The sequence below is a fragment of the Sminthopsis crassicaudata genome, chromosome 1 (genome assembly GCF_048593235.1).
Source record: "Sminthopsis crassicaudata isolate SCR6 chromosome 1, ASM4859323v1, whole genome shotgun sequence".
Classification (NCBI taxonomy): Eukaryota; Metazoa; Chordata; class Mammalia; order Dasyuromorphia; family Dasyuridae; genus Sminthopsis; species Sminthopsis crassicaudata.
In genome coordinates this window covers 653,223,381-653,367,559 of record NC_133617.1, presented here as the reverse complement: position 1 = coordinate 653,367,559, position 144,179 = coordinate 653,223,381, and the positions used below count along the sequence as shown (strand labels likewise).

General features: G+C 34.0%; 1 protein-coding gene across 1 annotated transcript; it reads right to left on the bottom strand.

Annotated features, from left to right (window-relative positions):
- Positions 1-54,917: 54,917 nt before the first annotated feature.
- Positions 54,918-139,421, bottom strand: RAD23B (RAD23 homolog B, nucleotide excision repair protein). Its single transcript, XM_074282987.1, has 10 exons — positions 139,017-139,421; positions 101,803-101,884; positions 93,551-93,630; positions 90,445-90,719; positions 71,604-71,659; positions 66,205-66,332; positions 63,736-63,874; positions 60,384-60,511; positions 59,852-60,019; positions 54,918-56,658 (listed from the first exon to the last, which is right to left on the bottom strand). Exons 1-10 carry the CDS (start codon positions 139,107-139,109, stop codon positions 56,545-56,547), a joined length of 1,263 nt encoding a protein of 420 aa, XP_074139088.1. The 5' UTR covers positions 139,110-139,421; the 3' UTR covers positions 54,918-56,544.
- Positions 139,422-144,179: the final 4,758 nt, after the last annotated feature.

Sequence of the window (144,179 nt, the reverse complement as noted above, 5' to 3'; positions counted from 1 at the left end):
TTCTATTAAGCTTGATGTGCCTTTCTCTGAGGGGAAAAACAGTGATAATACTTGACCCAGGATGTAGTTTCAATCTAGTCTATATTTTATGCAGGACTGTGGTCTTCAATGATAGTCTTGCTGTTTCTATGCTGGTCAGACCATATATAAAGTGACGTATTTAACGGTGATTGACACATTTTATAAAAGAAATCAACTAACTGAAGCATACCCAAAGGACGCAACACAAGAAGCATTTATTAAGTGCTTATTATATGGCAGATACTGTGCTAATATCTCAGAATATAAATACAAGCAAAAACAAAAACTTAAAAAAAAACAAAGAACCAAGTCCCTGAACTTAGAGAACTTCTGTCCTAATGGGGGAAGACAACATATAGGAAATTAGAAAGTAAAGGAAAGAATAAGCTGTAGTCATATTGGAATATGGCAGCAAAGTCTACAGAATCCAAAGCCCAAAGGAATGGGGTATTTCTGACCTGGGCTTTTGATCCCTCAAATTGAGGATCAAAAGGAATTCACCAAAGGGAGAAAGGAGTTGGCAGAGTAGAGGGATACTGCAGAGTGAGAATGTCTAAAGTGCTGAGAGAAGTGCCAGGAAGAGAGGACAATTTCAGGGTAAGAAGGCAACTGAATCAGGATAAAAGTCTGTAAAATCAGAAGCATGGTAGACATGGGCCTGTCATCTCCAAAATGAAAGCCTCAGAGGACTTATCAACAGGAGAAAAAGAGGCTGGCAATGAAAGTAATGAGGGACCAAGCTGTGGGAAGATGCTTGTATTTATATCCTTTATATCCATGGGAAGGAACTAGGGATGTTTAGCCTGAAGAAGAAAAAAATTAGGAAAGTGAGGGCATGATATTTGTTAAGTATTTGAAAGGCTGTCATGTAGAAGAAAGATTAAATTTGTTCTGCTTAACTTCACAGGATAAAAATAGACGTAAAGAGTATAATCTACAGCAAGATGAATTTTGACTTGAAGTAAGGAATAAGACCCTAACAATTAGAGCTGTTCAAATTTAGAACTGTTTGAGGTAATTCATGTCAGTTCCAATGGTCTTATGATGGATAGTCATCTGCACACAGAGAGAAGATATGGGGACTGAGTGCATTTCCAATTTTGTTGCTGTTGTTATTGTTTGCTCACATTTTGTTTTCATTCTCATATTTTTTCCCCTTTTTGATCTGATTTTTCTTGTGCAACATTATAATTGTGGAAATATGTATAGAAGCATTGCACATGTTTAACACACGTCATCTAAGGGAAAGGAGAAGAGAGGGAGGGACGGAAAAGAGAGGGAGAAAAAAATTTGGAACACAAGGTTTTGCAAGGGTTAATGTTGAAAATTATTCATGTGTTTTGAAAATAAAATTTTACTTAAAAAAAAATTCAGAGCTGTTCCTCATCATTGAAGGCTTTAAATAAAGAGGCTAGATGACCACTTGTTCGTGATATTTTTAAAAGCTTATTTAAAAGTCTGGGTAAGACTACATGAGCTTGGGGTTTCCTTTAAACTCTGAGAGTCTATCATGTTATATCAGTCCAATTATGCTCTACTCCACTCCTCCACCATAAATACTTTTATCTAAGAAAATTTAAGTTAAACTGAGCATCAAGTCTTGAAAGAAATTCAGGAAAGGGAAGGGTGGGAACAGAAACAAGCATCTCATAGGATCATAGTTCTAAAGAAAGAAGGGAATTCAGAAGTGTCATTTTACAAAGGAGAAAAGGTTAATTCATTTGCCCAAAGCTATATTATCAGTAAACTCTGGTCCTTTCATACCAGGCTGCCTCTCAAAAAAGGATGCTACAAATTGGTGGAGGAGGGGCAATTTGTAATGAGATAAATAGGTTTACCTCCTTTTCATGGGTGACAGTGAATGAGGGGGTGGGAAAGGAGGAATATAGAATTCTTTTCCATATCCTTTCAATCCCAATGACCTACTTCCTCCATTTCTCTCAGGGAGCTTCTTATCTTCTGGTTGACTAGTTCACATAGCACTGGGGTCCTCCAATGAGTTCTCACTTTGGAAATTTTTAGCAATGCTAGATGCCTCTATCTCTGAGTTTCTTGATTCTACAACTTATTTCTAAATCTTTGCAAATGTGAAAAGTTATTCTTCACTTCACCACAAGGTGGTGCTTCTGCATGTGGTAAGGACCCATATAGTGAGGGAACTTTTTCAATTTGGTTATTTCTTACTGAAGGTACAAGTCTTGTTTCACTATTTGAGAATTTTTTATCTTCAGCCTATTCCTACCTCCCAAGGTAACTTTCGCTTTTTAAACGATAGCTTGTATTATTAAAACAAAATTACAGCCATTTTCTAAGCCTAAGGGGGACATAAATGCATTTCATTATCCAGTTTGATTATTTATTATTAAACATGGACTACTGCCATCCCCACGCTAAAAGAAGACAACAATAAGTTTGTTTAGCATTTTGGTTGGTGCATTGGAACCCCAAGAAAAAGGAGCTGGCAAGAAATCCAATCCAAACTATCAAATTCAATAGGCATCTATGAATTAATTAATAATAGTAATTATTTTGAAGTCTGCAAAATGCCTTACAAATGTTATTTCATTTGATCCTCACAACAACACTGGCAGGTAGGTACAATTATATTTGCAACTCTGGTAGGCAATGGGGATACTAAAACAAAACTGCCCCTTCCCCTCAGGGAAGTGATAGATTGTGGTGTGGCGAATAATATGTTCACTGAATGCAAAATTTGGAATCTGAGGATGTAGGTTAACAAATTGGGGGTTAGGGGAAGAGATGAGCAAGAAAGATCTTGTGAAAAAGGTGACACCTGAGATGAATCTTAAGAAAAGAGAGGTATATCATTAATATCTTTTGTTTTTACATTTTCTAAATTTCCTATTTTATCCTTGTCTCTTCATCTCTCAAAAAATTCTCCATTAGAATACAAGATTTAAAAAGAGGAAGAAAAGGGGAAAAACGCAAAACTCATCAATATATAGAAAAAATATGACATTATACACAATGTTTCACACCAGTGGACCCCACCCCACTCCATTTTACTTGACTAAGAACTGGAAAGGAGAGGGAATCTTCTTAGATCTCTTAGGATTCTTTTAAATTTTGCAACTTTCATTTTTGTTTATTTTGTGGTTGCTGTTCTTTCTGTTTACATTATTCTAGTGACTATATGTGGTTCTCTTAGCTCTCTTTATTTCAATATTCATTTCATGTGAATTTTTGATGCTTCTCTGTATTCCTCATTTTTGTCATTTCTTATAGTCAATTAAGCCAAAAAGCATTTATGAAATGCCTACTATTTGTCAGGCACTGGTAGCTAGATGGTGGAGTGAATAGAGATCTGAGACTGAAATGAGGAAGACATGATTTCAAATCCAGCCACAGACACTTCCTAGCTGCGTGACCCTGGGCAACTTATTTAACCATGTCTGCCTCAGTTTCCTCACCTGTAAAATGAGCTGAAGGAGAAAATAGCAAACCACTCCAGCATCTTTACCAAGAAAACTCCAAATGGTCATAAATAGTGAGACTAACTGAATATGACAACAATATGCTAATTGTTAGGAATACAATGAAGGGCAAAAACATGATTCCTGGCAACAAGGAGCTCCCATTCTAAAGGGTGAGACAACATGCAAAGAATTACATAAATAAAATATATTTATATATAATATATGTATATGTGTAATGCACATATAGATACACATACAGATAAACATATACCTTTATTAGACTTGGAAAGTTATTGAGCAGGGACCATGTATAATATGTGTATATTCACATATATGTAACATATAAAAATCAATTTACTTTGTGTGTATATATGTGCATACACATTTGTGTCTATATATAGTGACACATATACTATATGTATGTCTATGTGCACACATACAGATTAAATTGAACATAATCTCAGAGGGGAAAAGAACACTGGCATTGAGGGAGACCAAGAAAGGCCTCTTGGAAAAAAGTGGGATTTGAGCTGAAATGAGTTTTACATCCCAGTAATATTATATTACATTCATGAACCATAATTTCTTTAGCCATTAGCCAATAGAAAGGCTTTTTTTTCCTTATTCTTTGCTATCACCAAAACCAAAATGTTGCTATAAATAGTTTGGTGAGTATGGAGCATTTCTTTTTTATAACAATCTTTTTTTTAAGGGTATATATATACCTAAAAGTGCAATCTCTGGGTCAAAAGGCATGGATATTTCAGCCACTTTATTTGCATAATTCCAAATTAGAACTCTAGGGATTCTCAAAGGTGATGGAGGTGAGAAACAAGTGCCCTCTAGGTATAAGGGACAGTGGATACAAAGTCATGGAGAGAAAATATAGAAAGTTTTGTGTGGAGAACAGAAAATAGGCAGATTTGGCTAAAACATACAGCTCATGAAGTAATGCGCACTAAGCCAAGAGCTAGATTGTTAAGGGCTTTAAACACCAAATATAGAAATTTGTATTTCATTATGAAACAATGAGCAGGGAATGACATGGTCAGGCCTGTGCTTTCAGAATATCAATTTGAGGAGAAACACAAGGAAAGGAGATCAATCCTTCCTTATACTTAATCTATCATCTCCTTGGCTGAAATTGTTGGAGGATCATAGACTGCCAAATTTGGTTCCCATACATATGGGCCCCCTCAAACTGTATAAAACAATATGTTCTCCAAAAGCTGAGTGTGATCTTCATTTTTGTTAAGAATACATGAACAAAATAAAACCCCAACTTTTCATTCTCTGAATCATTACACCTCTCTGATTCATCTTTCATATTCTGCTTTGTATCCTAATACAAAAGAAACTAATTCTCCATCTGGTTCTCAGTTTCTTCAACTGCAAAGTGAGGGAACTAAACTAGATGATATCAAAAGTCCCTTCTAGCGATGATATTTCTTTTCCCTCCAGTATTAAATATTTAATTTTTTCCAATTACATGTAAGAATAATTTTCATCATTCGTTTTTTTTTAATTTTGAGTTGCTCTCTCTCCCTCCCTCTTCTCCTCCTTCCTTGAGAAAGCAAGCAAATTATTATATGTTATATATGTGCAGTCATGCAAAGTATATTTCCATATTACTCATGTTATGAAAGAAAACACTGACAAAAAAAAACACAAAAAAGAAAGTAAACTTCCTAACTATAATATTTCTAAGGTTATTATTTTATACAACTTAGAAGAATGATTTCTCTTTGGAGAACTCCCACAAGAAAGACTCACTGCAATCCTCACCAAGATGCTAATTGTAACTGAATGATAAACAGCACCTCTGAGTTTGCTCTACAGGGAGGCCTGTGTTAGCACAGTCCCTGCTGCTTGTTTTAGAGTCAGGCTCCTCAATGATTGAGGATAATGTGGTGTCCTTGCTTCCCATGGGCCCAATTAGCTCTTTATGGTGAGAAAAACTCTGTTTCTATGTCCACATGCTCTACCCATAACTTAGACCAAATGTCTGAAAAGCATCATCAGAATTTCCCAGTAATTTAGCTAGAGTCACATCATGGTCCACTAGCCCACTTGTGGTTAAAACTCACTCCTACATCTGCTAACCCTCAAACAGCTCTTCTTCCTATCAGTGATTTTTTAGTTGCAGTGAGAATGGTGATGGTTTCCTGTAACATAAGAAAAGAGATCATCCTCTGATCCAGAAATCTTAGCCTTAGACTGAGTCCTGCTGGCTCCAATTTATTGCTGATATGCAATGACCACTAGATTATTTCCATCTCTTTGGAAATCCCTTTTTTCTTTTGTAAAATATATGTATTCTTCTCTATTTCTGACCCATCTACTTTCCCAAGATTCTGAAAAATAACAATAATCCTGGACCTTATGTTCAATAGACATACACACTTACCTGTTCATTCTTTTGTCACATTTCAAAGGAACTATGATTTCTTTGATATTAAGTGGTCCCTTCACTGAAGAAAGTCAGAATTTCTTCTTCCTTAGTAGATGTTGCTATGATCAAAACCATGATCATCATCCATTTATAGGTGCAGTGAGTAAATGATGTTCCATAAAAAAAGTTAAGAGTAGGAAAGATGAGATAAATAAAACCAAGGGAAGAATATCTAAAGGCTCTCTGACTCCTAGTCCCAATATCTTTCTCTCTTACTTTAATCATTTAAGGCAGAATTTGCCTTTGCTATAATAACTGTCACTTACACAGCATTTCAAAGTTTGTGAATATATTCTACCTCATATGAACTTCAAAAGGGTGAGGGTTACATATATGATCACCCTGATTTTACAAGTAAGGAAATTGTGGTTCTGACAGAATAAAGGATTTGCTGATACTGATACAGCTAGCAATGCAATATATAATTCAATAGAATATATATATGCATATTATATATATGTAAGAGGTGGTATTTTGAGCTGATATCTGCTTTTAGTAGAGACAGAACTCTAAGTTTCAGACAGGTTGCCATTCTACTTCAGTGGAGAGAGTTTCATGGCTTGAGAAAAGTTAATAATGCATATTAAATTTAAATGTGTCATGAGCATATTATTCTCCCCATCAACCAGTTTTTAAATGTTTATAAGCATACCACTGAAATAATCTCTATGATTCTCACAGAGGAGCCAGTAACAAGAACTCAGTGGTCTCCAACAAGCATATGAGCTCTGGTTACCAATACCTAAACAGCAGCTGCTGTTGGAAATAGGATCATGAAATTATAGAATCTTAAGATTAAACCTAGAAAGAACTTAGAAATCATCTGGTACAAATTCCTTATTTTCAATTTGAGAAAATTCAGGCTTAAAAAAGCCTACCTGTACCCAGAGTCTCAAATAGTAGAGTTGGAGCTTGAATACAGGTTCTCTGATTTCCAAATCATTGTTCTTTCCTTTGAAAGATACTCCCTATCTGTTCTGATCATTATTGCAGAGTTAAGCAACTTCAAATATAAATGAAATCCAATAATTGTACCCATTAATTTAATACACTGATTATATTAAGAAACACTAATAGGTCTGGCAACAATATTTAGGTAATATATTCTTAACAATTAGAGCTATTTGTTTAGGATTATTAATCATTCCTTTTTATTAAATCAAAAGTTGATGATAAATCAATGAATACAATAAATAGCTTTGAGTTGCTCCTTTTTTCTCAATGAAGTAGAATAAGATATGAAATTAATTATTTTTAGGAAAAATTACAATAGTTCTTATCTTGTTCTCCGTGCAAATTTTTGGGAAAATCAGTTCTGGAAACTGCCAACATAAATCATAAAATCTCAGAGCTGGAATGGAGTTCTGAGATCAACCTATAATTGAACAAAAGTATCCTCTAAAACATACCCAACAAGGAATCATCCAGACATGAGGACTTCAACTAAGAAAGGAGTTCCCTAATACCCCAGGCATCCCATTCTGTTTTCAGATAGCTCTAATATTAGGGAATTTTTTTTTTTTTATATAAAGCCTAAAGCTGTCTCTCTCTAATTTCCACACACTCTAATTTCCCTTTGGAAAAAATTTTCATTGTGATATTCCTTCCATGTATCTCATATATATCTTATATGTACTCAGTTATTTTCATTATTTTTTCCATATTAGATTACAATGTCCTGGAGGGCAGGAACTGTATTTTTGTCTTTCTCTATAGCCGTAGTATTCTAGTCCTTTCCCTTAATATTTTACTTCTTTGTTTTTTAAATGAATTTTGAAAATTATTTTCTACAAAATATTCTCTTGCTAACTTGATTGTTATAGCACTAACTTGTAAATTAACTTTGATAGTATTGAAATTTTTATTATATTGGCACAACCTAACCGTGTGCAACAAATATTTTAAAGCTAGTAAATTTGTTCTTAATTTTTTTAGGGAGCACTTAGTCATTGAACCTATTACAAGTCTATTGTGGACTTCCGGCCAAGATGGCGGCGTGGAGGCAGACAGCTGCTTGAGCTCCTCGTTTTCTCTCAGAACTTACTTCATGACAAGCCTCTGACTTAATGCTTGACCCAGAAAGAAATCCACAAATTATCACCAAGAGAAGACATCCTTGAAAGTCGCCAGAAAAGGTCTGTGTTTGTTCGGGGGAGGGTCAATCAGACTGGGCACAGACTGAGGGCAGACAGCCAGAGCAAGACAGGCAGCTCACACTGCTCAGACCAGAGGGGGAGGGGTGTGATCTCTGTTTCTGTGAAAGGGCTTTTGCCCCAGTGTGGATGCTCCGTCTTGGCAGCAAGCCAGGAGCGGTGGAGAGGGTGTAAACACCGGAGGTGAAGATTAAAACCCCAGAAAGCCAGCGTCTCTCAGAGCCCGGCCACCCCCAACCCCCACCTGGACTGACTCGGTGCGTTCTCGGAGCCTCAGAGCTCAGACTCAGTACAGTCATCACTGTTCTGTTAGTGGCTCTCTGCTGCCCTACCCCCAGTCTGTAGAGGAAGCCCATTAATACCATCCAGCCCTATCCCCCGCAAAACAGACCAATTGTTTCTCTTGTCAGTTTGTTTTCTTTGATTCCTACTCTGACAAAATGAACAAAAAATTCAAAAGGGCTCTAACCATTGACAGCTTCTGTGTGGAGAGGGAGCAGACTTCAAATGCTGAGGAGACTAGGAACAGACTGTCCCCAGATGTATCCCCTGGGAGGGATATAAGCTGCTCCTCAATACAGAAGAACCTCATAGAGGAAATCAAAAAGGCTCTCACAAGAGAGCTGGAAGAGAAATGGGAAAAGGAAAGGGAAGCTTGGCAAGAGAGCCTGGAGAAGTCATCCCATGCATTCAAAGACAGAGTGGATATAGAAATCAAATCATTGAGAAACAAGATTAGTGAGCTGGAAAAGGTAAACAACTCCAAGGAAAACAGGATTAGTGAGCTGGAAAAGGTAAACAACTCCAAGGAAAACAGGATTAGAGAGCTGGAAAAAGAAATCAGCTCTCTAAAAAATAAAATGGATAAAATGGAAAAAAATTCCATAGAAGATAAAAACTCAATTGGACAATTACAAAGAGATATAAAAAAAGTGAGTGAAGAAAATACATCATTGAAAATTAGACTGGAACAAGTAGAAATGAATGACTCAAGGAGAAACCAAGAGGGAGTCAAGCAAAACCAGAGAAATGAAACAATTGAAAAGACTGTCAAGTACCTTACCAGAAAGACAACAGACCTGGAAAACAGATCCAGGAGAGACAATTTGAGAATAATCGGACTCCCTGAAAAATGGGAGGAAAAAAAGAGCTTGGACACCATTTTCGAGGAAATTATCAAAGAGAACTGCCCAGACGTTTTGGAAACAGAGGGTAAAATAGACATTGAAAAAATTCATCGATCACCTACTGAAAGGGACCCTAAAATCAAAACGCCAAGAAATATAGTGGCCAAGTTCAAGAACCATCAGACAAAGGAAAAGATATTGGAAGCTGCTAGAAAAAAACAATTCAGATATAGAGGATCCACAATAAGGATAACACAGGATCTAGCAGCGTCCACATTAAAAGAACGCAGGGCCTGGAACATGATATTCTGAAAGGCTAAGGAACTTGGTATGCAGCCAAGAATAACTTACCCAGCAAGAATGAGCATCGTTTTCCAGGGAAGAAGATGGACATTTAACGAAATAAATGAATTCCATCTATTTTTGATGAAAAAACCAGACCTACATAAAAGGTTTGATCTTCAAATACAGAACTCAAGAGACTTCTAAAAAAGGTAAAAAGAAATCTTGAGAACTATACTTCTGTCAAAAAATATGTAAAGAACATATGTACAATTTGTCTTAGAAACTAGAGGTGGAAAGGAGATTATATCATAAAAAAGTATAGAGTGGTGGTACTACATCTCATGAAGAGGCAAAGGTAACCTATTATATCTGAGAGAAAGAAAGGAGGGAGATGAACATAGCGTGTATCAATAGACATATTCGATTTATGGTGAAACTTCTTCCACTTCATTGAAAAGTGAAAGGGAAGGAGTAAGCTAAGGGGAAGGGAATACAGTAATTTCGAGGAAAAGGGGTAAAATAAGGGGAGGATCTTTAAGGTGGGGGAGGGATCCTAAAAAGGGAGGGCTGTGAAAAGCAAGTGGTGTTTACCAGTTGAATACTGGATAGGAGGGTAAAAGGGAAGGAAAGGGGAAAAGCATAAGCAGGGGTTAATAGGATGGCAAGCAATATAGAATTAGTCCTTCTAACCATAAATGTGAATGGGGCAAACTGCCTCATAAAGAGGAAGCAGTTAGCAGACTGGATTAAAAATCAGAATCCTACTATATGTTGTTTACAGGAAACACACCTGAAACAGGATGAGACATTCAAACTAAAAGTAAAAGGGTGGAGCAGAATCTATTATGCTTCAGGCAAAACCAAAAAAGCAGGAGTAGCCATCCTCATCTCAGATCAAGCAAAAACAAAAATTGATCTAATTAAAAGAGATAAGGAAGGGCATTATATCCTGCTAAAGGGAAGCATCAATAGTGAAGCAGTATCAATATTAAACATGTATGCACCAAGTGGTGCAGCATCTAAATTCTTAAAAGAGAAATTAAGAGAGCTGCAAGAGGAAATAGATAGCAAAACTATAATAGCGGGAGATCTCAACCTTGCACTATCAGAATTAGATAAATCAAACCACAAAATAAATAAGAGAGAAGTCAAAGAGGTAAATAGAATACTAGAAAAGTTTGATATGATAGATCTTTGGCGAAAGCTAAATGGAGACAGAAAGGAATATACTTTCTTCTCAGCAGTTCATGGAACCTATACAAAAATTGATCATATACTAGGGCATAAAAACCTCAAAATCAAATGCAGTAAGGCAGAAATAGTAAATGCATCCTTTTCAGACCATAATGCAATCAAAATAACATTTAATAAAAAGCCAGGGGAAAATAGACCAAAAAATAATTGGAAACTAAATAATCTTATACTAAAGAATGATTGGGTAAAACAGCAAATCATAGACATAATTAATAACTTCACCCAAGAAAATGACAATAATGAGACATCATACCAAAATGTGTGGGATACAGCTAAAGCAGTAATTAGGGGAAGTTTTATATCTCTACAGGCCTACTTGCATAAAATAGAGAAAGAGAGGGCCAACGAATTGGGTTTACAACTAAAATTGCTAGAAAAGGAACAAATTAAAAACCCCCAGACAAACACAAAACTTGAAATTCAAAAAATAAAAGGTGAGATTAATAAAATTGAAAGTAAAAAAACTATTGAATTAATTAATAAAACTAAGAGTTGGTTTTATGAAAAAACCAACAAAATAGACAAACCCTTAGTAAACCTGATTAAAAAAAGGAAAGAGAAAAAGCAAATTGATAGTCTTGAAAATGAAAAGGGTGAACTCACCACTAATGAAGAGGAAATTAGAACAATACTTAGGAGCTACTTTGCTCAACTTTATGCCGATAAATTTGATAACTTAAATGAAATGGAAGAATACCTTCAAAAATATAGCTTGCCCAGATTAACAGAGGAAGAAGTAAGTAGTCTAAATAGTCCCATCTCAGAAAAAGAAATAGACCAAGCTATTAACCAACTTCCTAAGAAAAAGTCCCCAGGACCAGATGGATTTACAGGTGAATTCTACCAAACATTTAAAGAACAACTAACTCCAATGCTATGTAAACTATTTGAAAAAATAGGGATTGAAGGAGTCCTACCAAATTCCTTCTATGACACAGACATGGTACTGATACCTAAACCAGGTAGATCGAAAACTGAGAAAGAAAACTATAGACCAATTTCCTTAATGAATATTGATGCTAAAATCTTAAATAAGATATTAGCAAATAGACTTCAGAAAATCATCCCCAGGATAATACACTATGACCAAGTGGGATTTATACCAGGAATGCAGGGCTGGTTTAATATTAGGAAAACTATTAGTATAATTGACCATATTAATAATCAAATTAATAAAAACCATATGATCATCTCAATAGATGCAGAAAAGGCATTTGATAAAATCCAACATCCATTCCTACTAAAAACACTTGAGAGTATAGGAATAAATGGACTATTCCTTAAAATAATAAGGAGCATATATTTAAAACCTTCAGTAAACATCATATGTAATGGTGATAAACTAGAACCTTTCCCTGTAAGATCAGGAGTGAAACAAGGTTGCCCACTATCACCATTACTATTCAATATAGTACTAGAAACTCTAGCCTTGGCAATAAGAGCCGAGAAAGAGATCCAAGGAATTAGAGTAGGAAATGAAGAAATCAAATTGTCACTTTTCGCAGATGACATGATGGTATACTTAGAGAACCCCAAAGACTCTGCTAAAAAGCTATTAGAAATAATTCAGAATTTTAGCAAAGTCGCAGGATACAAAATAAATCCACATAAATCCTCAGGATTTTTATACATTACCAACACAATCCAACAGCAAGAGATACAAAGAGAAATTCCTTTCAAAATAACAGTCGATAGTATCAAATATTTGGGAATATATCTACCAAAGGAGAGTCAGGAATTATATGAGCAAAATTACAAAACACTTGCCACAAAAATAAAGTCAGATTTAAATAATTGGAAAGACATTCAGTGTTCTTGGATAGGCCGAGCGAATATAATAAAGATGACAATACTCCCCAAACTAATCTATTTATTTAGTGCTATACCAATCAGACTCCCAAGAAACTATTTTAATGACCTAGAAAAAATAACAACAAAATTCATATGGAAGAATAAAAGGTCGAGAATTGCAAGGGAACTAATGAAAAAAAAGTCAGAGGAAGGTGGTCTAAGTGTACCTGATTTAAAGCTATATTATAAAGCAACAATCACCAAAACCATTTGGTATTGGCTAAGAAATAGACTAGTTGATCAGTGGCATAGGTTAGGTTTACAGGGCAAGATAGTGAATAAAAATAGCAATCTAATCTTTGACAAACCCAAAGATCCCAAATTTTGGGATAAGAATTCATTATTTGACAAAAACTGCTGGGAAAACTGGAAATTAGTATGGCAGAAACTAGGCATGGACCCACATTTAACACCACATACTAAGATTAGATCAAAATGGGTCCAAGATTTAGGCATAAAGAACGAAATCATAAATAAATTGGAGGAACATGGGATGGTTTACCTCTCAGACTTGTGGAGGAGGAAGGAGTTTGTGTCCAAGGGAGAACTAGAGACCATTATTGATCACAAAATAGAACATTTTGATTACACCAAATTAAAAAGTTTCTGCACAAACAAAACTAATGCAAACAAGATTAGAAGGGAAGTAACAAATTGGGAAAAAATTTTTACAGTTAAAGGTTCTGATAAAGGCCTCATCTCCAAAATATACAGAGAATTGACTTTAATTTATAAGAAATCAAGCCATTCTCCAATTGATAAATGGTCAAAGGATATGAACAGACAATTTTCAGATGATGAAATTAAAACTATTTCCACTCATATGAAAGAGTGTTCCAAATCACTATTGATCAGAGAAATGCAAATTAAGACAACTCTGAGGTATCATTACACACCTGTCAGATTGGCTAAGATGACAGGAACAAATAACGATGAATGTTGGAGGGGCTGTGGGAAAACTGGGACACTGATGCATTGTTGGTGGAGTTGTGAAAGAATCCAACCATTCTGGAGAGCAATCTGGAATTATGCCCAAAAAGTTATCAAAATGTGCATACCCTTTGAACCAGCCATACTACTACTGGGCTTATACCCCAAGGAACTACTAGAGAAGGGAAAGGGTCCTGTATGTGCCAAAATGTTTGTGGCAGCCCTTTTCATAGTGGCTAGAAGCTGGAAGATGAATGGATGTCCATCAATTGGAGAATGGTTGGGTAAACTATGGTATATGAATGTTATGGAATATTATTGTTCTATAAGAAATGACCAACAGGAGAAATACAGAGAGGCTTGGAGAGACTTACATCAACTGATGCTGAGTGAAACGAGCAGAACCAGAAGATCATTATACACTTCAACAATGATACTCTACAAGGATGTATGCTGATGGAAGTGGATTTCTTCAACATAGAGAGGAGCTAATCCAATTCCAATTGATTAATGATGGACAGAACCAGCTACATCCAGAAAAGGAACACTGGGAAATGAATGTAAACTGTTATTTTTACCTTCTGAATCCAATTCTTCCTGTGCAACAAAAAATTCGGTTCTACACACATATATTGTATCTAAATTATACTGTAATATATTTAACATATATAAGACTGCTTGCCATCTGGGGGAGGGGGTTGGGGGAGGAAGGGAAAAAATCTGAATAGAAGTAAGTGCAAGGGATAATGTTGTAAAAAATTACCCATGCATATGTACTGTCAAAAAATGTTATAATTATAAAATAAAATAAAAAATTAAAAAAAAAAAAAGTGAGAGGTCCTAAAACCAAAAAAAAAAAAAAAAAAAAAAAAAACAAAACAAAAAAAAAACAAGTCTATTGTGTCCTTTGTAGGTCAAGTTCCTGATATTTTTTTTCATTATGGAATGTCCTTTCTATTATTTCTTATATTATTATCATTATATAGAAATGCTATTGATTGTTGAGGATTTATCATGAAGCCTGCAACTGGCTAAAATTATTAATGATCTCCAATAGTGCCTTATTGATTTCTTAGGATAGGGGACTATCAAATCATAGAAAATAAGGCTAGTTTTATCTCTTCTTTACCTATGCTTATGCTTTTAATATCTCTCTTGTGTCTTATTGCAATTGCTGCCAGAACTGTATCAATAATAGTGAGAAAAGTGAGTATTATTATGGAACCTCTTTCCACCATCAAAACAAGGCATTCCTCTCCATAAATCAATCCTTCACACACACCCCACCATTCTCCTATAGACTCTTCTCTTTCTGAGACCACAAAAATTAGATATGTACAATTATTGTGAATATGAAAAATGTCGCATAATTTTTTGCCAAAACTTAAAAAGAAAAAAACTTTCGGAAGCATTAAGTTTGCCTTTTGTTGTTGTTGTTAGAGAGGCTTATTTCATATAAGTTTATGTTTATTTAAGTTTATTAGGCTAACTTATTAATAGTTGACTTAAAAATACAACTTTATTCATGGGTTCTAGAGTATTGTATTGCACTGTCTTGATGTGCTGCCATATCACATATTCTTCTTTATCCCTCTGCTTCTCTCCCCTTTTATATGTTTTCTAATGCAGTAATGTTCCAATCATTGATTTACTTTTTTTAAAATTTATTATATTATATTATATTATATATATGTTATATTATATATTATTATATATATTATATATTTTTTATTATTTTTTTATTATTATTATTTTTTTAGGTTGGGGTTAAGTGACTTGCCCAGGATCACACAGCTAGGAAATGTTATATGTCTGAGATCACATTTGAACTCAGGTCCTCCTGAATTCAAGGCTGGTGCTCTATCCTCTGCGCCACCTAGCTGCCCCCCATTGATTTATTTTTAACCAGGATGTTGTCAGGTTTTATCCATAAAGATCCAAGACCACCTTTTCACTATTACCTCTGCCAGACCTAAACCTTCACCCCACCTCCTTGTGTACATTTAGAAAAAATCTTACTGACCTTTCTATTATCATTCTGTTGCTATTACTGTCCTTGGCTGCTAAATTTATTCAGTCCTCTTGCATTTCTGTTGTTTGGAGTTCAAGAAGCAAATAATATCTTCAGTTCTAGTTTTCTTTCTAAAAATGTCTCAACTCTTTTCTGTTACTGAACATACGTCTTTTTTTTTTTTTTTTTTTTTTTTTTTTTGTCCCCGTAGGTTAAGTTCAGATTTGCAGGGCACAGTACCCAGGGCTGCATCCTGAGCTCCAGAATTCTTTGAAATACATTTTTACATTTCTTCCATTTTCTAATGGGCTCAAAATGTCTGGCATTATTTGAATTTTCTTTCCTTTGTATTTGAAGGTTTTTTGGAGGTGAGTTTTTAAAAGTTTTTTTGACTCATCAATAGAAAAACAGTTAAGCATATATACTGATGATTTCAAATATTTGAGGCATAATCTATCATACTTTCCATTCCATTAGTTCCTACGTTTAAGCTCAGCATTATTGGTATAAAAACTTATAATGGCATTAGGATCCTCAAGTAAGAAATAAGGGAAAATATTAAAAATGTCTTCAATAAACTAAGAAAACCTGAAAGCTGAACCAGATTTAAAATGCATTTTTCAAAAATCCTGCATGTTGATAGCATCACATTATTATTATTAAGCTCTATAAACAATAAAGCAATTATGGCTGAGAGAAAGTAGTATTCTCTGCAGGATATGGTATAACAAATGCACTCAAAAAGCTCTGGTTAACAGATCTTGAGAGGGAATCTTTTGTTTGTGTTAAAGAAATCTAAACAATTTTCCACAGCATGTGAAAGCTTAAAATTTAATTTTCCCCCTTTTATTAGAAAATCAAACTGACAATCTGCTTTTTAGAAGTATAATCACAGACAAAATAAATGGCATAACATTTGCACAAAATGATCTGATTTTCCTTTTAATTTCAGTATTTTTAAAAGAAAGTATTTTTATAGAATGTTTTATATAACAAAAGAATGCATGATTTCCTATGTTTGCCATAAAATTGTAAAAAGGAGAATATACAAAGGTTCTTATTTAGAGATATATACAGTTACTATAAATGTGAGAAAAGGAATATAATTTTCGTCAAAACTTAAAAGAAAAAATTTTGGGAAGCATTAAGCTTGCCTTTTTTGTTCTTAAAGAGGCTTATTTTATATAAGCTTATGCTTATTATAATTTATTAGATTAATCTTATTAATAGTTGACTTAAAATACAACTTTATTAGTGGGTTCTAGAGCATAGAAAAAGCACAAATTATTGCAGATCCATCTGGACAAAAAAAAAGCTACAAAGTAATGAAAGATGCAAGAACCATTGTAGGAGAAGATGCATTGGAATTGAAAGCTCTAGTCAGTCCTATTGAATAGATACAGCACCACCCTTTTAAAATTTGTTTTTCATAGTCGTGTTTGTGAACAATTTTAGCTTATCTTTATTCTTACTCTTTGCTTTGATTCTGCAGTTCTGATTTAATAGTCCAGAAAGGTAGAGTTCAAAGTCATTGTCATGCATTGTCTCTTTTCATTTTGTACTTTATTATCTTGTCTTTTTGTTCTCTGAGGGTCTAACCTGATGGCCAGTATAATTCATGAACCAGGTCCCCAGGATTAGAGGGGGAGAGAGAGGTAGGGAAGAGGAAGAGACATGGGGAGAGAAAGGGACTGTTTAAAGTCCCAGAGGCAGGGTCTTTCTCTGATTGCTGGCAAAAATTGTTGTTTTCTGAATTGAATTGTTAACTTTTGCCATCATGTATTTTCAGTTCTTCATGAGTTTGCAGCCTTGGGTTTTTTCCTGGAAGTGATCTGTGAATTTTTTCTTTTGGAATTTCATTTTTTATATTCAGAAATTCTAGGCTGTTCTCTTCTATTATTTCCTGAATTATAATATTTTGGGGGTACCATGGGATACCTGTGATTCTTAGCATCTCTATGGATCCTTTTTTGGAGGCTAGTTTGTTTTGCTTGCATGGTGATTATATTTTCTTTTCATGTTATTGTTATTTTGCTTCCCTTCTTATAGATTATCTTTTACTTCTGTATATTTGCATTGTCTAGTGTTCTCTGTTTCTTAAGGGAGGGTTTTTTTTCCTATTCTACTTATTATTTTTTATTTTTTAGGCCATAAATTCTGCTCTCATAATTCTCATTTCTCTTTTAAACAACTTAGGAACAGTGTGTTGTTATTCTTCCATGTTCTCAACTGCCAAGGAGTCCTCTATCTTATCAACTGTTGAATTATTTTCCTTTGTTTTTCAGTATTTATTTACAGATGCCTGAATTTGCTTACTAGATCTAGAGGCTGCATTTCCGTTTATTGTTAATGTTTTTCCTGTTCCTTTATCTGCTTGTGTTCAGTTTTTGAGTTTTCTTTTTTCCTTAGATCTTTGGTAATTTCATCCTTTTCCTCCTGATTTTCCTTATTTACTTTCTGATTTAGTCCTCTCAATAGTTGTTTCCTTGGGATTTGGATTTCAGTGTCTTAGCCTTCTCTCACTCTGGGAAATTCATGTTTCACCAATCTAGATCCCTGTCCCAATAGACAGTTGGGTGGTCAAAAATCCCAGTTAGATGCTGTACTCTTTCTCTCAGGCTTAGGTGGAATGCTATACTGCCCCTGTACACCCACATGGTCTCTGTCCAGGTACACTGTCCTTTCCCCTCTGTTCTCTGACTTATCACCAGCAGTTGACCAGCACTGACATGCTGGTGCTTTTGTATTATCTTCTCCAGCACTGGGAGCTCAGAGCTACGTAGCACTGGGGATGCTACAGGGTTGGGACTGCAGCAGGAAAACTTCCAGTCTACAACTAGGATCTCTACCACAGTGGAAGGAGGCAGAGGAGTAAGCTTTCTTGTAAAGCTGCTAGGACAGTCTCATTCCTAGTGATGCTGGAGGTAGAGAGGGGGACTGAGTGAGCCCAGGATCAATGAGTGTCAATTTGTAGGTTTTATTTTTTGTATTTCAAAACTTCTTTTAGATTCTGGGTATACTAGACTAGATAATTAGCTGAAGTTCCTTTATTTTTGGCACATAACTTTTTCAATATATAGCTTTATATTTACAAGATATATGCATGGGTAATTTTTTTCAGCATTGACAATTGCCAAACCTTTTGTTCCAATTTTTCCCCTCCTTCCCCTCACCCCCTCCCCGAGATGGCAGGTAGACCAATACATGTTAAATATGTTAAAGTAATGGCAAATAATTTTTAAAGAAGTTTGAGACGTCATGGGTATCCAAGAAAATTCCATCTTGTGACCTGAAGATATGACGTCTTTTATCTCAGTATTTGAGGAGATGAGGTAATATCCTGAAGGTGTTAGATCTGGAAAGGGAAGGATTGAGGGAATTATAATTGCTCAACTGCAAGAAGAACCATTGAGCTCTGAGCCAATGGCGTTTTATTAGAGTTCATGGTCCTCTCTAATGAAGTGAACCTCAGATCCTCACAATCTGAGATGCCTGTGGTCCTCAGAGCTTTGTTTTTATAAAGTTTGATACCCAAATATGCAAAAAAAAAAAAAGTCATGATAAATGCAGAACTTCTTGAGGGTCAAAAATGATCACAGATTAGGTTAAAATAGGGCATTTCCACTGACTAAGTGTTTATAAGATGGTCATCTACTAACATTGGTCCAGAAATACAAAAATAAGCTGGAGGACTTCCCAAAAAATCAAGGCATCCCACATAAGCTGGGTTTGGACATAGAATTTGAGTAAAACAAGATGGGGATATCTTCATCAGCATTCTTGTGATTATGAAGTGAACTTCATAACTGATAAACAAGTAGCACACTTTACATCAAAATTTGAGGCCCATTATAAAGGCTACTATAAGATAATTACATATGTATCCCTTTATGATTTATGTGATTAATATTGATTGGAATAGAATAGGTGTCCAAAGGAATAATTTCTTAGAGGGTTTGAGGTGGGGGAGGGGAAGCTACCTGACAATATTTTGGACTTTTAAAATTTTCTATACTTATAAGTTTTGTTGATTGCCAAGGTGTCATTGGGGTTTAATTATGCTGCAGAGCAGCTTGCCCTTTGCCTGGCTACTGATACCCAAGACAACACTATGTCTTAGGAAACTGCAAGGTTTCTGAAGCACTGGGATAGTGAAAAGAATATCAGACTTGGAATAAAAAAACTTGGATTCAAGTCACATTTATAATCTGTGTAATTTTGGGAAAATCATTAATTATTCTGATCCTGAATGTCCTCATTTTACAAAAAATTATACTTTAATTGATATCAATCTCATTTCTTACTTCCTAATGGATGAAAAGAAGAGAGAGAATTAGGAATTAAAATTTTTTAAAAAATGAATGTTTAAAATAATAATTTAAATTTTTAAAAAAGAAAACAAATGATAATATTTGCACCATCTAATTCAGAACTATTAGGAAATGTTTTGTAAATGGCAAAGCACTGTATAAATACACTACCTTATCATCATCATCCCCATCATTATAATTTCTCCATTAATAACTAAATCTCTTTACTCAAATATATTATGCTGAAACTATCTCCCTGAGTGTCAAATTCTTTGATGTTATTCCATCTACTAAGTGCTTAATATATATTTGAATTGAATTGAATATGTTGAATTGAAAACACTTGAGAAAAGGATTAGATTTTCTCTTCTTGGCTCTGGTAGAATGAGGAAGCTCTAAAGAGGCAGATACTAGCTCACTATAAAATAAAGCTTTCTAACAATTAAAGCTGTTTTCAAATAGGCTGTTTATTCATGTGGAGGTCTAATGAGCATTTATTTAGTGATATGGAAGAGAAGATCCCAGCCCAGGTAGGAATTAGCACTAGTGATCTCTGTAGTACCTCCCAACTTTTTAAAATGTGTATAATTGCTAGTCAATAAAAGTTAGGCACTAAACATTTATTAAATGTCTACTCTGTGTCAGGCACTGGACTAAGTGCTAGAAAAACAAAAAAGAGGCAAAAAGGTTTCTGTCCTAAGGAGCTCACAATTTAACGGAGGATATCACTAAAGATTATTGTATGTTAGAAAAATTGGAGATAGCTAGGACTCAGGTGATAGTTTAATTACTGCTGCCTATTAATTACAGGGTCTTAAAAAGAAGAAGGCATATTTGGAAAAGAAAATAATCATTTAAAAATACATGGTCTGTAAACTAGATTTGACTTTTTGTACCACTGACACAAAAATATTTAGGCCCTTGGTCACAGAGCATACATAATAAGGTTTGGTTTAAAAAATTACATTTACTAAAAGAGGGAGGTAGTTCTGGAATCCTATTCACATCAGAAATTGATTAAAGAGGGAATTATATCTATCTATCTTTTGGTAGATAGATAGGTATGGTTCCCTCTTTAATTCATTATATCTATCCATCTATCTAATTATCTATCTATCTATTTACAGAAGGCTATAAAAGTGTTCTAAATTTATAAAGAAATAAGAAGAGGAGGGAATAGAATAAGGAGAGGTATAGAAGGATGTATAGATTAACTGGACAGGGATAAAGTGTATAGATTAATGGGAATGGAATAAAGAAGGAGGGAAAGGTGGTGAGAGAGGATGAGGGAGGACTCCCTGAGAGTGATAGTAGGTTAAGTAATAGCAGGTAGAAGTTAAGCAGAGGAATCATTTGGGAAGGAAATAAGAGATAGATACAAAATAACAATGACCATGAGTAGGACTTACTAGAAAAAAGTAGGGCTAATAATTATTGATCTCATACAAACAAAGCTAAAATAGATTTAATGAAAAAAAGAAAAATAGAGAACTACATTATATGTCAGTTATATAAATTAACATTGTTTTATACTATTTAAAATAACTAATAAAGTTGGAATATTGCTGGCGTAGGAAATGAGTTGATGGATTTAGAAAAATATGGAAAGGCTTGGATTTATAAAGGATGATGTTATCCATGTTCAGAGAAACAGAGAACAAACAAGCATAATACAATTCTTATATATGAATGTATATGTGTATGATTATCAATATCTATGTATATATGTGTATGCATGTGCACATATGTATGAAGATATATATATTTATATATAAATATATCCACACTTAATTGTAGTCTTTTTGGGAAAGGTGGCAGGGAGGAGAGGGGGAAAAAAGAAAAAACTAAAAATTGCACAGCAGAGAACAAAAGAAAAGCTATAAGGAAGCAAAGAAAAGATGGACAACTCTGAACACATTATGTAATATTTCTTATACAGACTTTCTAGAAATGGAAATTTATTGTCTCATATTTTGAATACTCTCATGTTTTGTTGTGTATGTGGCAATGTTTTTTTTTTCTTTTTATATTTTGTTTTTCTATCTTGAAATAAAATTTTTTAAATATTTTTTCTTCCCCCTGAAATCTTGGCTTTAAAATGAGAGTGAGAGTAAACACGTACATCTGTGTGCTAAGTCTGACATTATATAGAAAGTACCTACAATATAAGAAGAAAAATAGAATAGAGATGCCAAAAAAAAAAAAACCTCACAGGAGACAAAACACAATAAAGGAAATAACAATAAAAATCATCACCTCAAATGTCTATACCCAAATCCAGAATATGGCTAACAAAATAAATTAGCGATCTTGATGCAAGAAAGCAAATATGATCTCATAAATTTTACTGAAATTAGATGGAATGGGACCCATAACTAGAATATGGCTTTGAAAAGATGTATCTTATTTTTTAAAAAAAGAACAAAATAAGTAAAAAGGAAGAAGAATATAGGGTATCATCATATATTAAGATATATACATACAAGAAAATCCAGGAACTAGAAAAAGGACTGTCTTTTACTCTTCTGCATATCCCCAGGGATCAGCACAATGCCTGGCACATAGTAGGTATTTAATAACCATTTGTTGACTGACTGACTGAAGCATAGAAGAAAACATTTGGGTGAAGAAGAAACCATTGGAAATATACTACAGATCAGTGGTACAGAAAGAAGAAATAGATGAAGAATTCAGGAAACAACCCACAACCCTGGAGGCACGATATATCAGTGACAGAGGACTTTAATTATATATCTCCTAGAGCTGTCTCCTGGAAAAAAAAAAAAAAAAAAAGAGAGAGAAGCTAATTATTTTTTGAATTGTCTTAGTGGTAATTTCATCCTACAGAAGGTGAAAGAAACAACTAGGGAAACTGGTATCCTGAATCTGATTTTAATCAACAAGGAGAAGCTAGTTACTACATGGAAATTATGGGAAAACATTTTTATCTTTTCTTTAATGGAGCTTAATAAGATGCTTTTAACATAGATCTCTTAGGTTCACTTAAAGCCTGAGTTGGACACCCCACCAATTTTTTTTCCCCTGAGGCAATTGAGTTTATGTGACTTGCCCAGGGTCACACAGTAGCTAGGAAGTGTTAAGTGCCTGAGGTCATATTTGAACTCAGGTCCTCCTGACTTCAGGGCTGGTGCTCTATCCACTGTGCTACCTAGCTCCCCCATCCCACAAATTTATAAAGGTAATTTCCTGTTCTGTGCAGTTGAATATACCCTTCCTATCAACTATCTTTGAGCAAATGAAATTTTTTTTGAGTTAACTACAGTTTCATCTTAATATTAGTTTTTAGAAACTAAGCAAACTACATTGAAAAATAAATAACATTTAAAGAAGCAGAGATAAGTTTTGAAATGTATATAGTGAGACTATATATCCTCCTTTCTGAAAGGAAAAGCATAGAAACAGTAAGGTCATCTGAAGTTTCATATCTGAGTGCTGGAAAGGATCTTAGTGTCTTTTAAAGAAAGAGGGAAGTTTGGGAGAGGGTATGGGAAAGAGTTTTCTTTTGAATATGATGAGTTTGAGAAATTGATAGAACATTCAGTGGAGATCTTCAGCAGCATTAGACCAAGAAAAAAATTAAGATTGGATATATAGAATTGGGAGTCACTAGCATAAAGATTCAATTATTATTGAACCCAAGAGAATTTGACACTATCAACTATATAAAGTGTAGAGTCCAAGACATAGCCTTAGGGAATACCTATACTTAGTACACAGAGAGAATGATGAGCCAGTAAAGGAGACTAAGAAGTAACCATTCTTTAACCAACAGGATCTTGCTACTTTTATTATTGTTCAGTTGGTTCAGACACATCTACATTAGCCATATGTGTTTCCTATATGTGCTCAGTACTTCTCCTGATTCTTCATATATTTAGGGGAGCATATGTCCTAAATTTTGGGGGAAAACATTTTACTAGGCTATTACTTTCTGAACTATTTCATTAAATGTCTTTAAATGCAATGGATAGAGCAGCAACCCTGGAGTCAGGTAAATCTGAATTCAAATGTGACCCTGGGGTAGTCACTTATAACCACAATTGCTTCCTCCAAATCCACCCTCTCCCCCCTGCCAAAAAAATATACTTCAATTAGAAGTAGCCAGTCCTTTGGCTAACTGATAAATCATATTTAGGTAAGGGATTGCATACTATACTTTTGAATGGATAAAGAACTACAGGTTGTACAGAATGTAATTACAATTTAGTCTAGGTAAAACATTCTGTAAGTTAAGAAATGCTTCTAGGTGTCATGTATGAACAGTAATTTGAAAACTTTTAAAAAAATTTTTTTCCTCAAAAGTATTTTATTTTTCCAAATACATGTAAAGATATTTTTAACATTCATTTTTTGTAAGATTTTGCATTTCAAATTTTTTCTTTCTCCCTTCCTTACCTCCTCCCCTTTCCAAGACAACAAGCAATCTGATATAAGTTATACATGCACAATCCTTTTAAATTTCCATATATGTAATGTCGGGCAAGAAAAATCAAACTGAAAGGGAAAAAAAAAACACAAGAAAAAAAGGCAAAAAAACAAAAATGTGCTTCAGTCCATATTTAGTCTCCATAGTTCTCTCATTGGATGCAAATGACATTTTCCATTCCAAGTCAACTGGAATTGCCTTGAATCACTGCATTATTGAGAAGAGCCAAGTCTATCACAGTTGATAGTTACACAATCTTGCTGTTACTGTGTACAATGTTCTCCTGGTTCTGCTAACTTCACCCAGTATCAGTTCATCTAAGTTTTTTCAGGCTTTTCTGAAATTAGTATGTTTATAGTTTCTTATAGAACAATAACATTTCATTATATTCATATACCATAACTTATTCAGACATTTCCCAATTGATGGGTATCCACCCAATTTTCAATCCTTTGCCACTACAAACATTTTTTGCACATGAGGATCACATTCTTTTTATGATCTCTTTTATGATCTACAGACCAAGGAGCGATACTGTTGAATCAATGGGCATGCACAGTTTGATAGCCCCTTGGACATAGTTGTAAATTTCTCTTCAGAATAGCTGGGTCATTAGATAATTCCATCAACCATGCATCAGTGGGGGCAGCTAGATGGCTCAATGGATAGAGAACAGACCCTGAACTCAGGAGAACCTGAGTTCAAATCCAACCTCAGACACTTAGTAGTTACTAGCTGTGTGACCCTAGGCAAGTCACTTAACCCCAATTGCCTCAGCCAAAAACAAAAACAAACAAACAAAAAAAACCCTCAATGCATTAGTGTCCCAATTTTCCAACATTCATCATTCTTTTCCTGTGATTTTAATCAGTCTTATAGGTATGAAGTAATGCCTCAGAGTTGTCTTAATTTTTCATTTTTCTAATCAATAGTGATTTAAAGCATTTTTTCATATGACTATAAATTTCTTCATCTGAAAATTGTCTATCTATATTCTTAGACCATTTACCAATTGGGGGATGACTTGTATTCTTATAAATTTGATTCAGATTTTAACATATTTAACATATATTGGTCTACCTGACATCTAGGGGAGAGGGTGGGGGAAAAAGGGGAAAAGTTGGAACAGGTTTTGCAAGGGGAAATGCTGAAAAATTACCCATGCATATGTCTTAGTAAATAAAAAGCAATAATAAAAAATACATTTTATTAGTTTTCTCTATATATTTTAGAAATGAAGCCTTTGTCAGAAATACTGGCTATGAAAATTGTTTCCCAGATTCCTGTTTCCCTTCTAATATTGGCTGCATTGGTTTTGTTTGTGCAAAATCTTTTTAATTTAATGTGATCAAAATCATTCATTTTGAATTTCACAATGTTCTCTCATTTTTCTTTAGCCACAATTTCCTTCCTTCTTCAAAGACCTATCCCTTGCTCTTCTAATTGCTTATAGCATCACCCTTTTGTCTAAATCATGAACCTATTTTAACCTTATCTTGGTATGGGATGTGAGATGGGATGTCTATTCCTAGTTTTTGCCATATCACTTTCTAATTTTGTCAACAATTTTTGTTAAATAATGAGTTCTTATTCCTGAAGCTGGAGTCTTTGAATTTACCAAATACTAATTGTGAACTGTTGTGTCTTATATACCTAACTTATTCCACTAATTCACTAAATTCACTCTATTTCTTAGCCAGTACCAAATAGTTTTGATGATTGCTGCTTTATAATATAGCTTTAGGTCTAGGATAGATAGGTAACCTTCCTTTGCATTTTTCTCATTAATTCCCTTGATATTCTTGACCTTTGTTTCTTCCAGGTAAATTTTGTTGGGGGGGGGGGGAGGAGGAGTTTCAGCTTTATAAAGCAAAATTTTGATAGTTTGATATGACATTGAATAAATACATTAATTTAAGCAGAATTGTCCTTTTTATTATATTAGTTTGGCCTACCCATGAGCAACTTCTTAATTGTTTAGATCTGACTTTATTTATATGATAAGTGTTTTATAATTGTGTTCATATTTTTTGGCTTTGTCTTGGCAGGTAGACTCCTAAATATTTTATATATCCTACAATTATTTTAAATGGAATTTTTCTTTCTATCTCTTGCTGATGAGCTTTGTTGATAACATATAGTAATATTAATTATTTATGTGGATTTATTTTATATCTTGCAACTTTGGCAAAGTTGTTTTTTCAAGTAGTTTTTTAGTTGATTCTTTAGGATTTTCTTTATATGCCATCATATCTTTTGCAAAGAGTAAATTTTGTTTCTCATTGCCTACTCTTATTCCTTCAATTTGTTTTTCTTCTTTCATTGCTAAAGCTAACATTTCTAGTACAATATTGAATAATAGTGTGATAATAATGTGAAACATTCTTGTTTCACCTCTGATCTTATTGAGAAAGCTTCTAGAGATCCAACTCACTTCCAACTGATCAATGATGGACAGAAACAACTACACCCAGAGAAGGAACACTGGGAATTGAATGTAAAATATTAGCACTATTGTCTATCTACCCAGGTTACTTATACTTTCGGAATCCAATACTTAACATGCAACAAGAAAATTGGATTTACACACATATATTATATCTAGGTTATACTGTAACACATGTAAAATGTATGAGATTGCCTGTCATCTAGGGGAGGGAGTAGAGAGAGGGAGGGGAAAATCTGGAAAAATGAATACAAGGGATAATGTTATAAAAAAAATTACTCATGCATATATAATGTCAAAAAAATTTATAATTATAAAATTAATTTTAAAAAAAAGAATGCTTCTAGCTTATTCCCATTATATGTAATACTTGCTGATAGCTTTAGATAGATGCTCCTTCTCTTTTTAAGGGAAATTCTTTTTCTAGTGTTTTTATTAGGAATGTATTTTATCAAATGATTTTTCTGTGTCTATTGAAATAATCATGATTTCTGTCAGTTTTATTACTGATATGGTTAATTATGCTGACATTTTTCCTTATATTGAACCAACCCTGCATTCTTTGGTCACAGTGTATTGTCCTGATGATAAATTTCTGTACTCTCTTTGTTAATATTTTATTTTAGATTTTTGCATCAATATTCATTAGGGAAATTGGTCTATAATTTTCTTTCTCTGTTTTGGTCCTTCCTGGTTTAGGTATCAGCCCCATATCTGGATCATAAAAGGAATTTGTTAGGACTCCTTCTTCACCAATTTTCCCAAATAGTTTATATAGCATTGGAATTAATTGTTCTTTAAATGTTTTAAATTTGCTTGTAAATCCATCTGCTGGAGATCTTTTTCTTTTAGAGTTCATTGATGGCTTGTTCAATTTCTCTTTAAGTTTTTTATTTCCACTTCTCTTAATCTGTGACTTTAAAAACTTTAAGCTATTATGTAATTATAAGAAATTATTGTTGTAATCATTACTGTTGATTGTGAGATCTAAAACATGACTACGCCTCTGTGTGTGGTTAAAGTAGAATGAAGCTGTAGGTAATAGGAGATGAGGATGGCATGACATGGATGTGGATGACATGGAAAGTAGATAACATGGAAAGTTAGGGTGTTTTTTTTATCAATGTATATTATTGAAGTGCCTGAGTATGAGGGCAGGAGTTGTAGTGCACAAGAAGATCCACATTCCATACAGAATTCCTTAAGAAATGAGATAAAATGATTTAGAGACCAGTTGGTAACTACTGTACAAGATCTCAACAAAGTGATACAGACAAACTGAAGAAGCTGTGTAGTGATGGTGACAGAAAGTATGGAAATGGTAATGAGGAGTAAGTGCTTCTTCATCGTCCTCATGGCCATTGTTTTACCTTCTTTCTGGTGTGAGAGCATGGGAGATACATTCAGTACTGGACAGGGTGATTAGGGATAAAGTATCTTCTAACTAGAAGGTTTTAGAAGATGAAAAGATTCTAAGAGTAAGAGATATAGATTGAAGGAAGTTTGGGAGCAAGATGGAAGGGAAAGGAAGAATTTGGTAGGATAAGGTTGAAGTGGATGACAAAAGAGAATTAATAGTCAAAGCAAGGGAAGAGGGTTTCCCTCTCAACAAATGATAAATAAATCACATAAGGGGAGAAAGTTGGAAGAATTGACTGGGACTCATTCTCTAGAGCCATGTGATGACAGAGTATGGAATCAGTCTGAAACATCAATAAAAAAAGAATTAAGCAAAAAGGTCAGTTATCAAATTGATAGTAATCAAATGCCTAGGTACCTGACTGATCTCACACTCAGTCCTAGTTGCTCTGTTTCACTCCCAAGTGAGCAACATTTTCAGTTCAATTCAACAAAAATTTATTAAGTGCCCAAATTCAAGACACTATGCTAGGAAATGGGGAAATAAAGACACAAACAAAAAGTTAGATTTTTTTTTTAGGTTTCCCCCCCTTTTTTATTAAAGTTTTTGATTTATAAAACATATGCATGGGTAATTTTCCAACGCTGATCCTTGCAAAACCTTTTGTTCCAAATTTTCCCCTCCTTTCCCCCCATCCCTTCCCCTCGCTGGCAGGCAGTCCAATACATGTTAAATATGTTAAATCCAATATATGTATACATATTTGTAGTCATCTTGTTGCTCAAGAATAATCAGATCAAGAAGGAAGAAAAAAAAATGAGAGAAAAAAAAAAGTAAGCAAACAATAACAGAGAGTGGAAATGCTATGCTATGGTCCACATTCAGTTCCCATGGTTCTCTCTCTGGATGTAGCTGATTCTCTTCATTACTGAACAACTGGAACTAGTTTGAATCATCTCAATGTTGAAGAGAGCCACATCCATCAGAATTTATCATCGTATAGTATTGTTATTGACGTGTATAATGATCTCCCGGTGCTGCTCATTTTACTCGGCATCAGTTCCTGTAAGTCTCTCCAGGCCTTTCTGAAATCATCCTACTGGTCATTTCTTACAGAACAATAATATTCCATAGTATTCATATACCACAATTTATTCGGCCATTCTCCAACTAATGGGCATCCACTCTGTTTCCAGTTTCTTGCCACTACAAAAAGTTGGATTTTTAAAAGACGATTGAGCATAAGCAATGATAACTGAGGACAAGGACAAAAACATAACATTGCCATGAATGAAGAATATTAGAAGTGTTAAAGTTTAGAATGACCTCAATTAGTCATTCAGCAGACATTAGGCACTCACCATGTGCCAGACAGATGCTAAGCACTGGGGATACAAAGAAAGACAAGAAATAGTCCCTGTCTTCAAAGAGCTTACAATCTAACTGCACTGAAGCTCTTGAGAAAGGCTAAGAAAAGCAAAAGGATAGTTTATAGCTATATTGAAGAAAGAGGAGGTCACAGAAGGGACCTACTTAGGAAGAAAAGGCAGAAATGCTGCTCTCTAATTTAACTTCTGTTTTCTCTGCCAAACATAATAACCTTTAGAGTGGGGAGGGAAGATCTACAATAGGGGAGAGGAATAGGACAAAAATGGATAATAGAGATATAAAATCCAAGATGGTAGGAGAACATGTAATTGGTTACTTTGATGAGGTCAATCTACCTGGTCCAGACAAACCACATTCCAGAGTATTTAAAGAACTGATGGATGTTGTTGCTGAGCCACTGTTAATGATCAAGGAGAACAGGAGAAATATTGCAAGATATGAGAAAAGTAAAACTGGAGAATTGCAAACCAAGCAATTCCCTCTGGCCCTAACCCTTAATTATAGGTCTGGAAAATTGAATAGGTGAACAAGGAAAGTTAAGGGTTGACTGCCAGCAACATCAAATGATAAATTCCTTTTTGGGGATTCTTACACCTTAGGATAGCACTATAAATACAGAGGATTATATAGGCCCCTAAGGGAAATTAGTGCTCACTAGAAGAGGCCTCTCAACCTCAAATCCAGATGACTTCCAGAGACCCCTCAGTTATAGAATGATGCTATCAATACTGTATTAAGGATTGGACATATTTTTGAGGGGAGATGGAATCTCCTAAAGGAAAAAAACTCCTAGAGTGTTGTCTTGACTTTATAGGCTCTTGTGAGTCCTGTATATAAGTACATACATATTTATATACATATGATTATATATTATAACATAAACATGTTATATGTAATATTACATATATAAACATATAAGTATACATACACAAAGTCACATATATAAAATGTGCTGTGTACATAGTATATATGTGTACCTACACATATGTACACATATGTATGTCTGTGTGTATGTATATGTAGTTTGCTTGAATACCTACACAGCACATAAGGCCTCACATAATTAGAAAGTGAAACACAAGCTATTTTTTGAAGTTATGAAGGAAAACTTTTGGCATAAACCAAAGAATGATTTGTGAATGTCAAACATTATTTGAGCATATCCAGACCTACCTTGGAGATAAATGAATAAATGAATCAATAGTAGGTTGGGATCTCATCAATAGAGACATTTCTTTCAATAATGCAAATTATCAGCAATCCATGCTTTCTCATCACATCTATTTTCTCCTGAAAATTTTCTAGAGGATCCAACCAAGAAGATGACTGCTACCCACTAGATCTTTCAAGGAATCTTTCTTTGATTTCAGCATATGCTTTGGAGGTCTATTGTTGGAGAACAGCCTTTATAGAGACATTTTGCTCTGCTAAATTGATTCTTTAGTCAATAACATTAAGCCATTAAGTTATTGCATTTGGGGCACACCAGTTAATTGTATGATTATAAAGATATGGACTATTATAGAATGTCATATGTGGGAGACATTCTGGGAAGATGGCAAAGTATAGCAGAAACCTCCAGATAATTGCCATAAAATGCATGTAAAGCAGCAAAAAAAAATGAGGGCTAAAACAGTTATCCTCCAAAAATAACTTGAAAAGTGTTAGGTTCTTACTAAGTGCTAATGAGATCATGAGATATTAGGTTCTTACTAAGTGCTAAGTCGGTACTTGACAATTCTCTAGTTCCAGCCTTTACTGGGAGTTCAACCCCTTTGAATTCCTGGGGAAGAGCTTGCATGCTTAGGAGGAGCAAATTCATTGGTTGAAGTAATTTTTCCCAGAAGCCCTTGCATTATCCCACGCCCATTCTCTGGGAGGATAAAAGAGGGAAGTCACTTCTCTGGACCAGAGTTAACAGCAACTGTCTGGAGACTACCGTTCTCTACAGGAAGAAGAATCTGTCCGAGAGATTTGAGTTGACACAGCAGATCTCCTCCCAGAGAGCCATAGGCAGCTTCTGGAGACAACAGCACATTACAGAAAAGGCCTCAGAAAAAAACAGGCCCTCCAGGGACTGACTCTACCAAAGCAACAAAGAGTAGGCCCTCAAGGTCTCAACTTTCACCTTAATTTTCCCTCACACTTTCAGGAATTTTTACTTCCCCAACAACATCAGATAGTTGAAAGAGGGGAAATTGGAGGACCCTTACTTTTTCTGGAATCTAGTACTTACAATGATGACCAGACATGATTCCAGGTTATGGTTTTGAGTGAAAAAAGTGAGCACATGCCTGATGAGTGTGGTACTGCAGGGAGAAAAACATCGTGGGAATAATATATCTGGGGGCCCTAACACTGGCTTTGGGGAGAAAGGAAGTCTCTGAGGTTGAGCTGTTGGATAGAATTCAGAAAATAGCAGTAAGGAGTATACTTGGGATTAAAACCTGATTACAACAAGAAATTGCTAAAAACAAAAGAAAAAAACTTAAATGGTAAGGAATAAGTAAAGGAAAAAGACCCAAACAAAGAGAGCTTCTTTGGTGTAAAAGATCTGGGTTCATATTTAGAGGAAAACAGTGAGATAAAAAGCCATTTCTTCCCCAAAGAGTAATGTTGAATGGTCACAAGCTCCACAAGAATTATTGGAAGAACTTAAAAAGGAATTTGAAAACCAAGTTAGAGAGATTGAGGAAAAATTAGGGGAAAAAAAAAAAAAACAAGCCAAGAAAATTATGAAAGGAAAGTTAACCAATTAGAAAGAGGTCCAAAGTCTTAAGGAAGAAAATAACTCCTTGAAAACTAGAATTGAAGAAGATGAATTGAATAATATAAGAAACCTAGAAATAAAACTAGAAAAAATAGAAAAGAATCTAACACATCTCAGAACAATTACTGCTATGGTGAACAAATAGAGTACAGACAATATAAGAATTGTCAGACTACCTGAAAGTTATGATAAAAAAAAAAGAATCTGGATATAATAATACAAGAAATTATCAAGGAAAATAGCCAGGAAGTTCTAGAACAAGAGGATAAATTAGACATAGAAAAAAAAAAAAAACTCTACCATTCACCATCTGAGAGCCCAGAAGAAAAACATACAGGAATGTCATAACTAAGTTTCAAAACTTCCAGGTTAAAGAGAAAATATTTCAAGTAACAAGAAATATAAATTTAAACTGTAGAAATACAGTCAGAATTTCACAAGACCTAGTAATTTCTACTCTAAAAGACTATAAGGCTTGGAATATTATATTTCAAAGAGCAATAATATTGGAGTTGCATCCAAGAATAATTTACTCAGCAAAATTGAATATAATCCTGAATAAAAAAAAAAGGGTCATTTGATAAAATTTTACATTTGTAATTAAAAGACCAGAACTCCATGGAATTATAGTCAGGATAAAAAAGAGAGGCTGAGAAAGAAAATTAGTAAAAATAAGACAAAGGGAAATTCACAAATAAAAATTATAAATTTGAATGTGAATAAAATATTATATTTTTTGTGTTGGCAAAGAACTGGAAATTACAGAGATCTCCAACAACTGCTGGTTGTGATGTATGGTTGTGATGAAATACAATTGTGGTATAGGAAATTATGAGCTCAATGATCTTATAAAAGCATGGAAAGACTTGCATGAAATGATGAAGAATAAATTGAGTAAAACCAAGAAAACATTGCATATAGTAATCATAATATTTTTAAAAGAACTAATTTTAACTATTATAAATGCATAAATTAAAAATAAATGACATATAAAGGAAGATGCTATTTGTATCCAGAGAATAATTTTATACATATTTGTGTGTGTCTATTTTTTTTGAGGAAGTTGGGGGTCAAGGTTTGAGTAATGAAGTGATGAATTTATATTGGAAGGGGCATTTTGTTCAAACCAGGAAGATACTAAAAGAAACATATAGATAAAAGAGACTTTTTTTTTTCAGTTAATTTTGTGTTTGGTGGATAAGGTTTATAGTTTTTTTGGTTGGTCAAACTCTTGACTTGTTGTAGGGGCCTTGAAGCATTCTCCTACTGTTTAGTTAAAATTAGACCGTCCTACCAAGTATTGGTCTTCATAAGGAAACTTTGCCTGCCTGAGTTTCACTCAGGTATTGATAAGAGACCTCAAAAACTTTCCCATATCATCTGGGTTTAACTAGAAATGCCCCCCAATACATCTGGTACTGATTATCTGTCCCCATCCAAGTCCATTTTTAGGGTATTAACCTCACTCTCTGAAGTCCAGCTTTGAATGTGTTCTCTTCCCAAGTCTCGTCACCCTCACACTGGGGTGAATTTCTGCCATGTGGGGACAAACCTCTGTTTATATTGTCAAGGTGTGTGTGTACGCTTTGTTTGACTGCTTGTGGTATTGCATAACAATAAATTTTATTGATTCATAAAAAAGCATAACTCTCAAAGGAACCTTAAATTTTAATAAGAGAAAACTATTAAGAAGGGGAGTAAGCATTGCAAAGTAGGGCAGGAGCGGGGAAAGTTGTTTAACAAAGAGTACATGTATAATGGAAAGGTTTGGAGATAGCTGAGAAGTGGTATGGTGGGCCCAGGACTAAGCAAAATAATGTAAAAGCTCATCAATTAGAGACCTTGGAATCAAGAAACAGGAGTCTCAGTTCTGGTGGGAGGGGGCTAAAGAGGAGGCCAGAATGTAGAGAGATGGTCAGGAAGAAGCAATACTAGGAATAAACTTCTACCATCCTCCTCCCTAAGATTTTTCAAATAACTTTGCATTCTAAATTAGCACTTCTCTTTCCTCCCATATCTCCCATAAGCATCTGCTGGCCAAGGTAGTTTACAAAGCTTCTCCTTGTGGAAATTTATTTTCAATAGTTAAAATCTTTTCTTGGAAAATGGTGTTTTTCTGAGTCAATGTGTATTCTTCTAACTATTTCTCATTGTGTGCCTTAATACCTTGTTTAAGTAGTTCTGACTGGAGTTAGTGTAATTACATGCCATATTTTCTCTTTTTAAAATTTTTTCTTCTACATGATCAGGAGAAGGATTTCAGAGAGGCCTGGAGAGCCTTATATGAACTGCTGCAAAGTAAATTGAGCAGAACCATGAGATCATTGTACACGGCAACATCAATATTATATAACAATCAATTCTGAAGAATGTGACTCTTTCCCACAATAAAATGATGATATTCCAATGATCTTGTGATGAAGATCTGGATGATCTGCATCCAGAGAGAAAGCATTGTAGGAACTGAATGTGGTCACAACATAACATTCTCACTCTTTTTATTGTTGTTCTCTTGCATTTTGTTTTCTTACTCATTTACTTTCCTTTTTGATCTGATTTTCTTTTGTGCAGCAGGAGAATTGTATAAATAGGTTCATACATATTGGATTTAACATATATTTTGACATATTTAACATATATTGGATTGCCTCCCATCTAGGGAAGGGGTGGGGGGAAGGAAGAGAAAATCTGAAACACAAGGCTATGCAAGCATCAGTGTTATCAAATTATCCATGCATGTTTTGAAAATAAAGAGCTTTATAATTCTTTTTTCTTCTAAACTGGTATTGATTTTTATTTTTATCATAAGTTCATAGTTTAACTTCAATGTTGCCAGCTTATCTTCTACTACATTAGAAACTTGTCTGCTTGGTCATGACATCTTGGGTGCAATAATGGATAGCATCATCCTATCAATGAAGGGTTCATTTTCAGGCTTCCTCAGCTCAGTCTTCCCTGGCAGTATCCCAATTAATAACTTAGATCTTTTAGCTCACAGATAAGACTGCACATTAGATGATGAACAGGTGGCTTTCTATAATAAATAAGACAGAAGCCACTTAATCAAAAACCATGATCTTTGAGGAGTCATCCGAATGGTATTGAGAATTCAGGTTTGTTTATCAATGGAACAAGAGCTCCTTTACTTCAAAAACTCTTGAAAAAGAGTCACATCCTCCATTGATCTAATAGAGCTCAGAACACAGGAAATAAGATATTGTTTCAAGCTTCAGACTCAATGAATGTACATTCTAGCTAGTAGAACATGATTAAGGGGATGTGACCTCACTATTTATCTCAGTGTATGTATGGGTTGGGGATGGGGGTGAGGGTGGACTTCAAGTCCAAGGTCTTCCTCTTGACCTTGTTTTTTCTTCTGAACTGCCTGGTGAGATCTGTCTCTGTCTCTCTCAGTAGGTATGAGATCTTAGAATCTTGATCATCTTAAGCTCTCTCTGTCTCTGCCTGTTTTTCTTTACCTCACTCCCCTCATTCTGTCTGTCTCTGTCCATCTCTCTCTGTCTTTCCCAGCAGGTATAGTATCTTAGTATCTTATAATAGTCTGAAAAGATGACTAGTTTGATAATCAGAAAATCTGGGTTGAATCCTGGATCTGGTATTTATTGCCAAACAACCCTATAAACTATTGCAGAATTATTGAAATTGAGAGCTGGGGAAAAGCTTGATATAGTCCAAACTTTACTGAAAAATTCTCAATACAAAAAATATAATAATTAGTCATTTAGCTTTTGCTTTTAACTCTCTGATGGGAAGCTCACTACCTCCTGAAATGAGCTGTCCTATTTTTTTGCATTGCTCAAATTATCAAAGAGTTGATTGTGTTTTTTGTTTTGCATCAAAGTAGATGAAACATTGCTATCCTTATTTAATAGATGAGAACAGTAAGGCTCAGAAAATTTAAGTAACTTGCCCTTGATCAAATGATAAATGTGTCAAAATTGTGACTTAAGTGGACATCTTTGGACTCCAGTTCCATCATTCTTCATTATATTACACTATCTCTCTGTTCATTTCATATAGTTTCCACAATGCCTAACAGAGTTCTGGGGACACAGGAAACATTAATAATTGTTTACTTGACTTCATAGGATTGTTCTTAAAGTAAAATGACTCATACATCTTACAGCTGGAAGGAGTATAATTTTCCCCCTTACAAATTGTCTTTAAATTTATTTTAATTTTCAATGACAAATTCTCTCCTTCCTCCATAATTTTCTCCATCCACTGAGAAGGTAAGAAAAACAAAATCTTTTATAAATATGTGTAGCTGTGTCTAAAAAAAAAAAAAAAAAAAAGGAAAAAAAAAAAGGAAAAAATATATGCTTCCTTCCATCTGTGCGCCAAATCTATCACTTTTCTCTCTGGAGCTGGATAGCATGTCTCATCAGGAGTCCTTTGGAATCGTTGCTATTCATTATATTGATCAGAATTCCTAAATTTTTCAGAGTTGTTTGTCTTTACAATGCTGCTGTTATTTTGTAAATTTCTCTCCTGATCCTGCTGACTTTGCTCTGCATCAGTTTTTACATGTTTTTCCAGGTTTTTCTGAAATTATCCCTTTCATCATTTCTTATAGCACTCATTCATTTTCTCAATGGGCATCCTCGTTTCCAATTCTTTGTTACCACAAAAAGAAGTACTATAAATATTTTTTATACATACAGTGCTTTTCTTCTTTCTTTTATCTCTTTAAGGGTATGGACCTAGTAGCAACATTGCTGGGTCAAAGAGAATGCCTAGTTTAATAGCTTTGGGAGTATAGTTACAAGTTTTGTTTTGTTTTGTTTTAAAGAATTGTTGGACTGAGGCAGCTAGATGGCACAGTGGATAGAGCACCAGCCTTGAAATCAGGAGGACCTGAGTTCAAGTCTGCACTCAGACACTTAACACTTCCTAGCTGTGTGACTCTGGGCAAGTCACTTAACCCCAACTAACTCAGCAAAAAAAAAAAAAAAAAAAAAAAAAAAAAATAGTAAGAATTGTTGGACTGAGGACAGCTAGATGGCAAATGGAGAGTCAGAAAGATCCGAATCCAGCCTCCAACACTATCTATAATCCTGGTCAAGTCACTAAATCCTGATTGCCTTCTCCCTTCACCCCAAAAAGATTTGTTTTTCAATTTTATCAGTTTAGCCAATCTGATGAATTTAAAGTGGTACTTCAGAGTTGTTTAGTGTTCGTTTCTCATTATTGTTGTCATTGAGTTATCCAACTCTCCATGACCTTATGGACCAATATATTTATGGGGTTTTCTTGGCAAAGGTACTGGAGTGGTTTGCCATTTCCTTCCCCAATGGACTAAAGGCAAACAGGGTTAAGGCATTTAACTAGGGTCAACATAGCTAGTAAGTATCTGAAGCCAAATTTGAATTCAGGTCTTCCTGACTCCAAGTCCAACACTCTATCTACTTAGTTATCTAAACTGCCTCCTTGCATTTCTCTAATTACTAAACAGTTAGGCCATTTAAAAAATTTTGGATTTTTACTGTGGAAAAAAAAGAAAATCTAATCAGGGTAGCAAGTTGGTGTAGGGGATAGAGCACCAGCCCTGAAGTCAGGAGGACATGAATTCAAATCTGATCTCAGACACTTAACATTTTCTGGCTGTATGGCTCTGGGCAAGTCAATTAACCCCAAATTGCCTCAGCAAAAAAAAAAAAAAGAAAGAAAGAAAGAAAGAAAAGAAAAACTCCTATTCCTATCCTATGAAAATTTTATTCTTATAAATTTGGTTCTGTATTCTACATATCCTAGAAATGTGACTACTATCAGAAAAAAAAATGTATTGCAAAGATTTTTTCCCATCTTTTAATTTTAAATGTATTGGTTTTCTTTGTACAAAAACTTCTTAATTTTATGTAATCATATTTGTCCATTTTCCATCCTGTGACTATCTCTTGTTTGGACATGAACTTTCCCCCTATATATAGGTAATTTCTTCCATGCTTATGATGTTGCTTTTTATATCTTAAATCATTAATTCATTTGGAATTTATCTCAGTATAAGGCATGAAATCTTGGTCTACACCTGTCAAACTGTTTTCTAGTTTTCCCAATTGTTTTTGTCAAAGAATAAGTTCTTGTGTGGATTTATCAAACACTAGGTTTTTGTGCTGATTTATTTCTGTATTTTTGTTCATTTGTTTTTAAGTCATGTCCAACTCTTTATGACCCCTTTGGAATTTTCCTGGCAAAGATGCTGGAAATTTGCCATTTCCTTCTTTTATAGCTGAAAAAATTGAGGTTAACAGGATTAAGTAACTTGCCTAGGTCACATAGCTAGTAAGTGTCTGAAGCCAGATTTCTCAGACCTTCCCACTCCAGCCTAATGCTTTATCCCTAGGGCCATTTAGCTGCCCTATTACCTTATGTAGCACATGATTAAGACCTCCAGAGAGGAAAAGACATACTAGATACCCAGGCAATTTATTCAATTTTCACACAGTTCTAACTGGTAGAAATTTTTATCTTTATATCAGATTGAATGCTACTTTCATTCAACTTCCACTCCTGGATCCTACTTCTGCCTTCTGGGACAAGCAGATTGACTCCCCTCTTTTACATAAGGAAGCCACAGAACTTTATCACTCATTATTTCTACTTCATCAAGTAATGCCTAAATCATCTCTTCTCGATGTAATTAAACATTTTTCATCCTTCATCCAGACCTTGTAAAGCAGGTCCTTCAATCCTTCTATTATCTTAGTTACCATCTTGTAGATGTCTTTTAGCTGATCAATGCCCAACCTAAAATATGGATCTTAAACCACGGCAAATACAGCCTGACCAGGTAAGAGGACTAAGAGATGATTAGCTTCTGTATTCTGGGATCTCTTAATGGTGTCTAGGATAATACCAGCTTTTTTGACATCTAAGTTACATTGTTGACTGGACCTCAGCTTGGATTAAAATTAAACTACATTAAATTCATGTACATTTACATTAAAATTTCCTGATTTTCTTACCCATGAAGAAAAAATATTGCCTAGCCATTTCTCCCTAATGTTATATTTATGAAGTCATTGTTTTGAATCAAAATATAAAATATCTTGTTATTGTTCTTATTGCTATTGAGTAGTTTTGGTCATATCCAAACCTACCTGGTATTTTCTTGGAAAAATACTGGGATGGTTTTCCACTTCATTTTATATGTGAGGAACTGGGGCAAACAGGGTTGAGTGACTTACCTTAGGTCACACAGCTAATAAGTATTTGAGGTCAGATGTGATAGATCTTCTTGACTCCAATCCCAGTGCTATATCCACTGTACCACCTGGCTACTCTTTAGTTTCCCTGTTTCATATATTATATTTCATTTGTGTGTCTACATTCCTCCTATTATATTTTATTTTTTACCTTCTAACCTGCAGAAATATTTTTGAATGTTTACTTTGCCATCCAATATGGTAGCTATTCTCTCAGCTTAGAATCATGTTCAAATTTGACAAGTACCAATCATATGAACCACTGATAAAAATGTTAATACATGGGTCTATAACAGATTCCAGGGAAGTCCTATTCTAAACTCATATATTTTCATCAAATGTTACTCCATGGATCCAGTTATTCAGTCAGTTTTCAATCTTCTTAATTGTATTATCACCTGGCCCACAATCTCCAACATTTTGGTATGAGGATACCATATGAGACATTGTTTTGCAAGATTATAGATTTAGAACTGGAAGAGACAAAAATGGACAGAGTCCAACCTCTCACAAATAAGGAAATTGAGATTAAGGGTAAGTTATTTGTCAAGGTCAAATAGTCTGTAATTATTAAGTCCAACGAACTGTCTACTGCACCATGCTGCTGATGGTTTGCTGAAATCTACCCATACCCAGGTGGAGGGAAATGGTCAAAATAACTAAAAACCAGAGAAAATGCAAAATAAAGTCACCCTGAGGCATTTTTACTACAGACCCATTAAATTAGAAAAGATGGCAAAAATCAATATTTTAGAACTCATGGGGTGATCAGCATGGTAATTCACTGTTGGTGGAACTGTGAATTAGTCTACCTAGTCTGAATAGCAACTTGGAATTATGTGCGAAATATTACTAAATTTTGTAATCTTTCAATCCAGAGAACCTACTGCTGATTTTATAGGAGATGAATGGCAGCAAGACAAGACTTGCATATACAAAACTATTTATAGAAGTGCAATTTGTTATAATACAAAACTAGAAATAAAATAGAAGTACAATGACTGGGGAATGGCTGAACAAAATATGGCACATGAATTCAATGGAATGCTAGGCTATAAGGAAAAACAGATATAAAGAGTTTGCAAAAACACAGGAGTTATTTGAAATGAGTGAAAAAGGCTTAGCTAGAAAAAAACTAATATATACATCAGTATTTATAAACACAATAAGCCCAAGCCAAATAAGATGGGCAATGTCGGTGTCATACTACCACAATTGAAGCATATACCTGTCCTTTCTATGAACAATCAATAAATTCAGTGTCATTCAATATAAAAAATGTTTACCAAGCTCCAACTCTGGGCAAAGTTCTGTTAGATAGATGCTAGAAATAAAAAGGACAAAAGTAAAGTAACCTCTATACTTAATAAATCTACATTCTGATTGTGAGATGAAACATGTTAAAATAAAAATCATTAGTACATGGGAGAAAGCAATATAAACTGGAGGATTCTGAGAAGACTTCATAGTGAAAGCAGTCATTGACATGAGCCCTAAAGAAGGAAGTCAAAATTTGTGAAAGTACCTTTCCAGTCATGGGAACAGTGCAAAAGCACAGTCAGAGATCAGTTTGGTTGGAAATGTATAATTCATAATGGAAAGTAGTATAATATAAACTTGGAAAGGTAGGTGGGGACGGGATTATGATGACTTTTAAGAGCCAAGCTAAGGAGTTTGTATTTTACCTTATAGACAAATGGGAACTCCCTGAAGGTTTTCCTAAACAGGGGAATAGACTTATTTTAGGAAGATTAAGTGACAGATAAGTAGAAGATGGATTGGAGGCTGTGAGAATCTAGGTAAGAGGTAATAAGAGCCTGAACTAGGGTATTTGAATGTTATTTCAATGAAAGTTACTTGAATGAAAGGAAGAGAATGGATTTGAGATTTTATAAATAGGACCAACAAGACTTGAAAATTGATTGGACACAAAAATAAGTAATAAGTAAAAGTCAACAATTATTTCTGCTCTTGATCCTAGGTGACAGGAGATGGTGATACCCTCAACTAAAGCTATATATGAGTACCTTTCAAAAGGGAGCTAGTTTTTTTTTTTTTTAAGGTAAACACTTATTGAATACTTAATCATAAAAGGTTTTTCTTTTTCTTCAAAATATAGTTAATTTTTAAAAAATTAACTGGACTTTATGCAAAAACAAAGAATATTACAATTTTTCTGGTATGATGAGATATATATACAGAGATAGAGTTCCGTCTTGTGTTTCCTTTCCTGGGTAGGTATCTGAGCATTAATCTTTTTTTTTTGTTTTGTTTTTTAGGCTGGGGTTAAAGGACTTGCCCAGGGTCACACAGCTAGGAAGTGTTAAGTGTCTGAGACCACATTTGAACTCGGGTCCTCCTGAATTCAGGGCTAGTGCTCTATCCACTGCGCCACTTAGCTGCCCCTGAGCATTAATCTTAAGGTAATATATCCATGTTTTGTAATGGTTTTTGTTGTTCTTGCTTTCTCAAGGGTGGGAAAGAAAAGGAAATGAAGGAGAGAATTTGAAGCTAAAAATAAAATTGAATTTTAAAAAATAAATGAGATATACCTAAACTATCAAATGGATTTAAATAGGTTAAATTCTAATAATGACCTACAGGCAGGAAATGTCACAAAGGAGTATCATCCAAGAAAGATATGCCTAGAAAAAGAATAGGATTGTTATTATGGAAATATGGGCAGTACAAGAATTAGCCTGACATTCCGAAATTATAAAAAGGTTAGAAACAGATATTCAATAAGGTGGTAGATCCTTTATGAAGGATTTATGGAATAAAAAGAATGAGCATTAGACAGGATAAAAAAAAGAGTTAGGTAGTTAGGTGTCACAGAATTCTAGGTCCAGTATCAGGAAGACTTGAGTTGAAAGACTTCAGGGAAAGGAAGAATCAGGGAAAGTTGGATAGAGCCTGAATTCTTGTCCAGTCCCTTGTAAAATTCCTCAAGTTTCAGTTCCAAAGAATCTAGAAGAGAGAACTGGCTGAGATTCCAAGTCTCTCACTTCCTCCCAGTCCTTTAGATAGGTAATTATTTCCATTAATGAGGACAGAGTCCTGGGCCAATGGGCTTTAGAACAGAGGTTACATTAATTTTTGTTGTTGTTGTTGTTCCAATTAAGTCCAATTCTTTGTGATTCCACTTGGAATTTTCTTGGCAAAATATTGGAGTAGTTTGCCATTTCCTTGTTCAGCATACTTTACAGAGGAGGAATTGAGGCAAATAGAGTGAAATGACTTGCCTAGGTTCATATAGTAAGTATTTGAAACCAGATTTGAAGTCAGAAAAATCATTCTTAGTGACTCCAGGCTTAATACTCTGTCCATTTCATTACCTACTTGCCTTTTACATTCCTTTACTCAACATGAAGCTATAAGTAGTGTCCCTTAAAGTCCAACTAAATGCAACCTTCTCCACAAAGTTGTTCTTATTCCCCTCATCTCTAATGATCTTATGTCGGCATTTCCTAATGGCATTTTACCTTGTACATTTCCAATACATTTATTACGGAATATGGTGCATTCTAGTTATGTTTGCCTAGGAATCTGTGAAGCTCATGAGTACAGGGACTATGTTGTATTGGTATCTTTCCTAACATAAAACCGAGGCTTCTCTGCATGATTGATAATTTTAAAAATTAGTGCATAATTTAATGTATAATTTACATCATGCAAATTAGGTGCATGATTTCTCTAGAGGAAATACTTACTTTTCCAAAGAAACTAATGGCTCACGGAATCATAGAGTTAGAGATGGAAGGAATCTTAGAGATTACCTAATCCGATTCCTTTATATTGCATGTAAGGAAACTGAGAGGTTGAATGATTTGCCCAATGTCACAGAGAGTAAATGGAAGAGTTAAAATTTGACGCATTTTCTGACTCCTAGTCCAGTCCTATGGCCATTTACCCTCCAACCTTACCAGGTTGAACATTCTCACACAGAAAAAAGAATCTGATATGATTCACCTCATCTGTTCATCCATTTTATTCTTTTATTTATATGGTAGACAACCCAGATGGTTGAATATTATTAGTTTTTGGAAAACAATGGAGTCACAGATACAAACAACAATGGCTAATTCCTCTCATTCCTTCACAATTTGAAACCCTTCAGCAAAGCACTAGAGTAGAAATGGAATACTTTAGCTTCCTAACTACTTTGACTACAGGTGTAATTCAACAACCTTGTTTGTGATTGTGTGAGCATAGTAGTGGGATACTCATGTTTCATTCTCAAAAGTTTTCTTCACATCCATCGTACTACTGTGGTCAAATAAACAAAAAACTCTAAAACATGAATATAGGTTTTACTCAATGAGATTACCCATCTGGCCTCCCAAAATGAAGATTATGGCTGGGTCTTTTAGTTGCACAATAGCTACAGATGTAACTATTCTGTGAAAATGTCACATATCTCTGGCCTTGGGCTAAGCCACATCAATTTAGTTAGAACAAGTAATGGCAAGCACATTAAATTGGTGGTTGAAACCATCATCTGACATTTAGAAGTCTAGGAATTCTAGTCTCAGAGTTTACAGTTACCAGCCAAGAGATTAAAGTTTGCAAGTCACGTGTCATTCCCTTTATAAAATTTAATTCCACTTCCACTTGGTACTTCTCATGCCATTGTTGAATTAAATGTCTTCCCTATCTCTCCAATATAGATGTTTTTTCAAGTCTGCTTCTCTATCACTAAGATGAAAGGCTGTCTTAAAGTACCTTTTGGCTCTATTTGAGTATAAGAAAATATATTTCCTTTGACTTCCTGGCCAGAATTCCTTTAAGATCATAGGATTTAGAGCTGAAAGGGACTAATCTAATCCAATACCCTTCATTTCAGACAAAGAAATTGGGGACAAGACACAAATAACCTGCCATGAGAAGCAGTACAGTACTCTTCTCCCCATTTCATGGATATAGCCTCTGAGTCTCAGAAAGCTGAGATGCTTTTCTTAAGAGTCACATGGATGGCAAATGTCCAAATCAGAACCTGAACACAATTTCTTCTGATTCCGAATCTGTTATGTTGTTCATTGTATAAATCTAGTGGAGAGTGGTGGATCTGGTGGATCTAGAGTAAGGAACTTGATTATCAGTAAATGTTTTATTTGTATATATATTTTATATACCTATACAGTTCTTGGAGGAAAAGGATCATGAGTGGAAAAAGTTTAAAGCCCTGCTCTAACAATATGTGTCCTACAGGTTTCTTTGCACTTTTCCCTCTAAGCTACTTGATTTGGTGACCTCATCAGCTCCCATGGATTTAATTGGTCTCTATTTTAATAGTTCAAATCTACTTTTCTTGCCCCAATATCTCTGCTGACTTCCAATCTCAAATCTTCAAGTGCCATTTCAAACTGGAAGACTAGGAGACAGCTTAAACTTAACATGCCCAAATCCAAACTCATTATCTTTCCTCCTAAGCTCTTTCCCCATCTTCTACTACTCCATCCTCCCCCATTCCTCATGCTCACAACCTAGTAGTCATCTTGCATTTTTCTCTCTCGAAAGTCATTTCCAAGCTTTACCACAACCTCTAGATTTCACCCATACCTCATCTCTCAAATACACTCCCTCCTCTCTTCTGATTACTGCCACTCCTCTGGTATAAGCCCTCATAACCTCATCCCTGTAGGACTGATATAGTCTGCTATGGATCTACCTGCTTCAAGTCTTACTCTATTCCAATCCATTTTCCTTTCATCCATTAAAGTGATTTTTTGAAAGCACAGGTCTAACCACATCAACCCTCCTCTTAAATCCCTCGATTTTTTTCAAATTCCAATTTCAATCTCTTCCAGGATCAAATACAAAATCCTCTCTTTGGTGTTCAAAGCCCATAATACAGCATTCCCCCTCTCCCTCACCCCTCCTACCTTTCCATTCTTTTTTTATAGCATTTAGTCTCAAAGAGGATAGTTTCAGATGTCATCAGCAAATCAATCTAATTTGGAGTACCCAAAACAAGCTGAGTGGGTCCCCTTTTCTAAAAATATGTCAAGGCATTTAGCATCTCCATTAGGTATCTAGTTACCAAGAAAAACCATTGACCATCAATTTGTCACCAAATTAACAAATTATTCATAAACTTGTCCCTATTCTTCATTTGTCTCACTCCCCTATTACATTCTGAGCTCTGAGGGCAGTTACTGTCCTTTGTCTTTTTTTGTGTGTGCTTAGCTAATTTTTTTTTTTTTAATTGACAACACTAAGGTAGTTGCTATCATTATCCCTTTTCGACAAATGAAACTGAGGGTAAGAGATGTTAAATGACTTGCTCTGATCATACAACTAGGTAGGACTTAAAATCTTTAACTCTACAGTCCAGCATATGCCATTCACCTGCAGTAATGACTGACATCTATATAGAACTTCAAGGTTTGTGAAATATTTTTACATGTATTACTTCACCCAATTCTCACATTATCTACTGTGAAATAGCACAAAAGATGTTATTTTCATTTTACAGATGATGCAACAGTGACTTAGTAAGTAGCTCAAGATCCTACAATTAGCCTCTAAAACTGGTTTCAAAATCAGTTCTTTCTGAGGGGCTGATCCAGTAGAAAATACTGGGTTTGGAGTCAATGAAAGTCCTGCCATTGCTCCTTATGATTTGTATCTTTAATCTCAGCTCCTTAAATGGAGTCACTTGACTTCTGAGAATTATTTCATCTTTTCAAAACTTCAAGATGACTACCATATTCTACCCTCACAAGTCTGTCAGGTTAAAGATTTCCAGTTTCTTCAACCACTCTTCATGTAGCATCCTGATTTCCATCCTTTGGCTATGTGATTATTTGTCATTTGTTAACATTGTTGGAACCTAACTTTGTGGTTAGAAAACTAATCCAAAAAGTTTATGGCAAGCTCAGGATCACAGGGAAGATAGATGGTTTTAAAGAATGCTTAGATTCCATGATTAAATTATTTGGTTTGGGTCTACTTAAAGCTTGTTTGGGACTGATTTCCCTGCTGATATACATCTAAAATTGCCTTCTTTTTCTTTGAAACTGTTTCAGTCATGTCCGACATTTCTGATTCCATTTGAGTTTTTGAGCAAGTTGGGAGTACTTTACCATTTCCTTCTCCAGCTCATTTTACAGATGAAAAACCTGAGGGAAACAGGGTTAGATGCCACACAGTAGCTCAGATTGAAGTTTGGTCTTCCTCACTCCAGGTCCATTACTCCATTCACTGTGTCACCCTGCTGACCCCTCACCTACTGCCTATGTGACATCAATCAGGCAAATGTTACATCCTTGTTGGAACTCTATATAATGTAACCATACAAATATGAAGGGAACCACACCTTTCTTTTCCAGTACTTTCCCAACCGAATGACCTCATAAATTTTTCTAAATAATTTTAAATTTGAGGGTTCATTTTCATGCCTAGATGGTCTCCAGCTTATTAATGCTCTTCCTAAAATACATCCAAAATTAGACACAATATAGACCAGACCAAGAGAAAGTGATCACTGATCTCTCTTGGCAGGTTCGGCAGTGCCTTGGGCCTTAAAGAAATCAACACAATGGCAAATAAATTCAGGAACATCTGAAACACCTTATCATTTACAGGAAATGCTTTCTCAACCTAGACTGCATTGGCTCTCCTCTATCAAAGTTGAATGCTTTTGCTGCGTCTAACTTCCTGTTTTATGACTAGGTTGATATTATCAAAAGGTTGTTGAAATAGCATTTTTTTTTTTTTTACTGTTTTTATTTTTACTGATTTGCCATGTCCTGATATAAGGATATAACTATATAAACCATGAAGAACTTCAAAGTTCTTCACATAATGCCACAGAAATAAATGGCATTATCAAAGAATCATATAATAGAAGATCGACTTGTGCCATGGCATGATCAACAAGACAACAAATGCCAGTGGACAGAGTGCTCCATTGGTCTCTTGGGAGGTTGGGGAAAGAAAGAAACCTCTAGTATGTTGGTTGGATACCCATGTTGAACTTAGAAGGGAGGACATGGACAGAAGTTGTCTTGGATGGACAGGCAGTGCCTGGGGTTTGATTTAAAAATTCTCACAATGAAATTACACATCTTAATGCCAATTCCTATTATATATTGAATATAGACCTTAAATCTACCTAAGTTACAAGTGCATTTATCATTGGATCCCAGAGTGAGTATTTGATGAACGAGAGTGTGAGGAAAAAGGAGCCTACAACCATCCTACCCTATTCCTTAAGAGGCAAAAATCCCCAGGACTAAATCCAACCAGACTACATGCCTGGGAAATAGAAATTAGACTTGGTACCCTATGCACTGTGAGCCCAGCAGTGTTCTGAGTGTTAAAATAATATTATTGCATTAGACTGCATTAGAGAACAAGTTTATTTAGCATGAATAGCTAAGGAATCCAAACGCTCAAATCTAAGCTTAAGATAGTCTGATATGTTCTAGGCCATTAGGGCCATACATACATGGTATGGCCGAATAAAGCAAAAACTCATTTTCTCTCTTACAGTCTATGTCACAACTAAACCATCAAGAGACTAGAAAATGGAGTCTTTTTTAAAAGTTGTATGGATGTCAACCATGTTAGGAAATAAGTGAAACATGTATTTCAGAAGATTTACATAGTAACCCAAGTGGCCAACAGAGCTAATAACTCTCAAAGTATGTGTGTGTGTCTACATATAACCCATTAATTGTAAGCCTATATGCCAAGCTCAAGCCAGAGGCTTCTTAATAATTACCAGAAGTATTAGATGTTTTTGAAATATGATGCATTGATTTGAAATGACCCTCAAATGAATCTATGGAGTTGGCTTAGAGAAGCATGTTTAGATAATAACTTCACCTTTCCCTAAAATATCAAAAAGCTTCTGAAACACTACAAGATAAGTGTTAAGTTTAAAACCAGAAAACCTAGATTCAAACCCTAGGAACTTATCTGGAGAAAGGTAGTCTCTGGGAATGGGTTAGAACTAGCCCTAAAGTCAAATACTCTTACTAATATTTACTTGGTATTACCTTAGACAATTCATTTAAATCTCTCTGGAGGTTTAAATTTCTTAATTTGTAAAATGGGAGGGAGGAGGTTGGTCTAGGTAACCTTGAAGGACTTTTCCCTTTCTAAATCTATGATGCTGCACAATAGCTCTTCTCTTCTATGGTTTTCAGATGAACAAAGTACTTTTTTTTTTTTCACAATAACCCTGAGACAGGTAATGCAAATATTGTTTCCATTCAGAAAAAGGAATGAAATTAAATTTAACTTGAGAAGTTGGTAGCACTCAGACATCACTATTTCCTCTTATATTTCACAAGAGGTGGTTTGTCTTGCCAATGCCAGCCTTCCTAGGGGGCACAAGGGATCTTATTCTATTCTGTTTTTTTCTAGCAGCTTGTTCCTTTTATCATTCCTACTCTTACTATTTTTCAAAAGCTCACTTATCTACTGGCTATTTCCCAACTGCTTATAAACATGATCTATCCCCACTAGCTGTCTTCCTTTAATTTGCCTCTCTTTTTTGGTTATATACCTTGAGAGGTTGTCTACAGTAGGTGACTCAATATCCTAAATATCTCCACATTTTTCCCTCTCACTTTGATGCATTCACACTTCTGAGCTCTTTATCTGCTAACTAAAGCTGTTCTCTTCAAAGTTAACAATAATGACCTCTTATTAACTCAATCATTTTTTTTCTTTAATCCTCACCATTTTTGACCTCACTACCACCTTTGGCACCACCAATCATCCTTTTTAATAATAATCTCTTCTCTCAAGTTCATTACTGTGATCTCATTTAATTTTCCTTCATCTCATCAGTGTTCTAGATTTCCTTTTTCACCCAGAACATACCTGCTAACTCTAGGGTCTCTCCCTAAAGAGGAAGAATCCTCTTCCCTACTAATAACCTCATCTCCGTGGATCCATGATGATCCAATGATCATCCTTAGATCATTTACCTGCCCAGCCCCTCATTCAATTTGTGTTCTATATTTTAAGCAATATAAAATTCGTTCTCTCTTCAAGCCCTCCTCTTCCTAATTTCATTAATTACTATCACTTTCCCTTTCAGACTTAAAACAATGTTTGAATCACTTTCAACCCCACTCCCTATTATCGAATCAGTTTTTTTTTTTTTTTTGCTGAGGCAATTGGGGTTAAGTGACTTGCCCAGGGCCACACAGCCAGGGCTGTGTTAAGTGTGAGACTGGACTTGAACTCAGGTCCTCTTCAGAACTTCAGAGCTGGTGCTCAATCAACTGCACAACCTAGCTGCCCCCCCAATCAGTTTTTAAAGAAGTTCCATCATTTCTCCATTCCTAATTATCTCTCAAATATACCTTCTTTCCTCTGACACTAAATAACCTGATGCAGGCTGTCTCATACCTAGATTATTCAGCTGTCAAAGTGATCTTCCTAATGCAAAGGTCTGATCTTGTTAACCTACCCTTCTCTCCTTCCTCCAACTCTCCCCCTCCCCCCATTCAATAAACTAGCATCTTCCTACTGCCTCCAGGATCATATAAAATCCTCTGGCTTCTAAAACTTTTTTGGCCTCTTCATTTTAAATGGGACTTTCCCCCCATACCCTTTTGCATTTCCAGAACTTAGCATAGGACCTAGCACTTAATAAGTGAAACTTATATAACATTGTATGAATGAGTTCTTACTACTCTCTTTATAGTTATGAAAATATATAGCACAAATGTTAGGTTTGGATGTATAGATAGTTGGTCCTTTAAGAGGACCTTTATAAACCTTTTCTTTAAAAATCCATTGCCAAATATGTAATAGCCAGGTTATCTTTAATGGAGACTCATGTGTAAAATTGAGCTGTGGCCAATAAAATCTGCCACTCTTGGATGGTTTCACAGCATACATTAATTTGTGCATTTGGTATAAAAGGTGAATATCTTGTCAGGTCTTATCTTAGGTAGTTGTACTACTCACTTACTGGCCTTTAATAAAATTCTAGCCACAAGCACTGAGTAAGGAGGAAGGCTGTAGTCTGGTAGTGCTGGGAGGTTCACCCACTCTATCACACTGTCTCCTTGATGAAGACTGCTGTGGGTGCCTCTTTTGTAGCAAAAACTTATTCCCAACGGTTTCTGAGTAACTTTTCACCACATTGGATAAAGCCAGTTCAACTCTCTCAAAGCCTCTTGAGCTTCTTTTGTAAGCTGACCTTGTGAGTTTAAAGCAGTGTCTCCCCTTAAAATGTCAAAAAATTGTTGTAATTGATAAGTAGTTAAGTCTAATACTGGATGCATCCATTGGATATCTCCGTTCAATTTCTGGAAATCATTTAAGGTGTTTAGCTTCTCTGTTCTTACAGAAAGTTTTTGTACTATAAGCACCTTAGGGTATACTTCATATCCTAAATATTGAAAAGGAATGTGCCTTTAAGTAAAGATTTATGACTAGTTCTATTTGAGACTGACTGTAATCCTCCATCCCCTGGGAGAACATCTTTCAAACTTAAATGTAAGCCACAGAACAAAAGTGACTTGGCCCAAAATTGGAGACCTATCTTAAACAGGAGCCACATCTATAACCAGCCAAGTCTTTGGGATTCCTCCTCACTTCAACTTTGATCTCCAGAAAGAACCAGTGACTCATTAGTTGGTCATTAGGTGCATGTCTTACCTCTTTCCCTACTACCTCAGGGATTGATAAATCATCATTATCATAGCCTCTATGTTTCCAATCACAAGGATTTTGAAAATTTGGCTGTTTAGGTATTAGCTCCTTTTCCTGACTACCAATCCGCCCCCCCCCATCCTCTCATATCTAACCAATGTCAGTCCCTAGATTTCATTGTGTTGCATTCCCATTTTTTTGTTGTTACTTACACCGACTTTCATATTAGACATATGAATGCTACTTACTGTTAAGTGAAGGCCAAATTTTATGTGTGCCCCTTTTCCCCATAGTTTTCAACTGATTGTCCCATTTTTTATCTTCATTCTCTCGTTATCTGCAAGTATGTCTTTAATGAATACCCTAAAATATCCTCAGTCAACTCCCCCAGACTCAGCTATAGTCTCATGTCTCCTCTCCTTGGCTTCATTGAGAAAGCTATCTCTCTCTAGTCTATACTAGGTGCTGCTCATTATTTTTTTCTTATAAACTTTCTGTAACTTGGCTTTAAAATCTCCATCATTCAATGGAAACTACTCTAAATTGTCAGTGATAAGCTAGCTAGAATGATAAATAAGATTAACAACTCAGGAGGATCTGAATTTTAATCTAGCCTCAGGCACTGACTTGTTATGTGACCCTGGACAAGCTACTTTACCCAGTTTGTCTTAGTTCCTTATGTATAAAATGACCTAGAGATGGAAATGGCAAACCACTCTAGTTTCTTTGCCAAGAAAACTTCAAATCGGGTCAGAGAGTTGGATACAACTGAGATGACAACAAAAATCTAGATCACCAATCTCATCTTAAAACTCAGTGTAACTTTCTATAGCATTAATAGTTCTGATAACCGTATGGATACTCTTTACAGGTTTTATGACACAATTCCTTTCTATTTCTCCTGATTCACAACTCTTCAGCTTCCTTTGCTAGATCTTTATCCAAATCATGCTCATTGTGAGTATCCCAATATTTAGGCAAACTAGTCTCTCTTTTAAGCAGTCATAGATGATCATTTCTGAATATCTAAAAATATAAGTTCCATAGGCATCTCAAACTATTTATGTTCAAATCAGAATTGATTTATCTTTCTAAACCCATCTCTCTTCAGAACTTCTAAATACCACTCAGTATCAGTTATCAATCTTGATTTTTCACTATTCTACATATTTGATGTTATTAAATCTTATTTTCATAATTTTACACCTTAATTTTTTCATTCTTAAAAATGCTTCACCCTTTTTCATATAGATACAATTCAGTATAATAGGAATACTTATTATTCCTTACACATAGATGACTTTTCGACTCCTATCTTAGGGCATTTGTTTGCATCAGCTGTTCCCAAACTTACAAAGTTCTCATTACTCACCTTCCCATTTCCCCTAACTTTCTACAATTCTCGTTATCTACTTTCAGCAAGGTGCCTTCCCTTTTGAAATAACCTTACTTCCTCTGTATATATTTAATAACTAATTATATCTCTGCCTTATTTCAGTGAACTCTTTGAAGGTAGGCAGGCTTTCCTTTCCACCACAGTGCTTAACAAATGACCAAGACACAGCAACCATTAAAATTCTTTTTTAACTCCTCCCCATAGATTGGAAGCTCCTGGAAGGCAGCAAAGATTACCCTTTAATATATCCCCAACACTTAGTTCCCGATATCATCTCAGCAGTAATTCACATACTTAGGATATTCTAGAGATGAAAACAGTTAAAATCTCCAAAAGCTGGAATCAGATCAGGAAGGCAAGGAAGCTAGTGAGAAAATGGCTAGGGTACTGGGAAGGACACTATTAAAATCCTTGTTGAATTAGCTTAATTCTTCCAAAAGGTAGTCATAGCTAATTAAGACCAGAAAAAAGTTTCTTTCACTAAGATTCTTGGCAATGTCAAGTGGTTCGAACATTTAGTTTTACTAATTTAAAAAGATGCATGTTCAATTTGACTTGTAGTTTAAACATCCTAAATGGGCTGAATCCTCCATTATAGTGAAGTTAAAACAAGAAAATTTTTTTCCCTACTAGCAGAGATCATAAATATCTTTTTCATTCATTGAAATTGGTTGTTAAGTATTAGATGGGCATGTGTATGACTAAAAGGTTAATTTAGAGAAGCCAAAACAATTTCTAGTTCTGGGGGACATCCATTCCATAATTTCATTTTAATCTCAGAGCCAGTCTTGTTGCATATAAGTATTTCACAGCTTGTAGGGTCTACATTGACTCACTTTCTATACTCATACACATGCCATTTTCAATCTCACTGCCTTTATACAACCTGTCCTAAATACCCAGAATGCACTTGCATCCTTATTTAGTCATCACCACCTTTATCTTCAAAGCTCAAGTTAAGTAATCTTAGGAAATATTTCTATAAGAGTCTGGACAGCTATTATAAAACAGAAAAGAACACACATTTGGGTTAACAAAGAAGCCAAAATACATTAACTATTTAGAATTCTGCTTTTGATCTGATTGAGACCACTTGCAGTTTTTACAGGCAGATGATTAAACTTTGTCAAATATTTCAACCTTTGAGCCCAAGAGAAAAGGAATTTTTAAGAATTGACAAAAGTCATATGATTTGTTCTGCCAGGATTTATAAACTTGCTTAATACTTTCTTTTTGTTTTGTTTTTTTTTTAATTATGCAAAACCACTATGGAAATTTGAATACATGGAAGGCTGAAGGAATAGTATAATTTTTTGGTTTTTAAAATCACAGAATCTCAAAATTATTAAAAGATTTAAATTTATTTAAATTTATTAAAATTATTTAGTCAACCTATACTGAATAATACTTGCTAAAAACATCAATAGTCTCAAAACGCTTTGCTTGAAAATTTCTACCATGAGAAAATTTACTATTATAGGAAGTAGCCTATTCTTTCACTTTGGGATAGCCTTGTTCTCAAAGGCACTTAACTAGAGACTTTTTTTTTTTCCTGAGGCAATTGGGATTAAGTGACTTGCCCAGGGTTACAGCTAGGAAGTATTGTGTCTGAGGTCAGGTGCTCCTGACTTCAGGGCTGGTGCTCTATCCACAGTGCCACGGAGGTGCCCCACTAGAGATAGTCATTAATATTCTTTGGATACAGTCATCCAATCAGTTCTTAATCCACATAATTGTACTTATAAAGCTCTTCCCACATTTCCCACAAAAATAATATGAGATATTCTGCAAGTAAGTCCTTGCATATGCATAGTTGCCAAAGCTCCTTTATCATTAACTAATTTGTTTGGAGAGAATTTTTAATCATGACAATATCCACTGGAGCTCCCAAACATATATCAGCAGTAATTATGAAATTAAATCATATCTTAATTCTTCAGTTCTTAACTTAAATAACTGTAAATTTAAGACTCAAGGAATTTTTTCCATTTCCTCTTTCAGATGCCTCAAGTTTCCATTATATACCTCAAATTCATTTTCTATGGCATAACATCTATAACAACTTAACATTTACTATTACTATGTTGACATATATTTGATTATTGATCATTATGATGAAATCATTGATACTTGAAATAAATAGAACAATGAAGATTTGTTCCTATTCTACCTTTCAGCACCAGGTATCCTAATCCAAACAATGATTTTATTCACTTGTGGTATGCAGTAAAATACATAAAATCTTAATGACAATGGACCTGAATGTTAGGTTTCTTCATTCTTTTAAACATATTAAAATGAGTATAGCTGGGATGGGATTAGGCCAACAATGATAAATACACTCGCCAGTCTGCTATACTAAGAAACTTAAAATAAAATATTCACATTTTCAGATAAGACATTTAAAAATTAAACTACGTAATAGCATTGTGGGAAAAAAATCATAGTTTCGTTTATTTTCATAGGAGACAGAAGGTAACGAGTGCATGACATAGAAGCTCAAAAAAGCATCATCATCAAGCTGTGCTAAGGATATTGCAAGAGATTACTTCAGGGAAAAATCTGTGCAAACTTCATTTTCCTACTCAGCATCACAGAGTCAAAATAAATTCAAAATTAGTTCTTTAAATAGTTAAGTTTATGTTAGGCCAAAATGACTTTGAGAAACAAGAGTGTAGATGCCTGCCCCTTCTTAGGATCAATTACCAAGATTTACAAAGAGAAATAAAAAGAGTAAAACAAAACAAAAGAAAGCCAACACTGCTATTAAGATTTTCCTTTTAATATGCCATGAGTTACCTTGATTGTTTGTCTATTTTCCAAAGTTTTTTTTAATCTTACCAGCTTCCATTTCCCAACCCTCCCAATAGATTTTATCCTTTTTTGTTCTAATGGAAGAAAAGTTGCTGGAGACAGTTCTATGCACTTAAAAAAAAAAAAAGAAAAAGAAAAAGAAAAAAAAAGAAAGCAATACATTGTCAGTGGCTTGTTGGCCATATACTCCTGTTTGAGAAAGGGGGGAAAGTGTACAAGCATCAGAAAACTAGTTTTGAAATATTTCCTTCAATTTTATATTGGATCAGCTTTTTAATCAATTAAAAAAAAAATTAAATTAAAAAAAAAAAAAAGTAGCAGTTGGAATTCAAAACATTTCTGCTGAGGGGAGGGGAGAGAGAAGGGAGAGTGAATGCTACATTTCTCCATTGGCCCCAAAAGTGCTCAGATCACAATGGGATACATCAAAAGCAAACATGCAATGGTTATTTTAAAACTTTTACTGCAATATAACATTGAAGTAAACAGTAATTAGGTTTCTACCATTTTTTCACCAAAAGAAAAAAAAAAAAAAAATCATCAACAGGAAAATAACTTTGCCTGTATGTGTACAGCTTCTTAAATCATGTTAGAAGGGGTCTCACATTCAATGATCAAGGAATTTTAAAATAGCAGTAATGATTTTCATCAGAAAGGATTTCTCCCTGCCCCCCAACAAGTAACATGAAAGAATGGGCTTTCTTACACTAATTTCATACATATTTGAAGCAGCAAAAATAACCACCTATAATTTGGCATTAATGTTTATAGTTGCTCCAAAAATCTTTTGAATTTTACCAAGCCATTATCCAGTGTTGCCATGAAATAGAGATTGTAGATTGTAGGTAGCAAAGGTTCTCTCCAAACCAATGTTAAGTCAAAAGAAACAAGAAGCAGGGCATTACACTAAATTTCTGGATCTAGTACACTAAAAAGAGTGAAAACCTAGGAAAAGTTACCTATAGTTTTATAGAAGGAACTAAATACCTGCAAAAGCTGATTTTTTGGTTGTATAGTATTTTACACTGTGTGGATTTTCTGCATCTGCTAATTTAAAGCAGACATGCACTGTATTTATTCCTGCCCTATTTCCTATATCCCCTCCCACCCCACCCCCAACCACCTACTACCTTATACCAAGTATTATGGATATGAGCCCAAATCATCCCAGACAATCCAGTGAACAAAGTTAGTGTAATGCACTGGTGTGAAATATGAGATTAAAAAAAAAAAGTCCCTTTCAATCTTCATCAAAGTTCTGTTGTAGAAGAAAATTGGCAGCCAAATTTTCATTCTTCTCACAAGCAAAATAAGCCTGTATCACAAGTCCTTCAGGGAATCCTAATGCCTTTAACTGGAAAGAGAAAAAATATATTTAGAAATGAAATCCAACATAATTGTTATTAACACATGAATGACACTATAAATTGTTACTGCATAAATTCAACTGTCATTGATCTTATGATTATTAAATCATTATACAAAATAACGTGCTGAAGAACACCAAATACTTGACTACTGTAAGCCTTATCAACTCAGTACATGGAAGTCATTTAAACTAGAGACTACCTTCCAGAGCACCACTCTTATTAACTTTACATTTACTTATCCTATAAGCAAAAGAAAAAATAGTGTGGGGGTCCGGATATTGGATGAATCAGAAGTGTATGGATTAACCACCCACATTCTGAGTCAGGTCTGTAGTAGGCAAAAAGTTGAGGAATAGACCTAAAGCAGTTTGGTTTAACTTTTGCCCCAGTTGGGAATGATCTGAGACCCAGCTGTTGGCTCTACAATATGGAATTCATGAGTCCCAAAGGATCTCTTTGATGATGACTTTTGGACCTTCTTGCCACTGGCCTTTGTTTGTGTTTATCTCCAGGCCAGTTTCTTTTATAATGCTTACAGAATTTTTCCTACCTGGAGTATGATGTTTGTAAAATCATTGTTTGATGAAAACACATTGGTAACAGCTTTATTCTGCCTAATTTGGTAGATTTTGGATTAATACTGTACATTAATTTTTCTTCTGTACTTTTAGAAAATGTTATTAAATGCTAACACATCTGGCTAAAATCATCACTGATTGTAACTTATGAATCTTTAAAAACTGAAATTCAAAGAGAAAAATAGTTTAGTTCATTACCAGGTTATTATTGCAGCTTTTCAAATTAACGTATCTATTATGGAAGAATCCTAACATTTAACAAATCTGCCTACATGTCTACACACAGCCAGATGTTATCCTTAACAGGAATAGAAAAAAAGAAATGGATCAATCCTATTATCAAGTAATACAAGTGATATTCATACAAATTGAAGAGAATTGCTAAAATTTAACAGAATCAACAGCCTATACACCTGGGAGCTCTCTTACATAAAGAGCAGTGAAAGAATCAGATTATAGAAAACCAAATTAAGACCTTTCTGTTGAACTATCATAACAATTTATAATAAAGAATATTTTTCCAAAAAATAAGTTTGCAGTATGAATTAATCATTTCTAATAAAAAAAAAATTCCTTCATGTTTCCCTGCTGATGATATAAGCTTACACAATTTATATATATATATATATATATAAAAAGTTAATACTAGAAGCAGTTGCAAAGTAGAAAAATTGTACAACTAAAAAGACTCATCATTGACAATACAGAGCTACTGTGGGCTAGTTAACATGGTTATGTCAGAATGAACATTTATTTGGAATCAGAAGATATGGGTTCAAATTGTACTACTACTACTACTACTACTACTACTACTACTACTACTACTACTACTACTACTACTACTAACTACTGCCTATGTGGCGCTGGAAGCACTCTCTTAGTTGTTAAGCATTTATTAAGTGTTTATTGTGTGTTATGCACTATATGTACTAGAGATACAAAGAAAGAAATATAATTCTTCCTCTCAAAGCTTTACTTCTAACAAAGGAGATTATATAAAAAGAACTATGTATATATAGCATCTATATAATGTTAAGTAGAATGGAAGAAGTGATAAAATGTACCTCTTACTTGCAGAGGTGGGGAATCATGGGTATGGAATGTTCAATGTTCTGCCAGACTAGACTCCAGAGATGGAGTGAGCTCAAAGAGTAGTTCAATTTCTCATTTAACACATGAAGAAGAAAATTCTTTTGTTGCTATTACAACAGCATATAGGGGGCAGGAGTGGAGGGATATACCCAGAAATGAAGGTGATGTAAACATAAAATGTAGTAATAAAAACAAATACCATATGTTAAACATTGCCCTTTGAATCTTTATATTGATGTTTAGTAAATCCCCATTTAAAATTATGCAAAATTCTGCCTTGTCCAAACAAAACTTTCAAATTGGTGGGGAGTATTTTCATGTTAGGTAGCAAGGTGGCACAGTGGACAGAGTATCAAGAGACAAGTCTGAGTACAAATCTGCCTGTAAGACACTAGTAGCTTAGGATTCTGGACAAGTCATCCAATACTGTTTTGTCTCAGTTTCCTCATCTATAAAATAAACTGGGGAAGGATATGGCAAACTACTTTAGTGTCTTTGCCAAGAAAACCTCAAATGAGGTCACAAAGAGCCAAACAGGACCAGAACTATATAGTATAATATGTTCATATTATTTTCAACAATGAAGATAAAGATGGTTTCAATTTAAGTAAACATCTATAAAGGATTCTTAAAGTAGGTAAGTTGATTAACCTTAAGTATAAAGGACAAACTTACTTATGTAGCGCATTTTGGATTATTTTATGTATATGTTATTCTACATTGTAATAAAACAAAATAAAAAATGTTGACCAAAGTAGGATAATTTGGAGTATTGGCATAATACTTACTAGGTATTTTGGCTCTGGATCTCATTAATTTTTATGATTTTCAGATTTTCTAATAATGATAATTATATACTCTCAATGCCTTACTGACTATAATCCTGATTACCTATTGTCAACCATTTGGCTTCATAACAGTAATCCTCTACTACAATAATCCCCTTCCTTCTATTGGACATCTCTCACTAAACATCGTATAACCACACAATTTTCATTTAATGCTGAAAACTGTTTTCCCTGCACATATGGACAACAAATTTTAAAGACTACTAGAATATTTATTTTTCATATATAATAATTATAAAAAGTATTATGATATAATATTATATTATGATGTAATATGTAAAATAGTTATTTTAATATGGAATGTTGTGTGTGATATTAGTTTGATATTCAGATCATCTCAATTTGGTTCTGGCTCTGCAGCCACAGGCAAGCAAGAGTTTTTTTCATTTGTAAAATGGAGAAGTTAGATCTCTTAATTCTTTAATAGCCCTTACTGTTGATAATTCATAAGCAGAAATTATAAATTCATCAAAACCTAGACCTACACTACTGTAAAACTTTTTACCAAAAGATAATTGTATTTGATTGTATTATTTAATTAGACAAAGCAAAAAAAAAAAAAAAAAAAAAAAAAAAAAAGATCGTTGTTAGTTTCATTTATATAGAAAGTCTGAAATAATAGACAGACTGTAGAGGGGAAAGAGCTAAAAATAACTTACCCTTTCTATAGCTTCTTTTTCCTGAGGTGTTACTTGAATGTAGTTCATGTGACCACTTCCAGCTTCAGCTATTCCTCCACTGCCACCCCCACCTCCTCCTTGACCACCAGATTCTTGAACTGGTTCATTTAGCATTTGAATAAAATGCTCTTGATGTTGGCTGATTTGCTGTGGTGCATTGGAGGACAGAAGGAAACAATACACTGAAATAAAGCATTGTTGGTCTTTCTGATTCGTAGATAAGAACTATGAGACATACAGAATTTTACTAGACCTACTTTATATGCATTAGCAAATTTCTAGATAATTATTGTTTCTTCTCCACCGTTTAAAAACATAGTGTTTTACTTGTATATACTGCCCTAAAAGCCTTCTATTATTCAATAATGAATGCTTCTTAACTCATTAATGAGAGGGTAAGAGTTTTAGATTACTAGGGAATGGATTGGGTTTCCAAGGAAAAGAGTCTTCTGAAAAGCTGAACAAACACCCTAAAGCTAAAGATGACTGAAAATACTGCTTAAAAAGTCACCTGCAGTAATTGCGGGTTTTCTCGTCCTATTTGCTGTAACAAGGCTGGCAGAAGGGAAGGATTCTGTTGAATAATTTGTCTCATCTGCTGGAACTGAGGCTGGTTCCGTAAAAATTCAAGTGGATGTCCTGAAATTCACATAAAATTTTCCCATAAATGAAAAAGACTGGTACCATAAAGTATATATAGATATCTAACAATGAAAACTCAAATTTAAGTTCTTAAAAGTTAAGTTTTTAAATCTAGAAGTATAATAGCTAAAAGTAAAAGTTACAAATTTAGCGTCAAATGATTGTTATCCAAATAGCACACATATCCCATTTAATTAAAATAACAGAATATGAAGAATTTTCACTTGTCCAAGATTCACGAGACCATGTTATTTTCTGAATGGCAAGCAAAGCTAAATGTAATAAAATCTTTTGTACTCTCCCCCAAAGTAGTAAAATACTGTGGGATTTCCAAATAGTTAAGGTATTAAGTCTTAGGAAATTTTAATTAGTAAAAAGTGGGAAAGGGATGTTTACATTATCCAAATGTCACAAAGATTTTCCCTCCTAATTTCTTGCTTTTCTTTTCCTTTTACCTGCATTGTTTTGTTTTTTAATTTCTTCTTAATCTTAGGTAATCAAAACTGTCTCTTATCTATGACTTTTTTCCCCCCTGAGGCTGGGGTTAAGTGATTTGCCCAGGGTCACACAGCTAGGAAGTGTTAAGTGTCTTCAAGACCAAATTTGAACTTGGGTCCTCCTGAATTCAAGGCTGGTGCTCTATCCACTGTGCCACCTAGCTACCTCCAAAACTGTCTCTTACCTCCCCTCTCTATGAGCCTATCTTGTTTAATTATGAAACCTTTTCTTCACCAATCTAAATGGCAATTTCTTTGGTTCCACCAATCTATTTATAATGTCACTTTTTATGATTAATTCAGGTACCAATCTGAAACAAATCTTGATTTACAGCATGAGATTTTGCTCAATGCCTCATTTCTGAAGACTATTTCCCAGTTTTCCCAATACTTTTTATTGAATGAGTTCTTCACTCAAGAGCAGGGATTTTAGATTTATCAAACACTCAGTTACCGTGCTTATTTGTTTCTGCATATTGTGACTCTAATCTGTTCCATCAATCAACGTTTTGTTTTTGTTTTTTTAAACCAACTAAGTACCAAAGTGTTACAAGAGCAGCTTAAAAAAGGGTTTGAGATATGATATTGCTAGGCCTTTTTCCTTTCTATCAAAATAATTTTCTTGACAATTCTTAAATCTTTTATGACATCACATGGATTTTATTATTTTTTTCTAGTTCTTTTGAACAATTCTTTGGTAGCTTGGTTGGTACAATATTGATAAGTGAATTAAGTTAAGCAGTAATTTTTATTATTTTGGCTTATCTATCTATGAGCAATATTTCTATGATTATTTAGGTCTGTTTTTGTGTAAAGTTTGTTCTGTAATTGTGTTAATATGGTTCCCCTATGTGTTTTTGTTAATAGACTCCCAAGTATTTCATGCTGTCTATACTTATTTGTGTGGATGTTTTATATCCTGGAACTCTGTTAAAGTTAATTGTTTTGATTAGTTTTTTAGTTGACATAAGAATAAGAGCCATTCCCTAATTAATGATGATCAAAGGATATGAATATTGAAGTTTATCCTTCCTTTTCAAAGAAGGCCAATGGACATCATGAATGAATGATGCCTAGATTTGCCTGTAAACTGGATTTAAGTGAAGAGAAGTAGAGGTATGAGTAGGCAGTATTTAGGAAGAAATAAAGCTAAGGTATTAAAACCAATAGTAAAAAGACTCCAAATCATTAATAATTAGATAAATGAAAAAAGAATTCTGAACTACCATCTCACAGTCAGATTGACTAAGATATCAAAAAAAGAAAACAACAAATGCTAGGAGACTGTGGAAAAAGTTCTATTAAAGTGGGACCAAACCCAACCAAAAAAGTAATTTGCAATTATGTCTCCAAGGCTATTAAACTGTATATACCCTTTGATTATGTAACATTGTTACTAGGTTTTATGTCCCCAAAAAGGGCAAAGGAAAAGGAGTGATTTTACACACACACACACACACACACACACACACACACACACACACACACACACACGCACGCACGCACGCACACACACACACACACACTATATAGTAAGACTTGAATGGATTAAAACAAAATGAAAATAGCAGAGCAGAATAATTTATAACAATATTGCAAAAAAAAAAAAAAAAAATTTACTTCAATTTAGCAATTCTGATTGATACAATGATGCAACAAATTCCAAAAAGGTTCATGATAAAACATGTTATCCGTTTCTATATAGAGATAGAAGACTGAGACATATAGTGTTTTTTCTTTCTTTCCCCCTCCCTTCTTTTTTTGGTTAGGGTTGAAGGAATTTCTATTGAGTAACTATATATACTTATTATCAGTTTTGTTTCTCTCATCTTCTCAAAGGGTAAGAAAGGAAGAAGAGAGAATTTAGAACAGAAAATAAAAAATGAATTTTAGAAAGAATCTACCTAAACTTGAGCTCTAAACAAACATGAGTATGGGAAAGCAACTTTATAAAAAGAGCTAGTTGGTTAAAAATCGATTATAAAGCAGATTTTTAATCATTCTAGCAAAATCTCTATGTATATGTATTTGTATCTATAAATTGAAAAAGAAATGAACTTTAAAGAAATCCGATACTAAAAACAGCCATTGAGATTAAAATTAAGCTAGCAAAACAAAGCTGAAAAATTAACACAACAATTTTCAAAAGTTAGAAGATGGGGGTTATATAATTGGTTAATTCTAGTAGAAAAATTTAAACCTACAAGAAAATATTTTAGGTAAATTTGACAAAATAGGATGACAGGATTAGATAATAATTAATTGATATTCACATTTTTATAACATTTCTCCCCTCCCAAAAAAGCTACTAAAATATAAATTATAGATTTTCTGAATTAATGGCTGAATTCTTCAAGCATGATAAAATCTTATAATTGAAAAGTTAATGAAGTTTTGGGTTGAAGTTTTACTCAACAAGTGCAATTACTAGTACTTTGTTGTACTGGGTGACAGAAAAGAGAAGCAAGAAAAGTACTGGCATGCAGATCAAGTTAGAATAATGTATAAAATCTATCACAAAATTAATAAAAGACAATTATAAATTACAATGAAATATTATACAGACAATATTTACACTCATCTGATAAAACTTCTTTAATATTTTTGAGTACAAATTATGAGGACTCTAAAATGCTTCTGGAGTGACTCATTTCTCTAAAGTGTTTTCATTAAAATAAAAAATATATTCAGGAGTATTCCTCAATCCAAAAATTTTCACTTTACCTCCAGAAGTAGTAGTAGTAGTAGTTGTTGCTGTTGTTGTGGCTGCAGCTGCTGCCACTGCTGAAGACTGAGCAGCCCCTGTACTGGCAGCTTGAGGTGGATCCACCACAGCCTGACTTTCTCTATCTCCTGGGATACCCTAAAACACACAATTTCTAAATTTTAAAATGCCTTAACATTAAATTATTAAGTAAAACCTTTAGACTTTTCTATAATACTCACCAAATTGTTATTCCTATTAATGAGTAAATTAAGTCAAATATATCTTGAAATCTGTCTCTATTGTCACTCTGACAAGACTACCCAATATCATCAATTAACTAGATCAAAAAGTAAGCACATATATTGCTAGAAGACAATATTGAGAAATTAAGATTTATAGATGCAAAAAAACAAAAAACATTCTTTTTTAACATCCAATGCTATCTTAAATGTGGGCATCTGCTCATTTTCTTTTCTTTTTTTCCCTAAGGCAATTGGGGTTAAGTGACTTGCCCAGGGTCACACAGCTAGGAAGTGTTCAGTGTCAGGTCCTCCTGAGCTCAGGGCTGGTGCTCTAACTACTGCACCACCTAGCTGCCCCACTGCTCATTTTTAATGGTAAAAATACTGGGCTTCATTTAAATTCTAAACTTAGAATATGATATAAAAATGAGACAAACTGCAACTTTTAACTATCAAATACAATCCTGAAGTCAACGGAGATAATTTAAACAGCTCACAGCATACAAATGCTTTTTTGGGTGGGTATGAGGAAGTATTGTAACCCACAAATCTGTATTAAAATTTAATGGAAGGATAGAGCTTCTCTACTTTGGGGACTCCTGCAGCCATAGATAATTTGTTTATAAAGCATATCTTTTGTGGGGGATGAGGAGAGAAGTTATATTCATGACACATCTTTAAGATTAAACTGAATTAAATAATAATTGAAGTAAAACAAATCAAGACCCGATTTGTAGAGTTTGCATTTCTAGCTAGCATAAGCTTCAACACATCCCTGGAGGAAAGCCATCCCATACAACAAAAACTATTTTCTTTAAAAGAAAAAAAAAAAAAAAAAAAAGAGATAATGAGAATAATTAGCAAACACTGGAAATCAGAATATCTGCAATGTTCATTCTACTTTTTCCTACCATAGCACCTTCTTATGTCTACAAAGGAGTAGGGGGGAGGAGATGGCTCCTATATCTCTTCTTTAGGGCCAATTTTTTAACACTCACTTTTGATTATTTTGTGGTGCAAATCATCCCGTGCACTTTACTCTGCATCAGCTCCTGTTTCTTAGCAAAGTCATATCTATTACATTCATGACCACAATCTGCTTAGTCATTTTCCCCATTTTGCACTACCACAAAAATACTCTATTTTGATATTTTTAAAAAATCAATGACTTTCCTTGGGGTACATGCCTAGTAGTAGACTCTGAGCTAGAAGGCATGGACATTTTAGGTACTTTATTTGCATACTTCAAAACTGCTTTTTAAATAGTACTAATTCATAACTCTACGATACATTACAGGTACCTAATTTTCCTCGCACCCCTTGAACACTGACTATTATGATCTTCTTACATCACTGCTGATTTGAACAATTCTTTCAATGAGAATATGGACCCTTTCCTTAAAAACAAAAAACCCCCAAACATTTATATAAGAACAAAGAAAGGAAGACATTGAAGGCCCCAGAAGGAACTCACTAATGGGAGAAGGGGATAGGCCTTAAATAGAGATGTTCCATGTTGAGAAAGACTACCAGAGATGCTTATATGTTCCAATGCAAGAAGTCTTAGGCATCAAGAGTTCTAGGACAACTATATATTACTTTATCTGTGGTATCTATATCCCTCTATATCCCTGAACCATTCCATCTAGATTCTCTTGTTTAGCTTTCCCATCATACAGTGGTTTCCTCTAAATCTGATAATGTTATGATTCTGTACTAATCTGGGTTCTTCTAGGGAAATGGCAAAGCAGGAAACCAAAGTTCAATTTCTGTTCACCTTACAGAAAACAAATGATACTTCAAACACTCATTACATTCTTTTCACATTAACATCAGATTAAAAAACATCATTTATGTCATATGGATTAAGGGTCTATTCCTGATAATGTAAGGGATGGACAGTTGAGGTTCTTTCAATTTTTCACTAGATCTGAGAAGATACATTTATCTATAAATGAAGAGGCTGAGGCACAGTGAAACATCTTGAGAGGGATTCAAGGGAGACATAGATGCTGAATGTAATCAAATTATAGGGGGATAATTTGACTCTACATCATTTCCCAGGTTATAGCCACTACATATTAAAAACCTTAGGAATGGTTATAATATTCATTATTTACACATATTTTTGGAAAGAAAGATAATGATTCTTTGCAGTAGGAAATTGAGGAGGGAAAGAAGGGGGAAACAAAGGAAAAAAGGAATTTAAAAAAGGGAAGTAGTAAGATGAAACAAACTGCTCACCATTAAAAGATATTCCACTGCTCTATCAGGGTTGTTGAAACTGGCTCTCAGTGCTGCAATTACTTGCTCTCGCTCATAGCCCATTGACATGATCTCAGTCACCATATTTTCATAGGATTGGCCTGTCACTAAAAATGGGAAAAAAAGAACTATATGAAGATCACAATGAAAACACATTAATAAGTCCTGATGCATTAAATGACTTGATAAAATCTCCACTGAAATGACAGATTTGGTAATTCTTAAGTTTTGCTTTTTAGATTTTAAGAATTCTCAAACTACTAAATTACACAGTAACAGAACTAGTGTTTTTCCCCCAGATAAGGGATCTATGTTGTATTCTAGCTCAAATGTTATTACAGTTATTATGCATATGCTGTATAAAACTAATATTCTGTTTCATGCATGTCAACCAAAAAGTTCATTAATAAATATTTAGCTAGGTTTCAAAGGATTGAATTTAATCTAAGAGTTACAAAATAAGTATAGCTAGAAATGTACTAACAAAGGGAGCTGGAAGACCCTAAGGTTGTTTAAAGTTCTATTTTAAAAACATCAAATCTCACTGGGTCAAAGCAAGAAGATTTGGCTCAGAAGTTCAGAAAAAACATCTAAAGGAACCCTAAGATTTTGATAAGTACCTTTTTGCTCCTCTCCTCATTAGCAGCTGAATTTTAAAAATGAAAATCCTGTGTTTCTTTTCTATTAATTTGGCAAGTGGGAAAAAACAAGGGGAATAATATGATTTTATATATGTGACATAGAAAAAGGGCAACAGAAATTAGTCATTTCACATAGAAGCAATAAAAGTGAATGGTAATTGATTGTTATTCAAGTATTTAATCAATTTACTCAAATTATTCAGAGGGAAAAGACAATCTAAGATAATATAGCTAATATTTCATCAGATGAAAGAATTCTGCCCATGTATCTCTAAATTATGGTGTTGTAGAATGGAATAGGCATATGTTTGGTGTTATCAGCATAGCCTTCAGTTGCTGGAGAAAGATCCCAGGAGCATGGACTTAGGGTCTAAGTTTGGATACTCTTTTTTTGTTGTTCAAAGAAGCTACGTTGTGGATGCCCATGGGGAGGGAAGGGAACCGGTGGTAAGATTAGTTAGTTAAGATAGTAATAGAAAAGTACAGTAAAATGTAGTTAGATGAACCACGCTATGATTCTGCATGTGAAATTCATTCACAAATGAAGTCTGGTTTCAGTAGTTAAAATCAAAGCAATAAGAATTTATTAAGTGTCTGCTATTGCTAAGTTTTATGCTACGTTCTAGACTACAAAAAAAGGGGAAAAAAGTCTCTGCCTTTTCAAGTAGTTTAAAATCTCCAAATATTAAAATTAACAAAATTCAGACTATTTGTTTTTTCAAGTCAACAGAATATAATCTTTTGAGGAAAAAGACTCTTTTTATGGTCTTTGTGTTCCTAGAGCAAAGTATTATCCTTATAAAAGTGTTTAGGATGTAAGGAAGAAACAGATTTACAAATGAGGAGCTAATTGGAACACGATTTTAGTGAACACAGAAAATAATATCAATTTAAAATTTTAAGGGAACCCACAGTGAGGGAACTCCTCATATTTTGTTATTAATGATAATGTTGAGGATTTTACAAAAAGTTTTGAGGGTTGCAAAGCACCTTACACATAAATTATTTCATTTGCAGTATTAGAGAGTATTTTCCTTACCTACAGATCAGACTGAGAGATTAGTTGACCTGCTCAAGGTCTCTTTCTCACACAAACACACAACTCATAAGCATCTAAGGCAGAATTTAAATTAAAGTTTCTAATTCCAAATCCAATGAGCAATCCATTAAACTGAAGACCTCAGTGAATCTAAACTAATCTACAACTGCTTAGGAAAGAAATTAAATGACATGTCTAAGATCATAGAATATATATTAGAAGTAGACTTGATGATTAAGGTCTTCCTGATTCAGAGGGCTAGCTAGCTCTCCCTAAGCCATGCCACCTCTCAAGCAATATTTAACAGTACATATTTCATTCATGGAGATTGAGAGTAAGTATAACTTACTATTAGGAAATGTTCCTTATCCCCCTCCCCTAGGATCAAATATAAAATCCTCTGGCATTAAAAGCCCTTCAGAACCCGCCTCACTCACCAAATATTTCCAGTTGTCTTAGAAAGAGCTTATATGAGGTATAAAACCTCATATAAGCTCTTTCCATCTCTTCTCACATATTCTTTCATCCAGTGACACTGACTTCCTTGTTGTTTCTCAAACAAGACACCATTTCCTGATTCTTGGCATTTCCCTTCACTGCCCTCCATCCAAGGAATTGTCTCTTCCTTTGTCTCCTGGCTTTTCTTCAAATTCTAGATTTTCATGATCCCTCTTTATATTATGTTTTTTCCCTTTATATTGTAAGCATCTTAAAGGGAGGGACTGCTTTTCCTTTCTTTCCCCAACACTTGTTTCAGTACTTGGCACATAGTAAGATACATTTAGTGATTGGCTGTTCTACTTGTGTCCTAAACAGTTCATATTCAATTAGACTAAACGTCAGAGACTTCACAGAAAGTACAAATAATATTTAGTGTAAACTTTTTTCTCCTTAGAAAAGGACAGATTTGGTTAACATTTTACTAGTTTGTAGTACAGCATAAAACAGAATTGGGGGCAAAGAGCACGTAACCATCTCCATTTTTATCCATCTCAAGAAAAGTTGAAAATAGGAAAAATAAGGATTAAAAAACCAGAAGCTGGTAAATATTCTTTAATTTCTACAGCAGGAAAATGCTATGAATAATAGCGATTTTTTTTTGTCTCAGAGAAAAGGATGCTAAGGAAGTGATATTAAGAGTCTTCATTTATGCCTCCTGGGCAAAATATCAAGAGAGGAAGATGGAGAAAAATAAGTACTGACTAAGCAACATTCAATTTCCAACTATTATTTTCTGGCTAGGAGATAACCTGGCACTTCATGCAGTTAAAATTCCCAAATCTTTTTCCTATGTTGTTTGATGAAAACAGCATGTCATTCTCTTAGATTACTACTTCTTAGGTTACTATTGTGGTGGACTTTCAACACCGAATATAGAATCAGAGGCCTCATGATTTAAGCCATGGCTTCCAGAATTCTGAATTAAATTCAGCTTTCTCATCAGTAAAACAGACCAATATACTTGGACTACTTTTTTCAAATGATTGCAAAGAATCTGGTCCATAAACTTTAAAGTGTTATGTAAACATGAACTGCTATCATTATCACTATCACCATTACCAATATTTGAGTACTTACATGGCACTATGGTAGATGCAATAACAAATTTAATCAAAGATAGTGTTCATCATGAAGGAAATGACAATTTAATCATAATGGTAATGACAAAAATGAATATTTATAAGGTGTTTTAAGAAATTACAGAACTTTTCATTCAATAAATTCATTTGAGTTCATTTCATTCAATGAGTTCATTTGCACTCAAGAGTAATATATCGCTATTCTCATTTTTAAAATTGCAGAAACAGGCAACTGGGAAAAGGAAGTCCAAGGACTCTCTTCATGTCAGATCTTTAACACAGATAATAAATTACAACAGTAACTAGAGGTATTTGTATACATATATAGATAGATAGATAGATAGATATAGATGGATATAGATACATAGATATATGTCTATATAGTGTCTTAAGGTTTGCAAAGTACTTTACATGTTACTTTATTTAGTCCCCTCAGAATTCTGTAGAATTGGTGCAATTATTGCTCCCTCCCTTTTTATTGATGAGAAAACTGAAGCTTAAAGGTAACATGCTTAGCAACACATATAAAAATTCCAAAACCAAGTATGAACCCAGATCTTCCTCACCCTTATTGCAATACCTATCAGCTAATATTAGTGTAAAGATTAAGACTGATTATTGTTGGGGGAGGAGAATAGGGAGAGAAGTGTGATTCCAGTGGCTCTGATAAAGCTGGTAAATATGGAATGAGAAAGTAGAAGAATGTTAGTCAGCAAACACTAAAGTACAGATGTACCCAGTATGAGCCAAACTGTGTCAAACATTAGGGATACAAAAAAGGGTTCAAAAACATAGCCCCTGCTCACATTCTATAAAGGAAACAACATGCAAATAACGAGGTAACAACAACAGCAACAGTCAACATTTATAGAATGCACACTATGTGCCAAGCACCACAGTCAGAGCTATATAATTATTACCCCATTTGCACCTTACAACCCTAGAGAGCAGTGCTATTTTCCTTATTTTACATTTGAGGAAAAATGAGTTGCAGGCTAAGTGAGTTGCCTAGGGTCACAATGCTAGAAGAGTAAGAGACTAGATCTGAACTCTAGTCTTCCTGATTAGACTAGTACTTTATCCATTATGTAATCTCACAGCCCATATGCACATTGTAAAAGGAAGTCACAGAAGCAACTGCAAAAAATGGGATTTGAATAGATGCTGGAAGAAAGCCAGAAAAGCCTAGAGGAAAAGCTTTTGAAGATTAGGGAACAACTAATCAAACAGCATTTAGTCAAAAAATAGAAATTTCATATTTGAGAAATAGCAAATAGGTCTGTATATCTGAAGCATATGACTGGAAACATCATAAATTCTTTCAAAAATCTAGATGTGAGGAGATAAGAATTTGAACTAGGGTGGCAGATGTCTAAGCAAAGGAAATGTATTGGCGAGAGATCAATAAATAATCTTCAGGTACTGAGAAGTGTTTCTATTTTATTACCATGACCATCTTAGATAATTGTTAATTGAAAATTTACTATTATATATGGCATAGCAAACGACTCCTTTTTTGGTACAAATTGTACCCTTTACAAAATAAATATTAAGCACAAAATTTCCAATAAGTTACCAAAATAGAATGACTTTTAGGCTGCTTTTCAGTTAAAGTAGAAGCTTTATTTTGGGCACAATCTTGCGTACTAGACAAAGAAGTTCAAAGACTCCCTTTATTCACTTCATAAGCTCTTATTCCCTCCAAGAACTATTCCTTAAATGTAAAAATAGGACTTTTCCCAGGCATTAGATTTTATGAAAGACCAACATCTGATCTTTATTAATACCTTCTATTTTTATGTAATGCATCAGATTTTAGAATGCAATCTAAACCACTCTTTTAAGCAACTTTTCTTAAATAAATGTGATACATAAAAATCCTGCTTTGACAAATTGCACAATTTGGCATAAGACACTTGTTTAATGCATTCACAAAGGTTTCCTTTACATGATAAGGTTCTTTTGTAATTAAGTCATGTTGTCCTACTAAACTTTTATGTTATTAAGGAAATATGAGCAATTCTGTATTAATCAATACTGACATATGGAAGACTCTTAAGAAGTTATCTGCATTTCCCCGTAATTAAGAAAAATAAAGGAAAGCAAGCAAAAACTCACCAAGAGCACTTGTTGCATCTTCAAAAAGGTTTGACCGAGAAGAGTCACCAAGGGTGCTGTAACAAGAAATATTATGCTTAAAAATGTATAAAACCGAAAGTAAATTTACAAAAGCTATATTTAAACACATGGAATAGAAAAGTTCCAACTTAATTAAATGTCAAATCCTTTCTTTAGAAATAAAATTGAGGAAGTATAAATTTTCCTGCAAAGTTAAAATTTCTTTATGGACTAATAGAAAAGTTTTATTTGTCTCATCCCCTTTCTGGATGTTTTTTTGAAAGTCCTTCTGAGAAAGGTATGTTCAATCTAAAAGGCTATCATTCTTTCATATGATCTAAGAAGTTAGCAAATACTGTCTATATACATATAACACGTATTTATTAAATATTTGCTAAATTACTGAATTAGGTAAAGGCAAATGGACATGAGTCAAATTTCCAAAAGGAATTTACAATATAGTTGGAAAAATAAAGACAGGCCTGTAAAAATTATATTAAGACCAATACATAAATAAATAAATATTTTTTTAGAATCCCCTTTTCAAGAAGTTTACAAGATAAATTCTCTTCCCTCAACAGAATATTAATAGATGAGTATGCATCCATTTGTCCGTACGTATATGAGAGAGAACAACATATAAGAATTAAGGAAGCTATTCCATGGGATATGACCTATGAGATGAGCCCTGGACGAGAATAAGGAATCCTAACAGAGGTGGACATTTCAGATGTGGGACACTGAGATGGAATATTATATTTGGAATAAAAAGGACAATTTGATTGGAACATTGTGTGTGAAAGGAAACGACATAAAAATAAAACTGGAAAGATAGAGTGGAGTGAGAAGGATGTTAAATGACGTGCATTTTTGTTCTAGAGGCAACAGGAAGCCACTGAGGGTTCTTCTGCAAGAAAAGAAGGGGTAAGACTTCTGACTGAGGAAGATTACCTTGGCTGCTTTGTAGAGAATGAATTACAAAAGCTTCAGGCTAGAAGGTGGAAGGCCAAATTAAGAAGCTATTCCAACAATCCAGGTAAGGGGTGACAAAGGTCTGAAATAGGTTGGTGGATGAACAAGAGAGGGGTGGAGACAGAACTGAAAAGAATTAGCAATTGATTGGATATGAGGATGTCTCCAATCAGAGTGGTGAAGTCAGACATATGAAAGATAAATAGTGGTACCCCTTACAGAAGTAGAGAATTTACAAAAAAAGAAAAATTTAGGGAGAAAAATACAATGAATTGCTTTAGATGCATTGAGTTTGAGATACCTCCAGGACCTGTAGTTGGAAATGTACCAAGACAGCTGGTGATAAAGGATTAGAATTTCAAAAAGATATAATCTGAATTTTAATGTCTTTTAGGGTTGTTTTCCGGAACCTTTTAATTTGCTCATATATTTAAGCAAATTTTCCAAAGGTGCTCCAAATTCCTTGTCACTTGTTATGACACAACAAAGCTCTATGACATTCATGTTACAATTTGTTCAGTCACCTTCCCTATCAATGCTACACACCAGTCAATGTTACAGTAGTACTTTGCATAATTTCTATATTTACTTTTTAAACAATCTCTACTTGCCCAGGCTGCATGCACATTATATAAAACCAAAGTGATTCCCTCAAGTCAAGTTTTAAAAAACTTTTTCCCATACAATAAATAAAATCCATCTTTCTTTGTGTAAACTGCTTAACCAAAGTCATCTCCAGAAAAACCTTCTGATCAGCACAGTGGCAAAATATACATACAGTATTCTATTTGATGCACTTATTTTCTTATAACAGTCAAGTTTATTTATCAGCACCTATTTAATACATATACACATTTATGTTAAAGCAATGTGATATTTCCTTGAACATCAGGAAGACCTTTGGACAAATGCTTCTGTCGCACACTAGCACAATGATTACAAACAAATCACTCAACTTTTCAATCCCCTAAGTAACCCTAGAAGACTAAGTTACAGATGAAATGACAATCTGCATAGGTGGGAATTTCCATAGTAAGAGTTCTCTGTATACAATGAAATCACAAGTCTGAAATAAATAAAATAAAATAAAATAAATCCTACCTTATTAGAATAAAATACAAGCCCCTTATAATTAGGACATAAAGCAGAGCAAAGTGAATCTTCGTGTCACCGATTTTGACTTCATATATTGAGGAATCAGAGAATTGGATAGGAATGGAATTCTCTTACAAACCAGTTATGCGTTTTTGTCCATTCATACTTTCCCTCCCCCAATTTATTTTCTCTGCTGACAGAAATGTATGTTTTTGAGGCCTATCATTCTTAAGGAGATTGAGTCCTACTTTTACAATGATACTTTTTAAGTACCTTCAGTACCTCAGAATTCCAGCTTTAGAATCTGAAGTCAAGCCACTATATGTAAAATCAAAATATTCTTTATCTCTCAAATCATGTTAAAATATTTACTAATATTAATACTCAAGTCATTATAACATATATAAACACAATCCACTTAAGATGTTCATGTCAAATTTTTGAATATGAAATACTAAGAAATGCTTTGTTTACCAGAACTACAAAAGGGCCACATCAAAAATCTCATTTTCAATAAGAACTAGATAATTAAGCACCTGTTAAATCCTTACACTAGAGAAAAGATGATGGGGGAGGTGGGGGAGAAAGATGATCATATTCTGGACACAATGCCCTTACTAATGAACTCAACTTTTTTGTCAAACTACTTAGTCACAATGAATTGACAGTTTGCTATATCCTCCAGATCTCATACACAAGAACAATAATATAGCCTTGTCTCCTCTGTAACAGAAGCTATGACTATAAAGTATACTGAAGATTCTTCTTTGAATTCTGAATCTGGCATCCATATGTATGATCACCTCATTAAATGTGTTACATGTTAATTTAATAAGTGTAATATCTTTGTTTTCATCTAGGACATAGACAAAAATGTCAAACTACAGAGGGTCAAGGAAAAACCTATGGGAGCCTCCACTCAAAACACTCCTCTAATCCAACATTTATTATTACTCCATTGATTCAACCAGGTTGAAATGCATCTAGAGTACAACTACAGTTCCGTAATGGTCTATTATGTAATTCATGTCTCTCTACTTTGTTGAAAGACTTATCACGGACTAAAAGTCTTGTTAGAAATCAAAATATTTTCCGGAGGTAATTGGGGTTAAGTGACTTGTCCAGGATCCCACAGTTAGGAAGTGCTAAGTGTCTGAGGTCACATTTGAACTCAGGTCCTTCTGACTTCAGGGCTGGTGCATTTCTCTGATATCTCAATCTTTCAATCATGTCAAAAAGAAAAAAAAAAAAAAAAAAAGTGTTACTCTTGATGAATCCAATTTGCCTATTTGTAAAAATCACTTTCATTTAATAAGGTTTCACAGAAATTGTCAAAAATGGAATGCCAAAGTCACTAGTACATAGTTTGAAGTAAGAAAGGGAAGGCAAATTCTCCAATTGATAAATGGGTCAAAGGATATGAACAATTTTCAGATGATGAAATTGAAACTATTTCCATCCATATGAAAGGGTGTTCCAAATCACTACTGTTCAGAAAAATGCAAATTAAGACAACTCTGAGATACCACTACACACCTATCAGATTGGCTAAGATGACAGGAAAAAATTATGAATGTTGGAAGGGATGTGGGAAAACTGGGACACATGCATTGTTGGTGGAGTTGTGAAAGAATCCAACCATTCTGTAGAGCAATCTGGAATTATGCCCAAAAAAGTTATCAAACTGTGCATACCCTTTGATCCAGCAGTGCTATTACTGGGCTTATATCCCAAAGAAATATTACAGAAGGGAAAGGAACCTGTTTGTGGCAGCCCTTTTTGTAGTGGCCAGAAACTGGAAAATGAATGGATGTCCATCAACTGGAGAATAGTCGGGTAAATTGTGGTATATGAATGTTATGGAATATTATTGCTCTGTAAGAAATGACCAGCAGGATGAATACAGAGAGCTGAACTGATGATGAGTGAAATGAGCAGAACCAGGAGATTGTTATACACTTCAACAACAATACTGTATGAGGATGTATTCTGATTGAAGTAGATACCTTCAACAAAGAGAAGATCTAATTCACATCCAATTGATCAATGATGGACAGAATTAGCTACACCCAGAGAAGGAACACTGGGAAATGAGTGTAAACTGTTGGCATTTTTGTTTTTCTTCCCTATTTATTTTTACCTTCTGAATCCAATTCTTCCTGTGCAACAAGAAATTCGGTTCTGCACACATTTTGTATCTAGGATATACTATAACATATTTAACATGTATGGGACTGCCTGCCATCTAGGGGAGAGGGTAGAGGGAAAGAAGGGAAAATTCCGAACAGAAGGGAGTGCAAGGGATAATGTTGTAAAAAATTACCTATGCATATGTACTGTCCAAAAAAAAGTTATAATTATAAAATCAATTTTTAAAAAAAGGAAGGCAATAAACATTTATTAAGCCCCTACCATATGCCAGGCATTGTGCTAAGGCCTTTACAAACATTATTTCAACAACTCTAAAAGATAACTTCTATTATTTCCCTTTCACACTAGAGAAAGACAAGCAAACAAAGGGTAAGTGATTTAAGGGAAGATCACATAGTTTAGTGAAGGTCCAAGGCTGGATTACCTTTCTCACAACTTTCAGTTAACTTCCTGTTTTTCCCCTTGACTTCAATTCCATGAACATCATGCCTCCCCCTGGATAAACTCATCATTTCAAACTTCGTCTTCCTAAAGACTGATCCAACTTTGATACTCAAATTATCTTCTCAGCACTTTCTGCCAAAGGCTCACTTCATAGAACTTTCCTGTTCTTTCTTCACTTCCCTTAAGCTACTTTGCTTTGTTGAAGACTCTAGGATCATGATGTCCTTAGCTAGAAACCCTGTCTTCTTACTCCCTTTTCAGTTTGTGTATGCATGCTTACTGTCTTTCACGATCTTAACTCTCTTAACCTGAATATCATTTGTCATTGCTTTTGCTCAGGATAAACAGTTTAAGTAGCCCTGCCTGCTAAAGAGGGTTTGGATAAAGGCCACAGCTGTACATTTATGGCTTGTCCCTTTTCCATTTACTATTTATTAATTCTTTCAATATTTGTTAAAGGGTCACTTTTCATTTGGGAAAGTCATTTCAGGTTTATTAATTTTAGGTCATATTCTGGTACCAGAATATGTGTAACTGGAAATACTAAATAAAAATCAATAGTGTTACCACCAAGCCTTTGAAATCTTAATACTTTTATTAATATTACCATTACTGTGAATAAATGAAACCTCTTCAACTTGTTAACCTGAAATTCAACAACCTCTTCAACTGGGCATGGCTATTTTCCCAGCATTCTCCCCTTAATGGTCCTTAGACTATAGTCAAACTGTACTTTTAAGAATGCACCTGACATACTACTCTGTGTGCCCTTTTCTAGGACTTTTCCTCCAGATGGAACACTTCTCCCTCTCCTGGGGTTTATTCAAATGTATCTTCTTCAGTATACTTAGATGATCCTAGATGGACTTAATGACACCTTATGTAAAACCTTCTGGATAGCATTATTTTATATTGATATGTGTACCTTCTTTTCTCCCCTTCCCCACCTCTCTTTCCATACACTACTTACATCCATCTATATGTTTTTTTCCTTGATAATACATGCTTAAGGGCTTGAATATGGACAGAGCATACATATTTATAAGTGAAATAATGGGAAACAGGAGCAATTTTAACAGTGCAAACGACAATGATGTTTTGTTGCTGCCAACCCCAAGGACCACCGGACCTTTCCTTGTAACCTTTTATATGCATTGTTTCTTCCATTTGAAGTGTTAAAGAGAAAGGATGGCTTACTTATCTAAGTTGTATTCCCACATTGTAAACAATTGATACTTTTTTCCATTCATTTACAATACATTGGACATCTGACCAAAAAGTCCTTTAAAAAGGCTTCTACCAACATGCTATTATCACAGTCTAGATGAAAAGTAATGAGAATCTGCATTACAGTGGTGGCAGTGTCAGAAGGGGACACACATGAGAGATATTGTAAAAGTGAAATCAACAAGAGATTGGATATGAAGGAACTGGAGATGTGAGGAATTCAAAATAACTCCTAATATAAGCCTGACAGTCTGGTGTCATACTCAATAGTAAAAGGGAAGTTGGGGATGGTTTAGGGAAAAAGATAACGAATTCTGTTTCTAATATACTGATTTTAAGTTTTCCACTAGACATCCAGTTTGAGAGCTCTGAAAAGTATTTGCAGATATAATATTGGAGGGTCAGCAAGGAGTTTAAGACAGTAAAGTTAGACTTGAGAATCAGCATAGAGATGGGAAATAATAAGATCACCAAGTAGAAAAAAAAAAAAAAAAAAAAAAGAAAAAGAAAAAGAAAAAGAAAAAAAGAAGAGGAGGAAGAGGAAGAAGAAGAAAAGAAGGCCCAAGATAAAAAAAAAATCCCTGGGCAACACCTATGATAGGATATGATATGGTGGAGGAACCAGGAAAAGAGAAAGAGAAGGAAGTCAGATAAGAGAACCACAAGAGAGTGGCTAAAGAAGAACATCAAAGTACAGTGATCAATAGGATCAAAGCCTGCAGAGAGTTTAAAGAAAATGAAAACCTGAGGGAAAAGCTACTGGATTTGGCAACTATGTGATCATTAAGTGTAGTTTCAGTGGAAGAATAAGGTTAGAAGCCAGACTGTTATATAAAGTTAAAGAGAGTGAAAAGAGAAAATGAAGGCACCTGTAATAGAGTCTTGAGACTCAGAATGAGGGGAGGACAGAAGAGTTTTGGGGGGGAGGGGGAGGAGTTGACAAAAGAAAATCAGTCATAACAGAGAGAATAAAAATAAATTTAAGAGTGGGGATTAAAGAGCAAATATCGGAAGAGATTGGATGAAATAAACTGATTTCATCATGTAAAGATGAGTAAAAGGAGAAAGTAGCAAGCAGGAAGATATTTGACAGAAGATAAGGAAGAGGGAGTTCAAAATAAACGAGGCAAAGTTCTTAGGTGAGTGAGTTGAGGGGCAGTCATGGGAAGTATAAGGAGGGATATATTACCCAAAGACTCAGGTACCAAATAAATGCTACTTGTTGAGCAGTAAATTGTAGGGCTTAACACTTTTCTCTCAGGTTTTGGTCTTATCTACTCTAACAGAAGGCAGCTATAAAAAACTTAAAGGCTAATGCTGAATATTCTAAAATTTTCCTATAAAGTTGAATCTTATTGCTGGATGAAAAACCTATACTATTTGTATAGAGGAAAGAAGGAAGTGACAAGGAGTAAGAAAGGAGATTCTGATAACGTTAAGTTATTTACACTAGTCAATTACTCTTATTTCTTATTAAAAAAAAAAAAAAGCTTTTAATAACAGCTGCTTCTGGTTCAAAGTAAATATTTAGGGTGCAGTAACAGAATATTATGTAAGGAAAAGTTTTCTTGTCTCAAAATATATTTATGTGTAATATAGTATTCAACTATAAACTTGATTCAAAAATTAAGTGATCAAGAACCATTTGCAATAAAGTATTCATTCTAGAAATGATTAGGAAATTCTAGAAATAATTAGGAGACTAAGATTTTGTTTCTTATTAAAGCTTTTATTACTGTCTTTCAGCTAGATCTATAACTGAGGAGGAATAAAAAACACATATACCTCCCCCTCTCCCATATCCATCAATCAGTAACAGGGAATTTAATAATTTATATACCTTAACATAAGATGTACGTAAAAATTGAAAAACAAGGGAAAATGAAGTATTTAGACACTAAACACAATACAGACATTCCTATTTAAGAGCTAACACTATAATTACTATTTTGCAATGCAAAACTAATAAATGGAATTATGTTGCTATAGTAAATAATATTAAGAAGTTAACTCTTAAAAAGCCGAGTTAAGAAGACTTTTTTTTGCTAAGGCTCATTTAAGTAATCTTAATTCTTTTGGTCTTTTTTAATTAAAAAGAAATATAAAATGTTTAATTTAGAAAAGCATGAGCAACATAAAATGTTACTCAATAAACACCCAAATTTATATCATCAGATACATTAGAATTATAAAGATGAAAAGCAGGTTTTGAAGCCCTAATATAAATCAAGAATTGGACACGAAGCATTAGTTAATAGCAAATTAGAGAGAATACTATAATAAGAGTTTGCTCTTCAAAGCAAAAGTTACTGAGATAATAAATACTATTTTGCCTGTATGCTGTAAGTGTACGTAAACACAACAAGGAGTTTAATAGCATATTCCCAGTGTATCTGTATTAACAATAAAATAATAAAGCTATTAAATTTGTTCAGAATAGAAAATCTGATTTTCAATGTATATTATCAGGTGTCTTCTAAATTATCATATGTAAATTAAGTTAAACTTGAGATAAACGTGCTTTGTTAATTTTCTAGGAAGAAAATCTTGAGAAAATTCTCGAAGTACTTAATTTCCTTTGTCTCCACCCAAGAATAAAAGTCTTCCTTTCATTTTGCCAAATGTTTGTTAATATACAGGAAACATTTTCCATAAAATAATCATCAACTTTAGCAAAATACCAATTCACAAAATCATAAACTATCAACACATTTTGGAGAAACAAATTTTATTGGTATTCAATTTAACAGCTATTCAAAAACAAATGTTGAAATACCTTATCAAAAGACTTGTTAACTTGACAAATGCAGCATAGGACTTCAAATTTTAAAAAATTAGGCTATACACCTTCATTTATTCAGTCTCAGAGCAATAAAATGTTTCACAAATTAATCTTCTAGATTAAAGTATTAACTTAAAGAATTTAATCATTAAGATAGTTTTAGAAAGACTTGTATCTTGTATTTCCCTAACTTCTTAAATGGAATATACCTAATCCTTTTTTTTTTTTTTTTTGGGAATCTAGGATAATAATGATGCACACCAATTATTATTATACTGTATTGGGACTAGAGGAAAAATATCAACACAAAAATAAAGTCTGTAGGATAATTTATTTTTAAATTAAAAGGTAATTTTTTTTTCCTTTCTGTTCTTCTGCCTGCTTTTTATACTATGCTATACCTTGTTGTTACCTCTTGCTGTTAGCAATGTTCCTACCAAAAGAAGCTGACTTATAAGTAGGGTGATTAAAACTGTGTCCCAAATGGGCAAATAGGTTTTGAGTAAAAATATGAGGAATTTTCCAATAAATAAAAGGCATGAGCCTTTCAACACTTATTTTGGCTGCTCAAAGGCCTCTTTTCTTTCTCTTTCTTTCTTTCTTTCTTTTTTTTTTTTTTTTGCTTACTGCCAGGTTCTTGGTGGTGTTCCGGATAGCTGAGGTTGCCGCATAGGCGGCCTCCGAATATGTGAGTTATTACTGTATCCACATCAGCAAAGCAATGTTAGTATGAACTGTTGGCCAGGATGTGGAAATATCCTCATTACATAGAAGTGGACATCATAATGGTATTCATTAAACTGAGATTCTGTGTGCCCATAAAGTCTGAAAGATAGCAAAGACAAATAAATAAATAAATAAAGACCATTCAGAGAAAACAGAAGAAGTGACCTATAATGAAAGCTCCCCCAAATGAAAATAATTCTATTGCAATGGAAGATGCCAATTTTGAAAACATTTTAAAAGCATCTATATTTTAAATAAAAGGAAAATCAAAGAATAAACTAAAGTTAGAAATGTGAGACTCATTCCAGTATTGCCTAACAGGAAATGCAGCCATTTCAAAATAGAAAGGTAGTAAATAAAATAAAATAAAATATCATCGTGAAAAAAGTGATTCATTTAATTAGGTTTAATTTAACTGAACAAACATTTATAGTTTTGTTAAGAAACAAAGGCAGAATTTTGGATAAGACAAAGAGAGGGTCCCTGCCCTACTGAAGTTTATTATTTCAGTAAGGAAATAATACCTAAACAAAAGTAACTAATATAAAATAACAAGATTAAAGGTATAAAATAAAGTGTTATATGATACAAGTCAATGGAGTTTGGAAATATCATTAACCAGTGATGGGGTGGGATGTCATTTAAAGTGGACTTTAAATTAGAGAATCAAAAGACTGAGGAGACCAGGAAGGTAAACTAAAGAATGTGAATGAAAGCAGGAAAATTTTGAGTACAAAGAGAAGATTATAATATTAAATAGCTTTACTGTAGTACACATATAGTGTACTACACTATGTATATGTATATGTATATGTATATGTATATGTATATGTATGGTGGGAAGCAAGATGAGTTAAGTCTGAAAAGGAGTGTCACCAGACTGAGGGATGGAGGAAGAAAATAAGCATTTATATAGTGTTAATATGCATCAATACTGTGCTACTAAATAAACACTTTACAAATACAATCTCATTTGATTTCCCAACAACCCTGATATGTGCTTAAATTGTCAAGGACCATCAATGTTAAGCTAAAGAAACAGAACTTTAAAGTCGTGGATAGATTTTAATGCAAGTAAATGACATAAGGAAGAATTGTCTCACAATGTTACAAAAAAATGAATTGGAGTATTTGTGGAGGCAGAAAAACTTTTGAAGCTAATATGATATTCCAGTAAGATGATAATTAAAGCCTGAACTAGCGTGGCTAAAATGAGAATAAAAGACAGAATTATGTGAGAGAGAGTGCAGAAACTGAATAGACTGACCTTTGGAAATAGTGACTATGTGAGCTATGAGCTATGGGAAAAAGTCAAAAAACAAGTTTCTAATGTGGGAGAAACAGGTGAAGACTGGTATCATATATAGAAATTATGGGAGTCAGGAAGTAAAAAACAAAACAAAACAAAAAAAGATTTTGGCGAGATGATGAAATAACAAGAGGTAGTAACAAAAGATGGTGACTATTCGAGTCAAGGGGCCTGTGACTGTTTTCAACTGGGGTGACTCTGGAGAATTCATTGAACTTCCCTGCCCCTCAGTTTCATCTTTAAAATGAGAGTTGGTCTAGATAAACTTTGAGGCCCTTTCTAATTCAAATGACCTCACAGTATACTCAGTTTTAGATATGCACTTGAGATGCATAACTTGAGATGACTGTACATTATATAAGTATAGATATTCTATAAGCAGTTGATTAACTGGTTCCAGAGCTAAGAAGAAAGATTAAGGCAGGAGATATAATAGATTTGGGAATAATATAAATAGAAATCATAACTGAAACTGGTAATTTGTACATGCACTAATATATATATATATATATACACACACACACATATATTTGTTGATGGTGTAAGAGTTTTAGTCTTTCCAAAAGACAGAAACTTAATTCTCATAAAGATGACTTCACCACTGATCTTTTTAAAATACAGTGCTAAATATATTATGACCATACTTCACTAAAGTTGGGAACCTTTAAATATCATTTAATGTGCTTTTTTCCCTCTACATGACTGCCTTCTGTAAGTCATATATAGGACAAATGATTTTTCAACAAATATGCTTACCCAGGTAGGGGCCAGGGGAGAAAAATACTTCAAAATAAGGAAAAATCTTTGGACTGTGGATTCAAATATTAAATAATAGTCATATTTTTATATAGCTATATCATATAATATTATATGTCTATACAATAGCTATACTTATATAAATCTGGTAAAGCTATGAATTGACCCACACCATATTTTTAAAAATTTGAAAATATGTGAAAAAAGCTATACAACTGTTTTCATCCTCTGACCTAGCAAACTACTATGTATAACCCATACAAGGAAATAAAAAATTGAAGTCTTGTACATACCAAAATATGAGTCTTTTCTGTAGTGGAAGAAAGAAAGAAAAAGAGAGAAAGAGAGGAAGGAAGGAAGGAAGGAAGAAGAGGGTCCACAAAAGTTAGTAAATACATTGAAGAAAAATTATAGTATATGAATGATAGATTATTAGGGTAAACTAGGAGATGGCAAATGAGAAATTCAAAGAAAACAGATGCAGGAATGAAAAATTAAGCAAAATCAGAAATACACACACACACCAACTTTATAAATGAAAATATCATTAAAATAGTTGAACTTGGGTTCCTAGAGAAGTGTATAAGAATACAGAACTTTTAGGCTCTCTTTTAGTTAGGTGTTTTTCTGTCACAAAGAAGGTAAGGGACACATAAGGAAATGACTATTATGTGAAATAAAAGCTATATTGTTGTGATTAATAAACAAGAAAAGCAGTAAAAATGTCTCTTCCTTGAGCTTAAAACTCCACGGTAAAACTTCAATGAAGGGATGAAACATCATAGGTTTAGAGCTGGGAAAGAGTCTAGAGACCATTTAATCTACCCCCCTCATTTTACATTTAAGGTAATCTGAACTACAAAGAGAGATGAAGTGATTTGCTCAATGTAACACAGACAGTAAGTGAGAGATAAGATCTGATTCCAAGTTCTAACCCAGAGCCAGTGCTCTTTCCAGAATATCATGCTATTATAGAAGCATAGAGTGTGGCAGAAGTCAGTGTAGCAAAAATAGAGAAAACCCAAATGCTAAAATTTGATAAAACTTAACTTTCCTTACAACTACTAATTCTCCTCTTATCAGGTTAATTAACTTTCAGGTTCAAGAACACAAACCCTATTTAACTGATGTGAAAGTTCGGCCCTGTGAAAACTTTATGCTTAAAGCATATTAACATAAAAACATAACACAAAAAGCTCTTGAAATATATGATCTGGAAAAAAAAAAAGAAGAAAGAAACATATAATCTGGATACATGGAGATGATCACAAAAATACACAAGAAATTTAGGTCAGTACAATATAAGCCAAACTCTTGGTCTACTACATTTTAGAAAAAAAAAAAAATTAACATTTAGAATCGTAAGTATAAAAAAACCTAAATTATGATAATTTAAAACCAAATATTATCTTAAAATATATATGTGTGTGTATATATGTATATGTAAAATCCTCACTAATGCTCTTTTTACTTTGTCATTCTACACAGATTGTTGATTTCTGCTTTTCAAGTTCCCAAACTCAAATCTTACTTGCTCCTAATTACAGTAAAATACTTAGCTTCCTCCTTCACTGAGGAAATTACTCTGACTTCTTCCTTCAAACATCTAATCATGACCACCACTCACTCCTTTTCAGTTGCAGAATAAATATTCCTAACCTTCATTATGTCTAGTCCCTCTCTTGAATTCAGTTGAAACCTGAAAAGACTGCTATCACTGAATAACAGAATTTCAGAACTAGAAGAAACTCAGAAGCAATCTAATTCAATCCACACATGAAAAAAATTGGAACTATAACAAACCCACCAAATGATACTCAAAAACGAAGTTTTGTTAGCACTGTGCAACCTTATTTTTATCAAGTTCATGAAATATGAAATCTTAGCTACATTTAAAACAAAACATTCCATTAAATACACCATATTGTACTAAGCCTTATTGACTGGTACCTTGGGACATTCATTTCCTTAAATCAAAGCTCTTTATAGAGGAACCCATGAACACGTACAGAAAAATCAATTCTTTATGTTATCACCAAAAAGTGATAGTTTGAGAGCTGGAAGTTACTTTATAGACCATCTAGTACAGCCCTACTCCCACACTAGTCCTGTCATTACACATATAAGAAAAGTAATGTAAGGAAGTAAAATGGCTTCTCTCAGGTCCCATGGGTAGTAAAAGATGGAATCCAAAAATGTAAACTCAGTATATTTTTTATTATATCAAGCCTCCTCCCACAATTAAAAATAATTAAATTTATTTGTTAGCTGATTTAAATTTTACTGTAATTAAATTTTTTCCCCAAGTGGAGCATGTTTTCAAATTGTTTACGTGCCATGCTCCTGTTTTGTGGCCCAAATGAATACGATATAGGATAATAATGGTTAGTCAACCTCAAATCTTTAAGATCTCCAATAAGGAGAAACTCAATTCAGTTCACCAGTAGAAAATTCTTGCTATTAAGAATTTTTCCCTGATGATGCTTCTTTGCTTCAAATTCCAACCTTTGCTCTTTGCTCTAAATTCCTCTTCAAATATTATCTTTTCAGGTTACTTAAATGAATCTACATGCAACAGCTTCTAGTCTTCCAATAATATATTTTTTAGTCTCCACATCATTCCAGCTACTCTTACAGATAGGCTCCTATTTATCTATGACTATATTATGTCCACTACAAAGTACTGCAATCTAGATGGAACCTGAATATAGATGAAATTCTCTTTCCATTTGGACACATCTCTCTTAATACATTCTAATATTCTTGTCTGTTATCACAAGGCTTATTCTTATTTAGTTTCAACTTATTTTTTTGCATAACTGCTATCTAGCCATGGTTTTTCCATTTGAGAAATCAATAAATGTATGTTTTTCCCAATTAAATCTCACTTATTTAACTCAGTCTACTGTTGTAGATTGCTGAAATGTTTCTTTGTCATTTGAAGATTCAACAACTTGCCATCTACTCATTCAAATTACTGATTTAAAATGTTCAAGCATAAAGTCAAGGGAATTTCTAGAATTCTCTCAGGACTAAAAGCCTGCCTTTTAGTAGAAATCTGACCATCACCAACAACTGCATCCATTCACTCTGTACTTCTTACAACTTATTCATAAACATAGCATGAAAGACATTATAAAATTTCAAAGTTAGACATTTGTATATGTTGTCAGATACAGTGATATGATGCTAACACATTACCATTAAGAAATTAACTATTAATTTTATTGCTACAAGTGTGATAAATTTACATGAAGGTTCTTGCTTGGTGACCCTTGTAATTAATAGCATTCACTTTTAATATAGGCTGGAATGAAAAAAACAATCTGTGGTCATGGAAAATAATTTTCTGCACATAAAAACTTTTTAAAAATGAAATCATTTCCATGCCCACCTTTGCATTTCAATTTAATAATCCATCTGTTACTGCATCTCTTTTTTTCCTCAAGTGGTCATGATCTAGCTATCTATGACACCGTAGGTTCACTGCTGTGGAAATAAGTGAAAAACAGAGGATCATGAGAATTTTGTGGTGCAGACAACATGTGCTAATGGACTTGAACCTTAATTCTACTATCACGGCTAATAAAGCAAAGAATAGAATACGTAATATAGTAATCAATTGGGCTGTTTTAAAATTCCTTTTTGATTTCAGCTAAATCCCTAAATTATTGGATTTGGAACCATATGAAACTTGTTCAAGAGTACAAATAACAAAATTTTGATAATAAGAAAGAGAATATGATTGTCTTAAAGCACTGCCACACCCTTCAATCAGTTACAGCCACCAGGAAATAAAGTGAGAACCACAGGAACCCAGTCAGAGAGATTTGATTACAAATAGGTATATTCTATGAAAATCCAAACTAATTATCTTGGGTTTCAACACTTAAGACCATCATTACAATGATTAAAGTGTTCTATTAATTTTTCAAGAGTCATTTATTTATTTTTCCATTCAACAAATCAATAAATTTCCTAGAGCACCTTATTAAATAATGAAGTCAGAAAAAAAAAACCCCATCAAAATTTTCTGAAGATATTTAAAATCTTGTCCTAAGAAATGTGTGTGTGTGTGTGTGTGTGTGTGTGTGTGTGTGTGTGTGTGTGTGTATATATATATATATATATATATATATATATATGTATATATGTAGTACTCTCTTTCCACCTAAATAATTTTCTTTCTACTACATTTACATTTCAACTTCTTTTATTCTTTCCTTCCTTATTTTCTGGCTTTGCATGCTTGAAATCAAAATCAAACAACATTTTTCTGTACCAAAAACAAATTTAAAGTTAAAAAGGTTGCTGGTCATTACCTTTACATTAACTTGTCTCCATTCTCTAAAGTGGTAATTTTCTTCCTCCAATATTTCCAATATTCCCAATATTCGAAAAGATAATTAACTAACTTGCCCTGTTTTTGTGATTCCTCTCTGAAAACAACTCTCATAAACATTTACAAGTATCTCATGGACACTTCAAGGATCTTAATTTATGCTAAGGGGACTACAAAATGTGAAGAGATAAGTAAAACAAAGTAGTCTGTGATGATGAGCAAAGGAGAAAAAGTAGAAAAACCTGAGAAAATAAATAAAGTCATAGATGAGCACCTGAGCTGTATGTATGTACTTCAAGGGAAGATAATAACTCAATACAAAGGAGAGAACAGATTTAAGGAATGGGAGTGGGAGGAAGGAGAATCATCTATGCAAACATATGAAAGTGAAGTTAGAGAATAATGCTTTAAGTTCAGCTTGATGGGGAAAATCTATGGAAAATATTTTCTTAAGAGGTAGACGTGGGAACCAAAAAGAAAGAAAGCAATCCTAGAAGCAATTAAGTGTTTATTTTTGAGTGGCTCTCTACAGTTTTCAAGGATAAAATTCTTAGCTTAACCTTCACTTTTCTAAAATCAGGTTTTAGTTATATAAACTTTACATAAGAATGAAAAGTTGAATGATCTATGGAACACAATTCAAAGACCTAATATAGGTCTTAAATACTGTATCTTCTATGTTCTTTCCTTGCCACCAACTGTTCAAAGAATTTTTAAAAATCTAAAATTTTACTGGTGTGCATCATAATCTCCTATCCATCATGCCTAGGAAATCATGCTCCATGATTGAGGATTTTCATCACAAGATAACCAATATTCTACTTACATAGTCTTAGAGAACTCATGACCTCCAAAATGAATTAATATTAATAAAGTGAAAAACCAAAAGCACAACTTTAGTGGAGAATAACTATAATAAAACAATGTGAAATTTGTATTCTGTAATTTTTGTTAAAAAGACTATTGATGAGTAAGCAAACATTTATGTTGTTCTTCCCCTTCTCCACTTAATAACCCAAGCCTCCTAGACATCTGTAGGCTTAACGAATTTAGTACTCTAAACTTTTTCTATTTTGATACTTCCAAATTAATCTTTTCATCTTAACTCTAGATCTATACATTCAGCAGTCTACTGCTTGGTCCCATTGGAAGCATTATTTAAAACTATCCATATAGGGGCAGCTAGGTGGAGCAGTGGATAGAGCACCAGATTTGAATTCAGGAGGGCTCAAGTTCAAATCTGGTCTCAGACACTTAACACTTCCTAGCTGTGTGACCCTGGGCAAGTCACTTAATCCCAGCCTCCAAAAAATAAAATAAAACTATCCATATTGAACATCTCTTCCTAAATAGTATTACTCAAATTAATTAGATTTAATTAGATTAAATAGTATTACTCAAATTAATTAGATTTAATTTAGATTAAGAATCCTTAAACCAGTCTCTCAGACCTTATATAATCCTTCTTTCAATTCATTCTTTATACCATTGCCAGACTAAAACTAAACTTTTTACTTCACTCCTCAGCTCAAAAAGGCCCTGGTTGTCTATTATGTAACATGCCAAGTCCAAATTCTAATATCTAGTCAAGCCAAATCAATCTTCTAAGAGTTTTGTAATCTTGAATGAAACATTCTAGCCTTAGTTTTTTCATGAAGAATGAAAGTAACTCTTCAAATCATATTTATTAAAAAAGAAATGTGGAAGATACAGTGCTACACACCACAAAGTAATGCTAATGAGGATCAAAGGAGGCAATGCATATCAAAATGCATTATATAAGTTTCTACATAAAACAGAGCCATTAATATTTCATTACAGCATGTGAAAGTTTTCTAAGTTTCAAATCTGCTACATCTTTTGAAATCTTAGTCAAAAAAACAATAATGACACTAATCTCTCATAAATTTCTATTTTTAAATCCTGTGTAAGTGAAATTAGCAATGACATGAAATGGACAGCAAACAAAAGTCCTCCTAATAGTCCATCATTTAATATTCTCTATTTTAAAGTGGAAATACATCAAATAATAGATTTTATGTAAACCACTGGGTAAAACAAATGTATGATCAAAGGGTACTAATACTACTAGATTTAGGTGCAAGGATAACTATAGATCATTTTAAATGTAATGTCCCCATAATATTATTTTTAGAAATCATTTTAGGGGATTGAAGAACCAACTACCAATATAGGAACTTTACCACAGGCTTTGATTAGTTATACTAAAAATAAAATAAAATCTATATTCCTCCATCTTCTGGTGGTGGTAATAGGGATTTGAACACAAACATTTCTTGTGAAAATATCCTCAACAATTTTTGCAAGTCTTCACATCCTTCCACTTTGCAGAATGCCAAATCCAATAGTTAAATGTGTGTGCATAAATTCACAGAAACCTGCTGGTGTTCAATTATAATGATCATGAAAAAGGAATATAGAAAACCAAATTTAAAAAGGACAGACCAGGCCAAAGGATGAGTATTCTAATAACTTTCTAATCTTTTATATGCTTTGCAGTTTATAAAATTCTTTAACTCATACACATTATCTTGCTTGATCTGTCAAAATACTGCGATAGGCTGTATCAATTATGAGAAATTTAGGATATACCTATGACTTATCTAATACATTTAAAAGCACTTCTTTCAAGAGTTTTCTCACGTGACTTCTTGAGGTTAAATGACCTATCCAGAATAACAAAGGTATGAAGCCTTGGAGATGATGTTTTAATATAAATCGTTCTGGTTCCAATTCTAGTGTTTTGCCTAAAAAATTTAGTTTACTGTTATTTCTATTTTTTAATTTAGAAGGAGGTCCAGTCTTCAAGGTCACACAATCCAAAACTTGATGATGGCAGTTAAAATAATTTAATTTGCACAGTATATACCAAGGTATTTGGAATCTTCAAAAGCTCTTGTAACTAATTAATGTTTACTTCCAACATATTAACAATTCTAAACTGAAATTAGATGTCAAAACAAGCTTCCTCATTTGGAAGAGTTTTGATATATAATTTCCCAGAGGGTGATCATACCTGTCAGATGACGTTGGACTAATACCAACAGGAGTTTCTACTGGTTTCTCTGCAGGTTTCTCTTCCTTAGGAGTACTAGTAGGTATAGGTTCACAAGCTACTGCAGCTGGTGTTGGAGTGACAGATGTAGGTGTAGGTGTGGGAGCCAAGGCAGGGGAAGGAGTTGGGGCTTGAGCCACAGATGCTGCTGAAGATGAACTAACTGTAGTAGTGGTAGCAGGATTTGATTGTTGAGTTGTAGCTGGTGATGGTGTTGATGTAGCTGCTGCTTTGGGCTAAATGGATAAAAACAAAATCAAATCTTAAGGAAAAAGTCCTATGCTATTTTCTCCATTACAAATACAAATATATTTATAAACATCATGTTTTAAAATTTAACATTCATTTTAGTCCTCCAACGAATGCTACTGAGAAATAAGCTAATGTATTATTGGATAAAAATGGAATTTAACTCTACTCTTCCAGAATCCCACTAAAAGGCCACTCAATTTTGAACAATGAAAACATGCAAATGTATCGTTTAGATTAAGTCTCAAAACATTCTGCTTATTTCACTCAAGATCGATTAATATACAAGGAGAATGAATATGTGAACAGTATATTCCTACTAATACTGATCTTCATTAAATTCTCCATGTCTATATAGCCTTCTGCTTCAGTGAGATTTAATTTTTAAAAAACCATTTAATTCTGATAGGTACCAAATTAAAACAAAAATAAAGTTAAACCACTGCTTTAAATTGTTTATAATGCTTCTAAAAACAAAACCTTCATTTGCCAAAATTTGAAAATTTTAAGGTGATATCAAACAAGAGTTTCTAGAAGAAAAAAAATTAATCTGACCTGCCCTTTATTTAAATCATATGCACCCAAACCATGGACAAGGATTAAGCTTTCATGTCAAGCATTTCATTAGCAATAGGGATAACTGTTGTGGAATACTCACTTCCTAGTCCACCCCTCAAACACCACACAGAATGTACTTTGAAACTCTCATTGTTATAAAGGTACATAGTAGTACTGAAGGGGTTAAGTGCCTTGCTCATATCAAGTAAGGAGGTGTTACAAGGAAGCCCTGAAATCAGGTCTTCCATAATGCCATGTTGCCCTTTTAAAATCTAAATCTAAATAAATGTTATTTCGTATACTTAGTAATTATCCCATATTACACTTTCAAGGAGTAAAAAATGCTTACTAAAGTGACCTTCTTCACCAAAATATTTAACTGCCCAATTATCCAACACAGTTAACTTTGCAAAGTAAAATCTTAACTACATCTAGAGTCCATCTACACAGTTAATTATTCTGAATAGCTGTGAGCGCTTTCTTTGAAGCACCATAATTTAAACTAACATCCTGCATAGAAATCTTCCTAAAATTCAATTCATAATAAATGTGTTCTTGAACAGAAAAATAAACAATTTTCTAATACTCAAATTAATGTTGTGTATATTAATTATACTTTATAATACAAAAGTTTGCCTCCTCAGTAAATTTACATCTAGACATTGAACTGATTTTCTATGAAAAATCATTGGATCATAAGACTTCTAGGAGGAAGTTATTTTAGATCACAGATAGATCTAAAACTGTAAGTGACCTTAGTGGCATCCAGTATAATCCCCTCATTTTATTGATGTGAAACTTACATGTCCCAAAGACTTATATGTCACTCAAAGTCACAGTGGTAGAATGGGATACTCATTTTTTCTATGTACTTTGCTCACTCCAGCCCTGGAGTGGAATCTTTTTTCTGAAGATGAAGCTTCAGCTCTAAAGTCCTCTGCTGCTATCAACTCCTTTCTTTTCCAATTATTTGGTTCGAAAACCATGACTAACTTTTATATACATGCATATAAACTAAAAATAAAGTATCATCTCTCTAAATTGAAAACCAAGCTTTAATGAACAGTTTCAGTTGAAGGTATCATGAAGATGAAGTTGTAGATACTTGAATTCTAGACAAATGAGGTATTATTGTAATACAATACAAAGTGAGAGGGAAAAACCAGCATCGTACCAAATTATAATGTTATGACAGAGACTGTCACTTAAATTTTATGCCTCAAAGTGTTCCAGCACAACACTCTGCACTTAGTTGGCCTTTATTTTTTTTTTTTTGTGGCAATAAATATGTCCATTTCTATTTTTACACATTATGAAGTTAGGACATGCCTACGTGTTATTCCCACTTAAGGAGTCTGTCAAACAATATACTCTTTTCTTCAAACTTAACAGTAATTATTGGGCAGGTGTACAAAACACAACAAAATCAATTTGTTAATATGGTACTAACTGGATCCATAATTGGAAATGTTATACTTCACTCAAAACTGATGCTGATTTCTAGTACAAGTATTCAATGACGACTTTTACAGCTTCTTTTACAGCTTAAGTTCTACTGTATATTATGCAAAACAATTTTACATTTTAGCTTATTTCCTTTCCCTTATACAATCACATTTCTTTTGCCCCAAGACCTCCATCAACTGTTTTTTTTTCTTATTAAAGTGTTTATCAGTGCTTTGGAGAACTATTTTCTAAGAATAAAGTGTATGAAAAGTACTTCCACTAAAGTCCCATCTTTTTGTTTGTCATTCCTGAAAAATGAAAGATGTTGGAGACCCTGTTTTGTGGAAAGTTTTTTTTTAAAAGACTGTAATTTCTCCTTAATGTTCATTCTATTAAATCATAAATAATTTTGTTGCTTAAAGCTTAAAACATCCTACTTATTAAATTTGTCTATTATCTGGTGTAATTTGTTTTGTCTTCAAATTGGTGAGACAATTAAGTAAGATTTAAGCCAGATTCTTTAATTGGCCTGCTAATTTAAAAAATAAAGAACATCTGCCCCCATTTTAATAAGCTTACCCTTTTTCATGGCTATACAGCAAATTCCTCTACTTCAGCAAAATCCATGACCTCAGAAGACTTGCCAAGGCAGTACACTAACTGTAAATATGTAAAATCATTAACTGTATTATTACTCTGTTGTTAACTGTTATAGTCTGTGACATATTTATGTCTTTATTGTCTTCACTTATACTGAATAATTTAATACACATGCGTGGCATACTCACACACAAAATAAGAGGTCAAAACTTACTTTTGTCACCATAACCACCACAAAGTTCTTCTCATCAATTTTGTATTCTTTGAGAGCAGTATCATCGTTGAGGATTTTGCCTAGTGGATTAAAAGAAATTCGCTGAAGTAAATTATTATTTTTTTTTTACCTTAGGGAATTATCTTAAATGCTGACTAAGCAGATTAGCCCAAATGAATAAAGAGGCATATATAATGAAAGCACAACTAACTGAAAAAGTCTTTAAAAATTCCCCTATGTAAATGAAAACCCAACAGCCTTGAACATTTAAATTTAGGGCTAGATTGGGGTGGGAAACTCAGAAGGAAGCCAAACAGTACCCAACACCACGTTTAAGATAGCTTATCCTGAAGGGATGGCCTTACTTCCACTACCTCTCAGCCAGCAAGTTATTTATTCTCCAAATAACCAAAATGGAACTGCACTTCATTACATGTCATTATCTAGTCTGCTCAGCTGTAATATAATACATCATAACAGAACTAGAATATATGTTATTTAGTTAAAGCACCTCATTTTTAATTTTATGAGGTCAAAAGTCAAATGATTAAGTGGCAGAATTGGGAACAAAGTTCAAAGAGAAACTACTTGCTATATGCCAGGCACAAATCTAAGCCCTTTTGTAAATATCTCATCTGGGTCTGAGATAGGTGCCAATATGATCTCCATTTTACAGTAGGGGAAATGGAAGGAAACAACAGTTAAATGATTTGCCCTGGGTCATAAAGCATCTGAGATTTCAAGGCTGGAGTTTGAATTCAGATCTTCCAGACTCAAGGCTCGATCAACTGTATCACCTCCTGCCCCAAAAAGTGTCCTTTAATCAAAGCTTCATGTTTTTACACTAGAGTTCAACTTCTTCAATCCTAGACTAACAAAACAGACACAGAAGCACCTACTTAATAATTTCTCACTTCTTATGTGAATTGTAGTATACCAAGGGGAAAAATTGTCCCACAAACTCATCTCCCAGATAGATATATCTTTCAGATAGATAGATAAAAGTATAAAGAGTGAATAGAAAATGCATACATTAAAACAAAGACCCACAACCTCTAGAGAATTTATGCAGATTATTTACAAGAATGCCATGTAAATCAGTGACAAAACATTGGCATGATTGCTTCTGCACTGCCTCTAAGCTACAACCCCAAATTCAAATGGCTCATCAAACACTGCCAAACAAAAAATATTCTTGGCTAAATCAAATCTACAGATTATTTTTAACCTTTATACACTAAAGATGATTGGGAACAAAGTGGCCAGGCTTATTAAAATCAACCTTCCCCACTTCCTATAAAACCCATTCTGACTTTAATTTTAAAATAAACCAGATTGTTTGTTTTTCATTGATATTTTAATGCAATTTCTCTATGTGATACAAAGACTTAAATAATTACTATATTAGCACAAATTAGTTTGGCTTGCTTCACATATCTTTAAAATTTGTCACCCACATCCTAAAATGTAGGTTCTTGACTTATACTCTGAATACTTAATAAAAATCAATGAATGATGAATGCTCCTAAGGTGTCCTGTTCTGAACTGACCCAAATGCTCTCCCTTTCACATGGAGAACTATTATTTTAAACAAATCTTAACAGGGAGAAGAAATTGAATGAAAAATGTTTACTACAAAGTTTGTTTATTTGGGGGAACACCAATTTCCAAGTAAAGTTTAAAATCTTACAAAGGAAAAAAACAACACCTCATGAGAGGCAGTATGGTACAGAATGTGGAACTGAGTTGGAGGACACAAGTCTGAATTCTAGCTTTATATTACCATCTATGGGGCCTTAGGGAAGTCAACTCTCAGTCCAGATTTATACTCTATACATTTAGGCAAGATGAGCCCGAGGTTCCCTCTTTCAAATCTATAATGGTATAATTACAGTAAATGTATCTGCAACCTCATGACTCATCAAAACTTGAAAAATTAATGTCTTATTTGTTTGAAAACATTTTTATTTTCTATTTGGACTATTATATAACATTAATAAATTCAATTTTTATGAAAAGAGTGAGGACAGGAGGTGAATTCTTCACACTTAAAATGAAAGAGCTTTAAGATCCTTTCCAGGGATTAAAGATTCTCTTTCCAGGAGTATCTATAATCTAGAAAATGATGGAGCTGGAGTACTAGTTTCTAAGGTCCTTTCCAGCTGTCATTCTTTCCTAAATTATTTCATAATAGAAAATATTTCAACAGAAAATACATTTAAAAATCTTAAGGATCATTTAAATATTTTCTTCACCACTTTTAACATTTAATTTGACTTAGCATTTTTAAATTTTATTATATTGTTGTTAGTGGCATAAGGGAAATGAAATGAAACAAAATCCATTCATTTTATTGTTTGCTAATAATTGGGTTAAGGTTAAGATAGTCTTAAGAATACAAAATTGAAAAAGACAGCTAAAATAAAATATAATCATACTGTTCCAATCAGATAATACCAAGAATAATTGAAATTTGGCCATTAAACGATCCCAAATAAGAGGAACTACCAATATATCTTCAAAAGTATTTACTCTTGTTCTCTTACTTGCTCAACAATGTGAATAAGAATATTCTGTGATACCCCATAGTTTCAGGCAAAAACCAAATAAACTAAAGAGTAGCTTACAATACTAAATAAAATTTTTACTGAAAACCAACACATGCCCCCCCAAAAATGTAAGAAATTTGCCCAATGGCTCTAACACAAGGTTGGTGAAGCTATAAATTAATCAAGCAATTCTGGAGAGCAATTTAGAACTATGCTCAAGGGGTATAAAACTACATATATGCCCATGATCCAGCAGTGCCACTACTGAGTCTATAACACAAAGAGATCATAAAAGAAGGGAAAAGACCCACATGTGCAAAAATATTTGTTGACAGCTGGTTTTTGTGGTGGCAAGGAATTGGAAATTGAATGGAAGCTCATCAATTGGGGAATGCCTAAATAACTTATGACATATGAATTTAACAGAATACTATTGTTCCATATGAAATGACAAATAGACTGATTTCAGAAAAGCTTAGAATGACTTAAATGATATGAACTAATGCTGAGTGAACTGAGTAGAAGCAGGATAGTATTGTACATACACAGCAACAGCAAGACTGTATGATGATCAACTATGACAGACTTAGCTCTTCTGCAATTCAGTCATCCAAGGAGATTTCTCCAATAACTTTGGATGGAAAATGCCATCCGAAATCAGATAACTATGGAGACTGAATGAAGATCAAAGCATATACTATTGCCATCTCCCCTTTTTCATGGTTTCTTTATTTGTTCTGATTTTTCTTTCCCAACATGATTAATATAGAAATGCTAAAAATGAATGTACAGCCATAAGATTGCTTATTAGCATGGGGAAAGGGGAGACGGGGAAAAAAAGATTTGGAACTCAAAATATTACAAAAATTAAAGTTGAAAACAATCTTTACATGTAATTGGAAAAATACATGATTAAAATAAAAATCTTTTTTTTTTTCCCCCTTTTTGCTGAGGCAATTGGGGTTAATTGACTTGCCCAGGGTCACACAGCTAAAAAATCAGGTCCTCTTGACTTCAGGGCTAGTGCTCTACCCACTACACTGCCTGTCTCCAAATAAAAAAAAACCTTTTAAAATAAAAAATAATTGAAAATGGAAAAAAAAAAATTGCCCAATGCAATGGCCAAAAGTAATGTGGATAAAGATTCCTTTTCTTCTTATCTACTCAAAAGCTAATTTTCTTGATATAAAAAGGTAAGATAAAAACAAACCATATCACACTTTCTAAGGAAAAATGGCAGTTGAATCTTTTCAAGTAAATGATTTCTTCCCAAGTTATTAGTGGCATATGGCAAAAGAATTAAGCGGAATTGTTTTTCCTATTCTTCTATTGCCCTAATTATTGTCTATTTCTCTAGTCTAGTGGCATTTGACCCTCTATTTCTAAGGTGCAACAATGAGATTAGCAAGAAAAACTTCATTTTGCATAGATACGAAGAATTCCTTATAAGGGAAGAAAAAGTTTTCAGAAATCATTTAGTACAACCTATACCTAAACAAGAATCCCTTATAAAATAACCAATGAAGTTAGGTATAAAAAAGAAAAGGGAAGAAGAAAAGACTAAAAGATGGGGAAGAGAATGTAATCATTGACCTTTGAAGGGCTCTCATATAGAAATAAGATTAAATTTATTTTGCTTGAGATCATTGGAGAATGAGGAACAATGGACAAAGTCACAAAAAAAGGAACATTTGGGTTTAACTTTCTGTTAAATGTTTTCTTAAAGTGGAGTGAGCTGTCTTATCCCATTTGAGATTTTCAAAATGGAGCCTGGACAATCAAATTCTAGGTGCCCTTCTTGTTTAGAAATTTGAAGCAAAAGGCCTTTTGGGGTACTTAACAAATTTTCTAACTTATATATAAATTTGATGTGTTTCACAAAGAAGAAAGTTCAGAACACAAGAATGACAACTATTAAAAAACTATCAAAGACACTGATGGATTGAATGACTTGTGCTGAAAATGTTGAGAAAACCCAAGCTTGAATGAGTATCTACTGAATTTTTTTTTAAATGACTATGTTATAGACCTTATATTATTTTGAAAAGATACAGGCCAGAGCTATCACAGATTCATAGAAGATAAGATTATAACCATTTATTAGGAAAAACCAGGCAAGTCTACAAATTTTCTTAACCTTTAGGGCTGTGCTTGGAAGGGAAACATAATAAATAAAAAATATTCTTCAGATCTTCTTTTGCTTCTACATTTTATTTTAAATAAACAAGATTCTATTTTTTGGCATTTCTGAAAGGTTTGCCTTCAATACTAGAAAAATACACACCTGTCAATAAACCCATAACTATTTGTTTCAAACCTATTCAAGAGCAATCAACCAATTTTAGTGTTCCATTGAAAAGGGTGAAGATCTAAAGAAGGGAAAGGGACCTGTATATGAAAGAAGTTTGTGGTAGCACTCTTTGTAGTGGACAGAAACTGGAAACTGAGTGGATGCCCATCAATTGAAAAATGGCTGAATAAATTGTGGTATATGAATATTATGGAATATTACTGTTCTGTAAGAAATGACCAGAAGAATGATTTCAGAAAGGCCTGGAGAGACTTACGTGAACTGATGCTGAATGAAATGAGCAGGACCAGGAGATCGTTGTATACTTCAACAACAATACTATATGATGATCAATTCTGATGGATGTGGCCATTTTCAACAATGAGATGAACCAAATCAGTTCCAATAGAGCAGTAATGAACTGAACCAGCTACACCCAGTGAAAGAACTCTGGGAGGTGACTATGAACCATTACACAGAATTCCTAATACCTCTATTTTTGTCCGCCTGCATTTTTTATTTCCTGCACAGGTTATTTGTACACGATTTCAAAGTCCGATTCTTTTTGTACAGCAAAATAACTGTTTGGACATGTATACATATATTGTATTTAATGTATACTTTAACATATTTAACAAGTATTGGTCAACCTGCCATCTGGGGGAGGGGGAGAGGAAGGAGGAGAAAAATCGGAACAAAAGGTTTTGCAATTGTCAATGCTGAAAAATTACCCATGCGTATATCTTATAAATAAAAAGCTATAATTAAAAAAAAAGAAAAGGGTGAAGATCCATTTTTTAAAAGATACATCCTAAATATTCAAATTCGCAACAATAGAAGACCTAACAAACTAAAAATTCAAATTCTTGGAACTAGATATATAAGATTGAAGTATATGATTTTTAAATTACAATAACCTCAGAACTCAGCAAAAGTGGGAAAAAAAGCATAGGAATATTGCTGTAACTTAAAGTTATTTAAAATGGATAAAAACAATCATTACAAAACTTAAACACTCTTACCTCAAAGTTACATGGCATACAATGTACTAATTATATGTTACAGATAACTTTATGTATACTGCTTATTAAGGACAAAGTATATGAAAAAGCAAAATTAAAAGTATAATAAAAATAATTTATACAGTGCTAATTTAAACACTGATTTCTTCATAATCACTTTGTGAGGTACTTTTATTTTCTCCATTTTATAACTAGTGTAACTAATGTGATTCTGTCCTCCCCATATTCACATAATTATTAATTTTCTAAGGAGAGAATTAAATCAAAAATTATTATATTAGGCCACCGCCTCTTGGAACTCGTTGCTAGTTCCAAATCTGTTGCTAGCCAGGCATGTGAGAATGTGCAAATTACTTAACTTGCTATGGCTCTTTTTTTTTTCTACATGAAAAACAGTAACTTTCTACTTGTTTCCCATAGTTATTTTAAGGATAAAATAAATTAATGTTTTTAGAAAATTAAAGTAATTTTATGGAAAGAAGAAGAAATGCAAAATGCATGATGCTATTCTAAGCAGCAGAGTGTTATAGTAGGGAGAAAAAGTCTCGCAGTCAGGAAGAGTTAGGTTTAATGACCACTTCTGACATTTTGTGAGGCGTGGGACTATCAAATACCCTGGGTAACTCTCTAAGAGAAAGCGGGGCAATAGTTTCCAGATACTGAGTAGCAGAAGGGATTTCATCATTGAGATAAATTTCTTATCCTAATAAATGCATGACTTTAGAAAAACTAACAAGACCCTCTGAATAGAAACTAAGGGAAATTATAACGTATTGAAAGCTATATTAAATATTAAAAATTGGTTGGTTGAAACGAGCAGGATCCGTAGGTGCTTATGAAGTGCCTTGACAAGGCAAGCACAACGAGAACTAGGTATAACATCCCATTTCCCACTGAAGGCCAGAGATAAGAGTACATAAAATACATTAAAGAGTCTTCTTTTAATGTTCTTAATTAGAATTGAGTTTACTAAAAAAAAGTGTTTCAGCTAAATGAATTAAGGTAAATCTGAGAATTTAGGTGTGACATAAAAAGTCTTCTGTTAAAAAAAAAATGTTTCTGATCTCTCTCATTAGTAAATAAGTTTTAAAAAAGAAATACAGAAAGTTTTTCCTCCTAAATGTTAGTCAATGCTGGGATTTCCCCCAAAAGCCACACTAGGTGTATGAAGTATTTGGGCAATTCACTCATATTTTTATAACTAAATCTGCAAAATTTTTATCTGGCTGTCGTTATGCTATATATGTTCAGAATAAATATATTATGTTAGATATGTTATATCTATTAACATATATATAAATATAGGACATATTCAAGGAAAACTAAAAGGCTAATGATAACTTAGAAGATACACACACACACACACACACACACACACACACACACACACACACACACACACACACACAATTCTAACAGTTGTATTATATTATACCAAAAGATTCACTTATTGATTTTGTTTCTTTCATTGGTTTTCACTTCAGATGGAGGTTTTCATGCCAAGGAACCATAGAACTAAGTAAGACAGAAGGGATAGAAAAAGGAAAGGGAAAAAAAAAAAAAAAAACATCATAGTCTTGTTCTTCTCTATTCTCAACATCATTTCTTTACCAGAGCTCATGTTACATGAGCTTTGCGGATTCTGAGAAAAAAGTCTTTGTGTTCCTTTTGAAGAACAGCAAAGGAAAGTTCAAAGTGATAGCTAACCTGAGGGAATCAAGAAATTTGGAATGGTAACCTACCAACCATGAAGCACATTCAATTCTTTTGATAAAACCAAGTTCCAAAATTCTAAAGAATAGGCTGTCATAATGATTCAGTAATATAAATGGTGTCCCAAAAAGACTTGGTACACTTTTAAATTTTGACAGCTTTAAACCTTCATAGTTTAAAACTTCATTAAGACTTTAGAGATATGCTATATGCCTTGCCATCTTTAAAATATTAAATCAGTATTTTCCAAAGTTATCAATCAGATAAAAGGACAGAAGATAGAAGAGAAAGTATTGAGAAAAAGAAATGCTGAGACAAAAAGTAAAGTCAAAATAAAATTAAGGCTTTAACATGCCAATAGTAAATAACAGGAAAAGATCTTCTTAAAGGGAATTAATAAATACTAAAAGGTGTGTGTGTGTGTGTATTGAATACACATTCACACATCTCAAAGCTAAGCAATAAGGTTCAGATATAAATGGTGGTTCATATTTTCTAAATTGCACAATAAACCCTACTAGTAATAAGTATTATCCATTTGCAAAAGCATCGCTTTGTGATGTAAAAACTATTATTTCTAAGTGCCGATTCTTTTGGAGAGGAATATCTTAGGGATAAACATTCTCAATGTAAACAATTATAGATTATTTTAATCATTTGTAGGATATAATTAATTACCTGCATATATTAATTTTTGGCCTGCTACTGGAAAGGCATCCTTTCCCTTTTCAGATTCAATCTTCTCTTTCAGTGCCTTAACCTAGAGGGAAAAGAAACAGTTAATTTCCTTGCTTTTATCCAAAGTAAGAATAGAAACGTGGCATTAGATGTGATATAAGTATTCTGTGTAATTAGAATGTGACTTTTTAATAAAATTAAATAAATGTCTCCTTGCAACCAATTTGCTGATTCTTATAACTTCCCAAATCAGGTCTAAAAGCAATGCATCTGGGGTGCAATATACAAGATTATTCATTTTGAGCAAAACCTAAACCCAGGTTATTATTAGCTTTTTATTTTTCCTTGAAAATGTCCTATCCTTCTGTAGTGAAAGAATAATATTATATACTCCAGAAAAAGAAAGGACAGAATAGGATCTTGTATTTTCCAAATGTTTTTAAAAACCTCATTCACAAGGAGAACAATTAACACATTAACAACAATATCACAGGATCAATCAACTTTGATCAACACAATGTTTAACTCAGTTCCAGAATACTTATGTGCCAATGTGACTTTTTTTTTTTTTAGCATGGCTATACATTACAAACAGGAGGAAACACTATTGTAGCTATATTACAGAAAGAAAGGGAAAGTGGGAGAGCATGAATCTTTGTTTAAAAACGAACAAAAAAACTTCGTTTACTTTTAAAAACCACCTTCTGAGATATGATCATTGTCATTTTAAAGGAAAAGAAATTAGTTGGAGTTACACTATACATTTTTAGTAAAATCTAGTAATAGGTTCTGTAATCTGAGGCCATCACTTGACTCTAAACCAATAGTGTCAAAGTGATATAGAACTAGGATCCCATAAATAAGGATTCCTTAAGCTAGAATACTGACTTAACAGTATTTTATCTGTTTTATTGTATTATTTATTTTATTAGATACTTTCTAATTTCATTTTAATCTGGATCTGGAAGTACTCAGGAGTGTTAGGGGCCTGAGTGACAGAGCAGAAGTGACAAAAAATGTAGACCCTTAGTCAGACATGCAACATAAAACTAAGATGTGCCAAATATCTAATGAACTAAAACAACAATTATTCTCATAAAAATATTTTCTGATAATCACATCAAAAGGATAAACAACTCTGTAATACTTTATTCCACTTAACTAGCAAAGTAATATATCTTTTAAATACTCAGAAACACTTAGCATTGATATGGTATGAATGTCCAATTTGCCCGGAGCATAAATAGTTCAATTAAACTGAAAAGGCCTGGCATATTATAAGGCTAGAAATAACATCTCTTAAGTCTTCTGAGTTTTTAAATATTTGGAAAAGTAAGGAGAGGATACACACACACACACACACACACACACACACACACACACACACACACACACACACACACACACAATTTGGTGGTTGAGGATCAGTTATATCTAATCTAACCCCCTCATTTTACAGCTAAGGAAACTTGAAGCCCAGAAAAGTTAAATGACACTTGGGGTTATATATGTAGCAAAACATCAGAAAGCAGACCAGGTCTTTGACTCCATTGTTTTTTGTTTCGTTTTTAAACATATCACCACAATGCCTCTCATTTTGGACCTGAAAATGTAACTCATTCTTAAAAATCATATGTTATGTGTGTGTTTATTATTTTAATATTAGATTGCAAGATTACTGAGCGGTTTTTCATAGGGGGGGTGGGGCAGTGGGGGGAAGGAGAAGAGATAGAAGAATAAATACTGGCAAAAAGACCCAAAACAGACCAGAAGGCACTGACTAAGGTTGGATTCATCTAATATTTATTCCACAGATGAACTGTGCAAGTACAGCTTGCTTTTGGTTTCTTATTTTTTAAAAAGGAGTGTTCTAAAATACTGGAGGGCACTTATGACAACGGGGAATTACCAAAATGAAAACTCCTAAAATATGTTTCTATCTGATATTAGGATAACACATAATTGAAAGTTGAAATTTGTCCTCAGACACTTAACACTTCCTAGCTGTGAGACCCTGAGGAAGTCAATTGCCTTAGCAAAAAAAAAAAAAAAAAAGGAGAAGTAGTAAAGACCCAAAAGTTAATGAAGCTTACATGTTATATAAAAGAATGTGTTATACTCTCTAGTGTCTCTAAGCACTCCTATTTAGAAATAAGAAACCAAAATCAAGGTGTACTTGTATAGTACAGCTATGGAATTCAGCTAGACTGAATTCAACCATAGTACCTTCTAGTTTTTTATTTTTTATTTTTTTATCTTTTCCACAGTATTTATTCTCACAACCTACTACAAGATGAAAAACTTCTGGTGTATATTGGGTCTTCTCCCTAAGGACTCACTCCCCATTACTTTTTACAGGAAGAAAATTCTTGTTTCGAAAGCAGAGGTTCTCAAACTGCGGCCCACCAGGTTATGGCAAATGGGCTGAGAGGCAGAGACAGAGTGAATTTTTGTTTTTACTATAGTCGGGCCTTCCAACAGTCTGAGGGACAGTGAACTGGCCCCCTATTTAAAAAGTTTGAAGACCACTGTTCTAAAGGAAGGGAAGGATTTCAACAGGTGGAAGAAACAAAAAGTATTAGATTTAGAAGTCAACTCTAGGGCCATCTAGTCCAATTCTCTCATTTACAGACAAGGAAATGGAGGACCAGAAGAGTTAACTGACTTACTCAAAAATCATACAAGTACTAAGTAGCAGAGAGAGGCTTCAAATTCAGGTTCTCTGACTCTAAATCTAACATTGTTTTTTGCCCGAACCACTTGTGTGCCTGAACCATTGAGTGAAGTAGTAACAAGAAATTAGGCTAGAAGCAGGCCTTGCATAATGAAACATTTTATTTTATCAAGTACGCAACTCAAGAATAAGAGTCTTAACAAGAGCAACCTGATCAAACTTTTGCACTGATGTTATGATAAGAGAAATGATGGCAAAAGAAGTAGTTAAAGGAGTTTTATAATAACCGAGGTAGTGATATGGTGAGACATAAGGTAGTATTCATTAGGAGCAGAGATGACACAGATAAATATTATAGAGAATGGAGAGAACTCATCAGTAGTTAGATATTAGAGTAAAGGCAAATAGACTTCACTGATTTTGATGAGATTAGATTCAAGAAATCAAATGATGAGATTAGATTCAGGGAACCAAAATGATGTGATTAGGGTTTCTGGTGGTCAGGAAGTAGATGATGAGTTTAGTGGTAGGTTCGGGGTTCAGAGAACCAAATGAAGAAGTCTGGTTCCCCTAAAATCCCTTAAGGATTGAACACAGGGCAGGAGTTGTGGGAACCCCATTCCATGAATTGCAGAGGTCCTTTATAAAGGAATTTACAAACCCGAAAAGCTAGACTGATAAAGAGAAGTTTATTATTGACATTGGGAAGTCAGACTTTGTTATGCATGAATAGAAAGGCTGAATTCCTTAGTGGCAAAGTCCCATCAGAGAAGTAAACTTTCTAATAGAGAGCTCCTGACAGAGAGATATAAAGTCTTGTTAGAGAAATAGGTGAGGGAGATAAAAGAAAGGGTAACGCTGAAAAAGAATATCATTACAGTGGGCAGGTTTCCTTGGCATAGCATAGCATGCATGGCATAATATGTTAGGTTCTCTGCAAGGACTGAGCTTAAATTTGGCTCTTTTTATAATAGAAACCTATAAGCTGGACTTGTTCTTGCTGGGAGCTGTTGAGTGGAGTTTGAGCTGGAATTTGAGAACTGAATGGATGTTTCTTAATTAATCTCCAATTCAATGGGGTTAGAATCTCCAACTCTGGACTCAAATAGCTCCACCTAGATAACAGAAGGAAGCCATCTTGTTTCTCTTCAGGTGGGATGTTTACACGGGTCAGAATTCAAGGAGACTTTTTCCTTCAAGGAGCTTCTGAAATGCTTTATCTCATGGCTCACCCCCCCTCAAGTCAGAGAGAGAGAAAGAGTTTCGGGGCTCCCCTCGCCAATTTGAGTCTAGAGTACTGGAAGAATGGTTGATGATAACCAATAGAGAAAAAGTTGTTCTGAAGAGGAACAAATAAGGTACATTAATTAGGTTAGGGCCGTGTTTCTGACTTGATTGGCAGTGAGAAATCACTGGTTTTGACCAAGGAAGCAATAGAATTGTTGTTCCTGAAGATTACTCTGGCAGCAACATATAGAATGCATTCCAGGGGGAGAAAATTGATGCAAAAAAGCCAATTAAGAAACTACAGTCCAAATAATGATAATGAAGACATGAATTGAGATTTGGGACAATGTTAACACAAAAATGCAAACAGTTTTCATTTACTGTGAAGGGAGAATTGATGGGAATGACTTGGCTATTAATTGGTTATATAAGATAACAGAGTGACAAGATTTTGGCAAAGGTGGAGACTAATTTCATCATCTTCAAATCTGAATTAACAACAGGAAATTCATATAAAAAACAATCAATAAGTAACTAACATTAATGTAAATATTTAGAAAATGCTTTTTCACACAATACTGGCTAGAAAAAATATTATCAGTCATTTAACAGATAAAGAAAGCAAGATTCAATGACATTAAGTGACTAGTTTCTGAAGCTATAATGCTAGCTCAGGTCTCTGCTGATTTCAAGATCAGTCATTTCCACAAACTATACTGTCTCTCCAAATATCAACCATAATTTGCTTAGACATTTGAGACCAATAATCATCTTTCCATGTGCTATTATGAAGAAACATAGGAAAAAACAGGGTTCCCTTAACTCAAAGTTCACATTCCAATGAAGAAGACAATATGCAACTATGTAGATACAGGCCATATAGAGTATAAATGAAAAAAATCACATGAGAAGTTACTAAAAACTGAGTATGAAATAAAGTTGAGGCTGCTATGTTTTAGAAATTAAGATGATGACTAGTAGGTTCTAGCAAAATTATAGATAATATGTAAAATTAATTATTAGAACTGCTTAAAGACTTTTCTAGGCATGTCGAACCACGTAAGTTTAAAAAAGAAAATTGTCACATATTAATTGTATAAAATTTTTCCAGACTATTAAAAAAATGCATGCAGAAAAATTCTTTACGTTTCCTTGAGCTATTAAACATTTGTGTGGGGGTGGGGTGTGGGGGAGTTTACTCAATTATATATAAGCTAATACTCTTCTTCCTGGTCTACAGAAGTGAAATTTCCTTTCTTACTATCTTTATCTGGTAATGTTAAAAGCTATTGGGTGGAGAAGTTATGAGTAGTAGAAACTGGAAGGGTAGGCAGTAGAATTGCAACTGGTTAAGGATCCAAAGAAAATAATTGAGATATGGAGAAGGAAGGAATTCTATAGCAAAGAGCTCAAAGGCAAAAGATAGAAAGGAGAATCAGAGGAAGAGGTGCCCAATAGCTCAAACTAAGCATGCAACATCATATAAACCAACTAATTTACGATATGCCTTGAAGTTCTTTTTATAGAAACCTGTTACAAAAATACCAAGTTATCAAAGATACCATAAAAATGAACTATTTGAAGTATTCTAACCATAATTTGTCAAATGTTCAGCCAAAATAAGCCTATCAAGTTTCAATAGGTTTACCAAATTCTACCTGCCAGAATAGCTTCAAATCTGTCTTAAAAAAAAAAAAAACAAAACACCAAATATGTCTTTTCGTCTAGATAACTTTCTGCTACAGAAAAAGGGATTAGAGGTTGAGAAAGGAGGAAATGATAGGAAAAAAAGAAGACAAAAGATAAGAAGGGAGATGGAATATTTCGTCTAGATAACTTTCTGCTACAGAAAAAGGGATTAGAGGTTGAGAAAGGAGGAAATGATAGGAAAAAAAGAAGACAAAAGATAAGAAGGGAGATGGAATAAGGTATAATCTCAAATATAGTGGAATTTTAAGGCTTAAAACTTTGAATACAGAATTATTCAATGACAGCCAAATTGTTCATTGACCAAGAAAGCAAAAAAATTAAAATAATTCTCTCTTCTAGTTGTCTGGGTCTAATGCATTAAAATATGTTGAAAATACATTATAATTTCAATTAATGATTAATTTGTTCTCCTTTAGCCATAATTCCTCTTCGTCATCCACATGTAAGTAGAAGAATGAGAAAACATCTTACAAACCCATGCTGCATCAAAGCATGGGCCTAAATTATATTATGTTCTTATAATAATTCAACTAAGATAATCCCCAAAAGTTCACATAAATAAGATGAATTTTGATGGCCAAATTTAAACAAAAAAAATATAACATGCAGTCCAAAAGGGGGGGAAAAATCAAAAGAAGATGATGGCACTTAGAGCTGGAAAGAACTTATAAATCTAGATTAACCCTCTCATTTATAGATGAGAAAATTAAGGCTCAGTTAAATGAGGCGAATTATAGCAATTATAAGTTAGAGTAAAAAAAAAAAAAAAAACACTTAAGTCCTCTAAGTGATCTCAGAAACCATTTAGTTCAACCCACACCATTTCTACAGGATTCCTAATAAGTTTTTGAAGATCTTCAGTGAATGAGAACCCAAGACATTTCCTAAGATAGCCCATTTTTCCTCCCAAAAAATTAGGAAGTTTTTCCTCACACTAATCCTAACTTCCACCTATTTCTCTTAGCTCTGCTCTTTATAGGCACGTGGCAAAAGGCTATTATCTATTATAACATGCCAATCTTTTCAATTACTTACTTGAAGACTGATAATCTCTCTCTCTTTTTTAGACTAAATTGTTCAGTGGATCCTCATTTGATATAGCTTCTGATTCCTCTACTGTCCAGGTTACCCCCTTCAGGATGGGTCTGAAATTACCTCTTTCCTAAAAGATAGCACCAAAAGCTGGACATAATGCTTCTGACCAATATTAAGACTAATTTTTTCCCCCTCAAATCCATGACTCCCTCTATGTAGCCCACAGCACCACTAAAAATTTCTGCCTGTCATGTTAACAATAGTGCCTTACAGAGATTTTCAGTGTTAGGACCAATATTCTATTCTTCTTTATAGTCCAAAGAACAAAGTCACTTAGTCCCATCTAAGAGTTTCAAATAGAAGTGTGGAACTGGACATGTTTCTGTTACAGAATTTTTTCCATCCCAACATGTTCTCTTTAATGACTACAATTTAAGTTTAGTCATTCTATTTCATCTGTTCAAATCCACCTAACTACAAATTACTTACTCCATCTCTCTTCCATCTTATCCTGAAGTATAAGCATGAAAAATTCTGTCAAATGATCTACTGAAATTTGAGTTGAAGTATTTTTAATAACCTCCAATTTACTACCCTGGCTACCTTGTCCAAAATAAATAAACAAACAAACAAACAAATAAATAAATAAATAGGGATGTTCTTGATAAAGTCACATTGGCTTTTAGTGATCATTACTTTTTTTTCTACATGCTCACAAAACACTCTATTTAATATGTCCTAGAATTTTTCTAAGACTACAAATCAAACTCATTGGCTGCTACCATATTTTAAAAACTTTTTTTTAAACTGGCTAATACCTGCCTTTCTCCAATCTTACAGAACATCTCCTACAATCCAAACTATTTATAGGATTACCAAGGCTCAACAGTCTCCTGTCAGTTCTTTATTTTCTTGGAAGATCAGCCTGACTTGAACTCATTAAAGGTGCTCTCTTACCATCTCCTCACTTATGTGAATTTCAACTACCTATTAAGCATTTTTGGTTTATCCTTCCCAAAAATCATCCTTTGAAGAGAAACAAAAGGAAAATAAGAGTTAGTTTAGTCTTCTCACCTCACTATCATTTCATCTACTTTGAGCAGCAGGGATACCAAAATTGTTTTGTCCTCTTTTTACCCCAACATTAACTATAGGACTCCTTGTTTTCTTTAAATTCTATCACTAATCTAAGATCATCCCTGTACGCTTCAACAACAATGCTGTATGTATTCTGATGGAAGTGGATATCTTCAACATAAAGATCCAACTCACTTCCAGTTGATCAATGATGGACAGAAACAACTACACCCAGAGAAGGAACACTGGGAAGTGAATGTAAATTGTTAGCAGTACTGTCTATCTACCCAGGTTACTTATACCTTTGAAATCTAATACTTAAGGTGCAACAAGAAAATTGGATTTACACACATATATTGTATCTAGGTTATACTGTAACACATGTAAAATGTATGGGATTACCTGTCACCTAGGGGAGGGAAGAGGGAGGGAGGGGAAAATTTGGAAAAATGAATACAAGGGATGTTATTAAAAAAAAAAATCACTCATGCATATATACTGTCAAAAAAAATTTATAATTATAAAATTAAAAAAAAAACACTAATCTAAGATCATTTGGGGGGGGGGGGGTCTAACAATCCTGAAAGCACTTATCTTCATTATAAAGTTACTTTATATTTATATATTTTAAGAGGATGAGTCAAGAGTTTTTGGTACAGCCACTCTGGTCTCTGTAGAAAATTCTCCCTTACCTTTCTACACTCTCATCCTTCCAATTCCCACATAAATACCATTTCTTATGTTTTCATTACTGAGAGACTACCATCCCCTCTGCATCCTCTGCAGAACATCCTTACCCATAATCCTACTTATTCTTTCTTTGGAAACAGCTCTCTGAAAAAAAAAAAGTATATTATTTCAGAGAATTTTTTTTTAATTCTGTTACAAATTCTGTAATCATATAATTTGTCCCTTAGGTTTCCATTATTTCTTGAAAAAAAAAATCAGTTCCCCTTTTAAAAATCAGATCCAAAATAGTTCTTCTCTGTTGTCTGCTCCACCTTTTGGACAATGATTTTAGTGAGGGAGGTAAAAGTTCTATTGTACATTGTCTCTACTGTTTATATTTTTTGAAACCCCAGAAGAGCAGTTGGGATAGTAAATGACCTAGGACTCATCCATCATATGCTAACATTCACTGAAAGAATTACACAGATCTAGCTTATTAGTTACTAGTTTCTTCAAACCTTTAAGGGAACTCCAGAGTTAGCATCAAGTCTTTTAAGATCTTTCTGGTAGAAGAGGAGTCAGACTTTTCAGGTTGGTCCCTCAAATTCTTTTTAAAGCCCCATGAAAGGAAAAACTTCTTAAAAGAACTGGAGTTCCTTAAAAGAACTTCAGTTCCAAAAAGTAGAACACAGGCTATTAAATGAGATATTATCTAGGTTTCTGAGTGGAGGCTGGATGATCACTTCTCAGGTACATTACAAAATTAATTCCTATTCAAATAGAGACAACTTTAAGTCTGTTTCAACTTCAAGGTTCTATATTTTTGTATTCTGTTCAAAGTGGTTTTCTCGAGGAGATTCAATTTGTCCACTTATAAAATAGTAACAACCCTATACCAGACATTGTGAATTAGGCTTCCTAAGAACTAGGAAACCTGTGTTCTGTTGTAGCTAACTACTTTACTTCTCTAGAACTGACATCCCAGCATTAATCTGAAGGATACCTCTAAAAGTTCTAAACAAAACCTATCTTTCCCTTTAGTCTTTCCCAGGCCTTCTAATGGCTCAAGTTACCTGACCCAGAGCTGATGTCATTAAAATGATAGAAATACTATTTTTCCTCCCCACATTGGACCTCATGAATTTAATTATATGAGTAATTAAATAAATTAAATTTTAATTTGAATTAGAATAATTATATAATACTGTGGGTCATAGTACTACGAAGGTTGTTCAATAATAGCAATAGTAGGCAGGATGTTAAACCTGTCTTTATATTAGTGAATACTGGCTAGCAAATTAGGATTAAAATAAATTAAATACCTTTAAATGACAATAGCTTAATGTCAACAACAGCAAAGATTTAAAAAATTGTCAATAGATCCAAATAGAGAGAATACAACAGAAATAGCACAATGGGCCAATAGCACTAAAGCCAACTTAACACAAGTTTTTGCAAGGATTAATGTTGAAAAATTATTCATGCATGTTTTGAAAATAAAAGTTTTTTTTAAAAAGTCAATTTCTTTACAGGTTCTGAGAAAGAATCACTTACAAAATACCAGCTCTTGTTATCTTACTGGAAAAAAACAATATGATCTCTACCAGTACAGAATAATCTTTATCTGCCCTCCCAAACTCTACAATTTTTCCTGGGTAATTTTTTTTGGGGGGGGGATATAAATAAACAAAATAAAATAAATGTGCTAGTAATTTTAGTACATTTGATTCTGTAGATACTACTACGGCTTCACACTTAAATAGCCCTTCTTTTCTAATCATGACTAATTTTTTTTTATAAAGCTTTTTCTAGTGAAATAAAGTGGTCAAAATGAGGGGAGATTAACTATGCTCAGAAGCTACCAATTCAAATTTTGGATACTTCTTCTGTTAAGAAATGTATCCTAAGATCAGGTCTAAAATCTTGCCTTTCACACTTTCCACTCATTGACCCACATCTGCCCCCTGGATACAGTTCTAATCCATCTTTTATATGAGGCCCTCTTAAGATGGCCAAAAATGAAGCTGGATACAAACCCTTACTCCAAGATATAAATGGCTCACTCATGCCAGCCATGCTTCCAGTATTGCCATTTGATTTATTTGCAAATTTACTGGTTTTTAGAATAATGGTATTCAATGATTCATAGCTTTGTAAGACCAACTCAACAATATTGGTATTAAAATGATGAGCTTTTAATTTAAGAATTTAAAAATGAACAGAAGAAAACACAAATTAGGCAAAAGACAAGCTAGATGGTTTTTTTTAAAAGTATGAATTTATTATCTGCTTACAGAAAGTATTATAAAACTGTGGTTTCACATAATAAAATCTTTTTATATTCTTTTATATAATGAAAAAAATTGCAAGATGGATTTTTGACAAGCAATTTAGAATCACTAGAAGTAACTATAGTATGAAAAGTGACCTAAGATTGCATTTTCTACCTACTTAATTCTAGGTCTACTAATTCCTACATTAAAAAAATTTGCTGGTTTGATAATTACACAGCACAGTATAGATGATAGGTAATTCATCTGTAGAAAGAATAGAACCCACAATTTCAAAGCAAAACTAATTTTTCTAACAGAAATTATATGTGTATTACTCACAAAAATATAAATTTCTGTTACTTCTTGAATTCTATTTCGAGACTTAGATATTTCCTGAGTCCCTCAAAGGTTTGAATTGAAAGCTATTAATAGGGGGCAGCTAGGTGGTGCAGTGATAGAGCACCAACCCTGAATTCAGGAGGACCCCAGTTCAAATCTGCTCTCATACATTTAACACTTCCTAACTGTGTGACCCTGGGCAAGTCACTTAACCCCAGCCGCAGGGGGAAAAAAAAGAAAGAAAGCTATTAATAAACTGGGCTTATATCCCAAAGACATATTAAAGAAGGGAAAGGGACCCAGATGTGCAAAAATGTTTATGGCAGCCCTTTTTGTAGTGGCAAGAAACTGGAAACTGAGTGGATGCCCACCAATTGGAGAATGGATGAATAAACTGTGGTATATGAATGTTATGGAATATTATTGTTCTATAAGAAATGACCAGCAGGATGAATACAGAGAGGCTTGGTGAAACAGACATGAACTGATGCTCAGTGAAATGAGCAGAACCAGGAAATCATTATACACTTAAACAATAATACTATGTGATGATTAATTCTCATGCTCTCTTCAACAATGAGAGGATCCAAATCAGTTCCAATTGATCTGTAATGAACTAGTTACATCCAGAGAAAAAACACTAGCAAATGAATATGGACCACAAAGTAACATTTCCATTCTTTTTGTTACTATTTGCTTTCATTTTTGTTTTTTTCTTCTCAGGTTATTTTTACCTTCTTTCTAAATTCAATCTTTCCTGTGCAACAAGATAACTGTATAAATATGTATACATATATTGTATTTAACATATACTTTAACATTTAACATGTATGGGACTACCTGCCATCTAGGGGAAGTAGGGGTAAAGTTGGAACAGAAGTTTTTGCAAGGGTCAATGTTGAAATATTATCCCATATATATGTTTTATATACAAAAAGCTATAATAAAAATTAATAAAAGAGAAAGCTAATAATAAATAATATAGCCTTTCAAATCTAAAAAGGGGGTGAGGGAAGGAACAATAAAACTTTGGTAAATCAACAATTAGGAAAGAGAAATAATACTGCAAGTGTAAGTAGGCTTGTAAAATATATTCCAGGATACATTTCCCTCCAATGGCTATTCTAACTTCTCGTTCCTAAAAAAATTTTTTTTGATAAGATGGAAAGTAATACAAGAAAGCCCTAATTTATTTATCAGTTGTCTTCCAAACTTATCTATACATCTATTATCAAAAAATTATGTCTAAAAACATCATAAATTGTAGTGCTTCCCAATTCATATATAAGTGAGTCGTTACAGATCAAAAAAAAAAAAACAACACAAAAACAAAAACAAAAACAAAACTCAATATTCTCCTACCTGTTATCTACTTAAAACTTAAAGTGTGAAATATCGTGATCTTAGCACTGAAATTACTGAGTTAGGTGGGTTTTTTTTAAAAGATTCATATTGCTTATTAAATGATTTCTAGATGAATATCAATGAACTTTAAGAGTGATAAGAAATTAAAAGAATATATGCGATGAAATAAACTAGGAAAACATTTTAATATCCAAAGTATCTGATAAAGGCCTCATTTCTAAAATACATAGAGAATTGACTCAAATTTATAATAGTTCAAGCCATTTTCCAATTGATAAATGGTCAAAGGATATGAACAATTTTCAGATGAAAAAATTGAAACTATTTGCAGCCACATGAAAAGGTGCTCCAAATCACTACTGATCAGAGAAATGCAAATTAAGACAACTCTGAGATATCATTATACACTTCTCAGATTGGCTAAGATGGCAGTAAAAGATAATGACAAATGTTGGAGGGGATGTGAGAAAACTGGGACATTGATACATTGTTGGTGGAACTGTGAACGAATCCAACCATTCTGGAAAGCAGTTTGGAACTATGCTCAAAAAGTTATCAAACTATGCATACCCTTTAATCCAGCAGTGTTTCTCCTGGGATTTTAAAGAGGTCTTAAAAGAGGGAAAAAATGTTTGTAGCAACCCTTTTTGTAGGAAACTGAATGGACGCCCATCAACTGGAGAAAGGCTGAATAAATTGTGATATATGAATGTTACTGAATACTATTTTTCTCTAAGAAATGACCAGCAGCATGATTTCAGAGAGGCTTGTAGAACCTACATGAACTGATGCAAAGTGAAAGAACCAGGAGATCATTATACAAGATTATATGATCAATTCTGACAGACATGACTCTCTTCAGCATTAAGATGATTTAAACCAGTTCCAGTTGTGCACTGATGAAGAGAGCTATCTACACTCAGAGAGAGAACCATGGGAACAGAGGGTGGAATACAACATAGCATTCTCACTTTCTGTTATTTGCTTGCATTTTTTCCTCAATTTTTTTTTCTTCCTTCTTGATCTGATTTTTTTCTTGTGCAAGCAGATAATGTATAAATATGTATACACATAACATGCATTTCAACATATTTAACATTTATTAGACTTCCTGCCAGACAGGGGAAGAGGTGGAAAGAAGGGGAAAATTTGCGACAAAAGGTTATGCAAGGGTCAATGTTGGAAAAATCACCCATGCATATATTCTGTAAATAAAAAGGGAGGGAGGGAAAGAGGGAAGAAGGAAAGATGCAATGTAGACGTCGAAATACTTCAGAATACTTAACCTAAGGCATGACTTAAGAGTTCTCAGTATTTCTACCAGTTGCTGGTGTTTCCACATTACAAATCTGCCTCTACTCTGTCTCCCTCTTCCCCTTCTCACCTCCCTCCCCCAACCAACCTATCTTCATTTTTGCTCTGAGAATCAAATTCAAATGAACTATTTTGCTCTAAAGACACTGTCAACAGACTTGCCTCACTAATCCAGTGATTTCTCAAACCAAAACACTCTTCCCTGGACATCATTTTCCTTAATGTTTTCCTCCCCAATTACAATGTAGAGTCTTTCAGAGTCTTTCAACAAGGGCTCTCTTTTTGTGTTTTTATCTCCATTGTGTATAAACAGGAATTGGCATACAGTAAGACTTAATCCTCCTATCATTCCTTTTACAAGACTTATTTTTTAAGAAGTAGATGAAAAATCTAGGTTCAAATTCTATCTTTGATACTTAATAGAACCCATTAATAAGTTGCTTAATCTCTCCAAACCACTGATTCTTCACCTGAAAAATTAAGTTATCTGTAGTATCTGTTTTGGGAGTTGTTGCAAAGGTTAGGGTTAGATCACTGTAAATTAGTTGCCACAGCACCAAAATATTTGCAGTAAATGCTAACGAAAGGAGTTGTAACTAATATTCACTTATTTATTGGCATAGGGCTAGGTTGAGCACCTTGAGGATGAGGTGATGTCAGTGGTTATACATGGGAAAAAATGTCTAAAACAGCTATATTATAGAAAACCATGGGCTTATAAAAACAAACCATAGTTTCCTCTCTTTAATTGCATCCCTTTTTGGTGAGGAATACCCAGAATATCACTAGGCAGATTAAACATCAACTGCTGGAAGAACAATTTTTAAAATTTTTATCCCACTGGGGCAAAGTACATATTGTGATAAAAATTTCTAAAGCTTGAAATTATCTATGGCTGATTAGATGTCCTATTAATAGCACAACTTCCTCACATGACACAATAGGCAAGGTATAGTATAGATTATATATAGTATAGATTACTATAATAATCTAGTATTTGATAAATCCCCCCCAAACTGCATCTACTACTCCACTATGACAAAAATTGCTGGGTACAGACCTACATTTCCCACCCCATACCAAAATAAGGTCGAAATGGATATATAATATGGGCATAAATCCCATATGGATATAGGTATCATCCCATAAACAAATTAGGAGAACAAGGGATAAATTATCTATCACATCTTTGGAGAAGGAAGGTCTCATTTCTAAAATATATAAAAAACTGGGTTAAATTTATAATATATACATCATTCCCCAACTGATAAATGATCAAAGGATATGAACAATTTTCAGATGATGAAATTAAAGCCACTTATAGTTATATGAAAAAAAAAATGCTCTAAATCACTACTGATTAGAGAATTGCAAATTAAAATAACTCCAAGGTACCATCACACATCTCTCATATTGGCTAAGATGACAGGAAAGGAATATAAATATTGGAGGGGATGTGAGAAAACCGGGACTCTAATGCATTGATGGTGGACTTGTGAAATGATCCAATCAATCTGAAACAACACCCAAAGAGCTATAAACTGTGCATAGCCTTTGATTCAGCAGTGCCATTACTTAGTCTGACTTCCCAGGAAATCAAAGGAAAAGGACCCACATGTGCAAATATTTGTAGCAGTTCTTTTTGTAATAACAAAAAATTTGAAAAGGAGTGGGTGCCCATCAATTGGGGAATGGCTAAATGTGATGTGATACATGAAGGTAATGGAATATCATTGATCTATAAAAAAATGATGAACAAGCTAATTATAGAAAGGCCTAGGAAGATTTATATGAATTGATACTGAATGTAACAAGCTGAACCAGGAATACATTGTTGACAATCACAGCAAGAATGTGTAATGATTAACTATGAAAACTTGGTTCTTCTCAATGGCTCAGTGATCCAAAGCAATCCCAACACACTTTGGACAGAAAATGCCATCTGCATCCAGAAAAAGACTAAGGAATCTGAATGTAAATCCACACTACTTTCTTTTGTTTTGTTTTTTTTTTCTCTCCGATGGTTTTCCCCTTTGCTCTGATTTTTCCTTGTCAATATGACTCATAAAGTATTTGTATATTAAAAACAAACTTAATACATTAAAAAAAGAATTATAAATATAAGATGTTTTATAAATTCCAATATTAAAGATTACCTCATCTTTTAACCTATCCATGTCTTATACACATCAGAATGTGTTTGTTTCCATTCTTCCTGGGAAACATCTCCTTCTAGATATTCTCTTATTTTCTTTATTGTTGTTACTCAGCTTTTTGATCCCTATGAGAACAGAATAATCATGCCAAACTCTTTATATTTTATATATTATACATTTTAAAAAATATGGCTGACTCATTGTCTTAAATCAGTGGTCCTCAAACTTTTAAAACAGGGGGCCAGTTCATTGTCCCTCAGACTGTTGGAGGACCGGACTATAGTAAAAACAAAAACTTTCACTCTGTCTTCACCCCTCAGCCCATTTGCCATGCTGCATAAAAGTCCTCAGCAGGCTGGCCCGAAGGCTGTAGTTTGAGAACCCCTGTCTTAAATTATGTTCAATCACAGAGAGGAAAATAAATCTAAAAAGAGTTCTTCAGATCACCCAACTCCAATCTGATAATACTTTGTTAAAATAAAACTAAAACAATACCCTCATTAATTTAATCTCTATTTCAAAAGATGTGTATTCACTGTCAGCTCTTCATTACTATCACATCATTGTAGAATATTCCCCAAATGACTTCTGGATAAACGGTAATATTTTTAGAAAGCAGAAATTTAAATAAGTAAATTTATTTAAATAAAAATAAATAACTTTCTGAAGATCTCATTTATTTTTGCCTTCTCATATCAAGCCTTAAGATCAGTAGCAATATTTTCCCATTAAACCAGGAATGGATTTTTCCTTAAAGTAAAAGGAAGCGTTATATATAATGAACACAAGTTTTCTTACATGGAGTTGATAAAAACATTATCATTTCTATCAGCATTGTTTTATAAATACTAGCTGCTACAATAAGACTGGGGGAAAAAAAGCATAAGTACAGGTAAAAATAAGATTAATTACTTCAAATAAGAAAACACCAAAAAATTTAAATCAAAACTAGTTTCAGTTCAGAACAGGATGAGAAACTCAGAAATGTAAACATATATATATATACACATATATATATAAGAAAATAAATTACTTTATGCAATAGTAATAGGATATTCAACAAAGATGAGACTATAAGATATCACATTTCATAAAAATTAAGCTTGTACATAGCAAAATACAATTATATAAAGAATAAAAATAAATTGAGTTTACAGGGTAATGAATTACTTTTATGTCCACATATTCAAATTTTTACATTTATTCAGTAGATTAGGGCAACTTTTTAAAACATTTGAATCTTGATTGACTTTAATATTTTATTCAATTATTTAATTATATTATTTTATTTATTTAATATTTATTATTTTGTTTATTTATTTTATTCATTATTTATTCATTAATTTTACAAATTTTTCAAAGTAAATATCTGATTGAAAGATTTTTAATGAACTACCTCAAAGCCATGATCAAAAAGAGATAGAGGGAGGACGGAAGACGGATGGGCAGGACAGATCTGATTTCTGTCACAATATCCCAGAACCAGAGGGTAGAATAGAAATTCAATGATTATCACCTGAAAGAATAATTTCATTATTAATATATATAACATATATATGTAATAAAATATATAATAACATTATAACCAAATTCTAAGCTCCCCATGTAAAAGAGAGAATACTACAAATTTACAAAAAGAAATCATTTAAATACTATGAAGCCACATTCAGGATCACATACAATTTAGTAGTTACCACATTAAAAGGACTGGAGGGCTTAGAACAGTATTCTAGAAAGCAAAGGAATTAGAATTAAAACCAAGAAAACACCCAGTAAACTGAGTAAACTTCTTCAGGAGAAAAAAAATGGGCATTTAATCATAAAGAACTTTCAAGCACTCATGATGAAGACCAGAGTTAATGAAATAGAGGACTTTTTTTATTTCTAGCATGTCTAGCCAAAAAAAAAAAAAAAAACTTCAGAAACGAATCAAAATCTGACATTCAAATACAAGATTCAAGAGAAGCATAAAAAGGTAACTGTGAAAAAGAAATCATAAGGAATTTAAGCAAGTTAAACTGTTTATAGTCTTATATGGAGATGATAAATATAATTCCTAAGAACTTTATTATCATTAAGGCAATTAGAACAGACTGGGCACAGATGTGAAATGATGTTGGGATGATTTCTAAACAGCAACAACAAAAAAAGGTGAAGAGAAAAAAAAGGAATAATGGGGGGAATTTTCTAACATAAAAGAGGTGTGAAAGCTTTTATAGCAGAGATGAATGAGGGGAGGAAAAACTATAGAGTGGTAGCCTGTACTGGTCATTAATTGGTTCCAGGAGGTAAGAGCGCCAAAAACAAGTATCAAACTAATTTTTCTCATAAGAAGTATATTTCCAATACACAGCCTAATAATTCCATTTTAGCCAATTTCCTAAAAGAGCAAATGGGCTTCAGCTGCAGAGAAACAAGTCTCCTGGGGCTCAGGACCTGGACTGGGCTCCTGCTGATCACACTAACCACTTTATGTCCCTTATACTTTTGAGAGTGTGGAGACTATACTGTGAAGTCACATCTTGCAGGACCTGTCTAGTGACTTGCTTACCACCACACACAGTCTCAGCATTGTGGGCTCCAAACTGACAATGCTACACCGGGGAGGAGTCAATAGCAGTGATAGTGGAGTTGGGCAGCACCCTTGCCCAACCTCACTTCCCTACTGCTCAACCAAATGTAATGAGTGCTGAAGCAATTTTTTCTCATTGAAAACTATGAAGCAGATGTGTACTGAAATGCCACTAAATACATACATTCACTCTGGTATTTAAAAAAAAAATCTAATTCTACAAAAAAGTAGGAGGAAGCAATTAAAAGAAAGGAAGAGACAAGGATGGTGGTGATAAAATATAGGGTAGTTTAAGGGAGTGGTCAGTAGTAAAAGACATTCCATAACAGTCATATACCACAATTTATCCAACCATTCTCCAATTGATGCCACAAACATTTTGGCACATACAGATCCCTTTCCCTTCTTTAGTATTTCTTTGGGATATAAGCCCAGTAGTATCACTGCTGGAACAAAGAGTATGCACAGTTTGATAACTTTTGGGGCATAATTCCAGTTTGCTCTCTAGTATGGTTGGATTCTTTCACAACTCCATCAACAATGATCAGTGTCCCAGTTTTCCCACATCCCCTCCAACATTCATCATTATTTTTTCCTCTCATCTAGCCAATCTGGCAGGTGTGTAGAGGTATCTCAGAATTGTCTTAATTTGCATTTCTTTGATCAATAGTGATTTGGAACACTCTTTCGTATGTATGAGTGGAAATAGTTTCAATTTCATCATCTGAAAATTGTCTGTTCATATCCTTTGGCCATTTATCAATTGGAGAATGCCTTGATTTCTTATAAATTAGATTCAGTTCTCTATATATATTTTGGAAATGAACTTCATATAAGACCATAACCTTTAACTGTAAAAATGTTTTCCCAGTTTGTTACTTCCCTTCTAATCTTGTTTACATTAGTTTTGTTTGTACAAAAGCTTTTTAATTTGATGTAATCAAAATTTTCTCTTTTGTGATCAATAATGATCTCTAGTTATTCTTTGGTCACAAATTCCTTCCTCCTCCACAGGTCTGAGAGGTAAACTATCCTATGTTCCTCTAATTTATTTATGATCTCGTTCTTTATGCCTAAATCATGGACCTATTTTGATCTTATCTTGGTATGTGGTATTAAGTGTGGGTCCATGCCTAATTTCTGCCATACTAATTTCCAGTTTTCCCAGCAGTTTTTGCCAAATAATGAATTCTTATCCCAAAAATTGGCATCTTTGGGTTTGTCAAACACTAGATTGCTATAATTATTGACTAGTTTGTCTTGTGAGCCTAACCTATTCCACTGATCAACTAATCTATTTCTTAGCCAATACCAAATGATTTTGGTGACTGCTGTTTTATAAAATAGTTTTACATCAGGTACAGCTAAGGCACCAACATTTGATTTTTTTTTTCATTAATTCCCTTGAAATTCTCAACCTTTTGTTCTTCCACATGAATTTTGTTATTTTTTCTAGGTCATTAAAATAGTTTCTTGGGAGTCTGATTGGTATAGCATGAAATAAATAGATTAGTTTAGGAAGTATTGTTATCTTTATTATACTCACTCAGCCTATCCAAGAGCACTTAATGTTTTTCCAGTTATTTAGATATGACTTTATTTTTGTGGCAAGTGTTTTGTAATTTGGCTCATATAATTCCTGACTTTCCTTTCGTAGATAGATTCCCAAATATTTTATACTATCGACAGTTATTTTTGAATGGAATTTCTCTTTGTATCTCTTGCTGTTGGATTTTGTTGATGATGTATAAAAATGCTGAGGATTTATGTGGATTTATTTTGTATCCTGAAACTTTGCTAAAGTTCTGAATTATTTCTAATAGCTTTTTAGTAGAATCTCTGTAGTTCTCTAAGTACACCATCATATCATCTGCAAAGAGTGATAGTTTGGCTTCCTTATTACCTACTCTAATTCCTTTAATCTCTTTCCACTCTTATTTCTGAGGCTAGTGTTTCTAATACAATTGAATAGTAATGGTGATAGTGGGCTACCTTGTATCACTCCTGATCTTACTAGGAAAGGTTCCAATTTATTCACATTACATATGTTGACTCTTGACTATTTTAAGGAATAGTCCATTTATTCTTATACTCTCAAGTGTTTTTATTAGAATGATTTTGGATTTTATCAAATGCTTTTTCTGCATCTATTGAGATTATCATATGGTTTTTGTCAATTTGGTTACTGATATAGTCAATTATGCTAATAGTTTTCCTGATATTGAACCAGCTCTGCATTCCATAAATCCTACTTGGTCATAGTGTATTCTCCTGGGGATGATTTTCTATAATCTTTTTGCTAATGCTATATTTAAGATTTTACCATCAATATTCATTCGGGAGATTGGTCTATAATTTTCTTTCTCTGTTTTCAACCTACCTGGTTTAGGTATCAATACCATGTCTGTGTCATAAAAGGAATCTGGTAGGTCTCTTTCAACCCTTATAACATTGGAGTTAATTGTTCTTTAAATGTTTGATAGAATTCCCATGTAAATCCATCTGGTCCTGGGGATTTTTTCTTAGGGAGTTGCTTAATAGCTTGTTCTATTTCTTTTTCTAAGATTATTGTTCTGTAAGAAATGACCAGCAGGATGAATACGGAGAGACTTTACATTAACTGATGCTGAGTGAAATAAGCAGAACCAGGAGATCGTTATACACTTCAACAACAATACTGTATGAGGATATATTCTGATGGAAGTGGGTATCTTTGAAAAAGAGAAGATCTAATTCAGTTCCAATTGATCAATGATGGACAGAATTAGCTACACCCAGAGAAGGAACACTGGGAAGTGAGCGTAAACTGTTTGCATTTTTGTTTTTCTTCCCAGGTTATTTTTCCTTCTGAATCCAATTCTTCCTATGCAACAAGAAATTCAGTTCTGCACACATATGTTGTATCTATTGTATCTGGGATATCTAACATGTATAAGGACTGCCTGCCATCTAGGGGAAGAGGTGGAGGGAAGGAAGGGGAAAATCGGAACAGAATGAGTGCAAGGGATAATGTTGTAAAAAAATTACCCATGCTAAATTATGGTATATGAATGTTATGGAATATTATTGCTCTGATAGAAATGACCAGCAGGATAAATACAGCGAGGCTTGGAGAGACTTACATGAACTGATATTGAGTGAAAAGAACAGAACCAGGAGATCATTATACACTTCAACAACGATACTGTATGAAGATATATTCTGATTGAAATGGATATCTTCAACATAGAGATTTAATTCAGTTCCAGTTGATCAATGATGGACAGAAATAGCTACGTCCAGAGAAGGAACACTGGAAATTGAGTGTACACTGTTTGCACTATTGTCTTTCTACCCAGGTTACTTATACCTTTGGAATCCAATTCTTATCGTGCAACAAGAAATTTGGTTTTACAAACATATATTGTATCCAGGATATATTGTAACATATTTAACATGTATGGGATTGCCTGTCATCTAAGGGAGGGAGTAGAGGGAGGGAGGGGAAAATTTGGAAAAGTGAATACAAGGGATATAAATTACCCATGCACATGTACTGTCAAAAAAAAGTTATAAGATTTAAAAAAAAAAGTAAAAGACATTTGAGGAAAGAGTTTAGAAAGGAAGATAAAGAAAACTAGATGTTAAGAAATTCATAATTATAACTGTAAAAGTGAATGGGATGAACTCATCATAAAATGGAAATGGATGCAAAATGGATTAAAAAGCAAATATGGCTTTTTATGGCATTTATAACATGACATTTGTAAAAAAGCACACTTAAACAGAGAGGTTAAAATAAAAGGCTGGAATAGGATCTATTATGCTTCAACTGAAGTAAAAATTGTAGGAATAGCAATCACAATCTTGGATTAAGTAAAAACAAAAACAGAATTAAAAGAGATAGCTAGGGAAACTATTTTGCTAAAAGACTTACCATAACACAACAATGAAATATTAATAACAAACATGTGTATGCCAAATAGCATAGCACCCAAGTTTCTAAAGGAAAAGTTAAAATGAACTGCAAGAGGAAATAGTTGAAACTATTCTAGTGGTGGAAGGGATCTTCAATTTTCTCTCAGAATTAATAAAAATAACCATAAAGTAAATTATAATGATGAATAGAATACTGGAAAAGTTAGCTAGCTATGGAAAAAGAATATATCTTTTTTTCTTGTCTGTACATAGCACCTTTCATAAAAACTGCTCTTGCATTAGGGTATAAAAACCTCACCACAAATGAAGAAAAGCAGAAATATCAAACACATCCTTTTAAGATCATAATGCAATGAAAATTGCATTCAATAAAAGGCAACTGAAACAAAGATTAAAAATTAATCAGAAACTAAATAATCTAATCCTAAAAAACAAGTGGATCAAAGAACAAATTATAAGATCAATAATTTCATTAGTGATAAAAACAATCAGGGGCAGCTAGGTGGCGCAGTGGATAGAGCACCAGCCTTGAATTCAGGAGGACCATAGTTCAAATCTGGTCTCAGACACTTAACACTTCCTAGCTGTTTGACCCTGGGCAAGTCACTTAACCCCAGCCTCAGGGGAAAAAAAAAAAAGATAATAACAATCAAAATTTGTGGAATGCAATCAAAGCAGTACTTCATGGAAAATTCATATCAATATAAGAGAAAAGAGCAGATTGGGAACGCAAATAAAATATCGAGATATTTAGCTGCCATATTTTCATCATCACTTACAACTCTTTGGTAATTTTAAAATTACGCAACTGAACTTGGTAATCAATCCATGTAGCAAAAATTTCTTCATTACCTACTTCATTTCTTTTTACATTGTCTATTTAAATAAGCTAAAGTTTTTGTGCGAATGAATGTCTGCTCTAAGAGGAATATGTTTTGGACTACCATCTGTATGGCTAAAAGATGCTTCAGTCCTATTCCTTAGTTGTTTGCAACTGATGCAACTTTGCCTTTTTTCTTCTATTTCACCTATGTTTTATAATATTTCATACTGCAAAATCAGACTTAATGACATCTCATTTTATTTTAGAGTTATTATTTTACTACTGAAAGCAACAGACATTTTCACCTGCACCTTTCTGACTTTAAATGATTTATCCCTCCTTAAGCACCATAGGGGACTTGCTATTCCCAAAGATTCAACATATTGAACCTGAACTTAGTGTAGACATTCAACCTATATCAGCCACTGTGGATTAAAACCACTCAAATTAAAGTGATAAACTTTAGCCCCCCCAAGAAGATAGGATTACAGGTGTGTGCCTCTAATCCAATTATTTTGCAGAAATTTAAGACCAGGTAGTTCAGCCTAAAAGTCAGTAGCTTAACCCCTTTATCTATTATCTTAATTCATTAACTAACATTTCTTAAACTTTACATTCCCCTCCCCTCCCCACTTGGATATAGGAAATGAATTAATAAAATGTAGTATAGGGATAAAATGCATTAAATCAGAAATCAGGAGACCCAGTTCTAGCAGCTCAGTCACTAACCAACAGTACAGCACAAAGCCAAGTCAATCACCATGAAACAATTTTTCATCTGTATAATGAGGTCAAGATTAAACTATCTCCCAAAGTCACTTCCAAATCTTAAATTATCTGAAGTTAGATGCCAATATATAATGAAGTTCTATGAAAGTACAAGAATGAGCTTATAAAAAAATTAAATAATATTTTGATGCTGCGTAAGATATTTACACACTGGTATCTGGCTATTACTCATCACAAATAATGCAAAAGGATAATTTCAATGTAAATCTAGCAATAGAATCCACTATATCTGATTAACTTTGGACCAATATTCCTTAAATAGCCCAGAAAAAAAAAAATTACTTCCACACTTTATACTACAAATACAGTAAAATTAAGACTTTGCTTAAAGAAAAAAAAAGAACAGAAAACATTCTGTTGCCAGTTATTTTGTGCTGCTGAAAATAAATGAATGGCTTACCTCTTACCAAAAACAAACAAAAAACAAAACAAAACAACAACAACAACAACAACAACAACAACAACAACAACAACAACAAAACAGCAAAGAAGAAATAACCTAACCATAGAAACTCATTGGAACAGGGAAGACAGGGGTTCATCTTCAGTAGGATATTTCTATCCCAAAGAGTAATGTGAAATGGCTCCTTGACCAGAATTTATAGAACACAAAAAATAATTTAAAAATAAAATGAGAGACATTGAAGAAAACATTTTTTTAAAAAACGTGATAAAAATCAAGAAAATTATAAAAAAAAATTAACCAAGTAGATAAGAAAATAGTCTCAAAGATTTTGAAAGTAACTGAAAATTGCAATCAGTAAAGGGGAAGCCATTGAAGTTATGAGACCAAGAAATAACGAAACGGACTATAAAAGAATGAAAAAATAGAATATAACGTGAATTATCTTATTTAAAAAACAGATCTGGATAACAGATCAAGAAGAGAAAATATAATAATTGGACTACCTGAAAATTGTGACCAAAAAAGAACCTTGACACAATAATGCAAGAAATACTCCAAGAAAAATTGTCCTGGCGTAATAGAACATGAGGAGAAAGTGGAAATAGAAAAAAATTCACTAACCACCACCTCAATGAAATCCTTTGTAGAAAACATATAGGAATATTATTGCCAAATTTTTAAACCCATAGATCAGAGAAAATTTTGCAATTAACAAGAAAAAAATTTCAAATAAGCTACAGATACAATTAGAATTGTACAGGACTTAGCAGCAGCTACAATAAAGGACTGCATACAGATACAGGAATCACACCTACAAACAATCAAAAAAAAAAAAAAAAAAAAAAAAAAAAAAAAACTAGGCCAAAAATGTATCTAATAAAATTATCTGTAACATCGAATTTAAAAAAAAAAAAAAAAAAAAGACATTCAATGAACTTGATTTTCAGATCTTTCTACCAACCAAACCCGAACTCAATAGAACTCAATAGAAAATTTAACATAAGAACTGATACCAAAGATAAAATTTAAGGAACTTAACATGAACAAAAGCAGTGATTGATACAGAGTAAAGGCAAAAGGCTGAAGCAGAATCTATTATTCTGCTGATGAAGTAAAAAAAGCAGGGGATAGCCATCCTGATCTCATATCAAGCCAAAGCAAAAAATTAATCTAAAAGATAAGGAAGGAAACTATTATATTGCTAAAGGATACCATAAAGAAGCAATATCAATATTAAATATATATGAACCAAGTGATATACCATGGAAATTCCTAAAGGAGAAGTTATGAGAGCTGCAAGAAGAAATAGACAGCAAAACTATAATAGTGGGAGATCTCAATCTTGCACTTTAAGAACTAGATAAATGGCAGAAACTAGGCATGGACCCACATTTAACACCACATACTAAAATAAGATCAAAATGGGTCCAAGATTTAGGCATAAAGAACCAGATCATAAATAAATTAGAGGAACATAGAATAGTTTACCTCTCAGACTCGTGGAGGAAGGAATTTGTGTCCAAAGGAGAACTAGAGACCATTATTGATCACAAAATACAAAATTTTGATTACACGAAATTAAAAAGTTTCTGCACAAACAAAACTAATGCAAACAAGGTTAGAAGGGAAGTAACCAATTGGGAAAACATTTTTACAGTTAAAGGTTCTGATAAAGGCCTCATCTCCAAAATATACAGAGAATTGACTTTAATTTATAAGAAATCAAGCCATTCTCCAATTGATAAATGGTCAAAGGATATGAACAGACAATTTTCAGATGATGAAATTAAAACTATTTCCACTCATATGAAAGTGTTCCAAATCACTATTGATCAGAGAAATGCAAATTAAGACAACTCTGAGATATCATTACACACTTGTCAGATTGGCTAAGATGACAGGAACAAGTAACAATGAATGTTGGAGGGGCTGTGGGAAAACTGGGACACTGATGCATTGTTGATGGAGTTGTGAAAGAATCCAACCATTCTGGAGAGCAATCTGGAATTATGCCCAAAAAGTTATCAAAATGTGCATACCCTTTGATCCAGCAGTGCTACTACTGGGCTTATATCCTAAGGAAATACTAAAAAAGGAAAAGGGACCTGTATGTGCCAAAATGTTTGTGGCAGCCCTTTTCATAGTGGCTAGAAGCTGGAAGTTGAATGGACGTCCATCAATTGGAGAATGGTTGGGTAAATTATGGTATATGAATGTTATGGAATATTATTGTTCTGTAAGAAATGACCAGCAGGATGAATTCAGAAAGGCTTGGAGAGACTTGCATGACCTGATGCTGAGTGAAATGAGCAGAACCAGAAGATCACTATACACTTCAACAACAATACTGTATGAAGATGTATTCTGATGGAAGTGGATATCTTCAACATAAAGACGATCCAACTCACTTCCAGCTGATCAATGATGGACAGAAACAACTACACCCAGAGAAGGAACACTGGGAATTGAATGTAAAATATTAGCACTACTGTCTATCTATCCAGGTTACTTATACCTTTGGAATCCAATACTTAATGTGCAACAAGAAAATTGGATTTATACACATATATTGTATGTAGGTTATACTGTAACACATGTAAAATGTATGGGATTGCCTGTCACCTAAGGGAGGGAGTAGAAGGAGGGAGGGGAAAATTTGGAAAAATGAATACAAGGGATAATTAAAAAAAAAAAAAAAAAAAGTTCTAGATAAATAAAACCACAAAATAAGAACGAAGTTAAAGAGATAAATAAAATACTAGAAAAGTTAGGTACTATAGATCTTTGGAGAAAAAAAGTCTCCATTCAGGAGACTTCAGAATGTATTAAGACTGGGAAATCCATCTATCAGGACATACCTAAGAATTATATTAACACAAAATAAAAGTTTTGTTTTGTTTTTTTTACAGAAATGAAGTCAAATAACTTGAGATTAGTCATGGTTAGATTCTGCCAACATAATAAATGCCAATATAATAAAAATCATCTAATTGAAAGAGTCTGTCCCATAGCAAATTACTAAAGGGTTATGACTTTATAGAAACAAGAAAAAAAAATAAAAGTAATGCAAAAGATAAAAGGTCATGAATCTAAAAGGAAATAATAAAGCAAAGTAATTAAAAATGAGGGGGATAAGAAGAAATAGCACCAAATCTCAAGCTATACTGTCAAGCAATAATCAAAACTACCTGATATCAGTTAAAAAATAGAAAGGTTCATTAGTGAGACAAATCGGGTACCCAAGATATGGAAGCAAATGACCAGGACCCCAATTATTGGGGAAAGGACCCACTATTTGAACAAAATTGGGAAAGATACAAAATAGTTTGACATATACCACATACACAAAAATACTCCAAATGGATACATGACCTAGACATGAAAGGTATAAATAATAAATGTAAAATGTATATAGCTATAAATAAAGGAAGAGAGAAGATAACCTTTAACAATTAAGGTCAGGGAAAGTGTCCTTTGTTGAAAAAGGGAAAAGATTATATAATATGTAAAATGAAAATTTTTGATTACAGTATATTTAAAAATCCTTTCACAAATCAAAATCAATGCAGTTAAATTGGAAATCAATATGGGGGGCAGCTAGGCGGCGCAATGGATAGAGTACCAGCCCAGAAACAGGAATATCTGAATTCAAATCTGGCCTCAGACTCTTACCACTTTCTAGCTGTGTGACCCTGGGCAAGTCACTTAACTCCAATTGCCTCAGTGAAGGAAGGAAGGGAGGGAGGGAGAGAGGAAAATGGGAATAATACCTGAATCAAGAATCTCTAAGGCATGAGGCAAAGCTATCTAAGAAGAGAAAACAGTGCAATGTGTTGAAAAGGCATGGAAGTAGAGAAATAAGTATTGCATCCAAGGAATAGCAATCCAAATAGGATATCTAGATTGAAGAATTCATGGAAGGAAATAACATGCAAGACTTGAGAGATAAAAAATGGCCAAGTTAAGAAGATGCTTAAAAAAAAAAATCACCTTGACAATGAAAAAGGACAATGATCTGGATGAGAAGACTTAACATAGGACAGGGAGACCATCTGTTGCCGTGGGTCCAGGTGTGAGATAATGGGGACATAAATGTGGATGGTAGCTATGTAGATTTAGAGAACTGAGAGTGAGATGATGTGAAAGTTGAAATGACAAGATTTGGCAACAGATTGGATAAATGGTGGGAGATGGATGATATTAAAATTTCAAGTCCCATCAAAGGAGAAAAAGACATACAATTAATTGGTTACTGGGGTGAGAAAGCAAATGAGAAATAGAGAATGATGTTTAGGTTGCAAATCTGTCATATATATGATGGGGAGGATGGTGTTGTCACTAATAAGTAATAGGGAAATTCGGAAGGAGGGGAAATTATTTGGGGGAAAAGATGAGATTTGTTTTGAGCATGATGAATGAGATGTATTCAACTGATCTACAAAATGCAATTGGGTGTTTGGAACTGTAGCTCAAGATAAAGACTAGGACTGAATATTTAGATCTTAGAATTGAAAGACAAAAAAAAAAAAAAAAAAGAAAAAGAGGGAACCCATCAATTTGGAGACTAGCTGAATAAATATTATATGAATATAATGAAGTATTTCATGAAAGGAACAAATTCATAGAAATCTGGGGCTACTTAATGAACATCATGATATGACTACAATATTGTAAAGCAAAGTGGTTCTGAAAAACTTAAGAGCTATGATTATTTGCTATGACCAATCATAATTTTAGAAGACTAATGAAGACTAATAATACTTCCCACCTCTTTGACAGGGACAAGGATCCCCCCCCCCCCGGGGTTAAGTGACTTGCCCAGGGTCACAAAGCTAGGAAGTGTTAAGTATCTGAGACCAGATTTGAACTGGGGTCCTCCTGAATTAAGGGCTGGTGCTCTATCCACTGAGCCACCTAGCTGCCCCCAGGGGCAAGGATTAAATACAGAATGAGACATTTCAAACTCAGGCAAATATGGGGATAAAGAAAAAAAAGAGTTAGAGTTTTTCCTTTAGCAAGTGATATTGGGCAGAAAGATAAGATATTTAGATTTCCAGACAAAAAAGGGAAAAGCAATATTTTAAATTATACATTTAAAAAGACAAACTGTGTAATAGTTTTGTAGTTTTATTTACAATCCTTATTCTATTTTTGGAATTGTGCTTTTTTGATGACTTTCAAGTTAAGAAAAATATTAAAGCTATACCCGAAAACTTGTGTCAGTAATTAAAGATTAAATGTCAATCTACAGATTGTAATCTTATCATACGTTTTGAGGAAAATTATTAAATTGTTTTTTTTTTTTTTTGCCGATCCTGCAATATGCCCGACTCCAAATTTTTTACCTGTTTCTACTATCCTAATCACTCAACACAATTTCTTGTTCTACATTCATCTGATCTTCATTAATCTCAAGACCCTGGACTTCTCCCCATTTCTAGTCCATCATGTTAATTCAAAGAATATCCAATTCCCTTATTTTGCAGATTAAGAAATTGAGACCCAGAGAGGTTAAGTGAGTTGTCAGTTGCCCAAGACTACACAGATGCTCAAGGAGCCTATATTCTGAAAGGGGAGGAGTGACACCACATTCTGCCAACAAGTATTTGTTAAATACTTATATGTACTGTGTTAGGTGTTACGAATACAAGGCAAAATGGAAAAAAGTTCAGTCAAGACATATTACATTATTCTAAATGAGAAAAGACAACACATAAAAGTAAGCTGAAAGAGGTAGGGTGGGAGAACAGGCTTGTGAGCATCTACATGCAAAAATACATATGAAACATGTAGCTTCTGAAAGGGGGGGAATGAAAGTGTAAGGATAGGTACCAGCACCTGGGATAATCACACAACAGCTAGCAGAGGTTTGAAAGAAATGGAAAAACAAAACAGAAAGAGGCTAGACCAGGGCAGAGGGAGAAATGTGACAAGGACAGTTTGGCTAGCATGAAGAATCTGTAGCAAAGTAATGTGTGATAAAACTCAAAAGGTAGGATGTGAGTTTTAAATGAAAAGCAGAGGACTTTGTATTTGATTCTAGATTCTAACTAGAAGGTTACTGAATAGGGGAATGATACATGGACCAGGACAATTATTTTGCCAGTTGTTTAGAAAGTGCTTTGGAAAGTGAATAAATATATTTATTTATATAAATATATTATTATATTAGGGAGGTAGCTAGGTAGGGGACTATGTCCCCAAATTCAAATCTGATGTTAGACATTTACTAGCTGTGTGACCCTGGGCAAGGTCACTGAACTGTTTGCCTTAGCCCTCATCTGTAAAATGAGTTGAAGAAAATGGCAAACCACTCTAGTATGGTTACAAAGAAAAAATCTCAGATGGGGTGGGGTCATGAAGAACTGAAAAGAAAGACCAAGAAGATAAATAACAAAACAATTAGGCTATCACAATAGATGAGACAACGGATGATGGCTTGAATTAGAGCTGGGTCAATATAAATAGAGAAAAAGAAACAGATAACGAGGTATTAAGGCAGAACCAAAAAACTTAGCAACAGACGGTTTCTGTGAAGGCAAGAGAATGAATATGCCTGCAGTTGAAGACCTGGAGGACTAGAAGGATAGTGATACTCTTAACAGAAATTTTGGAAGAGGGATGGATTTAGAGAATAAGTTGAGATAACCTATGAGACATCCTGTCTGCTAGTCATTTATGTAATATGAGAGTTCAGCTGAAAAATAAGCTTAACATATACATTTGTTAAACCGCTTAGATGACAATTTTATCCACAGAAGTGAAGAAATCACCCAAGACAGAAAGAGAGAAACAAAGAGACAGCCTAGGACCGTGTCTTAGGGCAATCCCAGAGTTAGAGGGAAGGACATGGATACAGACTCAATAAAAAGGGCGGAATGTCACAAAATCTCCAAGAGGACAAAGTATATAGGAGGAAAAAGTGCTAAATGCTACAGAGAAATAAAGAATAAGGGCTAGGATTGCTAGATGTGGGAAAAGATGAGATGTGAAGTAAACAACGAAGAAATTTCAGTTGAATGATCTGTTAAAAAAGTCAAATCAGTAATGGAGTTCACTAATGTAGAAAAGTGTTCAGGAGATGGGGTACACAAAATGAAGCCGATTCACCAGGACAGCTTGAGGGGATGGTACAATGTATAAGTGAAAGCACTTGCCTCCTACTCAGCCTATTCTCAAATTAGATTAAAGGTCTCTCAGAGCAAAGCAATCACTCTTCAACCCCAATTATTGCCTTTGAATCTACAGGAGTTGCTAATTCTCAAGTTTAAGCAATTCCCACTAAATGTTCTTTTTCATTCCTTCAACTGATGACTTTATAACAGCTCAAAGCAGTTCTTGCTCCCCCATGTTTATTTAAATACTTTTATTATGTGCAACTTATTTCTTCTATTAAGTTTGTAATCTAAGGACTGAGATTTTGCTATTTTTCTTAGCACCTAGATTCTTGTTCACATTGGACAATGAATGAAATGAATGAATGAATGAATGAAAAAGCATTCATCAAGCAATTACTATTTAAACAGAGCCAGAGCACTGGGAATATGAAGTCAGAAAGTACATGTCCTCAAGGAGCTTATATTAAAAAAAAAACAAACAAGCAAACAAACAAACAAAAAAAAACCTGTAAGAGAATAGTAGCCAGTTAAAAGAATTTTGATTTGAGAAGTCCACAAGGGCCTGCAAATTGACCTGCTCTTTCTAAAAACAAAAACATTTAAAGCTGTTACTTTTGTTGACATATAGCTGGGCAAAATAGCTTCTAATGACTTCCTTTACTTCTTTTAAGTTTTAAATTTTTTCCTTTCATTTTTTCCTTTCTTTTTCATCAAATTAGTGAAAGTTTCTCTTTTTAACCAGTTTTTTTTTTTTTTTTTAAATCTCTGAGGTAATTGGGGTTAAGTGACCTGTTCAGGGTTACACAGCTAGGAAATGTTAAGTGAGGCTAAATTTGAATTCAGGTCCTCCTGACTTCAGGGCTGGTGTCCTATCCACTTAGCTGCCCCACCAGTTTTGGGGTTGTTTTTTTTTTTTAAGCTCCTATTAGTTTTTTTAGTTTTCAATTTTGTTAATTTCTTCTTGAATTTTCAGGATTTCTATTTTGGTATTTGAGCTTTTTTCTCCCTATGCAAGAAGATAGTACAGTAGATAAGAGTGACAGAAAGGCTTCAAATCTGATCTCAAATGCTTTGCAAGTCATTTTATTGTATGCCTCAATTATCTCATCTATAAAATGACCAGAAGGACAAACTACTCCAACATCTTTGCCAAGAAAATCCCAAATAGTCACATGATTGGGGGAAAAAAACCAAAAAGAATTTTTTGAAGTATTTTTAGTGGCATTTGCAATTCGTAAGCTGTCCTTTTCTATCTTATCAATAAAAGTAGAGATATACATTTTTCTTAAGGACTCTGAATATGACGCAAATATAAAATGCATCAATACATTAAAAAAAAAAAAAAAAGGCAGCTAGGTAGCTCAGTGGATAGAGAGAGCCCCAGTCCTGAAGTCAGGAAAACCTGAGTTCAAATCTGACCTCAGACACTTAACATTTCCTAGCTGTGTGATCCAATTAATTGCCTCAGCAAAAAAAAAAAAAAAAAAAAACCTAAACTAAACTAAAAAAACTAACCAATAGCACCATATTGATTCGATTATTGTGTCTAGTTGGAAATAGCTTCTTCTGGAGTAAAGGTTAATTCTATCACCTTACACCTGAACTCAAAATCTTTTTAAGATGTAACATATGTACAAACTTATCACTTGTTCAAAAAGTCCATTTGTCACTTTTCTATACCAAAAACTTTTGTATGATAATTGTATGATTAATAATACAGTGAAAAACACTGCTAACAAGTAATAGATTATGATTACCGATTTAGAGTACTTATTAAGAGACTGGTGCTACAGCCTCAATTTTAAAGATGAGATTAGGCCCAAAACAACTAAATAGCTTGCTCAAGGTCACAGCCTCAATAAATGGTGGGTCTGCAATTAGAAATTACACCTTCTAAAATGTTAGGTTTAATAGAGGTCAACAACCTTCATTTCTCATCTTAGATTAACAAGTTAAATGTTTGCAAAGAGCTGCAATATTCAAATGAACTAGCTAAAAAAATACAGACATTTCATTTATCCTCTTTTTAGTTTTTAGGAAATCAAAATTCCTTGTATAACAACTTTATGCCATCCAACTTTCAAAGTACTTTCCTCACAAAAACAATTACTGAAAGTATTTTACCCCTTTTAAAGTTGAAGAAACTGGGGTTCAGAGACAACTAGTAAAATTAATTCTAGCCAATATTAAAAAAAAAAAATCAATCTCTCCTTAATTCCTATCCCCCATTGCCCTTTTTTCTGCAAGGCCTTAAAATAATAGATAATGAATAGTCAGGGAAAGGGAGCACAATATGGCACAGATTGAACAAAAGTGAAGAGCTGAAAGATATAAATATAGGACACAGAAAAGTTATACTATTTCCCTAATTTAAATGCTAGAACTAAAGCTGTTTAAGAAAATGTTTGTATTTAATGCCAAAAAACTATTTTTCCCCCCTAAGGCTGGGGTTAGGAAGTGTTAAGTGTCTGAGACCAAATTTGAACTCAGGTCCTCCTGAATTCAAGGTTGATGCTCTATCCACTGCTCCACCTAGCTGCTCTAATGCCAAAAACTAGAAACAACATATTTTAGCTGGCTAGAGTCAAGATCAACTGGCTTCTACACAATTCCTTATCATTTAGAATGTGAAATAATGCATATAATTTTAAGTTGATACAGATATAGCAGAAACAATTAGAAATGTAAGCAAGTAATACCAGTTGAAAGGTATTAAGAAAAATAGAATAACATATAAAACTATTTTCAATTCTTGCAATGCCCTCCCTTCAGCCCTCCTTAACATATTGAATGACTATATATATCCTTTATAATAGCATCAAACTTAACAGAAACTATTACAAGATCTACAGCCTTACTGGCTGTGTACTGATTTAAAAAAACATATATTAACATAATTTATGTTCTAGTATATTTTTAATTATTTTGTTAAATATTTCCTAATATATTTTAATACAATTCAGGTCCATTTCAAGTTTTGCAAGCAGCTTGCATATTGCATGGGGTAGGAAAGAATTATAAAGAAAATATATAGAATTTGGGGGTAAATAAGTATTCTATTCAAATTAACTTACCCATTTGTTATAGAAATGCATATTAAACCCTAAACCTGATTTACTTTCATAAAGAATAGAAAGTCAGAAATACAATGAAACAGTGTTTATTTGTGGTTTTCTAAATCAATATGTAGTTGCAGGGATCCCTTTCTATTTGAATTTTATAACACTGTTTTAAGAGAACTTATTAAATACATCGTCCATAAAACATTACCACCCTCCCATATTTCAAAAAAGCACCTTACACCTCTTTACTCATAACTTTTATAACAATCTTTCTACTGAACTACAAGCTTCATGAGTAGAGATAACATCTTATCTCTACACTGCGTAACCTAGTACTCTACATACAAAAGGGACTTAATAAAATATTTGTTGAATTGATTTTGTTCATACCAACATACACAGAAGCTGTTTTTCTACCTGTTAGAAAAGTAAGTAAAGAAACAATTCAAGGACAATTTTCTTAAGTGATTCCCAAATCTATTAACAGGGAACCAATTATTTCAAGAGAGAACAAGGGAACTGAACAAGCATTTAACAAGTAGCTGGATGCTCCCCCACCTCCCCATTTTATAGCTGAACAAATTAAAAGAGGTTAAATGACTTGCCTAGGCTCCTACCACTAAGTGTTTGAGGTCTTATTTAAACTCAGCTCTAGGCTCAGTGCTCTATCTACTGTACGACAACTACAAAAAAACATTTTTTAATACAAAAATGGTGTTGATTTTTAAAAAATAAATTTGCTACACAAAAATCATTGTCACAATTCTAGGTTAGGAATTCTCATATTGCACATTTTTATATGAAGCAACTGGGTGGCAAATTAAATAGAATGCCAGGTCTGGAGTCAGGAAGATGAGCCTTCCTGAGTTCAAATCTGGCATACAAATATACATACTATCTGTATGATCTTGGATAAGTCACTTAATCCTACGTTAATAGAGTTAGAACCTGTTTCCCCCATCTGAAAAATTAGCTGGAGGGGGGAAAAGGTAAACCACTTCAATACCTTTGACAAGAAAATCCCAAATGAGGTTACAGCTGAAATAACACTTCTATACACTCACTAAAGGTTGGCCAGGATTTTAAAAAATATATAAAGCAAGACTATTATATGTCCTTAATCATGGATCAAGAAGGGTGACTGTTTAATAAAAAGTACAAATTAAATAACCAATTTTTTTTTCATTAAGAAAAAAGAAACTTATTAACATCAGGGCTACCACAATTCATTCAGTCATTTGTCAAGCTTATAGCCTGCCAGCCCTTAAGGGAAATTCAAAGATATAAAGATGAATAAGAGACAACCTATGAAATTAAGGAATTTACAATCAAAAGGAGTAAAGATATGAATAAATAAATACAACGGTGGAGAAGGAAAAAGAAGTATCATGATGTAATGCAGTTAGGACACAGGAAATTAAGATTCTAGTTCTGAATTTTCCAATATTCACTTTACCTCTTCCATGTCTCAGTTCCTTCATCTGTACAAATAAAGTAAATGATATCTAAAATTCCTTCAAGTTCTAACATTCTGATTTTATCTACGGAATTGAGGCCTAAAAGTTGTGTAGAAAGACCTGGGTGCATGGAACTCTGCTGAAGAGGAAAGAACACTTGTATAATTTGTATCTGATTCAGAAAGGATACAGATTTACAGTCACATATTCCACCAGGAACTGGACTAAGGTTTTCAGCCCTGGGGTTTGAGCTCTAAGGAGTGTTTTATTTATCTATGCACACCTGGAAGGAGCTAGCGAACACAGCAGCTGCACGGCCTGGGACTGGAAAGCTACCTTGATCACTTCTCTCCCAACTTCTGATTACCACCGCAACTTGATCCCAGTTAAACAGGTTTCGGAGTCTCCATTACCAACCTCCGATATCCCAGCTCCCAAACAGGTCCTTCTGCTGCAGCAGCAGCAGCAATAACAGCTAGCTTCCCAATCCCACCCATAGGACTCCCACAGCCTTCGGGCTCCACCCCCAAGCACTCCACTTCCCCGGACTCCCCTCCCCCAGAGCAGACTCGGGGCTCGGCAGACTCTCCCCGCCCTCCCCCTAGTCGCGTATTCAGCACAGCCATCTGCCCCCAGGTTGCATCTCGCGGTCACTTCCTCCCTCCCCCTCCACACTTCTCCAGTCTCAAGCCTGAGTCATAGGAACCACTTGAGCACGGATTCCTCCCCCCACGCAAAGGCAATTCTGAGTTTTCTATTCCCCTTCCCACCCCCCTCACACAGGCTCAGGCCACATTGCCCACCGCCTGCTGCTCCTTAGGAGTCTCCAGTTCCGCGCAGCCGCGGTTTTCCTTCCCGTCCGCCCCTCCTAAATCTCTCGTGGGGCTCTTTCCGAGCGACCGATACGACCCAAAGGTCTGAGACGAGCCCCGCGAAGCCAACTTTCCCCTCCCTCCAGCACTTCCTTCCTTTCTAAAGGACGACCCCCAGTTTCCCGCGAATACAACAGCTGGGGCCCTCTTGCCATCCCTAGGGACAGGGGTGGGGGTGGGGCGAATAGCCCAGCGTCCGCGCCCGCCTAGCGAGTCTCTCCCGCCTAGAAGCTCGCGCTTTCCCTAGCAGGAGGCGGCGCGCGCCCCTCACCCCACTACCCTGCACCCCAGCCCCCGCCTGAGCTCGCGCGCTCCCTGCCCCTCCCCCCATTCTCGCGGGCGGCCCTCTACTTCGTACCGTCTCCTCAGGGTCGATGTCGATCTTGAAGGTCTGTTGCTGGAGGGTCTTCAAAGTGATCTGCATGGTGTCGCCGCCGCCCCCGGACGCCATGGTTGCTGTGGGCTCGGTTGGCCTCTCGGGCCCGCTGGGAGGGAGGTCGAGGTGGCTGGTGGGGTTGGTCACATTCACCCTGCGGGGCGGCCTCTCCCCCGGGCCTGGGCCGCCGCCGCTCCCGCTGTCGCTTTCCCCCGGCGTGATCGGCCGCGATCGCCTTCTCCCCAAGGCACGGGGCCAACGGGGAGTCCGTCCTCAGAAGCTGCGGGCAGGTCTGGGAGGCAGTGAGTGAATCCGCTAGTTCATCAGGGCCTGGTCGCCACCATCATGACTCGCTTCGACATCCCCCCTCCCCCTCCCGAAGAAGTTGGGGGAGGGGTTAGAGGAGGGTGTCGGGAAGCGCGCAGGCGCAGGGGAGGCGGGCGGATTGTGCGCATGCGCAGCACGTAGTCCCCCGTTCACGCAGGTTCCGAGACGGGGGGGGGGGGGGGGGGGGGGGGGGTGTGGAGTAGCGGCTTCTGGAATTCCGGCTGCCGGGCTGGCACCTCGTGCTTGGGATCCCCTACGTCCGGAGTGGCTTGTACTTTTCGCCGCTCCTCCGCCTTTCTCTCCTTGAAATGGTGTAATCGAGTAGGAGGATGATCCATTAGCAAGCGAGGTCTCTGAAGTTAGGCTAGGAGTTTCAGACTTCTTGTCATTTACATTGCCTGTTTCGCCTCCCCCGCTCCCTTTTCCAGACGAAGTTGCACAATTTACCTCCTAATGAATCCAGTGCATTCACTTCCCCAGTGTGAGTGGTATACCAGGCAGTCGTGAGACTGGTGCAGGAGAAAAGGAGCAAACTGGGCCTTGTGTTGGGAGCCTCGGTTCTTTACACACTTCTTCATTTCACTGAAACTCACAGAAGCCTTCCTAAATTAATCAATAACAGTAATTAAACGCCTGCTATGTGCCAGATACTGCATAAGCGCTGTGGGTTCAAAGAAAAGCCTATCGCCTAATGGGGGAGACAGTATGCAAACATCTCTGCAAAAACGGCAAATAACTAGGTACAAACGAAGTAGATATAAACTAAATTGGTAACCTACCTAAGATTTTAAGCATTTATCAGATGTTCTCATTGAACCTCAAAGTAACATTATTAAGTAGATAGCCTAAGTACAACTTCCAAAATCCCATAACTAATTAAGGAAAAGCCAGATTGGCAGTTAGTTTGTTTCTATTTTGCTCATAATCTCATTTCACAGGAATTCCCCTCACCCTTTCAGCTTCTATTTTTTCATCTCCAAAATGAGGGGTTAGTTTTTAGTCAATAAACTCTCATTTAAGAACCTATTATGTGCCAGTCACTGTACCTAGGTGCTGGAGATAGGAAGAACTAAACAATCTTTATTCAATCAAGTATATTTGGCTGTGTGCCAGACATTATCCTAGGCACTTGGGGTTATAAATTAAAAAAAAAAAAAAAAAAAAAAAAAAAGGAACAAAATAATTCCTCTTCTCAAGGAGCTTAATGGGGGAGACAAATGGATAATATATATGGCATAAATACAAAATATATATTATATATACACAAAATATATATACAATATATACATGTTAAATAGGATACAACATACCTAAGCATGCATAATTAAGCTAACAAAATAAATCTACAGACTATAAATACAAGTTATTTAGAAAGGAAAAACATCAGCAAAGGAAAGGCTTGGTTTTGAAAGTGGTGTTTGATTTCAATCTTTAAGGAAGCTATGTTCTTTGAGACAGAGTTGATGGAGCATACTTTAGGAGAAATAAGAGGCAACTAATACAGAAGTGTGGAGAAGAGAAATAGAATACCCTGTGTAAAGAATAGAAAAGGCCAGTTTGGCCAAACTATACAGTGTAAGAGGGGAGTAATAATAATTAATTACAATATAATAAATAATAAGCTAGAAATCTAGGTTGGAGTCTGGTTGTGAGGGACTTTAAAAGCCAAACACAGATGTTTATATTTTATCCTACAGGTTATGGGGAACCATTGTCTGATTAAGTTTAAATCGGTGTTTAAGGAAAATCACTTTGATAACTGTGGAAGACAGATTGGAGTGGTAGAGTGAGGGAGAACAATTAGGATGCTGTTGCAATAGTCTAGGCAAGAGATTCTGGCCTCAACCTTAGGGATGTCTGTCTGAATAGAGATAATAAATTTGGAAACGTGGAATTATAAATAAGATTTAGTAACTACATGAATATGTGGGGTGAAGAAGAATGAGTAAATCAATGTTAATACTGACTTTGGGAATCTAGAAGATTAGAAGATGATACCTTTAATAGAAATTTGGGAGGGATACATTTTTTTTTTTAAGAGAAAAGATCATGAGTTGCATTTTAGAACACTGAGTTTGAGGTGTTACTTGGACATCCAGTTTCTAATATCTGATAGTTGGTGATTCGGGATGGAAGCTCAGGGAAGAGATTGGGACTGGACATATAGATCTATGAGTCATCTGCATAAAGATAATTAAACCCATGGGAATTGATAGAGGTCAACCAGAGAGAATAGAAAAAGAGAAGAGAAATGAGCCCAGAACAGGGCCAGTAAGGGGATGTAATATGAATGAAGAATTGACAAAGTAGACTAAGGGAGTGATCAGGTAGGAGGAGGAAGAGGAGAACAAGAAGAGAACAATTCCTTAAAATCCAGAAAGGAAAGAGTTTTCAGAAGAAAAGAATAGTCAATGTCAAATGCAGTGTGTGTGTGTGTATGTGTCCATACATATATGTATATATATATATATATATATATATATATATATATATATACACATATGTAGTTTGATTACCTCTCCTCAGTCTTCATATATATGAAGACTGAGGAGAGGTAATCAAACTTGATAATTAGGGAATTGTTGACATTTTATGACAGAACAGTCTCAATTGGGTGAAGTTAAAAAAAAAAAAAAAAAACAGCCTACAGAAACTTCAGAAGTAGGTAAAACAAGAGGAAATAGAAGAAATAAGTACTAACTTTGTCTAAAAGTTTGATTGCACAGAGAAGGAGAGATATAATATCTTGAGAGAATCTTAAATGGCTAATGAAGGGTTTTTTGTTTTTTGAGATGTGGAAATGGGTATGTTTGAAGACAGGGAAGCACTGGATAGGGAGAAGAAGGATATATTGATTAGAGAAAGAATGGATTGGGTAAGAGAGCAGTCTGCTCTGAAGGTAGTAGAGGTGTTAATCTTGACAAGAAAACTATCTCATTACCAGATTGTAGGAAGAGAGGAGAAAGTGAAAGAAAAAGTCAAGGCTTATGAGATGAAAAAAAGGAATTCATTAGTATTGCTTTTTTGTTTTGTTTTGTTTTGGTTTTTTTCCCTTAGGAGAGAGAAGGTTCTCAGCTACGATAGTGGGGATAGTGAAAAGTATAAGATATTATGAGAAGCTAGAGGAGGGAAGAAAGTTTGAAATAGCTTCTGTGGGGAATAAAATCAGGGATTAAATTAGAGGGAATAAAAAGTTCATCAAAGTTCCTTCTAACTTCCAAATTCTTGTATGGGGGTATGTTAAAAACTACAAAGATGAATGGCAGTTTTGAGCAATGTTAATTGCTTGGCTTTAATCTTTTCTTGTGGTTTGATTAGACCAAAGGGCAGAAATTAAAGTGTTCTTCTATTTAAAAATATTTGGTAACAAGCCAAGTATTTTATAGACTAAAGTCCACAGGGCAATCAGTTGTTTGTAAGAGACAAACTCTTGTAAAATGAATGGGTCAGACTAGAGGATCTTTGAAGTTCCACAAAACTGTAAATCATATGAACCCAATAAAAATAGGGAGGTATTTTTCTATTGCTGCCAAATTTATGTCCCCCCAAGAAGATGGATGAATGAATATACAAAGGTTATATAGGCATAAACTAGCTAATACCAGAACATCTGGTTCAGTGATAATAGTAGCTGCCACTGGAGCCTTACAATAGCCCCTGTAAAGTAGGTACTAAAGATTGTATTATTTCCATGAAGTATGAAAGTTTAGAGAAGTTAAATGATTTTATTCATGGTCAGTCAGTAAGTTTCTGAGTTAGGATTCAATATCGATTGGTTGGTTTTTATCTTTCATTCTCAGAGGACCAAAATGATATCACTATGTTACAGTAGAATTACAGTGTGTCCTACTGTGGATGATCTGACTAATACAAGCTCAGAACACTGCCACAGATCAGACACAAATTAGTGTATATGAACATGGGATAATTTATCTAATTTTCGCATGTCTCACATTTCTTTTAGGCTAATTAAATTCTGCTATACTCATAGAGTATACACCTTCTCTGAGGGCACATAATGCAGCAAGGGGAGGTCCAGTATTTTCCCATATCATACAATCAATATTAATATCAGGTCTTCCTGACACTCCATTCTCTAAGCTACCCTGTCAACTTCACTCACAACAACTTTTCAGAATTCTGAGATGGCAATGATTTAACCTGTTAAGTTTATTCATGTAAAGTTTATACTTTTCCTTTGAATCATACTTTCCCCCTAAAATTTTGAAGTTTATAATTGTATCCGACATTTATGTGATTCTGAATTCTTATGGAATTTTAATTTTTTTAAATTGGTGCCAAATCTGTAAATAATTTTTTCTATCAAAATGCATATTAGATCTTTTTATTCAAATGAATAGCTTGACATATATATATATATATAGTGATTGGTTGCCCCTTGTGTCTCAAGTACCTCTTGGTTAAGATGGAGTTGGCAGTATGACCCAATAAAAAGGTCATTGGATTTGTAGATATAATCCCTGGATTTGATCCCAGGACTATTACTCTGAGCATATCACTTAACCTCTCTGGATTTCACTTTCCTCACTTATAACATTTGAGAATTGATTCTAAATTTGATGGTTAAAAAGTGCTTTTGTCAAGAGTTAGCCATCCTCTTTTTTTCTTCAACAAGGACTCCTGAGGGGTTAGGCACCATGTGATAACTGAATCAAACCATTTTTACTACCTTGACTATCACCTCTACTCAGACCCTAGTAGAGATAGTCCAACATCTATAACCCAAAAGTTTCAGGTATAACAATGTTTCCTATATTTCCAGTCTTATTCCTGCAGCCACCATAGAACAAAACATTT

Bases quoted from the DNA above. Each gene is read 5' to 3' on its own strand.
- RAD23B (XM_074282987.1), bottom strand. From the start codon at position 139,109: ATGGCGTCCGGGGGCGGCGGCGACACCATGCAGATCACTTTGAAGACC. The intron at 71,660-90,444 runs GTATGATCACCC...TTCTTGTTACAG, and splicing joins AGTCCAACGTCATCTGACAG to CACCCTTGGTGACTCTTCTC. The intron at 63,875-66,204 runs GTGAGCAGTTTG...TGTGTGTTTTAG, and splicing joins CAGTGGAATATCTTTTAATG to GGTATCCCAGGAGATAGAGA.